This window comes from Doryrhamphus excisus, linkage group LG5 (genome assembly GCF_037039965.1).
Source record: "Doryrhamphus excisus strain RoL-2023G ecotype Guam linkage group LG5, RoL_Dexc_Guam_v1.1, whole genome shotgun sequence".
In the NCBI taxonomy this organism is placed as follows: domain Eukaryota; kingdom Metazoa; phylum Chordata; class Actinopteri; order Syngnathiformes; family Syngnathidae; genus Doryrhamphus; species Doryrhamphus excisus.
In genome coordinates this window covers 1342409-1463183 of record NC_136361.1, presented here as the reverse complement: position 1 = coordinate 1463183, position 120775 = coordinate 1342409, and the positions used below count along the sequence as shown (strand labels likewise).

The window sequence follows — 120775 nt, the reverse complement described above, 5'->3', positions numbered from 1 at the left end:
AAACCAGAAGTATACGGGAACTCTTCCAGTGCCAACATGAGTTTTTTTCTCTTATGTCTACTATTTTGGGTTAGGGGAGAGTAAAGCGACTGTAGGGGTGTTATTTCATGTCTCGGAGCTCTGTTAAAACCGTATGTAGGTCATAAATCATGACATAATTCCTCACATCACGATATTTCAAAAATAATGAATCATACGCGTTTGTGGTTGAATGCAGCCTAATATTAGAAATGATTGAAGCCAAAATAAGCAGCTCCAGGCTAGTAAAATGCCCAAAGTATTCACATTAGTATTGAAAGTTGATGTGTAGTGTGTCCCACTGGTCACTAGGTGTCAGTCATGTTAGTGATGAGACAATAGCCACTGCAAGAAGTACTGAACAGAACAGGAAGTATGATGTTCTTGTTTGTTATTGGGTAAAGGTGACTATAGGGATGTTATTTCATGTCTACAGCTCTTTAAAAGGTTGAAAACAGGTTTTCTTTGCTCTACCAAAATACTCCAACGGGTACATCCTACTCGACACGTCTTATCTCGTACAGATGATGCATGATGGGCATAATTGTAAAGTGTACGTTCCTTTAAAGCAGCAGTAGCTTTTCATAGGATGCTCATCCCATGGGTAGACAAGCACCTTCAGTAGGACAAGAGGATCCATGATCACTCTTACATGGCGTCCTGCCTGGCACTCGGTCTGCTCCGCTCCCGGGCCAGACGCTCCCCGGCCACGGGATACCAATGTATCGGCTGGATTTCCCATCAACCCCCACAGCACCACAGCAGTTAGATGACATGGCCAGCGTTATTACTGTCCAAGCTCCAGCAGGATGATTGATGTCTGTGGATTTTCTTAATGAGGGACTTGATCATTGCGACGAGACAGGAACGTGTTTTGATCGATCTGCTTTGCGATGAACTTGGAGACGTTTTCCATGAATGGCAGTGGGAGGAATGAGCTGCTGGCAATCTGACATGCCATGCTTTTCTCATCTGCGGCAGGCCGGCTTCCTCTGACACAATTAGGCCACTTGGATCTCCGCTCCTCCAGTCCTTCCATGCTAAACACTTGGAGAGGAGGGTGTCCTCGTTGGGGGAGTTGAATTACACGACATGATGTGATATGTAGACGTAAGACGTGCGGCCACGCAGGCGGAGGGAGGCGCTTATGAGATGAAAGCAGGCGGCACACGTGTTTGTGTTTTGGAGATCAAGTCCTGCTCTCAAAGAGGTCCATCTTTGGCGTGATGGATGAGAACGGGAGGAAGATGGAGCATCTTGCCTGAAGGGGTGCTGATGCTTACGCTGTGCTTCACCTACGTGTTAATAGTACCACTTGGGTTACTACACCGGACTATGGACATTAAATGCTGGTTAGTTATTAGTCGCGTTCATGGAGCAGATTTAATATATTTTGGCATTCTTGATTCTTTTACTTTTTTACTCCGAGCCAGCAGCGGATACGAAAACACATCTTCCCCACACGAGGAATTTCCTCGGTCCTCATCTGAAATAAAGGCCTTCCTCCCATCATGTGTAATCATTAGGCGGACACACCTCTGCTGTTTTCCGCTCGGCAGCTCCGTGGCTCAATGGGGGCTTTGTTTCCTGCCGCTTCGAAACGCTTTGGAAATAAAAGGTGACATGTTAAAGTGCTGCTTTCATTTCTCAGGATAACGACGAGGATAATGACCCCCCCCCCCCCCCCCCCATGACTGTCTCTTTGCATGCATTGACTTGATGGGGGATGCATGTCGTGTAATGGGAACACCTTTTTTTTTTCAACATTAACGTTTACATGGGGTGAGCATAGTTTACCAAAGACCAGAGACTGGTTTACTCATGGGCGCCTTTTAATCTAATTAATCTCAGGAATTGACAATTCTACAGAATACCATCTACAGTCGTCCCTATGGTGGACCTTTGACCTTTTAGAATAGTGATACATAGATTACATTGCCCGAGACTGAGAGCTGAGTGATGTTCTCTCATTCCCTGTGGAAGTGGTAAATTTTTTTCCCCATTGTCGTCCTTCCCCACTCTGTTTTGAAACACTGAGGCTTAGAATGTGAATTGTAAAGGCTAACTAGTCTGTAATGTCCTTGCATTGAGGCCATAGTTGACACAATGTGGTGGAAACCAAGAATTACAGGACTCATAAAACGTGTATTTAGAAAGGCTTTCTGTTCTAATTATGAAAATATTCAGTTCAACAGCAACATTCAAAATCGGAACAAAATGATTCCAAAAAAGTCAAATCTTTTGTTTTGGAAATAAAAATGCCCTTTAAAGTCGCAATAACCTGGAAATTTGAAGAACCGTTGTGCATGAAGCCTCCAATTTTTACCAGACTTTAACTTAATGTTTAATTTCTTTGGCTTTTTAATTAAAAATGCAAGCGGCTGAAATGAGGATTGGAAGCGGGATCCCAAAGGCGGGCCCACACGGCAGGACCAAAAGGGGCTGTCTGGTGACCCCGGTTCACACGTTTCTCTTAACGGCTTTCCTCGAGGCTTGCCGTGTCTCGCTAGGTGCGTTTTAACCATCAGGGTTTAAAGACGAGTCCGAGGGCCAGGAGGACCCAGAACACAAATGAACGTAAGCGACTCTGTCACAAGGACGTCTGCATTACGTTACCTGGCAGCCTCTCCTGGAATCCCTCTGGCTGCCGTAATTATCCTAATAATGACACACAATTTTCCCTTTTCTCAGTCTACTCGTTAATTACTGGCAGGTCAAGACCAGGGTTAAGGAAATAGAAGGGGAACCTGCTTTAGCGGGAGTGGGACATAAGCGATGGTGCTTCTGGCTCGGCGTGGCTCTGATAGGTTGCTGGTTCTACCCCCATGTCCACGTATCCTTGGGCGGGACATTGAAGCGGCATCCAGGTACTCCGCCATGTGGGAACAGTCATCCATCAGGTGGAAAGGCCTGCTGCGGGTCACACGGGGGCGACCGCCTTTTGTTGCATTGCATCATCTCATTAAAAAATAACACTAAGCGCCTTTCAATGCGCTCTGGATGAACAATAGCACATTTTTCCTGGGGAGTCCTGCTGATTTTATGGCGGGTACTAATCTTTACTGATGACCGTGACATTCGCTTGGCTTTTTGAATCCACTTTGTCTGAGCAGAACTGGACCTGTAGACTTGTAGAGGAAGTATGCAATAACCAATAAATACGCTTGGCTGGCTGCGTGAAAGGCTCATGTCTATTTTGCGTGAGGGGGGTGAGGTAAGATGAAATGACACACTCCCAACACCAGATATGATTGGAGGTAATTGTATTTTAATGTCCAGGAGGCCCGTTCCCACTTTGGCTTTGCTTTTTCCATGGTCAACATCTGGTGCGGAGAATGCCAACATGTGTTTCCACTGCACTGCTCCTCCTGCCTCCGTATGCCGCGTCAACACGGCAGTCGCCGCCGCTTTATTGTCGCCGTTAAGTGACATCATGTCAAAACATGACGCCGTCTTTGCCGTTTGTTTTCCCTTGTCGCTGTCGATTTAAAGCGGGGAACTGTTGTCAAATGCCGCGGTGTTGCGTGGAGTTCACGGGCGATGTTTTGAGTGGTCGTTCTGGGCTACGAGCCCCGGGTTTGAAATGGAGCGCCGTGCTTGTTTTTGCTAGCGGCTTCGGAGTCGGAGTGGCTTCAGTTGTGGCATCGGTGGAGGGAAGAAGATCTTAGGGTTCTTCTGTTCCTGTCAGCTTGCTACAGATGGGCTGCCCCAAACTATTAGACGGGTCTGACTTCCAAGCCCGGTCATCCGTGTGTCAGGACCCTAAGTCAGTCCTCTATCCAGCCCTCCACCACTTCGGGGTTCAGTTTTCTGGTCCAAAACAGTCTAGATTGATGACTATGACCTATCAGTCAAAATATCGAAAGTTTTATCTTTAATATTTTCTCACTGCCTTTGTTTTGTTGTTTTTGTCCTTCATTCATATTCATGAAGATGCATGGAGGTTTTGGGTGTAATCTGTTCTTAGAAGGCGCTATTGCTAACACGCTCGCCTGTGGTGATGGCCTTCTATTTTTTGGGTGGAAAAAAAAAGACCAAAAATCGTCCAATGCTGCATCACTTGCATCCATGCAGGGATGGACTCTAGCGATCCTTCTGGAGCTCATTCTGTGACTGACCACAACCAGGCGGTCCAACATAAACTCCTCTCGGCTCGGTCTTGGACTCTCTTCACAACATCTCATTTGCTTTTTCAAGACTTTTTCCTGTCTAGGCAAAGAAAAAAAACTAAAGCCCTTTAACAACGGGAATACAGACCCAAAGTCAGCGTTCAAATTCCGTGTCCCTCACAGCAAACACGGTGACGCTAGCATAGCCAATCCATCAGGATGAGGACCTGTCCAGCACCAAGCTTTCCCGTCTTCAGGTTCTTTGGCGGACTTCAGGTCAAAGCCCACTTTCAGTGTTTTTCCACAAGCACTCAGACGCGCTTCCGTGGACTCGACCTACAAACACGGCTCTTTCATGCATTCTTCTGCTTGAACGCTGAAACCTCCCCCACCCCTTCGTGAAATGGCCTCCATGTGTCTGTAGGTGTTGAATCTTCGGACGCTTTGGATGTTGGCTTTCCAAAGTGCTCCTTCATTTTCTGCCCACATTGGAAAAACAATAAAATCCTACATTTTTGTCATTACGGCTTCTTGTCATCATGCAGGAAAACTTCAGTCTGGAGTGAGATGGGGGCGGGGTTGAGTATCTGAAATGTATCTGGAATATACTTGCTAAATGGTGCCTGAACTAGTACTTACACGTTCCAATTTAGTCCAAAAACTATGCCTTGTTCTTTGAATGGACTTCCATGCCATCACATTCGATTAATTTTTGAGGTCACGTCACGTACCTTTCCAGGGTTTCATCACCAGCATTTCAGCTAGAAGTTCACTGTTGTGGAAAAACAAACGTTAAGCGGAACGACACCATGACAATGGCCTCCGGAATTGGGCAATGGTAGCGATACTTCCGTGAAATGAGGCCCCGATATCTGCTGTACTTTTACTGTGGTTTCATGGTTGTCTTGATGTTGGTCTTTCTATTGGTTTGTATTATGAAAGGCGACTGTCATGTAAAAATGGAATGAGGAGCAATTGCATTCTGTTACTATGGCTGTATTAATATTTAGTGGCTCCGCCCACCAGACGTTGGCTGCTGCTCGCCAGATCGGATCAGCATAGCGCCTCCCTGCCGTCATAACGTCTCCCGTCTTGGCTCACTGACCCGCGCGAGTCCGATGTAAATCACAAACGTAAATGGGCCCCAACTCGCTCCTTGTCGACTTGAGGTGTCAAAAGGAAAATAAGTTGGTAAATGTGTCCACTGATAACAAGCTTTGTTTTTCTTCCTCTCGGAAAAAAGACTAAAGTCTGGCAATAAAACGCTCGTCGCTTTCCAGAGAATGAGGTTCATGACCCAAACGCTTCTTGTTTGCATTCTAAATGTGTAGCTCTATAATCACGACGGCCACTTGCAATAAACCTTGTCAGTGGTCTTCCTAAATGGCATTGGGGGTTGCAGCTTTGATTTAAGCCATATGTCACAAACAGGATTTATATCTTGACACCATATGTGAGCGCATTCTTATACACGTGCAGACGGCTCCACTGGATCTGGTATTTCGGTTTACCTTCAAACTGCCACCAGGGGGCCCGGGGGACGCAATAAAAACATCCATGCTACTCCTGGACATCGGCCCGCTGTCAGTAGCTTGAGGAAAAACAAAGGCTAATCAGCACGTCTCTACACGGGCCGTCTGCTGGGCATTTAGGGGTCTGCCTGATACGTCGGTGCCCCCCCCCCCCAGCTGACCCAATTTTACCGCTTTCTTTGCCACTGCAGCCTCTCATCGCCAATTATTCTATTAGGCCGGCCCACCACTGTCTTGTCCTGATGTCTTTGCTGGTTTCCACTCCACTCCAATTCAAAGACCTTGAGGAAACCATTATCTAGGAGGAAAACCATTAGGTGTCAGCCTGGATGACGTGCTAATGGCGATGGCAAAGTGGCACAAACCAGAGACTCTCTTTGTCCCCGAAGGGCTCTTTTTCCTGTTTTTGTACTCCAATGACACGCTGAACTCCTGTCCCGTAATGGGACTCCGTTTGAACTGGCGATGTGTACGACATCCTCAGTTTCATGACATTTCAACACGGTATTAACTCCCCATGCTTGTGTTTTTCTTTGGCTTTTTCAGGCTTTTTGTCAGAGCTAATGCTCATGCTTGTTGATTGAAGGGCCCAAAGAGAACCAGGACATTTGGTCACCATAGTGACTTTTTTCAAAGCGGCACCGCCAAATCCTCCCATTTGACCTCTAACGAGTCATGACAGAAAATGATCATGCTGAGACCAATCCATGTTGGACAACAAGTGGATGGAAACTTGCAAATCAGTGTCTGCTTGGGCGGCCGGACTTGATGTGCAACCCAGAACTCAGCAGGCCGGGGCGGGCAGATCCAGCACTTTAGCCTCAAAGGTAAACGCACGCGAGAGAAAACGTGCCAATCCAGTTCTACTTCATGCTTCATGCAGCAGGAAGGTCAGGAGGATACGTTGTTGGTCTTAGACTAGCTGCCTTACAAATAAGATGGAAGTTGGCTAAAAAGGGGATTAAGACGGGATTAACGGAGCATGAAAGCGTCCGGTCTTCATATTGATTGGTGGGTGTAATACGTGTTTGACAGACTTTGGACCGGGTCTGTTCAAGTTTCGCCTTGGGGCCATAAACCGGTGTAATGAAAGGATACCGTAGAGACTCCCCCTTGTTTTCAAGAACAGAGAGGTGGTGATGATGTGGGGGTCTCCCCCCTTGATCAAATATTGATCTTGGCAAGGGGCTCATCAGAATACTTCTGTTGCTTTCTTGGTTATGAAAGTGTTTCCTAATTTGGTCTATTCTTGGTTAAATGCTCTTCTGCTCCTTCTGTCCCGTGTCTGCATACTTGGCTTGGTTTGCAGTCTCTCCAAAATGTGAACACATGTTTGATTCCATATGACATAACTATTGCCACTCCAACCCAGGTAGGATGGTCTATGCCCCCCCCATCGATCACTCACAAATATTTTGGAAAAAGATGAACTGGTGCCCCTATGCTATTTATTACACATGTTGGATTGACTTGAAATTTCTCCCACAGCCCCATGCACTCTACTGAATGGAGAAAGTAACCCACACTGGCAGGACATGACACGGCTTGAAGGTTGTCGGTTATTCCTGGTCTGTCTCCGTCGTGGCCTGGACTGGCCTGGGAAGGATTTGGGTACCCGGCCAGCCAATGACTTGACTGATGTGGTCCCGGTCGGACATGGCAATGACAATTACAGTAGCGTTGGTCCTGCTGCTCGTACGGCGAACAAAACTGCATCCAAGTCCGTCTCGCTCAAAGAATCGTTCATATTTTCTCAACAAATCACAAGGTATCTTCTCCATGGAGGTACACTTCTTTCTGGGGTGACAGTCGTATAAAAACGGGGTGTTTTTGTGTCTGGTTGTTTTGGTCAGCCATGTCTGATTGCACCATCTATTCTTCTGTACCTCGCGTCTACTAAATGAATCATGGGAATCATGCGATCAGCACCTACTGAACATTTGGAACGTTAACGCGGAACACGCTCCAGGATGGACTAGACCAACATCAGGTCCTTTTTGTTTTTTGTCCCAGTCGTGTCCTCAATGTCCTCTCATGAGTTCAAAACTCCTTCCCCCCTTTGCAAGCCAAACATCATCCAGCGGCGTAGCGGGTGTGCGCCGTTTCTCCCTTCCAGCCGAGGCTGAGGTGAAAGCGGAGTCCTGGCAGCTTTTCTTTTCAGCCTGTTGGATGTGGTTTTATGATTTGGACTTGGCCCCTTCCTACCAGTGTGAAACCCTAGAAGCACCACATGCTTTTGTAATGCTACTGAGGTGGAAGCGGCGGGCGGGCGGGTGGGCAGAGGCGGGGCGGGGCGGCCAGTTGTTGGGCTACGTTCTTGCTAGTTTTCTCTCCGTATCGCAGTGATGCAATGTCTGTAACATCAGTTGCCAAAAATGAGCTGGGAGTATTGCTTGGACGCTGGAGACGGCGCTGGCCAAGTGATGAGAAGAAAGCTCATCCTGGACGGATTCAAAATGTCTCCCATGATGCCATGGGTTGGCTTCATCTCCAAAGCACCGCTTAGACGACATGTCCGACATGTTAGCACAGCGATACACCTCAGACTTCATGGAGGAAAATATCTACATCTGCTGCCATGTTTATGCTAAGGCAGAACGTTCGAATCCGCAGCCGTCTCTCCCAATTCAACGAGCGCGTTTCCATCGTGTTCTGGTCTGCATTCCAGCAGATATAAAACATTTGGATATGATCACAGCCTGGCCTGATTGCTGCGCTGTTATCGTCGTTATCACCACACTATTCCATTTGTTCACGGAGCCGTAAAAGATCCTTGGAATTTCCTGGACGCCGTTGTTGTAAAGCATCATCTCTGTCTGCACGTCAGACTGATGAAGGAAACAGGAGCGTCATTATGAAGCTGTGGTACTTGGAAGCGGCGCAGGGTCCCGCCTAAACAGGTCTTCCATGCCCGATTGGCCCATTTGTCCCTGGTGGTGTAATGGTACGGCTGCTCCCTTTTCTAAGGGATGGAACCCCCACTGCTCTTCCCTGCACCCCAACGTATTTATACTCTGCCATAAAGTATATTGGTTAAGATTGTAACTGACTATAGGGATGTTATTTCATGTCTAGAGGGCTCTAATGTTAAATCTATTTAGACAGTAGTAAGATTGTAACACTGACTATAGGGGTGTTATTTTGTGTATAGACAGCTCTAATAGTAAACGTATTTATAAGGTAGTAAGGTTGTAACTGACTATAGGGGTGTTATTTCATGCCTAGAGGGCTCTAATGTTAAACGTATTTATAAGGTAGTAAGGTTGTAACTGACTATAGGGGTGTTATTTCATGTCTAGAGGGCTCTAATGTTAAACATATTTAAAAGGTACTGAGATTGTTACGCTGACTATAGGGGTGTTATGTCATGTACAGGGGACTCTAATGTTAAACGTATTTATAAGGTAGTAAGGTTGTAACTGACTATAGGGGTGTTATTTCATGTCTAGAGGGCTCTAATGTTAAACATATTTAAAAGGTACTGAGATTGTTACGCTGACTATAGGGGTGTTATGTCATGTACAGGGGGCTCTAATGTTAAACGTATTTATGAGGTAGTAAGGTTGTAATGGTGACTATAGGGGTGTTATGTCATGTCTAGAGGGCTCTAATGTTAAACATATTTAAAAGGTAGTGAGATTGTTACGCTGACTATAGGGGTGTTATGTCATGTACAGGGGGCTCTAATGTTAAACGTATTTATAAGGTAGTAAGGTTGTAATGGTGACTATAGGGGTGTTATGTCATGTCTAGAGGGCTCTAATGTTAAACATATTTAAAAGGTAGTGCGATTGTTACGCTGACTATAGGGGTGTTATGTCATGTCTAGAGGGCTCTAATGTTAAACATATTTAGAAGGTAGTGAGATTGTAATGCTGACTATAGGGGTGTTATGTCATGTGTAGAGGGCTCTAATGTTAAAAGTATTTAAAAGGTAGTAAACAGGTTTTCTATGCTCCTGACTGTAAAATATTCCCTTTCCACATGCTTGTGCCAATGTGGCTGTCGGCGGCCCTGCTAGCACCCCCTAAACGGTGTCCAACCCTAATGGTTGTGAAGATGATGTTTCAAGTCGTACTTACGATGTCGCCCCTTGTGTGTACTTAGCACGGTGATGTTGCCACACACGAGGCCGAGAAGCAGCGTTTCCACTGTGGTAAAGATAATACTCCTTGGCTGGGGGTGCTGGGGGGGTTGAGGGTGGTGAACGAGTAGATAAACCACACCGTAAGTGACACGGACAACATAAGCCCCCGCTTCAAGTGCAGTGGAACAAGGTTTGCTCTAATGTTGAGCGTGTAATGTTATATTTTTACAGATACCCAAGCTCCTGTACAAACCTCATTATCCTGCTGCTGTCAATTACTGCTTGCTTTGGAAGCGTATAGGTGCCTGGTGCCTACGTGCCTACGTGCCTATGTGCCTAGGTGCCTTGTGCCGTGGCAAGCCATGCTGAACTCTTTCAATCACATTTAAGGAAATGATGAAGGCCATGCCGTTCCATCCTGAACTTGTTGGTTGTAGAAGAACTTGGTGAGGAAGAGGAGGAGGAAGAGTGGCCCTAAACCAGACTGGTGACCCCTGCTGGTAAATGGTCTCGGGTGTTGAAACCATGGCAATGAGATCATGCTTACCTCACACACTGCTTGCCCGGTGTGCTGTTAAACTTGGCGCCATCTAAGCTATACATTTAAAAAATAGACCCACCGAGGACGCATGGCACGTTTGGAGAGATGACGCACGGCTCCAGAAGCCCCAGGTGGCCGGGGCCTGGACCCTCAAGGACCAGCAGCTCTCCAAAACCTGAGGGAAATGGATGGAGCAGGCATATTTAGTGTGAACATTGACTGCACCTCGTCTTTTACGCCTTCATGCTGATGGAATGAACAATTAGCACGTTGGCGTCGCATACGGCTTTACAAGGTGCCAAAGCCTTGGAATCCACTTAGTGCTTCCTCGTATTGGAGGGATCTGGTCTACAAGGTCGAGGAATGGGGTTGAATGGGGAATTTCACTCCGTTACAAACGGTAGTTGGTTTTACTAGAACAGGTGAAAATGGCGTCTGATTGTAGAGATTAAAGAACAGACTCAGTCCTGAGAAGTACCTCATCACAGATGAGCTGTTTTTTTTTTTTAACAAAAGTTTAAAGTTGTAAAAAAAAATAAATAAATGGGGGGGAAAAAGAGGCCCGTGTTTTTCAGGCATTCAAACACCAAACCTGCTCTTTTAAACTAAAATGAGGCAGTTTGGTCCCATTATTTCTATCTATGGAAACCCTCATTATTACGTCCAACACAATTAGGAAAAAATTCAAAGTTACTCAACAGGACCATCCGACTTTAGGATGATTTTGAATTGCTTTGTAGCGACGTGAAGGCAGTAGAGCCGCTTTAGGCCCTTGGAAACGTTGGCGCTCCGGCAGCTAAAAGGCCATCATTCATGGTGTTATTTAGTGTACATCTGGGCCGTCTCCATAACCTTAGAATGACAGCCCTGCTCGTGTTGACCTCCTCTTGTCCAGGAGGGAAAACCACTGCTGACGTTCCCACTGGAGATGATTGGTGATGGACCCACTCGCGCACTTGCTTGGCATGAGTGGCTTTTAGAGGAAAATGTTGACGTGATTCACTTCCTGAATGTGCTGAGCATCTTCTGCAGATCTCATTTCAAACCCCCCCACCCCCCACCCCCCCACACTTGTCGTACTAGTGTTCTTTTGTAAATGATGATGTGCTTTTTACATTACAGTCTTCCTAACTCTTTGTCCAGACTAAACCTGGTTTGGTAAATAGACCAGACTTCATCTTCCCCAACTTTCATTTCATTTACTTCATCTCCTGTTTTATTCTATGAACTTTTTACTATTAAAATAAACAATGCATATGGGAAACATTTTCTTAGCTACACAACAATCCCCCAAATAAGTCTTTATAGCTATAACACCACCCCCACCATCAACATGGTCCGTATGACCGTATGTTCTTAAACCTTCCAGGCTGGCTTTGATACGGTCGCCCATGGAGACGTGGGGCACAACCCTTGGCCCTCACCCAGAGGCCCGACACGACCCACGTGGACGCCTTTGACACTTGCTGCTGTTTCTAAGTATGCCTAAAGAATTACCCGTCTTTGGCGCTCGGGTGCCCAAACCCAAGCAGCCGTCGCAGCAACCCTTGGAAAAGTCCAATAAGCCATTTTAGTCGGGGGCTAAACATCTTGGTTCCAGGCCAAGTTTACAGATATTTTCCACTAATTCTTTTCTGTACCACAGAACAGATGTCAAAGCCAGTCATGCTGGTTTTCGTTGGTCCAGGACCCAAGACGCTGTTTTCTGTCTTCCCTGTTTTTCACCGGTTGACACATTAAATGTTATCTTATGACCAGCTCATCTGGTCTGCTGCTGTTTTTCTCACTCGGGTCCTCTCTGGCATCCTCCCTGCCACAGCTGGACGCGTCTATTCTTCTTCAGGGGTCACCACAGCATCAAGGCTTTTTCACGCCGGGTGCCCTTCCTCATGCCACCTTGACCAGAGCGGTCTTAGACCAACAGATGACTTCCAGGCAATGTTAGACCTCGAAAACCCCTGGGGAGCACCACAATGTTGGACTTTGAAAGCCCCCGCCTGACCCCCGCCAGTGTGGTTGAGCACTTGTGTCAAACATGTCCAGTGGGCGGTAAAGGTTTTATAGACTTCTCACCTCTGACCCTTTTCAGCTGCTCCTGCACCAGGCCGAGTGCGAGTTCACCTTTGACCCCAACAAAGCCACCAGAGACGCTGCCTCACGCTCCCGCCACGTGCTGCCACTTCCTGTTTACCGCTTTCTTCCTTACAAGCGAGGCTATGTCGGACCTTAACCCTGAAGGCACCATGACCGGGACGGTAAGACAACTATCAGGTAGTGTACTTATACAGTACTATATTACAGTACAGTACTATATTACAGTACAGTACTATATTACCTATAAACTACAATAGATACAAAGACTGGCAAGGCCCAGCAGGCTGCTTGCCAGCAGTGACTCAGTCCGCCTGAGATTGAGGTAATCACTCCACTGACTCTTTACCCCCCCCCCCCCCCCATTCCTCCGCCTCCTCCGGCAGGCCTAAGAGGAACCAGGAGAGCCACTGAGTGGAGAACCATTTCATCTGTAAACATCTTTTCAGTAGTAAGTGAGCCAAAGTGCAGATGACAACACCCGTTTTCTACTGAAAGCAGTTCTGTCACTACACGCTTTAACGAAACCATCTCCAGCTTGGGGGGGGGGGGTGTCCGTCGTTAACAGGACACACAGACAACCTGTGGAGGTCACAGCGTCCTTGGCACAAGGAGAATGCAGAACGTCAGCGTGCAGCCCAGACCTGGTATCTGCGTACCGTAGTACCTTGGTTGTCGTCATTCCAAAATGTACCACAAAAACCACAACCTGCTTTGCTTGGGTCCTCCATTTCCCCGAGTCAGGTAGCTGCTTACACACGGGATCACACGGGATCACACGGGATCTCCATGTGGACACGAATGGAAAGTAAAGATGGAAGTAAATCCACCGTCCTGATGTGAGCTTGGTCAGCGTTGGGTTATTACATGGAGATCTGAATCCCGTGCGTATGTCAGACTGTTTAACCAGATCAGCATTGAAAGCAGCCGTCACAGCTACTGTTCAAACCCCCACGGCCCCCCCGCCCCCCGGCTGCGTGGACGTCTGTAACTCACAGTGAGCTGGTGTTGACAGGACCGGGCCTTGCATTGGTAACGGATCTCCGAACGTTGGCCCCGAGGTCTCCTGCCTCTGCTTCCTCCCCTCCTCGGCACGCTCTCTGAATTTGGCCACATTATATCCCGCCATGACACATGTGGCGGACACGCATGTCCGAGTGGGGAGCTAACAGGAATTTAGCTTCGGGGTGCCCATGCAAAATGTGTGTCATAAATATAGCATGTACGGCAGGCCTTGTGGTGCAGGAAGTCAAGTATATTCCAGACATGTTATGGTGTACAGTATTCCACGGAGGGCAGAGTGGGAGTTGTGTGTGACAGCGCTGTGATGTGGACACGCTCAAATTACAAGGCAGGGAAGTCGACCACGAGGGAAATTAAGTTGTTTGTGTTCGGGCTTATTGCATGCAACAGAAACCATGCGCCCCGTCTCGAGGCCTCGGCCGACGTTCAAGCACCATTTAGGAGGTACATTCACTTATCACTGGCAGGTCTCGTGATAAATGAGGGATTACTGTATGTCATCCCTCGCTATTGCCTTATAATAAATAGATTGGTCAGGTGGTGCGTATTATCCTTGGTAGCAGTGGCAGACAGCATGGAGGCTGGCTAGGGAGCCACCACAGCCTCGCATTCCATGTGGAAATGGTACATTTTTGACTGCTTTGTCCTCCCTCACTCGGTTTGAGACAAATTCGCTCTCTATGCTAGTGGCGGTCGTCTGTTATGTCCCTGAGCGATGTGATGTAAACAAAGAATAGGAGTATAAATGTGACTATAGGGGTGTTATTTTGTGTCTACAGGGCTCTAATGTTAAAAACTGTATTTACATTTAAGTACATTACATTTAATATCAACTTTTAATATCAAATTCACTTAGTGTGGTCAAATCTGGACCCAATAAAGGAGGGAGTGTAAAGTGGGAATAGAAGGGAAACGAGTGTATGCATCCATGCAAATTTCCTCCTTGCAGTTGCAAGGATCATGGAATTGTAAAACTGGTAAAAGGATCGCGGCTTTATAAGTGGCGGATGAATTGAGCCAAGAACATCAAATGAGCATGTTTTGGTCCTTGAGGCCTCGGGATTGATGAAACAGGCTACTGTACTCCTTCAGTTCTTCACTAGAGTCAAATGTTCTTACACGGCCAATTACCATAAAACCTTCACACTTGAGGCCTGACGTTGCTCATGAGCGGACCGCTTGCCCAACACGCCATCCTACGCCATTACCTTGACATTCTTTCCACATCCTTTCTCTCCGCTTCTCCGTCTAAAAGCCCTCTGGGTTAGCACAGCTGTTAGCACCGCTGTGCAAAGACGACACCGGTACTGGTCACGTTTGTTTTGGCCTTTCCAGGTCATGATGGAGCTGACGGGTGTTACTGATTGAGGGGCTCATGTCGGGGATTATATAAAAACTAGCCGGGCCAAAATGTCTGTTCTTTCCATTTGCTGAGGAACGCTATCTTCGGATCTGACGGCCGTTACACCAGAATAAGCCTGGAGATTTGTAGGATTTTTCTAAATAATTTCTCTGATGTTCCTCCTTTGTGTGACAGGAGGACAATCCAAGGAAGAACATCTCGATGGAGATGTTCCATGCAATCATCCTTTCTCCTCCACACTCGTGTGAACGAATGTCATGTTTCAAATCTCCTCCATGGCATTCTGCTCATCCGCAAGCAAGCATTCCGAGGAAGCCATTCCCAGATCATTTCCTCTTTTGGCTTGTGGATTTTGGGTGGTGGCACTGGTAACTTCCACAAGCTTGTTGCAGATCCCAAACACACCCCCGAGCAGAAGGATCGTCCGTTCTCCAGTTGACCGGATAATAACACACCAGTACACGCAGCGTGTAGTATTATACCACCATTATACCACCAGTACACCACCAGTACACGCAGGAACCTGGCCTGCCCTCAAACCGCCTTGACCTTACCGTTGAAGTACGGTGCTCCTCCAGGGAGAGCTGAAGATGTTGTTTTTGCTTTACATCTCTTTCAGGCCTCCATGATGACATCATAGATGGGGGGGTTGACACCTCCCTCCCTCCCTCCCCAGCTTGAGGTTGATGCCCCGCAGATGCTCGGGACGGCCCACTGACGGCTCATCTTCTCCAGCCTCCAGCGGGGTGTCCAAAGCCTGTCATTCAAAGTCAAAATGTTAAGAACGCAAGTTTTCTTTTGACAAAACATTTTAGTAACAAAGTAGAATTTCCCTCTGAAACGAAGTTCCATCTGGGAAATTCTCTCATGGAATTTTTTATGATAGTCAAATGATGAGGGATAGTCATAGGAGAAACTTGACAAGATGAAAGAAGAATAAAGTCCAAATATTGACAGTAAAAGAAAAATACAGTAAAAAAAAAATATCAAGTGAAGCAAAGCTGGCCTTGCTGGAAAAAGTTAGGACACCCCTGACCTAGAACTTTTTTATGGAGAGCAACAATTCGTTTTTTCCATTTCAGTGACAACACTTCCGGCTTGTCTGACTTCCTGTACTCATCCATGTTGGTACTCCAGTACTCCCGAGTACTTCTCCATGATGTCCATGTTCAGGATGCTCCAGGGTGGTGATGAGGTAAGTGCTGATCCTCCTCAAGTCCATTTCTCAACACCTTTGCAGCCTTCAGCACTCGTGCACTGATTGTCTTTTGTAGATGATGGAAGGACCCGCGGACAGCAGACTTTATACCCTGTTGTTTTTGTGGAGGAGGATGGGAGGGGGAGCAGACAGATCAGATCATCTCAGGCAAGGCTGACAAGGGATTAGGTAAGAGATGTTGGATGAAAGGCTGAAGTACCCCAAAATATAAGGAACCATAATTCAAGAAGTCTGAAGATGCAGTGTTTTGTTTTCGAAGCGTATGCCTTCGCACCAAACGCCACATGACCAGAAACACTATCTGCTGCCCGTGTGTGTGTGTGTGTGTGTGTGTGTGTGTGAGATGAGGTCACCCCTCGCACACCTTCCCCCCCCCCCCAGCCCAGCGGCCATGCACATGAAACCAATTAACTGCTCAGTGCTGCTGTGAAATGACAGCTGGGGCGGGAGGGAGGGGTTGATGGTTTTCCCAGCCCGTGCCGGCCCCCGCGCCTGCTCTCTTGCAGCCGGCAGCTCCGAGGGCAAGGTTCGGGTCCCCGACACGCCGGGGTATGACCTGAGACCTGATGGGACTCGGCAGTGGGAGCGCAGAGAAAGGAAAGCTGAGAAGTAGCGAACGGAGAAGGGAGCGGTCACGCTGCTCTTTGGGGCCCAGGCACGAGTGGCACCGCTTCCTAATCCAATTAAAGCCAAAATAACAGGGAACGTGTTGGATGCCGTCCTGATAAATGTGCATCCAATTACCCAGACAAGGATGAAACTGTCCTATCTAAAGTATACGTCTTCTAGCTTAGCTTATTATTACGCTGACATGCAGATGTTGCCTTTTTGTCATCGTTCCGTACCTTAAGTCCCTCTTATGCCCGCAATCCCTGAGTAGGTTTGCCCATAAATGTTTTCCCTTTTAAGTCTGGAAGCCTTTTAAGTCCATCCATCCATTTTCCTCCGCTTATCCGGGTCACAGGGAGCAAAAAGACCAGACTCCTCCTGCTCGGTCAAGTCGCCAGGCTGGACCAGTCCCAAACGTCAACTGGCATGCAGGTCCGCTTGGATTGAACTCCGGGACCGCAGGGACGCTCAACTTTAGTGTTCCCGCTGTACGCCGTCTTTTAGCGCTAAATCAGCAGCTCAACAGATGCACGTGATGGATAGATGGTATCAATCATTGGCGTGCATTCAACCCAACACGATACAACGGGGTCCAAATACGTCGTAAAACACGTAAACATGCCAAGAGGTTTTCTATTTCTAGAATACGTGTAAGACCTGCTTAGCTTTGATGCTTTTTCCAAATATGTCGACTTTCTTCTCGTAATTAGGACTTATTACCATAATGACTTTATTCCCAGAGTGACTTTCCCAACCTAATTTTCCCCAAAATCCCAATTTTTCTTTATCAAAATATGAAAATAATTTTAGCATTTTTAGCTCAATGCTACTAAAAGTACTTTTTTCTCAAAATTATGGGTTTATAGCCATGACAAAACATGAAATGACCACTCCTTAGAATACAGCTTTTTTCAATATTTTCATTTTATTCTCGTAAAATTTTTATTAGTTTTATTTCTGCTATAGATTTTAACATTTTCTACTTGAACTTCTTGGAGTTCACAATTGTGGCATTTCACATAATATCAGACTTGAAATCCTTGTAATATACTATAATACTGTTTTTTTTTTTCCATACTACTACAGCTTAAAAGAAAAACTGTTTCAACTACTTGTTTTTTTAATGTTCTACCCACTTGAACTTTTCAAATCCTTTTCAGCAACCAATTTTCCCCCAAATACTTTATTTCTGTATTTCATTTTACATAAAAAATCAATTCAATATGTTTTTCACTGTTTAACTTGATGCGATTATTGAGATTATTTTTCCTCAATATTTGGGCTCCATCCTTGTAAAAGCTGAGCGACAGCCGCGGGCCGAGTGGTCGGCGGGCCGCGCTTGAATGTAATAAAAATGGCGGGCGGCTTTGGTGCAGGTTAAGAACTGAAATGTGAGCCAAGGCGTCAGTATGAAGTTGCAGTACTACACTGGTCACTGGAATGTACACCCCAGCAGTACGCCTCGCAGTGCTTGCCTGCCTGATACTTGCTAGCCGGGGGCTGTGCCGATACGAAGATAATGGAATCATCCTAATCTGCTCTTCGCGGCCCTCAGCGAGCTGCTTTCATAGGAAGGTTCCAAGGTCGTGCAGCGGTTCCCCTGTGGTGTATCTGCTGCCACATGGCGGTAACTTTAGTTGACTGACATTAGCGAGCGCTGACCAGGGCCTCCTTGTAATCCACTTAGCTGTCATTAGCCGGCGGCTCGGCCGGCCCAGCTGGACATCGGACTGCATTCCTTTTGTGTGCTGTATGGCTGGAGATGGAGAAACAGTGTTTTGCATGTGTTGGATCAGACCTTCCACAGAGATGTTCCGATGGCAGCCCGGATGGAAAGCCATTATCCTGAGACCCTTTCAGAAACGGGATGCCACATTTTTCTCCCTTCTGTGGCTAATAACTCATTTAAAGCCAGTCAAATTAGGGTGACCATATTTCAAGGCATGTTCATATTTCAAACGATTCTTGAGTCCAGCATCTGTAACTCTAGCGTGGCTTCACGTGCCATAAATCTTCAGATCCACAATGCCCCACGCTGGACCATCCCTATCTCCTCATCTGTCAATCAGCAGAAGCCGTAGCCCAGCTTGACTCGCTTCAAGGAAGGACGAGGAAATAGTGAAGTGGAAGGAGATTTGTTATCTTAAATCACTCACAGCAGGGGGCAGACTTTTATGGGACTGCATGAAGATTTATGACCACGTCCCCCTTTTGGTAGCATGTTATCCTGGAGTGCAACGCCGTCTTACATTTGGCTTATTTACTACCTTTGACGAGTACTATTAGTAGTAGTAGCAGTAGTTCAACCATTCAACTTCATGTATTAAGGAGTGAACCATCCAAAAATCACAACTTTTGTTTCCTCTTAAGTACTTTAAAAAGTAACATTTGCTGTTTTTATTCCAGCTGTACGTACTAAAGTCCCATTTGTCCTCATTAATTTATTCTGGTATTGTTTAGTAATGTCTGGTACATGTCTTCCTATAATTTGGACTTCATTCTCACATTAAAACTGCAACTTAGTTTTCCAAAAATTACAAATTATTTCATATTCCAACTAAGGTAGAAAATACCTTAAGTTCTAATAGTTCTGGTTTATGCTACTAAATAGCATATTATAATAATGACAATATTTTTTAATCTGCTTGATGCTACTGAAATCGTATTACTTTCCTTTTTATTTTAATAATTGTAAAATGTCATTTTAATGTTTTCAGTTTCTATGTCTGGCTGATCTATCAATACAATGTCAGCCTTGTCCGCCACTGCAGTGCAAGCTGGGATATGAGGTCATGCCGTCATCACTTTGGGGTCCGAAGCGGCCAAGTGATGACAAGATAAAAGACGGCGTCAACGCCTCTGATGAAGCCTCGTCAGACGCGGCTCGTTAGTAATGGGAGCGCCCGGCCAGCAGGACTCCCTTGTAGAGCAATTAGGGTCCAATAAAAACATGGGATGGGATGGGGGGGGGCACAGACAACCAGGAATGTGATGTAATGAAAGAACACAAAAGAAACTCCAAGTTCGTCACAATAAGAACAAGCCATCATAATCCAAATATGAAAAGTGGAAATTCTTTTTCCAGAATGTTCCTTCTTTGGAATGCCAATGTTGAGTGGATCTCGCCTCATCCTTTTTATGGATTGTGGGCATACAGTAATCCCTCTCCACTTCCATCCAATATATGAATATAATATATATGAATATGTATCATGCTATCATGGAGATGACAAAGCTTTGCACTGTTTTCCCTAAATATTTAAACTATTTTTCCCATGAGATGACTTTTTCCACAACCTTATTGTTTTCATATTCCAACTTTTAAACAAGTTAAGCTTTATGCTACTAAAATGACACAATTTTATGTTTTTTTTTCAGTGTTTTCCTGAAATTAAATTAAAATTGTGGACTTTATTCCCGGAATGTTTTGACCTTATTCCCCAACTAAATGGGAGTCGGGGTGTAAAGGGGACTATAGGGGTGTTATTTTATGTCTCGGGGCTCTAATGTTCCAAAACCTATTCAAACAGGTTTTCCATGCCCTACTACAATATTCCTACTTTGGGAAATGCCTTATCAGGGTGTGCCTGGAAGCAATTAGCTGCCTTAAAGCCAACGTGGTCTCCTGCTGTTATCCTAATTAGGAGGAGAGGGTGAGAGAAAGTGGTGGAAAGACAAAGGAGGGCGGGGGAGTGCGGGGGGGGGGGATAAATGGTTTCTTCCCTCGGCTTGAGTGAGCGTTCTCACCTTTTCCTGACCTTCCATGCAACTTCCTCCTCACTGCACCCCCGCCCCGCTATCCACTCAGCCATCAAAGTGAGCGCTGTGGAAAAGGGAAATGTGAAGGTTGGACAACCTGAATTGGAGTGACGAGTGGTGGGGGTGGGATGGAGGGGGGGGGGCGTTGTGGACATCCTGTAAGGCCTTGCATCTTGTATTCATTCACCAAAGTACATCACATCTTTAATTGAGCGGAGGACTCCCTTCGATATTGTTGAAATCAAACGCAGATGGCCCCGCAGCGAGACCACGGACTGGAATGTTCTTCTTTCCAGCGATGCCATTTCCAAGATGAACGGTGTCAGCTCTGTTTACCCAAGCCCGCGTCTCAGACGGAGACGCCGTGGGGCGGCCCAAAGATGGACCAGGTGGCTTTCTCCAACGTTCAGACCTTGTAAAGCTTGACAAGAATGCCACTCCGGGGTGACATGTTCACGCATCAACACGGTGACCATGTGATGGCCGAGAGCCACGTGCCCCCCCCACTCAGCACCTCTAGCACTCGAACGCAACACAAGCATTAGTCTTATTTTCTCCTATTATATCTACTCCATAGATAATAGGAGTGTAAAGGCGACTATAGGGGTGTTGTTTTGTCTAGAGGGCTCTAGTGTACTATAGTTGAACAGGTTTTTTATGCTCTAACTACCAAAGTATTCCATGTATAGATGAAATATTAAATGACGTTTGTCCATCAGGTCCCCCCAGCAGGTCCCGATGGTTTCCCAGGCCAGTTGAGATGGTCTCTACGTGTCCTGGGTCTTCCAGAGGCTGAAACCTCCCCAGGAAGGCTTCCTTGATCCCCGAGCCACTCCATCGGGCCCCTCTCTGCGCGGAGGAGCAGCGGTTCTACTGAGTTTGCCACCCACCGTATCTCCAAGGGACAGCCCTGACGCTTGCAGCCGCCATCTTGACCACGGGTGAGGGTAGGAACACAGACTGACTGATGAATCGAGAACTTTGCCTTTCAGCTCTGCTCTGCCGCACCAATCTGGATGTCCATCAGCCGCTCCAGCCTACCCTCACTCATGAAGACCCCGAGGTACTTCATCAGCGCTTCTGACCCGGAGACGGCACCCCGCCCTTTTCTGGACTGGGATTTGAGGTGCTGATTCTCAATACATGGTTTTAGAAATGAGGGCCGTTTCTTGCGGCGGTTCCTGTTTCCTGCAGTGGAAAAGGGCTTTTAGATCTCCAGCAAGGCTTTGAAATAAAGAAAATATGTTGAATAGAATATTGAAATGTGAACAGATCCAATCCAGTATAAACTCCTAGCAACCCTGCAAAAGGAATAATCTGGCAGGACTTAAATCTAATATTTCCACCCGCTGTCCTAGAACAACACCACCTCCATCCCGTTTCAGCTCCCGGTAGAAAATCCAGTCTGAATCATCTCCAGCTCCGCCAGTAAGGCCAAAGTCACTCTTTGAAACAATGAGACTTCTGTTCCTCCGCCTTTATCAGAAAAGCAGACCTTTCTATTCGGTGAGAATTACGGCCGGCGGTCAATCAAATACGTCCGCGACGACGCCCAACATCGGCTTCTCTTTCAAAGCAAAACTTCACTGCCGCGCTTCCTCTGAAACCGTAACACAGGAATCATGCCTCCCTCTGATGGACGACCTACAAAACAGCCAAAGAATTCCATTCAATGGATGGCGCCGCTTGGAAGTTTCACCTCATAAACATAAACATAAACAAGCTACAACGCAAAGGTGATATGTAGTCCCCCACATCGGTCACTAGGTGTCACTGTTGCATTGAGGCAATAGCCACCGCAGGAAGTACTGTCCACAACAGGAAGTTTAGAAAAGAACTCATGTCTTATTTTGTCTTGTCTCCTATGTTGGCCAACGTTGGAACGTAAAGTCATGTCTAGAGGCCTCTAATGCTAATCTCTTTGGAAGGTTGCTACTAGCTAGCCGCTGTGGCGCTGTGGCGAGGTGTCGCTACGCCAGTAACGTAGTTCTTGGCCAGAAATGTTTTATTGCTGTAGCTTGGTTAGTATGCAGCTCACGTTATGGAAATGGAGCCTTGGGGGAGGTTTTTTCAGAAGGCTTCATGGGCAGAATAGGTGTGTCCCATTACTTGCATTCCTAGCGGCCTCTTTTTAGCGGTTTTTTATCTTGATAAAAGGGGTGTGTTCATGTGACCTCAGGATTGTGGATGACGGGAGGCTTTATGGTATTTAAATGATGTATACTATATACTGCTCGGAATACTTACATTATTCCCGTGGGAAGTTTCTTTGGAAACGGGAGGTTAAGCCGCGTCCCAGAATGTGTCCTGGTTGACCTTGGAGGTTGAAGAAGTAGAAGCTGAGATGGCATTATAGGAGCGGCAATGAGAAATGGCATCTCCAGCCTTCTGAAATGTGAGGACACGCAGGAGTTGATGAAGACGCTTTGGTTCCGTGGAAGAATGCGAGCGCGGGCGTGAAACCTCCAGGAAGCCGGTGTTTATCTTTTCTTTGCAACGTTCATGTCCGTGTCACTTTGTTTTTGGCATGTTCTGGGAAACATCTTGACACGTTTAGGTGGACAAGCTCCTGGAAAATCAAGATCAGCGCGGTGGGAGGGCAGGGGGGTTCTGACAGGGGCTGGACCCTGACCATGACTGTCGCAGATGTATCCTTTAGACCTGGCCTCCCAGAGACCTGGCCTCCCAGAGACCTGGCCTCCCGGGGACCTGGCCTCCCAGAGACCTGGCCCGTGAACCCGCACACTGGGCCCAGCGTGTTTTGACACGCTGTCAGTCTGGTGGGATGGAGTGGAGGTAGGAAGGTGGCCGCACACATGCGTATACTTGCTGTTTATGTTCCTAATCAAGCTCTCGTTCAGCCTTGATGTGCGCCTTCCCACCTGGGATACGTCCTGTGGAACCTGCTGATCCCGGGATGGAACGAAACAAACACAATCTAGATGGAGAAGATTGGCATCTATGCTGAAGATCAATAATTCATGACGGAGAATTGAAGTGCTGGCAGTGCCTGACGCGTCCCGTCCAGGTAAGACCTGGATGGAGGGTAGATCTGTGAGAAGGTCCGCGCCACACGTTGCATTCCAGTGTCAAGGTGGTCGGGGCCCCCATGAGAGAAACCATGTGGGGGGGGCCTTACACAAACAAACCCTAAAGTGCTTCACCTTTGCCAGCTAATGCGTCTTCCACGCGATGGTGACGTTTGGAGATCTGAAGTGTTTGAGGAAATGCAGGAGGAGATGTTGGGTTTCATGTGGTCAAGTTCGGATCCTAAGGCCAGGAAGGGCACCATGACAGCTCTGGAGTCCTCCTCCAGGCAGGGAGGAACCCACTTTGGTCTGTGCCGCAGGTCTCTCGGGCAGGCCTCCGACAGCCTGATTAGTCTGCCGGGCTTAGTCATTTTGTTTGTTGGCGTTGGAACGGCACCGGCCTCAGGCTGGCTGCTTGGAAGCCTGTTGAGGAATGGCTCCTATTTCCCAAATTGGAACATTTCAGAGTAACATCAGGATGCTAGCCAAGTACAGCTGTCATTTGGGGGGGGGGGGGCGCTACTGTTTGGGCTTTTTGTCATTTGTCCTAAACCACGAGGCACAGTGATTGGCTAGGCCAAGTATCGCGCACACTGATCATTGAACATGATCGATATCTGGATCGATGATGGCGATACCACCCTTGGTGTCAACGTGATCGATGATGGCGATACCACCCTTGGTGTCAACATGATTGATATCTGGATCGATGATGGCGATACCAACCTTGGTGTCAACGTGATCGATGATGACGATACCATCCTTGGTGTCAACGTGATCAATGATGGCGATACCACCCTTGGTGTCAACATGATCGATATCTGGATCGATGATGGCAATACCACCCTTGGTGTCAGCATGATCGATATCTGGATGGATGATGGCGGTACTACCCTTGGTGCCAGCATGATCGATATTTGGATCGATGATGGCGATACCGCCCTTGGTGTCAGCATGATCGATATCTGGATCGATGATGGCGATACCGCCCTTGGTGTCAGCATGATCGATATCTGGATCGATGATGGCGATACCGCCCTTGGTGTCAGCATGATCGATATCTGGATCGATGATGGCGATACCACCCTTGGTGTCAGCATGATCGATATCTGGATCGATGATGGCGATACCACCCTTGGTGTCAGCATGATCGATATCTGGATCGATGATGGCGATACCACCCTTGGTGTCACCACTCCATTCTAATCCATACTAATCCGTACTAAACTCACTGAAGGGAAATTGAGAGGAACATCAAGATGGTTGGTCTAATTAGTTCTCCAGAGGAAAGGAAAGTGTGCTAATTTGCAAAGAGAAAATTCAACATTTGAAAGAAAATAAATCCATACAGGAAACGTCCCAGGTGTGCCACTCCAAATAAACCACGGGGGCCGAGTACATTCTCAATTATGGATAATTGAACCACGTTTCATTCGGAGGGTTTCCTTATTTCCCAGAAGAAACATCTACCCGATCTCCACTGTCGCCGTCTTTACCCTTTATTCCCGTTCCGTCTCCGTTCCTCACCCCCTTCACCTCCTTCACCCCCGTCACACAGCGAGTGAGGAGCACAGCGCTTCTAACGTAAAAGTCAAATAACATTAGCGCTCCTTGAGCGTTAGCGAGTGCGGCGTTGCCAAACGTGGACATCCACTCCCACCAAAATAATAATTACCCTCTTGGAGATGAAGCAAAGGAGACAGAGGAGCCAGGAGGTGAAGGAAGCAGGAAAGCAAAAGTGGAGGGGAAGGCTTTGCTGATAGATGTTTGCAAAAGTAAAACCAGCTGTGAGAAGAAGAGCAGAACCATTCTGGCCGGCTTGGGGTTCTTGTCTGGTGGACGCTGGTGGAAGCTAGCATGGACACAAACGCTAGAGCTGATATGATCAGACGAAATAGCACAAGCTTTTTCCTAAAATCAGCAATAGGAAAAACAATTTCCCAAAAAGTATTATGCTCCAAATCCGGACTGAGCACTCGATGCCACTCATCATGAAAGCAACGTCCAATGAGTTCCTTCTGTGATGTCCTTTTAGTTTGACTTAAATGCACCGAGTGGGCGCTCTGTCATTTATGTTCTTAAAATGTCTTTATTGCTCTTTTAACATGACCTGACCAGTCTTAGTCACGTCTGCGAGAACATAAGACTTCCAAGGCTTCTCAAACAAAGGATCTCACTGCTTTTATGCAACTTAGCAACTAAAAAGGCTTTTGGTCTCATATTGGACTTTCCTCAACGGCTCCATAATCATAAATCCTGTCTATATTTGACATGCATCCGTCCACTCCAAAGAAAGCATTGGCACTACACGATTGTCATTTCAAATACATACACTACGCTGGATTTCAAAGCCACAATTGCCGGTTTTGTGCCCATAAGAGGCTTAAGCCAGTTTATTCTTGCAAAATATGATACATATTTAGCAGCATCGGGTTTTATTTACAGAAGGCTCAATGAGCACAAATGTAAGAATTGTTGATGTAATGTCAGTGTGAGCAAGTTACACGGTCATGGCACACAAGGGCCTTTTTACTGTTGTGAATGGATTGTAATGCCGGGCTTGGGCGATAGGGGGCAGTAGCGTGTACTTGCTAGTTAACCTGCTCGAGAGGAAGAAGAAATTTGCATAATTTGTGGTGGCGTTCCACGTGTGGGTTTCTTGGATAAAAACGTGGCTTGCCTTTCTTGAAGGTATAAAGTGCTGTTTTGCACGCCAGACGCCGGGAAAAGGCCGAATTGGTTTAAGTAATTGCAATGTTAAGCGTGTAAATGCACAGCATCAGACCTAAATTGCAGTTTAACGACAGCTACAGAAAGTAACATTACATTATACAGGCCAAATGTAACGTCTTTGTGTAATATTTTGGTTGTTTGCAGGATAATTTGGTTAAAAAGATCAGAACAGACGTCATGTTTTGTCTTTTTACTGGTTGCGCGTCTGTGACGCTGAGTAGGGATGTTTTTTTGATGCACGGCTGTACGCAGCATTACGGTAACGGTAACCAGGGTGACCTGACCAAAACAGGAAGTGTGCTTTTTGATGGCGGTCTTCCAGCTCCGGTGAACCAATTGACCGCTTGAGCTGCGTGTAAAGGTATGTTAAGTTTCATACATCTATTCCGTGCTAATGCCAGTGTGTTAGCAGCACCGCACTGTTATGCTAGGATTTATGAATTATGGTTGCCATCAATTGTCATTGTTGCAGCGGAACGTTGGAGGTAATCTAATACAATTATATCTATTTCTTATCCCCCTAAATACCCTATTTGAGTTAACGACGTGTGAGTGTTACATTGTAAATACTGCACGGCTACATTTTGAACCATCTCATTTTCCGTCTTTGTTGAAATGTATCATAGCAACCAAAAAGGGAGGGGGGCTACCACTGCTACTCCGCCACTGCAAAGTGCTAGGATTAAGTTGTTGGGGATATTTTTAGCCATTGCATTAGCTTTGATGAGAGAACATGTATAGAATACCTTCCTTAATTGATTTTTTTTGTCCAGCACAATGGGGACATCGCTGACCAGGGCAGCCCAGTGGGCCGCGTCTGACTCCGGCGGTGGCCAGCTGGAGTCCACGCCGATGAACGACACCCTGCTGAATGAAATCCTTCGCTTTGTGGAGAACTTCAGCTCCCAGAATCCGCAAGAGGCAGAGGTGGTGTTCGAGGAGCCGCTCCAGTGGCGCACCACTTTAGCATCGTCCGATTTCACCGCAGACTATGACATCAGGTGGGACCAATCAGGAGGCGGCCTGCTGGCTGGCTTTCAGTGTTACGGGTCTGTGCAGGCTTTGCTGTCACTGTGGTGCTTTAATGTATTTGACCTTGGATCTCCTGTCTTTGCATCCGCAGCGAGTCCGACGTGGAGTCCCAGGAGAAAGACGACGAGGGGCGTTCGCTGCTGAGTCTCTCTTCCCCCATTGTTTGTGTCCGCAACTTCAACCAGCTCTCTAAACTTGTACGTGTGGCAAACGAGAGGAAGCTTCAGGAAGTTCAGGCATGTGTTGAAGGTAAGGCGAGCATCGAGTCCCGGTTGCGTCTGGAATCTTCCAGACCACCGACATTTTCATGTTCATTTTCGGTTGTCATGTCCAAGACAGAGTAAAACTTCCATGAAAAGTGCCGATTCTGTGCACGCAGGTATGGATCAGGTCGTAGCGCCTCCCGAGTCCTAACCTGATGGTAGCTGGTTCCATCCTCGGTCGTGACTACATTTCAACCCTTCTCTCACATTTTTTCATCTGTTCTACATTCCAGTTCAACGTCAGCATATCGGCGTTCCACGCAGTTCAGCTTCATGTCGTTTTTATCTGCATAAACAAGAATGATAAGCAAACGACTTCAATTTTTCCCACCATCCACAATCGCACGTCTCTCTTCTGTGCCTTCTAACGATATCAAAACTGGTAAAAGAGGCAGCTAGTTAATGGGACACACCTATTCCACCCTGGTTATCTCTCCATGCTGGACCAGGTACATTCATAGCATGTAATACTTGTGTTGGGTTCCCATAGCAACATGGACAGGAAGGAAGGCTTTTTAGGCGCAGTAAGTGTGTCGTACATTCTTAGCTGTTTTGTCGATGAGATGTACGTCTCGCATGACAATTGGGGATGGTGGGGGAACAGATTTGGATGAAGTTACGGATGCAGAAGTTGTAAAGATTGTGAAGAAAGAGCGCAAGTCGTATTCCAGCCCAAACGTGTCTGTCCTCATGTTCAGAGAACAGAAAGCCCATGGTGAAGATTCTTGGTCCCAACTTTGCCAACCTCCATAAGGCTGCGAAGGCCGACAAAGGGAAAGAGCAGCAGCAGGGCAAGGACGCAGACGTCAAAGTCAAGCTGCTCCGCCTTCTTCAGCACGCCGACAAGCAGATCCTCCGCAGGCTCATGAAAGAAATATCAGAGTGGGGGTTCTTTCTTTGTTTTGCCTCATCTTTGTCAGATGATCGAAACAGCTACTGAATGACTTTGGGGAAGAAAAACATCATATGTTTTTTTTTCTTCTTGTTTTCAGGAAGGTTGAGCTCAATCCCACTGCAGTGAAGAAAGAAGTGGAATTTTTAAAGAACATTTGCAGTACTGGGGAGAATAGATTGTTAAAGTTGGTGCGATACACATCAGGTTTGAGTTATCTTCTTCTTTCACTGACTTGCTGTTTACATAAATACTGAGTATTCCACACCACAAAGACTAAATACTACACCACCGTCATTGTTTACTTTGTCAGTCATCAGTGGGGCCTTCATGTGTCGGGGATTGTGTAATTTGCTTCTATTCAGCCCATTTTGGAGCTGCGTGGTATCTCCCACCTGTTGTCTCCGCCACGGCTCATGTTGGCTTTCTTCCCTTGTCAGACTATGAATTTCCAAACGGCTGCCGCGCCCCTCTGTGGAGGCAACTGGAAGGTGAGATGTTTTACCTGGTGATCGAGCCCTACGACACGGAGACGCTCTACATCACCTGCAGCACCACAGGGGTCTTTTTCAACATGGTAAGAAGGCTTTGTGATAAGACCTCATCTTGGTTCGTTCATGGCGGGTAATTGGTTCAAGTGAAGTTCCACCAGGATTCTTCATTTACAAAATACCTGTAGATAATCACAAGATGTTGGAGAGTGAAACCTGACTAGAGTTCTTCTTTTGGGAACTTGGTGATGGCTCAATCCCACAAATGAAAATCACCAGTCCCATAAGATAGAACAGGCCCATAAGATAACGACTAACATCTACCTTAGTCTACACTTCCCTTCTGTCCTCATGGTGCTCCCCGCTGGCGTGTGGCTCCCTTGGGAATTGTGGCCTTTTCACTGTGCGCTCATGACAGGGCATCAAGCCGGAGGGAGACGAGATCGCCTACGAGCGAACCAGCGAGGTGTTCAAGGACCTGGTCTCGCTGCTGAAGAGCAAATCTCAGGTCTTTGCTGAGAACATCGACTCACAGGTAAGGCGGGAAACTATTTCACATCAAGTCTGCAAGAAATGGGTTATAAAAAAAAAGCCAAATGTGGATTATAACCTGGAAAAAGCAAACCTTGTTGAATGAATACTTAAATGATTACATTTTGTAAATGTGTGTGTACACGCGTGTGTGTATACATGCTGCATGAAAACCAACTTGCTTAAATATTCCATTTATTTTTAGGCAAATAACAAAGCAATATTTGATTTGCCCACTTAGTTAGGTTGGCTTTTGTTCATCCTTTCCTTCCAACTAAAACCATCCAGGCCCAATTTAGCCAAATGGAATAGATGAATAAATTTGGCAAGGAAACATGTCAACACAAAGGCAGCGTGATGTCCTGTTGCTAAAAACATGTTAGTCTTTTTGACTGCTACGTCCAGGCCGCCCACTCTGGCCCCCCTGGATGTTGGCTTGGCCCCCTGTGGGTTAATGGAAGAGAAGATGGTGTTATTTTAACGGCTGTCAAGATGCTTGTCTGGACGATGTTGGGATGTCCCGTGTAAACGTACATGTTGTGTAATCAGCGTCTGCTGCTCCATGCTAGTGAGCTAGTGTCTGATTGTTGCCGTCGTCAAACTTTATTGGGGCAAGCTTCCAGACGTTGAAAGCTGTGATTCATTCAGTAGTGCTGCTTCCTGCTTTAGTAATTTGACAGTATAACAAATCGCCCCGATAATAGACTGCAGCTGCACGCAGGAATCTGTTAATCATTTCATCTTTTCACTCGCGCTGCTAATTTTTTGCTGGAAAATGTGGCATCATGGCAAGTTCATCACACTGTTGTGTAGCGTCGGAGCGTTGACATCCATCTCTCCGGCTAGCCTTTAGGGAGGATTCTTTCATTCATTTGGTGACTTGGAGCCATCCTTTCAACCCCCCCCCCCACAGCTTTTACATCGGTTTCATCACTTAGGCAAGGAGTTGGGCTCTTGCAGCTTCACTCCATCACTTTTGTTTTGCAAATGTTCATAAAGAAATCCTATTGCTGTCATGGCGGACTACAGCCTTGTTAGTTCAAAATACATCTAAAGAAGCAGTATTTGGCCTAAATTGTTTTAAACACTGCTAAAATCCAAATATGGCTGCAGTACCTTCAGAGTAGTGGGTGTGTGTGTAATTGTCGTGTACAAGACGTAAGTATTAGCATAGGAGCGTGTAGCAAGCGTATTAAATGTAGGCTGTTGTAATTCTCATATTTGCTGATGTCTACTGCATAATAAGAGTGTGAAAGTGACTATGGGGCTGCTATTTCATGTCAGTGGACTCTAATGGACTTACGTATAGACGTATAGAAGGTCCTAAACAGGACCGACAAACTACAAGAATATTCTATTCCTAAATAAGGAATCCTACTTTGTGGAAATGTACTTATTTGATCCATAAATTCAGCGCAACAAACTAAACGAGGGCTAGATTCTCCCCCAAGTTGAAGAGTAAACGATCCACCGTCGTGTTGCTCCTATGTCTGGAGGTCAGGAGTGTCTTTGCGGCGGGCTGCTGCAAGTCAATGTGTGGAGGAGACCAAAGTGTATCAGCAAAGTAGCAAGAATGGCTACCTGTTAGCCGAGCTAGCCTCCTGTTAGCAGGAAGATGCTTCCACGTAGTCGTTGGCAGCCATACGGAGGAAAGATGCTTTCCTTCTCCTTTGACTTTGTTGGATTCAGTGACATCTCAGACTGGAAATTGGGCATACTGTGTTTCTGCATGAAAAGGAATCCCGACTGTTAACATGCTGTCCCTCGGAAGGATGGAAAGTCTTGTCTTTCTGACCTGCAGCCATTGAATGAAACGCTCCTTTCAGATGGCCAAGCATGAGTTTCACCTGATGATAAAAATGATACAAATAATGCAGTACGGGTTCCTCAGGGCAGCCACCAGTCCTGCGTCAGGCGAGGTACGCCTGCCGGCATCTTGACGTGTTGGCTTGCAGCGAGTCACGGCTAATGGAGCTTTTTATTGAGCGTTCCTTTCTGCGAAAGCATAAGGGCTTTGTCCGCGACGCACATGATGGAATTAAAGCAGGTCAATTAGCTTGAATCCAATCCGACTGCGGCTGTGAGGTTGCTTGGATTGACCGAGACGTTTCCAATAGCAGCTCACTCTACCTTTGAATAAAAACACGCGTATGGAGAAGTGGCTGGGGCCCTTGGCATCCACAGAAATACATCTTAATGCTTTCCCTCTGCCCTTTAAAATTATGACGGGACCGGCTATTTCTGCAAGGCAGGTGTCTGTGATTAAAACTATTTATACGTCTTATTGGCATGCATGCATGACTTTAATACAGACCTTCCAAGTGAAAGCAGCGAAGGAAAAAGTGTCACACAAAGGCATGCCTGTCTGCCAGGCTGCAAATGTTTCTATTTTTAATGTGTGCACTGAAACAATTCCTATTGTTCAGCTAATGAACTAACATCTAACGAGACAACCTGAAACTGAAAGTACAGCTTTACAAGAATAATATAAAAAAAATACAGAAATTCTATGCAGACTTCAGCGGAAGGCCTTGCGTCTTCTGAACATTGAAGACCCAATCAATGCTGGTATTTACCCCTTGGAGCTTAGAAGAGATGTTGCTACTCTCTGCACATTTTACAGACATTTCTTCTTCAAGCCATCGTTGGAAATTGGTTCGATCATCCCCCCGGTGTTTGCTAGTTTGAGGACAACAAGATCCTCCTCTACTGCACATCCATACTGTGGAACTATCCCCAGGTCTCGCACACATCTTCACCAATCCTCTTACGCACCAAGGGCATGCCGTCTATGGAACTCGCTGCCAGCTCACACCTTTCCCACCTCACCAAATATGGATATATTCAAGAAAAATATTAATCAACATGTAGTTGCTATTTTGGTCTTTAAATGGAAATTAACTTTAGCTTAGTGGACCGCTTTTCATCAATTCTCTGATGGCAACACCAGGTCCCTTAGTTATTGTAAAAAAGAAACAGTAGTCAAGTCAAAAACATTACAAATCTAACAGGGAAAAAAGTCACTTTTAGGAGAATAAATTTGTCATGTGAGGGTAAATGTACTTCTAGTAGTAGAAAATGAAGTGTCAACATAGCATCCTCATTTCAATATTCAACCCCTGCTTGGACTTTGCAGTGGCCACCAGGCTGGATAGTAGATTGAAGATAGCATCTATCACCGCTACACTGGGGTAGGTCAATGGCCAAGATGACGCTAAAAACCCTCTGCTCTCCGTCACAGGAATTTCGAGATCCTCCACCCCCACGCACGGCGAAGCCTCACGTGGAGTTGGTGGATGCTCAGACGCAGCTTTCACTCAAGAGGAGCGACAAGAACGATCCTTCTCGATGGAAGGATCCCAGTTTGGCTGGGTATGTCACAAGAATAATGTGCCAGGTACAGTACAAGATGGTGTACCAGGTACATACTGGTAATGGATGACTAGATGGTGTACGAGATCATAATGTGCTCTAGTTGCTATGGCAACCTCATATCACCTTTTTTTACTGGTCTATTAGTGGACCTGCCTGGACACTGGTGGGTGTTTGTAGGATCTTGGTCACCTTTCCTTGACATGCTGCCACAGCGTCATGGAGGCCTGTTTCTACACGTGCATGAGAAGGTGAATGTGAACTTTGGATGTCATTCCAGAGAAGCAGATGAGAAGAAAAACGGCAAAGACTCTGAAAATGACAAGAAAGATGGATCCAAGAGTAAAGCTTTCTCCGAGTCCTCCTTTGCCGATCACTTGTCGTCTTTGAGAAAGTGAGTCATGTTTTGCTTCTTCTTCGTCCATGTGGGACACGGGTGGCCCAAGCCAGCTTCATGTTTGGCCAAAGATGGCACCTCCAGTGTTGGCATGATTCAGGTTTAACGTTGGCTGCTTTTGGTTGTACCAGTAAGACCTCGAGACAGCAGGCGGACCTTTTCAGCGAGACGTCGTCTGAGAGCAACGAGAGTTATGAAGAGGAGGAGCAGCCAGTGCGCCGTCAGCGAAACACAGACCAGCCCTCAGACTACTGGCAGATCCAGAAGTTGGTCAAGTACCTGAGGGTAGGCTGACATCCATCCGCGCATCACTCATGTCTTCTGATGGCTTTCAACGCCAAATGCTGCAGACGCACACACACAACTGACAGGAAACAGCATTTGTTCCCCTGTCATCTGTGCAAGAACTCGACGCTGGCCTGGGTCTGTGTTCTGGAATCAGGCGTGATCATGGGACTGCAGCAGAGCCCAAAGCTATAGGAGGACGATGGGATGTCCTTTCCCGTAATCCCACCTGTCTCAGGCCTATTAGGATGCTGCTGGCTGAGAAGAAGGATGGGGTGCTTCTTTGGGATTGAAGTGGTTGGCTCGCCTGCTGGATTCCGTCTTTCTGAGACGGGCCTGTTTGCTTCCCTTCCGCCAGCCGAGGCGAAGGGGAAAGAGCTGTCTGACGGCAGCAGCTGTACGCGCTGTTTGCCCACACCGCAGAAGCATCAAAATGAAGCGCGCCTGTGACGGGCCTGACGGGGCATATGGGGAACATTAGTGTCAGGAGAGGAAGGGAAAGACAAAAACACGAGTGACCCAGACTGGCTGGGACTCCTCCCCTCGATGCCAATGACCCATCCTCCCTCGCCGCATCCGGTGATCTGGCTGCAGGCCTTTTATTTTGACAGGGTTTAGTTGTGAACTAATCCCTCCCCGATTTGCTCTTTAAAATTGCCTGTTCGTTCTTTATGTTTTTCAAAAATATGAAAGTTAATCACTTAAACTGACCTTCTATTATCATGCGTTACTAGCAACTCTCCGCCAATGCATCATTTCCAGCGACGTTTGCAATGTTGAGTGAAATATATTTAATACAACGGTACGATAACTCTTATAGCAAATGTTGACCTAAAATCGGAGGAGAAGGTCCTCCCCCCTGCAAACACGGACGTACTTCCTACTGGAACTGCAGGAAGTACTTCCTCCGAAGGCAGCCAGTCACTTCCTCCCCATCACAACCAGCCCACAGTGAATTCAGTCAAGGGAAAGTGAAAGTGGGTGTGTATGCTTATATTCTTCAGCTGTGTTTTGGTGTGTGTGTGTGTGTGTGTGTGTGTGTGTGTGTGTGTGTGTGTGTGCGTGTGTGGGCGTGCGTGTTCCTGTGTCAACAAGCAACACACCCCAGCTAGCTATCTGTCTGCAAACCACACAGGGCAGTTATTTATGGCTTTTGTCCACTAGTCCTTTTATAATATCATTACCATCAGACGCTGGAACTTAGCAGGAGCCAAGTTAAATATCTGGTTTATTTTAGGCAGCCCCCATCCGCCCCCCCCTTTCCTGCCTTCCCCAGCATTATAGACAGATGTTTGTACTACAGGAAGTGTAACACTTTCATAAAGCAACACATGGATACTGTATGGTTGTTTACCTGGGATTTATTGGCCAGAGATGATATTACTGGATGATGAAGCACCTCCACTGCTTCAATTGGCTGCAGTGTAAGGATAGAAGACGTAACCACACCTTCATTTTTTACAGCATTCTATTCTTTGTCTTTCTCCTCACTTTTTACAAGCCCACATTTGACTGACTTATGTTTTACTTCCAATGTTTGCTGGGGTGCACGTATCAAATAAATGAGTGTTTAGTGTCTGTCAAAACATATTCATGAGCGGACAAGCCAGCTGGACGCGCGTCTGAGTGCTAATGGTGGTCTTTCATGGCTTCTGCTCTTGGCGCTGTGGTCGTATATTTAGTTCACTAGGCTGCGGTATGCAAACACACGCGAGGCGCGCTTCCAGGAGAATAAAGAGGAATTTGTCATGTTTAGTTGCTCATGTTTTTATGTCTGGTTGGCCTTGTGATTCCAGGCGGGAGACCAAACGGCCACTTTGCTGACGCTCTACGCCCTGATGGACTACGACCTGAAGCAGGAGACGTATCATCTGGCCATGCAGGACTCGGGTGGCCTCAAAGTCCTCACTAACATTCTACATTTGGAGGAAGTCAACCTCCAGGTGAGTCGTTGGCTTGGCGGCCCGCTTTCAGCCGAAGTGCTTGCTAGCGTGCCCCAACTGTGCGGTCTCGGACAAATGTTAGTACTTGACTGTTCCACCTCTTGGACCTCTTCTCTTCAGACTGTCACTTCTCGTTTTACGCCATTTTTCATCCATTTCCGCCTCCACTTCTTATTCCGCCTCTGTCCACTAGCTCCGCCCACATTTCTCAACCATTCAGACCACATGATCAAAATGTTCTGTACATGCTAGTTGGCTATCTGGCTTACTGTAATTTAGCATAAGTACTGTATTTCCCTGCCGCTTTTGCCATTGAAAATGAATATGCAGTTTAGTGCCCCCTATTGGTGTCAAAGAGTTAGTGTAACATTCTGCTCTGCAGGGTGACTCGGGGCAAGGATGTCCCAAGGTTCGATGCTGAGGGCCGCGTACTTAGATTGACGGGATGCAAGGCCCATGAACAGCAGATGTTGATGTACATTTATTGGTAATATTCAGATGGATATCCTAACTACTCGTTCCCCATCATATTGACTTTATTCTCCTGAAACTACACAGGTGGGGTACACTTAACACTTTTACACAGTTAACACATTACCAGGTACATTTTACATATTTGCCATGTGTATCTAAAACCTTGGCGACCCCAGTGAGGATAAGCGGCCTAGAAAAGGATGGATGGGTATCTAAACATGCTAAGATGAAACAATGTGGTACCTGTACCCCTACCTATGGCCCCCCCACCCCGACGGTTGCTGGTTCGATCCTGGGTGGGTGAATAGATGTCATGTCTGGGACATTTGACCTGAAGGTCCTGCAGGGAGATGATCTGCTTGTCCGTGTCTTGCTTCCGGGTTAGCTTGGATCGCTGGGAATTCTGAGAGAGATCAGCCACAACGCGCAAACCCGCCGGGCCATCGTTGACAACGGAGGACTGCGGAGCATCGTGAACATCCTGGACTCGCGGAATAAAGACGTAAAGGCCCTGGCGGCCGAGACGATCGCTAACTTGACCAGCTTCCGCAGGGCCAGGAGGACGGTCAGGAAGTACAACGGTATCAGTAAACTTGTAAGTATTACTCATTGGAAGAAGTAGCCTGCTTATTCTTTGGATGTTTTAATTACAGAAGAAATCAGGAGGCGGTTCATGGCCTCTCTGCGCACGCCATGAAAAGTCTTGTAGGAGGCCAATCAGATAGAATGTCTCCTACATCCTGACCTGCATTCATGTTTGTTGACGGAGCCCAGTGATTAAAGACTCCACGTGTATATTTTCCTCAGACATGGAGTCAGATGTTCTAATGTGCTAGTCGCTCACACGAGGCAGATTAATTTCACGCTCTGGTACGAGACCACCTTTGAACCGGGCAGCGATAGCCCCGCTTCCTCCGTCCGTCTCGTTAGTCCGGAACTACGATTTGAAAGTGAATGATGGCCGTGATCCGGCTTTCCCAGTTTTAACGTCAGCATCCTTCTGCTTCCTGTCTCCCATCAGACCAAGCTGCTGGACTGCAGCGCCGACTTGACCAACGTGGATCCCAAGCAGGAGAAGGATGTGGAGGTGGCCCGCTTTGGCGTCTTGGCGCTCTGGAGCTGCAGCAAGAGTCCCAAAAACAAAGAGGCCATCCGTAAGGCCGGCGCCATCCCTCTGCTGGGACGCCTGCTCAAGTCTCCACAAATGAACATGCTCATCCCCGTGGTGGGCATCCTGCAGAACTGTGCCTCTGAGGTGAACGCAGCGCCCGGTTACAGTTCCGACTGAGATGCCGGCCTCCATTCATTGCTCCCTTTCAGGAAAGCTGCAAGGCTGCTATTCAGACGGAGGGCATGATCAAGGATTTGGTCCAGAACCTCAGCATCGACAACGACCAGCTACGCATCCACTGTGCTAACGTCATCTTCCAGGTTAGCCGCCTTGCTTTGTCCCGGAGTCAGATTCCCTGGCAATGCTGCAGCATGCATCACCCATTTTATATACGTACATATATGCATATAACAATCTAATGTCCGTCTTGTTACAATTACAAAAAATACAAAATAACTGTTGGGGTCGAATAAGACGACCGGTTCTGGCTGTCAATCAAAGGCTGTCGATGTCTTCCCAGCGCTGCTTTGTTGCATGTGCTGTTGAAGGGGTGTGGCTTACATGCTTGGACCAGCAGACGGCAGCTTTAGTCTAAAGACTGGATACCATCCACATCTTCATGCTTTGCTAGTAAACACATCTCCAATGGGCGCTGCGTCCCCTTGTTTGTCTTGGCAGTGTGCAGAGAACAAGCAAACGCGGACCGCCGTCAACGAGCACAAAGGCCTGCCCGCCCTGGTTTCACTCCTGAACAAGACGGACAACAAGCAGCTCATGGCTGCCGCCACAGGAGCCGTGTGGAAGTGTTCCCTCAGCCCCGAGAACCTGGACGTGTAAGCCTGGGAGACAGTGTGGCCTCATTTGTACTCCCTAACACATACACGCACACACACACACATGCACACGCACACACGCTGTCATCATCCCATTGCAAGTCACTTTTTTATGTCAGTGTTTCCACGAGGTGTTTTTCCTTACTATGGTGTCTGGATGATGTAACTGGCTGCAGAATATGGCAATGATGTGTTCACATAGTTTGGGATATTTGATGATACTAGAAGCCACCTACAGAAATGATACCGGTGCTCCATATCGGCCGTCCTAACATAGTTTGGGATATTTGATGATACTAGAAGCCACCTACAGAAATGATACCGGTGCTCCATATCAACAGTCCTAACATTCCACTTTCCCCCTGCATTATTATTCCAGTACATGTTCTTTAGCGACTGTAGCTTCTAGAACTTGTGGAGGTGGATATGTTACATTTACTATATTACAGAAAACATTCCTTTCTTTTCCCAGTGCTTCCAACGACAGTCCATAGGGCGAGGATGTTTGATGCTTTTGGGGTGGAAATGTCTTTTGTCTTACATGAAGTGAATAGTTGAAATTGCCAAGAGGAATTTATAGAATGTAAAAAGAAAAAAAAAAAGGCTGAGTCGCATCTTTCTGCACTTCATATATCACAGGAGTGACAGAATGATATCCTGCATTTAAGTAAATTTAGCTTTAGGCTGCAGCTGAGGGCCTGCTGCCACATCCACTTAGCACCGCTGCCGTTTCAGCCACACCATCATTACAGCGTACCCCCACTCATGTGGCCCCCCCTCGGTAGCTTATCAACTTATTACGAGTTCAATATACCTTTTCTTGAATATTTTTTCTCTGCTACCAAAATGATATTCCATTTCTTCGTATCACAGCAGCTTATTCGTGTAAAATAGCAACTCTGACTAATTCCAAATATTCCAACATTTTGAATAATCTTGGTACATTTTCATTTGGACCGTTTTCAGAATTTTCCCAAGTGGGCTTCTGTCTGGTTGCCAGGTTTGCGGTCATCAGGTTGGACCGAGGTATGGTCCACGTGGATCGTTGCCTCGCTTGGCTTGTGAAGCACAGTTGGTGACACTTGTAGCGTACAAACGCTGCGCTGGCCCTCGCACTAAATCAGTCTGAGTTATGAGTGGCGGCAGAGTGCAGGCCAACTGTCAATCAACGTGTCATTTTGCAGCTCTTGCGGCCGTTTGGGTGGGAATGACGCGGGATGGCCTCCGCTAGGAAGTCACCACGGTTCACAGCAAATATTTAGTTGGATGTTGTTCTTTTTTTAAACTCTCTGCGGCTTCTATGAATGCCTTCCAGTGCGGAGGGGGGGCCAGAAGGTGGAGGGGGTGACATGAGCGAGTCATTACTGTCAGGAGGAAAGGCCACGCTCTTCACGACCAACGTTTAGCAAACATAAAAGGCAGAGATGCTTTCTCTCAGCGACTCCACGCTGGGATGGAGTCCCACGCACCCCCACCCCCCTCGCTGATGTTCTACACGGTCTGGACAGTGTAGTCGTCTGGGGGACCGCCACTTAAGACGAGAGGAAGCATGTGTTAGCCATTTTGTCTGATGAATCGTTCATCAAGGTGTTTATTTTAGGACAACATTGTCTAGCGCGGCCCAAGCGGGCCAAGATTTGATGTAGTCGGAAAAAGCCTCTTGTCGCTGACGTGTGGAAACAATGGAAGCTTATTTGCTGCCGATTTCTGAACGCATCAATATGTTACCCCTTCAGTCTGTACGCCGAGGTGTCATGCAGGGACACGTGGAAAGTCTGGAAAGTCACAACTTATCTTGTCTGGGACACGGGGGACCCACACGGGGGCCCAGGGTGAAAATATCACACAGCAGCACGTTTACCAGGAGAACGTCAGAATATGAAGGGGAATAACTCGCAGTCTAAAGGGAACAACCCAAAACATCATTTTAGGAGGAAAGGTAACATTTTAGTAGCATAGTTGAAATATTGAAAGTTAACACTTTCTGAAATATGTTGAGGAAAAACATATTTTTAAGAAAATGACATTTTAAAAAAAGGGAATAAAGTCAGAAGAAAATGTAAAGAAATAAGTTGATATAGTTTGGAAATTCAAAAAGGGGAAAAAAAGGGAAAATTATGGGAATAAAGTCCAAATAATGAATAAAGTCAGATTCTACCAAGGACATGTTTTAGGGAAAGTCACTTATGGGAGTATAGTCATAAACCATAAACTAAATATAGGAAGAACTGAGAACTGGGGGGCTAATGCAGCATCCTTAATGAGTATTTGCATCTTTGGGGTACTTGTGTAGCTGTAGACGTGCCAATCGGGGGGGTGGGGGGCCGCTGCAGCATCCTTAATCATCAATGAATAGTATTCTTTCATTTTGTGTGGGGGTGTGACGTAACCCGTCTGTTGTTGTGGTCCTGATAGAAATAAAGAAGTTGGGCGAGGCTGGAGTTGACACTTGAAGGTGACGGCCATCCTTTTGTCTTGCTGGCGGCTCCAAGCCCAGTTAGCTTTGGCAGCGCGTCTGTTCATTAGCAATGTTTTTTCTTGCAAGAATAGGCTGCGCTTCTGCGGGCCCGGCAGCAAACCCCAATGACCCCGGTTCCGTACAATAGCGTACGCAGCGTCGTGCCAGCAACCCTAACTGTGAATAAAGATAGTTCAACCTCACCCCAGATCAGAGGTTTGTTGAGGTTTTTGGCCACCGCGTTATGTCCCCTTGAAATGTTTGCTGTGCTTTACGACTCGGCCCCAGACGCGGGGAGACTTTCCACGCGGTTTGTGTGAAGGAATCTCACTAGCTTGAGCTTTGTTTGACAGGCGTCTGTCACCGTGCTGCTGAGGACAGAACTGTTAGCCAGTCGAGTATCTTACACAGCTTCGGTACGCGGGTGGCCAACCTGCCGCCCGGGGCCGCTCTGCTTTTATTGTCCTACGGCGCATTCGAACATAGAACAACAACAATGGACCTCTGCAGTCAGCGGAAATATTCCATAAACATATTATAATGCTCACACCATCCTACTCGTGTATGGGGGATATTGGGCATTTTTTAAGTTTTAATTTAGAAAACTATTCAAGATAAGCCACTCCTTTGGGCATGTGGGATTTGGACTGGGACTGGGATCATGTCATGTGTTCCTTTGTAATTGTATGCTCGTTGAAGTAGAGACCAAGACCTCGGTGTCTCCTGTCCCCCTGTGGAAGGTTTCAAGACTACAAAGTCCTGGAGACCCTGATTGGCCTGCTGACCAATCAGCCTGAGCAGGTGCTGGTCAACGTGGTGGGGGCCGTGGCAGAGTTTGCCCAGAGACCTGCCAACAAGATCATCATCCGCAAGTGTGGAGGCCTCAAGCCACTCGTCCGCCTGCTCATCGGGAGGAACGAGGCAAGTCCAACCTCAGTTTGGTGTCAGTCAATAATAATCATAATAATAATAATAATCATAATGCTCCTTCCACCAGGCACTGTTGGTGAACGTGACCCGGGTCGTGGAGGCCTGTGCCACAGATTTGGACAACATGGCGTAAGTGTCCTGTGTTGTTTTGAGCAGCTTACTCATGTCATGACTGAAGTAGCGGAACGCCTGGACGTGAAGTTCCTATGACAACACGATGACAGAAGAATCCTTGGATGGATGCACCGTATCATTAGCGTGTCTCGTGTTGATGTTGAAAGAAAGCGATGGCGCTGTAATTTGTATTTAGCAGGTACATTTCTCCTTGATCCCCACGTTAATGACACATCAGGACGGGCTGTGCTTATTGTACCTGCTGCTTTAAATACCGGGTGCTTTCATTCCCGGCGTTTTACTGTCGCTTTGCAGCCACGCTCAAGACAAACACACGCGAAGCCTTCCATTTCCAAGACAACACGGCTGGGAACGCGCAAGCACCCGCGGTCTCTGTTTGCTCCACGTTCATTGAAACGCCGGCCCTCCGCGGCGGCTCCCATCGCTGCTTTCACGAGGCTGGACGCGGACCTTAGGATGCGTATAAAAGTGGCAGGTCTGGGCTCACATCGTTAAAAAGCAGCAATGTTATGTCATCCAAAACCAAGACGTAGAGTGTAAAGTAAAACGGGGCAAGGTTTTAATGTCGGTCTGTCATGTTTTCTCACGCCGCATATATTTAGGCCAGGCCATGGAAACCTGAAACTTCTACTCTTTACAGCCGTAAACAAGGTTTTTATGTCCATGGCTGCTTTTTCATCACTTGAGGCCACCGCACCGATTGGCACAAATCAACCTGGCCTGATTGGCGCGACGCTAACCTGTCCTGACCTGCTGCGGCTGGCTAACGATTATGTTAAATGTTTCAGACATATTTTCATAGAAATGAATCCAAATAGCAAAAATGATAATCTAAGATTAAAATTATGAATTAAAAAATGTTTAAATCTATTATGCGTTAATTTATACCATATATGCCATACATCGTTTTTATATTTACTATTGACTGAATTCTGCGATATATGTATTTTCTCAATGCATGCAGGTTTTTCATCATCATTGTGTATATGTCGATGTTACATCACCCCCGACTGTCAGTCTAGAAAGCGGCCAAACGATGAAGTGCCGCTTAATCCAGGAAGTAAGCTCATCCCAACGTCGCCGTCTCGGCTCTTAGCATTTGGAGCTTTTTCCATGAAACACTGCAGCTTATTTTCCGTCCATGGAAGTGGAGGACGCACCGTTTGATACCTTCAGGGTGTGCGGTCGCCTCCTCTAATCCATCAATGTCAGCGTCTGTGCTAATCTGTTTCATACCTGCTGCACGGGGAGGCGGACTGTTTTGGCCCCTGATGTGAAGCTTCCTTTTGTGTTTTTGGGGAAGATTTAAGAGGCCCCGCAGACTGGAATATGATGCTGCCATCATTTGAGAGTGATTTATGTGCAAACACAAGGCAGATGGTGCGAGGGACACCTGATGAGTTGTTGCTGTCGCCAGCTCCAGAGATGATGATTAGGGGTGTTTAAGCCATTATCACAAGGTTGGGGCTGTTGGGGGGGGGAGCGCACGTGGGGGACACGTTTGGTGCTGTTTATGCGGGGCAACAAGTGCACTGTAGTGTAAATAGGCCAGGACCTGGTCTACGTGACGCCAAATACAGCAAATGTTTAGGTAAACTTCACACCTTCTATGAAGGATAGAGCGAGTCGTCTCTGGAGCTGTTTGACTTGGAAAGAGGTCTGGGGTTAAAAACCAAGCCACCAACATACGACATAAATTAGTCTTGAGGTTTATTTCTAAACCTGCATGAAGCGCTGTACGCACGTCAGCTCACCGCTGACCTCTGCTGTGTTCCTCCACAGCAGGAAGTAGAGCACGACAGCCGAGTGAGGGTCAGAGGGCTGGAACGGCCACTGCTGTTATGAACTTGACAGGCTCTTGCAGACATGACCGTTAACTTGTTGGCTGATGTTTTGTCTTCTACCTAAGGATCATTCAGGAGCTGGATGGCATCCGCTGGGTATGGAGCTTGTTGAAGAACCCCAGTCCAGATGTCCAGTCCAGTGCGGCGTGGGCTCTTTGTCCATGTATAGAAAATGCAAAGGTACAGTGAGGTCGCTGTTTTCCTTTTCCTTTGTCTTGATCCCGTTTCCACAAAGCAAAGTGTCAGGCAGGCCTGGGACCCTGCTAGCCTTAGCGTGGAACATTTTCTCTCACAATGAAGTGTTTTCATCTCCCACTTTGGTTGGGTGTGTAATCTCCCTGCAACCTGCTGCTGGGAGGTGAGCAGGGGCAGAGCGGTGTCAGACGGGGGCTTACGTGAACCGCAGCCTAATGAGAAGCAGAAGCGGCTCCTTTGGCACACCGAGGTAGTTGAAGTGTGGACGCGGGGCGGGAAGTAATATCCTGTGTCAGGGCTGCTGCTTCTCCCATGCAAATCCTCACTCAACGTGCTACTGATTATTGACACACGTGTGCCCAGCGTTTTTCTCCTGCCATGAACTCATGTCCAATAACACTCGATGCATCACAGCACATCATAGCAATCTCCTTCCACCCTTTAAGTAGCGTCCTGGATGGCATCAGCCTCTGGTGATGCTGTGATTTCCTGGTGTTGATGACTTGACGATTAATCTTCCTGTGAAGCCACTGAAACCTTGATTAGTGTCGATCATCCGTTCCAGAAAGTCAACTCTAACCGAAACCTACTCAAACCCATAAAACATCCAAACCTGTGGAAGCCTGTTTAGCCACTGTAAGAAGAAAATATCACATTGGTCAGTCCTAAGTTCTAAGATGAGTCAATTACCAGTCATCATTAGGAGTATAATTAATAATTATGGGAAGGTCAAGCATTTGTTTACCTTGACATTGTTGACAAAGACAATGTAGCAGTAAACTTTCCTGGTTTGCCATGAGTGGAATTCATGCTGGTCGCCTAAGTGAGCCCAAATGGAGCCAGTACCAGCATTCTGATTCCTTGGGAGGTTAATCTCGTTGCTGCAGTACATTCTTTGTCAAGAAGGTCAAAGTAATGGTAAATGTTAATTGATTCAGCGTTTATTCAACCACTTGGGCATCCGTCGTGTTTGTTAGCCAGGTAATGCCGTGTGCATCCGTGGTAGGTAATAATGACAATGATGCAAAGAGCTTCTTGAGTCCACACCGAAGCCCCAGTGGGTGTCTCTGGGTGAAGCCCAGCATCTTCTTAGCTATCGTTGGCCGAGTACTGAGTACTATGAAAATGATGCATGGTAACCTTATGGAAGGGTAGCAGGCCTGCCTTTGAGGGCTAATAAAGTTTGACAAGGTTCCTCCAGATGTCCTTGCTGCCAATTTGGAGGCAAATACGTGAACATGTTGGGGATGTGCTTTTTACCCGTCGCACAGAGGAAACTGATTTTTATTCCCGTAAAATAAATCCATGTGTTTTGAGTTTGCAGGTTTACAGTGGACTTATGAGAAAGCTTTATGATGGATGTATCTCCTGGATGAATCCTTCTGCTGCCCCTTAACCAGATACTGACGTGACAGGCCCACACACTTCCACTCATACAGGAACTCCCAAGCACTGAATCTTCCAGAAGGTTACTCTTGCCAGCTCCTCTCCGGAGAAGCTTGCAAACACGCCACAGATAAGGTCTTATCTCTTTCACTTGATCCTTGCTGGGAGCCTCGTATCCATCACTTTCCCGCCCGGGCCTGGATCCAAGCCCAGAGAGATTCACCGCCAGTCACATCGCAGCTGGTGGCTTAAGAGAGCTTCCTCTGTCGCCGGGACTACCGGTGAGCCGTCATCAGTATTCCTGAAGAACAGCTTCCTGTGTCGGGACGGGCGAGCTGGCTGGCCTTGGACACCCGACACCCCCGCCCCCCCTCCCCACTTGTCTGCACTTCACACATTGCTCATCCCCTGGCAGAGCATCACAGGACTCATAGACGGCGTCCTGGCGAGAACGCCGCAACACACTGCAGCATACCAAGTCTACTCCAGCTACCTGGACTCGGACGTCTGTGGAGTCCCGTTTGCCACCACAACCCAAGAGGTCTAGAACCTGAGGATGAAACCAATTCTCATTCCCTCTGGTCCGACATTCCCACAGACTTACACTCCAAGAGTCCAAGCTGTGTACTTGTACCCATGTAGTGTACTTAGTATAACTTCGTATAACTTTAAACCCGGCCACCTCGGCCTGTCCTGCTGCAATCTGGTGAGGGGTATTTTTAAGAGTGAGCTGAGGTGCCAAGCCAACGTGAGTCCAGTGCCCCTGGCAGCGCTTCCTCTGTGGTTGTGTTACCAGACTCTTGGTTTGGTAAAGCCTTGCTCCATAAGTTGGTAAGCACCCTTGCGGTTCTTAGCGGGGCCGTGAATCCCACTGGTGGCTTCTCTCACAACGCAACAGCTCGCTGGCAGCAGAAGCTATAAATGTCACCTCACCGCTTGTTGTTCCTGCACAGACTAGCAGGGACACGGCTACTATGTATGTAGTATTACTGTTGTATTACTATGGAATAAGATCATGGAAATACAACTTGATATTTCAATTGTAGCATTTCTAGCAAAGAGCTTTGCCTTTGGACTCATCCCCGACCCGGCTTGCCACCCGGTCTCTGACTGCTCGGATGCCTGGTCTGGTCAAGTTTGCTTGCCGATGTGTTGCTCGGCAGACTTCATGGTGGTCACCCATTAATGTTCAAACGGCGAAGCAGCAGCTAACTGTAATCTGTGGTTACAGGAGGCGGGGGAAATGGTGAGCTCGCTGATGGGCGCCATGGAGCTCGTTATCGATCTACTCAAGTCATCCGACGACTCGGTCCTGGCCAGCATGTGCGCCGTGGTGGCCAAGATAGCCAAAGACAAGTACAACCTGGCGGTTCTGACCGATTATGAGGTGGTGTCGCTGCTGGCCAAGCTGACTGACAAAGTAAGCACATCCACGGCTCTTTCACCGTTATTACCGTTGCACGTTATTACCGCATCGATGTTTGGAGGTAGTCACCAGTACTTTATTTCTGTTCTCCTTGCAGCCCAACGACTCGCTCCGCTGCCACCTGGCTCAGGCCGTTGCCCAGTGCTGCACGTGGCGGAACAACAGGGCGGCCTTCGGGGAGGCGGGAGTGGTGCCCCCTCTGGCGCACTACTTGAAGTCCCAAGACATGAAAGTACGCCACAGTACGGTGTTGGCCCTGCACCAGCTGTCCAAGGAGCCAAACAACTGCATCATCATGCACGGCGAAGGAGTGGTCAAGGTCAGTCGTAGAATGCCGCGCTTGGACCATTTATTCATGTTTTTGTGTTTCATCTAGGGTCTTTGGTCTTGTTTGAGTCGTGTGTCATAACGCTGACTATATTCACAGCCTTTGACCGAAGGAGCGGCGGGGGGCGTTTTTCATTGGCGGAAACACAACTCTACTTTCTAGCCGTCCTGGGAATTCAGTAACGCAAACAGCTCAGTGTGTGCAAAGTGCCATTTCTCTGCTAGACCCCACATGCCATGACGGCGCAAGTCAAAGGCTTGTAGCCGCTGGCAACTGTTGCTAAGGCCGCTTCCTGGACATTAGGACAGACCGCATGCAGGATCAGACCCGGCTGTGGAGTCTGGGGGGAAAAAAAATCAGATTCCGTGCTTAAAATGCTTTTCTTTGACGGATCATACTTAAATACTTGGACACATCATTAGGTACACCTGCACCTCTAATGGAGCTCATTGCAGTTCTTTACCCTTACCCATGAATAGAAGTCAATAGCACATACTAGAAACACGTGATGCAATGCATTGTACACCACTGGATGCTATAAAGCTACTACTGGACAGCACGTCCTGGCTCGTCCAACCGGTAGAAGGCATTAGCGAAACAAAGACGTACTTGCCAAAATTGTGCCATTTTCTGACAGTAGTCGATGTATGCTGTGCATTTTACTTACTGTCACATTAGTGTAAAATATTACAGAATAAAATACATTTTTGGCCAAAATCCACAGCTACGTGGGATCCACGGCAGAGGGTACAAATCTCTGTGGGCTGTGGTGTGACATGACTTGGCGCCTCCATCTGCTGCAGTGTGACTGATCCATGCATCCCATAATGCATGTTGGACCTCAAAGTGCTTTGCTGCAAAAGTTAAGTTGCAGGTCTTTTTCACGTCGAGGTGGAAGCCCACCCCAGGCGGCCATGTTGTTCAGTCTGGCTTCAGTCTCCAGTAGCCGTGTGAAACGTTACCCGGCTGACCCGGAGGAAACATTACCGTTGGCGAGCGCGTCCATCACCGGCGTGCGGTGTAATCATCTGCTTGGATGACATGCAGACACCCCCGTAGAGAGTTGGTTTATTGACTACTGATTTTGAGGCCGTGTGGAATTGATGGTGCAGCGTAGCTTTCGTGTTGTTGTAGCAGTATTTCAGCGAGCGTTTGGATGGCGTGGAGAAGCTCTGCAAACACGTTCACCCACGTGTCGTGTGTGGTTTCAAATGCTTAGAAAGCAACCCCGCGGCGCACTTAATGATGTGTGGAGCAGCACCCCGAGGTTCACGAAGGAAATTAAGCATTGCTGTGGAAAATCCATTAGCAACCTTACTTTAATGTTGTTTTTCTTTCATTCTTTCCAAAATGCTCAGATGTTGCTCTTCCGGTCGCTTTGCTGTCGTCACTCGCGGAGCTTTTTAACGCGGATGCTGGAGCTTCCTGTCAATGTTTGCAGCAGTGGAGAGGGGAAGACCTAGCATGCCAAAGAGAATTGAAGCCCCGCAAGATGGATTGCCCCTCGCCGTTTGATTTGACATCTACTCTTGGTATCTCACAGTTTTACACGGATGCGCTTGGTTTGGTTTCCTGTCTGTCACGATGCTTTACATTGCTTCCAAAAGGCGGGATTGTTTGCTCAAACCATAAATTCTCAGACTTTTGGCCAGCTGGACGTGACACAGGCTCTTTCATGGGACATCGGTGGAGACGGACCAGGTGCGGAGGAAGGTTATCGGTGTGACACGTTACGAAAGTAAGCCAATTGGAGTAAAGTACTGCTGCGGTTGGAGTAGCTAGCACCAACCACCACTGCTGTATCAGGAAATGTCTCACCCCAACATGCTGAATCCCAAATGAGTATGGGGGGGTAGTAGAGTCAAACTGTGACGACATACTCTCCCAGTTTGATGTTCTTCTGTCAAAGGATCATTCTGGAGCTTGATGGGATCTGCTGGGTATGGCGCTTGTTGGAAGACCCCAGCCCAGATGTTCAGTCAGACATCCGTTTACCTCTTACGCTTTGCCGTGGTGGAGCAACAGCCAATCAGCAGGGAGATAACAGGGATGATGTAAGGCGCTATGCAAATCACCTTTGGTTTGCTTTTAAGAGCCGTCTTCCCATGAAGTGGGGGGGGGGACACAGCAAGGCGAGTCCGGGCTGGGTCAGAGATGGTATCAATGATGCTCTCAATGCCCTTCCTAATGTTGTGAAAAATCCAAAAAGCATTTGAGCAAGTGGATCAAACAAGCGAAGGAGATGACCGCTTTATCCCATATTTGGTGCTCAGGACGCATCTTACTCTTCTAATTAACTCATTAAAAAGTCCATTTTGCACGATATGGGCGCTTTAAATGTGCAAATACATGCCAAGCCCTGGAACATGATGGGCTTTCTCTCACGCATGCAGCAGGAATTCTCAGACTCAAAGTTTCCAGTCGAAGTTGCTATATTAAAAGCTGCCCTTTTCCTCCATCCTCTTGAGAAACACAAGGTAGCGGAACAGTTTTTGGCCCGCCGAAGGCCGCAGGGAATGTTGTTTACCTTTGCTTCCTTCACCAACCCCCCCACACTGGGCCCAGTTAAACTGGGCTGCCTGTTGGGCGCCCCAAACACGGAACGCCGGGAACTGATGGAGCCGTGTCGGCGCGTCAGGGGATCTAAAGGCAGGCCTTCAAACACGAGCACAAGGAAAAGGGCTCCTAAAAGCTCCGTGCTGTGAGCATGTGAGCCAGGATAATACGTGGGTCCCGATGATGGGCAAAATAAAAGGACGTGACAACATGTGCAACCCCCCCCCCCCCACGCTGCTTCCTCCGCACCCGTCTTGAAGGTCATGAAATGCTACGCAAACCTCAAGGACACCATTCCCAATTTGAAAACGTTGTAAAGCGTCGACGTTGCGGCAGCAAGGATATCTAACAAGCGGCGTTTTATGTTCGCCAACATCCCAGCTGAGAGGGCGAGGAAAAAAAGGCAGCAGAGAGACACGCTTATCTTAGCGGAGCCCCACGCTCGGGGAGAACTTATTTGGCGGCGTCTGAATAGCACGCAGTCAGCTTGGCAATGCGTCGGCCTCTGGCACTTCTCAGGCATCCTCTGGTTGGACAAAAGAGACTTGTTTAGCGAGCGCCGTGTTTTCTCCAGCCTGGATGCCAGTGTGCTCTCGGAGGTGTTTTTGGATGCTATTTAAAAATCCTATAAACCCAAAGGGCAAATGTTTCTCCCGTGCCCAACACTGCTGCTTTGACACGAGCTGACACCTCTGTTTGCCGTGTTTGCTGTTTGTCCGCCTCTTCTTCTTTCAGTGTTTGCCTCCCATCAATGCCATTTCTGTGTCCTGCCATGCTCCGGTCGCCACACAAACGTGTAAAGAGCAGTTGGCATGTTTGCATGCAACATGGCGGGGGGTTCAAGGTCAGCGGGTCTTCCGTCATGAACTTTACTTAGGCGCTCTCTTCCCACAGCTCACCTTCAAGGCCACGCGGTGCAGCCGTGACGATTGGTCGGGGAGCTGAAAGCATGTTGGATGGTTTCGGTCTTTCCGACGTCGGACCCGCATGTGTCCAAAGCCTGGCCTGAGTGCCTTTTCATGTTCATGTTGATGGCTTTCCTTTTCTTTGGCACGGCATCTATGTACTTGTCCTGGTAGTCTCGTGTTGCCATGGAAATGATCTGATTTCATTTATGGGAGCCTGTTGGACCACCAAAGGTCAACATGGCCTTTTAGCAGCATAACTACTTGTCATATGACAAGGTGTATTTTTTGCAGGAAGTTGTTCCCAGTGTCAGAATTATGAGAACTATTTGCAATAACAAAAAATCATTAATTTTACAATAAAGCCGTAATATGAAGAGAAAAGTCATTTTAGTAGCAAAGTTGAAATATTACATATTTTTAAGAAATTGTTAATTTTAGGAAGCTTAGGGGTTAAAGCAGGGGTGGGCAAACTACGGCCCGGGGGCCACATCCGGCCCGCCAAGTGTTTGAATACGCCCCGCCCAATCTTTCCAAAGTATTTCATTTAAACTCAACATACAACCTGGCATCATGGCCTGAGCCAACCTTTTGATGGTTTTATCAATTTCCTTTTTTGACATGGTCTGTTGTTTACAAAGTGCTCCTGAAAAAAGGGACACAAGCACATAATAATAATAATAATAATAATTATTATTATTATTATTATTCGATTATTCAATTATTATAATTATTATTAGAAGTATTATGATTATTATATTATATTAATGCTAATTATTATATTAATTATATATAATCTTATTGTTATATTTGCATATTTTACATAATATAATTATTATTTTAATTTTATTGTAATTATTATAATTTATTATTTTTCAAATATTTAAATATAAATATAAAATAATAAATAATGATAACAGATTGCATGACAATTTTACAGATACAATAATACCAGGTGGACTGTTACGTGTAAAATATATAGTCTGCCCCCCCCCCCCCCCCCCCCCCCCCGTAAATGTTGTCATATCAATGCGGCCCGCGAGTCAAAAAGTTTGCCCACCCCTGGGTTAAAGTCATTATGGAAATACTGTGAAGTTGAAATATGGGAATACATTTATATTACAGCTGCAAATATGAAAAAAACTATAATTTTATGATTAAAGTCAAAATATTTGCGAGCCATTTTAGTAGCAGGCGAGTTATTAAAGTCATGAGAAAACAAAACAATGTATTTGTGTTCAATTAGCTTGGATGATTAGTTATATGAGACTAGTCTAATATTAAAATGATATTCCCAAAAAAGAGCAAAGTTGACATCTGACAAAGCGGTGCAGTTTTCTTTGAAGTATCTAAAGTCGTACTTGCAGTACCGTGTTGCTTTGTGGCAAAGTCAGGACGCCCCGTTTGAGGGTAAATGTTGCCTTGTCGAGAGGAGTTGATCAAAGCTTCATTCTTCACTGCTTCCTCCTGGCCTGCGTTGCTGTTGCTTCATTATCCATGTAAACACCCTCTTCAAAATCATCGCGAGCGCGGCTGTAGGAAACCTCAGCGGCTGGCCATAGGGAATGTAGGAAGCAGCACACATTGAACACATTTGGAAGCGTCCATCGCGCCAGACTATTTATGCTTGCATCGACTTTTATTTTGACTCAACCCCGCAGCCGCCCGCAAACGTAATGTGGCGATTTGACTCCAGATAAAACAGGAAGGAGAGCTCATCTCCCAAAAACGCATTCAGCGGCGGTTTGTCGTTAAATATAGTTGGGATTGTTTCTCTGCTCCTGCACAGTACAAACTCTACACGCAGCAAATCCCTGAGCTGCCATGTTTGGCTGCAGTCGGCCGCGCCCCCGACAGACGCGCGTGTTTGACCTTTGCAGCATCTGCAAGGAAGCTGCATGGTGTTTGCTCAGGGTTTTAGTCCCGCAACCTTCCTGGTGTGGCTGGCGTGTGAATACACCCCAGCGTGCTTGACCTTCTACAACGCTTGCTGTGCTCAGTGTTCTCTCCTCTCCTGTCTGCCTTCCTTGCAGCCTCTCATTCACTTCATGGGCTCCGATGATGAGAAGGTTCGCAACGCCGCCGCCGACTGCGTGCGCAACATTCGTGTGCTCTTTCCAGGCCAGACCAGGGCCAAGAAATCCGCACCAAAATCCCCCAATCAGAACTGAAGCACGAGGCTGGCGTATAAATAAAATGTTTCCATTCGCTGCTCTGCTTCGTCCTTGTTTGACATGCATGACCTCAGGTGAGTTCGCTAATGCACGGAACGGCGTCCTCATTGACGCACGTCGTTATGCTCTGGACCGGATGGTGGCCGCCTGGCGATGGGATAACTGGATGAACTGTCCTCCGTTGTTCTGGTCTGTATGTATGTAGAATAAAGGCCTGCCAAATAAGCACTTTAGAAACAGGTCTGCCAAATAACGGTTGGGGCAATGCGTAGCCACGGTGGGGTGCACGCCAAGCAAGTAAGTGCACGTGATTACTGCACGCTATTACTGCATCTTGTACACGCATGTCACCATGTGCTCTTCCATTTCAGATGGGATTTCAGACCGAGGGGCGTCCAGGTAAGACATCAGTTTCTTATCAGCTTTTCATGACGCGTGGCACCGGAAACCAGGCCACATTTTACGCCCTAATTCTTAGTTTATTGATCCATGCATCAGATTAGTTCCTTGATGTTGCTTGATCGTTGGCACGTGGCGTCCTACTACACGATGTTGCTCTCCAGTGTGCTTCATGATGAAAGTGAAAGTTAAGCTTCTGTGACTGACAATGCCTCTTCTCCCAGTATTGGCCTGTCAGTCATATTTAAGTGTTGTGCAACTCCTGGTTGTGCTATGTGAATGTGTTGTGAAGGCCGGCTAAGCTTGTGTGAATGAAGATGGTGCATCAGTATTTTCCCAGTAGTCATATGTAAGTGTTGTGCAAACTTGCTCGTGCTTTGTGTGTGTTGTGGGGCCTTTAAGAGAAACCATTAGACAGAATCTAAAAGCGTAATCATGTCACAGAAGAAGAATGCTTTTTCCTAAGGAAGATAAATGAAAAGGATTTGGGGGCCACGGTTATTTTTGTCTGTTGCTGGTTTGTCGCCGTCTCCCATCGTGTGGCGGTGTGACTTTACAGCTGATGCTTTTATCCCCCGCTTTGGTTAGCTGGAGCCCGCCCACATCCACTCTTACTGTAGCACAACAAATGTTGGCACGTTTTGTCCATCCTTGCTCTCATGTAAGTCGGTCTCTGTCAAAGCATTTGGCTTACATGCCGCAGAATCTAGCGGGGCCCTTGTAATTTATATTAGCTGGAGCACAAAAATAGAGCATGAGCAGAACATTGGAACTCTCGCTCCATCTCTGAGGTTGAAACCACTCCCAGCTGTTAGCCGGGGTCACCAAAGGACCACGGTGCATGATGGTGGGCCGTGCAACTTCCTCCCAAACATTTAGAAAAAAAACATCACTCCGTATCGTGTTTCTGCATTTGTACCGCAACCATTTTCATTTTGAAAAATGTCTGACATTGAAAGGAAAATGCACTTTGGAATTTTGCCCATCATCCACGTCCTTATTTTCAGACATGGACAAGTCTGTTTGTGCCTTCCGAAGATATAAAAACAGCTACAAAGAGGCAGCTAAGAATGCAAGGGGACACACCTATTCCGCCTCAAACGCCAACTAGGCTCCACTTCCCTAATGTCTATTAACCGGACTACAGCCGCATTATAACATTATTATATAACATCGTTACACCCAATAAACTAGCCTAGCAAACGGTAACGCTACATATTGGATCTATGTCTGTGGCGTTCCTGCCTGTCGCTGTGTGACATCGATGTTCCCAAAGTGGGACACGGACATGTTATCATGCCCGCAGCATGGATGGAAAACCCAATCCAGCCTTGACGGGATGTTTAAGATTCATCCTGAAGTCAAACCCGCTGGCACGTTACTCCTGGGGAGTACAAGGGCGGGCAGGACGTAGCCCGCTCCCTTGGGAGTTCTGCTCCTAAAAGCCGCAGTTGAGAGTATTAGTCGGGCCACCAAAAGGAAGAAAAAAAAGTCTCAGAAAAGAAACTGCCACTTTTTTTGGCCCGCTGTCCGACAAGGCGACATTATTCAAGTGAAATTAGAGGTTAGGTCTCCAAGCCTCAGCGCAGGCGGCAATTAAGTCCAGCGTTGGCCTTCCTGGTCACCCTTCAGCATGCCATGCTTCTCATTGCTTCACATGGAAATAGTGGAGGGATATCCCGCCTTTCACCTTGGCCTGACCTTCACCTGGAGGCTGTAGACGGCAAACATGGCTGGAATATCTTAGCTGAGGAAGGTTGGAAATGCCTTGGATCGCCGGTCCCTTCGTTTACACTTTCTTTAGAAGCTAATACATTTCATCCCAAGTTGAAACGATTTCAACGTTCTCGTTGGGGACATGCAAGTGTAAAAATAAGCCCTGACCATCCCACTATTGATGAATGCAAGTCAATCTGTACATTACACAGAACTAAAACTAACAAGTACTCAATGGGGGATAAAATTCAGAGGGATTACCTGAACCTGTACTTTTGTCTTTAAGTAAGCAGAAAGAGTTCATCTTCAGCGTGTGATCCAAGATGGCGGCAGGTATTTTGGACCGTAAACACAGACTATGGCAGGCCATGCTGCACCCCAGCGTGATGGATGCATGTACACAGCAGCATGTTATTACTGCACGGGCCTTACGTGTGCGGTGGGACCAAGTTAAACACTTTTTCTCCTGAGGTTCCCCACATTTCCCCCGTTGGCCTACAGAAATATTTCATAAAAGTCCACTTTTTCCTCCCTATATCAGACGCGCGCAGTGTCTAAGGGGCGTTTTTAATATAAGATCACAGCGGTTGGCAGCCGTGTTGTCTTGCCGCCTTGCCATGAAAAATACCCGTGCACACAACAGCCTCTCAGAGCGCCGTCCAAAGGGGGGGGGGGCAGAACACGCCTTCTCTTCTCCACCTGTAAAATGGCCTTTTCTATCATGGCGGCACGTCACAGCGTCCCCTTCCGCACAGCTCAGGACGCCCCCCCCCCCCCCCACCTCCTCCTCGTCCCTTTTGAAAACTTCAAATGACTTCCCTGCCATCAAGTGTAAATACCAAAGTACTAAACAAATGAGCCGCAGCGTCTGGGTCATATTTCAAGGCTACGCTGGTCTCGGTAAGGCTTCACAAATGTTTTTGATTATGCTTGACAGCTGTGGCTGAAAGTACATGACATACACTTCAGTGTGTCATGTACCGTTCAAACAAAAGTGTTTGATGCCCTTCAAGGACATGCAGCCCAAAAACATCCTCGCCTCCTCAGCGTGCGCTCTTCCCTTGCGTTGGAGCTTGGCTCCGTCAAACTGGACAACAACAAAGATAATAGGCCATCGGGATATTTGTTTAGTAAACAATAAATCCAATAGCAAAGTATTGGCCATTTTCAACGTCTGGCTATATTTAGCATGCAGCTAAATAGAAATAGCTGTAAATACGCAGCGTTATCTTGGTACATAATCTGGCTTTGGCGTGTAATATTATAAAATAACTTGATTTTGTGTCTGCTTGTTGTATTAAGTGTAACAGAGACGTAGGATATGCTTTTATGCACCTGAGCATGAAATTCAGGGAAATGGTGAAATTGTAGACGCCGCTCTGATTTGATGAGAGTTGCAGAGTTTGATTGTTGCTCGAAAAATGCACTGATTGGCCATAAAAGTATTGGGATTGATATCTGGTAGGACAATAAAAGCCATGATACGTATACGTGTTTGCTCGTTAGCGAGCAGCATTATGCTGGAACTCCACATCTGGTTTTTCTGCACGCATCCCAACAAGAAACCAGTTTGATGAGGGTCAGACTCGATCTTTTACCATTTGCTGTTATAGTCCACTTGCATTGGGGCCGAGCGGCGCAGTGACCAACCACATCCGAGAGAACGCCTGTGCGCTGCTACGTGCTAACGCGTATGTTTACATGTGCTGACTCTGAACCAGGGTGCTTGACTATCAGGCCGATATGAGTGAATCAGGATGTCATAGCCATAAATAGGATAATCGTACATTACCTGAGCTCACTTGGAAGCTAACATTCACTCTTTCAGTTGTAGCAAATGCTCAGTGACCGCACCCAAAACCTCATCAGCCACCTTAAAGACCACATGGCTACCATGTCTGGGGCTTGTTGAAACCTGCAAAAGGTTTACCAGACCTCTGTGGTGTCGCATCGGCTGCTCGGAGCATGTGCCCGAATACAGTGCACCTTGCTGGGCCACACTCGGTGGCTCCTTCCCCTCTATACTCTGCTTCTGGTCATGTCATCTCATTTGACGCCTAACTGGTACACTTGCTCAAATCCTCATTTGTTCCAGTCCTCCTCACCTCCAGGTGTGCACAAGCTCGTTAGATGTAGAAGCAGGAAGTTGTGTGTGTGCTTGTACTCTGAAGCCTGTTAGACCTTTCTAGTCCACTCGGCCGCAGCGGGTGATAGTGACTCCATATGGCACCTTAGCTAAAGTCCGTAGTCCTCACTGGGGTCTCTTCATTCCCCGATACCGACTGGACCCCCGGGGAAGACATGCAAGTGAGTGCTAATCATCGTACCTCCTTGTCCCGTCTGGAGCAGATCCAGCCCAAAGCAGGGCTTGAGTTTCCAGACAATTAAGAGCAACGAGTCAACCTGCTTGCCAGTTAGGATCCGCTTTTGTCCATTCGATGTGCCGATACATTCTCCACTTTGGCGTTGAATAGATGGACTTTGCTCTGCGTCATGCATCAACGTGTCCAAGCACGGCCAACTACTTCTCCCAGAAGCTCTGGAGGCCATGACATACAAATGGCGGACATCTTTCACTTACCTTTTTTACGCTGGACATGAATAAATCACCTTCACTTTCATTTCATGAGTGAGTAGTTTTGGCCTGGACAATTTTGGTGAAAAGCACGTAGTGTGAAAACGTAAGTCTGTGTTGAGCTGTCAGTGATGGATGCTTGACAGGCATCCTCCTCTGTGTTCAGTAGCCCTTTGTTGTCCTTGGCCGTATTTAGCGGGGGGGTGGGGGGTAAGACATTGTAATTACGCCGCACTGTAATTTAAAGCACCAATCCCCACCGCTTCTGATGACACTCTTAATTGCATTCAGGCGCACGCTTTCACTGATTTGTCTGAAAAACGATAATTGGGTCATTTTAAGGAACCTGCCAGTTTCGCCCGCAGTCACATTTTCCACCATCGCTGGCAAAGCGTCCAACAATGTCTGCGGCTTCCACAGCAGCAGCGTCTGCGTGTGAGCGTGGATCATTCCCACTGGCTTCCAACATCACCTTAATTGAGGGTCAGATTATGGAGTCTACAGATTTAAAACCTAATTAGGATTGCAATGGCGCTGAGGTGTTGACATAGCGCTAGCTGTCGTTGGGAATAACCAGCGCCTTTCATAGCCCTGAATGATGAAGTAACATGGCAGCACACACCGATGCCTTTTCCCTCCTTGAAGGCCTGCCTCGGACCTGTGGGCCAGGCACGTCTCCTCACTTGAGGCACCAGAGGACAAAGTACCGTAGATATGTCATTGAAAGCATCGTCGCCATGCCGGTCTAATTGGACACAGCCATGACAGGAAATGAGGATTTACAGCTGGAGTGGGGAAAATAAGTATTTGATCCCCAGCTACATGTTGTCTAATTTGCATAACCCGCCATGATTGTGATTGATATGATTAATAGAATTGTCAAAAAATATATTTAGAAATGCAAAAGAACATTGTTCTGTTGCTTAAGTTCTTTTTATGTCCCAAACGAGAGCCGCCTGCGTGCTTTGAGATGCGGGGAAAGAATCCAAACCCACAAGAACCGTACTTGGCATCAGGTGTGTCAACTTTTGCTCATCACATTATCCTTTTTTGCTCTTTGCACATTGTTCTTGAAATAAAATTTAAAAATGTATCATGTCTTAGGCAATTTTAATGCATGTCTGTCAATCTGTTTGGTGTTTTTAATACTTTTTTATTTGTCAGGAAGCATTGGTGGACCCAAGGCAGTGCCGGTGTAAAGCCATCCTCTCCAGGGAAGGTCAAGGCAGGTAACAAAGTTGACTTCAGGTGAGAAGGAAAGCCCACATAGTCTGAGAAAATAAACCCGGTGTGACCTCAATTAGCGTGATTACGCCACGGCACTCCTCGTGTTTGCACAGTCTTAGTAAAGGTCCACTCCCCCAGTTAAATGAAAATAAGCACAAATAAACAATAATTACACGCATCCCCGACTCCTCTCGTGGTCCTGCTGCTTAGTCACCTCCTTCCAATCACCACTTTGGATAAACCCCAGAGGAACACGCAGCCGACGACCTCGGAACCTCTGACTCACGAGCGCATGACGTACAGCTTTTATAAAGGAAGTCAATGAGAGGCTTGATCCGACGGAATCGGCAGCCGTCTGGCCGTAAACATCCAGTCCACTGTTTTGGGAACTTTGTTTGGTTTGATGCCGGTGGAATAAAACCCCACTGTAGCAGCTTGGAATTATGGAAAACTAACTGGGGATTCCTCCCGAAAACATGCAAAGCCGTCTGCAATGATAACCAGCCCAATCCAAAGGCCACCTTTCTAGTGTTTGCAGATTCAATTCTTCCACTTCTTATTTATTTTTACTAAAATTTATATGCCAACAAGACCATATAAAAACATTTTTTATAAAACGTCAACCAAATGCAAATGTCAAAAAGAAACAGCACTTTTGGCTCTGATCTAAAATGACAGATCATTGTAATTATCTTAATTGTCCACCCAATGACACCATTTCACATCATTTTCCACATTTTGACATGAAAAAGCATTTATTTGTTATAATATTTTATAGATAATATATTATATATGATATTAAATGTTTGCAAATGTATGATAAATAAATGGAAAGGTGTCATTGGCAGCCTTTGCTCTGTGCTTTGATTGGCAGGAATTCCAGCCTCAAACATGAGGCCCGACGCTTGCTGCCCCCAAAGCTACGTCTGCTTGCACGGGGGTCCCCCACGGGTCCTCCTCGAGGGGCCCGTCTCCTCTTCTCAATGGGAGCAAGTCGGGGTTCGTTCACCGGAGGACATTCCCAGCTGCCCTGAGACACTCCACCTTGGTTTTGTGCTTCTTTGGAGTTCTGAAAAGGTTGGTTCTGAAAGGTGACCCATTGCCGCAGTCTGAGGCGTTCAGGAGCATTAGGCCGTAACCTTTGTCTTGGGTCCTTTTTCAGTCCCGGTGGTTCCAAACTTGTTCCAGTTCCAAATGATGGACCTCCTGGACCTTGCCACAGATTTGTGCGTGGAGACACTTGGCTGTCGGAGGTGTAGTAACCGCTCCTTTGACTTAGAGCTTGGTTTGTGCCCTGACTTGCACCGTCACCAGCGGGACGGGATTCAAACCAACTGGTGGACTCCAGCGAGGTGCTCCAAACATCTCCAGGATGATGAGTGGAAACAAGATGCACCTCAGCTCAGCTTTCAGCTTCATGGCAAAGGCTGTGAATACTTTTTTTTAAATTGGTTGTATGTACAATTTTGAGAAAATGAATTTCATCTATTTTGGAATCGAACCGTAAAGTTTATAGGCCGAGTGAAGCACCATATACAAGATGATGGATGCTAACACGATGCAAATGAAGTGATCACACTGCTGTAACTTTTTGCAGCGTCTTGCCCGGGCCCCGCCCCCCCTGCCCGCCCCCCCAGCCGGCCCTGCCCATGAACCGGCCTAAAGCATCCCCAGTATGTTCGCAGGCTCTGCTTGTGTGCGAGGAAACATGAGCACGGCGGCGTATTCAGAGTCCCGGGTGGAGCGCTGCAGGTCCCCGCATAAAGCCGAGCAGGAGCCGGAGGTCCGCGAGTTTGGGCCGGGGACCTCCGGAGGGGAACACATGAGCGGGGCATGGGCCAGAGGACACTGGATTACTGCTCTACACCGCGGACTGACTCAGGGGGAGGCCGACACCGGTAATGCGAGCACACGCACACATTTACCTGCTGTTTTGAATCGTGGCAGTGGAAGGTGGGCTCTCCGTGGATGCTGCACTTCTACTGCCATATCGGCGATGCACTTGACTTAGTTTAGCGTGGAATCGGCACTGAGTCCGGAACCAACCATTCCTCGGATCGCTATGCTGCACGTAGTTTGCAAAAAGCAGTTTACTTCTTTGATTTGGAAGCCTCAGTCCTACTTTGGCTTTTTTTTAACAATGCACACATTTCATGCGTGGGTGGTGTTTCCACAGTTAAAAAAGGTAAATCCCTGGCTTGGTTTTCTATTTATTTACTCAGAAACGAAAGCAAGCTTCGCTAACGTTTCCCAGGACTGTATTTCTCTCGGCGTTGTTGCTGCTGATGTGTCCATCTTAGCAATGAAACGGTTTTCCTCCGCAGGGGAGTCAGGCGCACACTGTGACGCACCCGTGGGGACCCTGTCGCTTTTGCGCAATTCCGGGACTATCTGGCCAAAGATGAACACCATCGTGTTCAACAAGCTGGGGGGCCAGGTCCTGTTTGAGGAGAAGGCCAACGAGGTGGAGATGAGCAGCAGAAATTACCTGGAAGTCATGGACGGACAACATCCAGACCTCCTGTCCGGCAACCAGGCAATCCGGGACAACCAGGCCGTCCGGCACCGGCGGAACGGGTACGCGCACCACTCTCACCACAGCAGCACCACTTCCACACGTTATGGACACGCTGGAGTACACGGCGTTAAAATAACACCTAAGTGTGTTCATAGGCGGGCGCCTTTGTTTTCGTGGCTGTGCGTAATTACGCATGAACACGCAGACTACTGCCAGCCGCCACAAAGCGTTAATAAAACCTGATCTATACTGTAGCTAATCCCGTCCTAATAAGTAGGTCAGGCTTATTCAGTAGCTGTCTCCATCTGTTTCCAATAAATACATTTGCCCTTCAACTTTCTGTGTGGTCTAGTCGTCACCTAAGGCGCCGCTCTTATTTTTCCTAGCCTTTTATTTACTTTCTTTGACAGGGAAGCAGGTGGAAGGGAAGATTATTTCAAGTAGTTTTTGTTTTGCTTCATTGGCCTCACAAAAGAGCAGCAGAGGAGACGGCGTTGACCTTCAAGGGGAACGTTATGATCTTAGGGGACTGCATGTCATCAGGTGTTTCCACGTGTCATAAAAGATGTTCAGTGTGTGTGTGTGTGTGTGTGCGCGTGTGTGTGTGGGACGGATGTTTAAAAAGCAATGTTCAGAACAGGGAGTAAAATGTACTTTAGGATGTTCATTCCAATCTAGATTACAAGGAAAATATTTGGAGACCAGCAGCCTCAGTGGGCCTGGAGCTTGTGATGGAATATGTTACATGTGCGGCGATACAGGCAGGAGTGGAGTGCTGCACCATACTGACATCTGCTGCAGGTTCCTAAAACCTGACACTGGGTTCCACAGGTGAGAGTGAAGCGTTGTGGTTTTTGGGTGCTGCGTTTCCCAGACGGTGGCTTGCATGGAATGGAGTTTATATTTAAATGTTAGATTGCTGCAGTCTGGGTGAGCATAATCTCATCGTGGGGTGTTTTTTTTCTTGGTTTTGCTGGGGGATTTTTTTTTCTTTTCACTCGGGCCGCCGCATAAGCTTAATTGCAACCTTTCTGGCTGGGAATTGCCATTCTGTGTTCTTACTTAATTGGTCCTGACTGAACATGCTGTGCAACGTTATATGCTTCATAAACATCTAATCCACTTTATGCACACTTTCACATCAAGCTTCGGAAAAGTGCACTTTTTTTTTTTTACATTTGGGCCGTCATCCACCATCCGTATGAGAGACATTGCCACGTGTGTTGTAGTAACGGTGTAGTAACAAGTACACTGATGATGAACATGCCATACTTCCTGGGTGCATTGATGTCACGGAAAGCTACCCCGAGCCTCACACACAAAAGCTCCAAAATGTCGCGTTACCTTTGGTGAGTGGCCTCGTCAAAGGCATTGAGAAGCTGAAGCTCCATCGCTAGCCGGCTACTAGGTAACTGCGGTGATGTAGTACTTGGGTAGTAATGTACAACAGTTGTAGTACCGTGTTAATATGCAGTCACATGATGGGAACTTGTAGGATGTTTGCTAGGTGGAATAGGTGCATCTTTTGCCTCTTTTTAGCTATTTTTATATTTTTAGAATGCACAGAAAAGATAAGCACGCTTGTTCCTGTCTCATCAGGATTGTGGATGATGAACAAAATGTCCAAAATGCGCTTGAAGCTTAAACTGTGTTGAACTGTTCTTGCTTCTAATGGAAATGCTCATAAGCATAAACCTCTCTATGACCTCCTGAATATGCTTTTTTAACATTAGAGCTCTCCAGACATGAAACAGCATCCCTAGAGTCACCGTTCCAGTCCTATTACACAATGAAGTACACACTGTATAAGACGTAAATCAGACATGGGCTCATGGGGACAGGAAGTGATGTCGGGTTCAGTTGAGTTTTACCTTTTGGGGTTACGGGAGCCTGCGTTTGGGATTATTGTGCCTTTTGTGTTCCGGTGATCACACCCAGTGTGGAATACTAATAGCACCTCTTGGATTGTTGGATTCAATGAAACATGTCGATAATCAACATTGGATTGTGTGACTGACCTTGTCCTCTGTCCCCCCCCCCCCAGGGGTCGTCCCGGCGGCAGCAAAGTGCGGCATAAGCGCCAGGCCCTGCAGGACATGGCGCGGCCTCTCAAGCAGTGGCTGTACAAGCACCGGGACAACCCCTACCCCACCAAGACGGAGAAGATCCTGCTGGCTCTGGGGTCCCAGATGACGCTGGTCCAGGTGGGTGTCCGCCGCCGCCACCGCCGCACGCGTGTGCCTAATCAGCTCGGAAAAAGCAGGAGGTGAAGGGGAGTTTAGGAGCCGACAGGCTGCGAGGAGAACATGTTTTTACAACTTGAGCTGTTTATTTTACAACACTGGCGTACTCGGTATTTCTCTTCTCCCGACGGCTGCTCTTGGCTCCTTTTGCACTTGGGGCAGTGCCCCGACAGGTCATCCAGCAGATGGCGATATACAGTTTTGTATATGTTTTGTCAGTATCTATTTTAGTGGTTCAGTTGACAACGTTTGGGGCTGTTTTTGTCTAATGAACTTGATGTGTCTGATCCAAACATCACACTAGAATGTACTTTTTAATTTATACGTGAAATGACAGCAGTTACCTCATGAAGGTCAACACGTACTTACTGGTGCAGCTGGTGTCCAAATGTAGTATATTTTACATATACGCCATCACAAGCATGAATTACATTTTTTTCCAAGGCCCTTAGATTGTAAAGTTTTAATACTAATAATACTAATATTAATACTAATGAATGAGTATCACCACAGGACATTTCCATCCTCCAACATAAGCTGTGATGCTGTAAGTTCTCCGGCGCCCTCTCCTGACACCACAGTGCATCCTGCTGAGCAGAGAGGAACCCTGAGGGGGTTTGAGTACCAGCGGTACCAGTTCTTAGACAAGGTCACCCACGTGGCCTCAGGACGTCTATGCTAGCTATTTGGGGTTAGCCTGCTGACTAATCTGCTTGTCGTTTGCGGGGGGAAGGCGCCCCGACGGAGGTGTTTGTTTTGGTGAAGGTGGGTAGAGAGCGGAGGAATGTTGAGCTAGACTTGAAATATTTTTTTAGCAAAATCAGTCGTTATCCCCAAAGCTCCAACATTTGCAGCATTTCTTTCAACTGAGCAGCATTTCTTTTGCCATAACTTTCTGTAAAAGCACACAATTTTGCGCTGCTACGTTTGTTTATTTTGTCCACCAAACGTCTCAGTGAGTGACTGTTGGGATGGGGGCTCTGCAGTTTGGGTGGACATGTACTGATTTATGATTAATATGATTTATCATAAGTTTAAGTTGGATATCAAAATAGAAATATCCTCAGCCAACTTCCTTAGTCACGCATGAAAGCAGAGTTGTCGTCTTTTAGTTTTTGGCAAACAAGATTTTGTCACATCAGCTTTGACATTTTTGTCCCTTTCTGGTCCCTTGCAGACCAAACCACTAACTCTGGATCTGGTCCGTCTAGGTCTGAATTACTCAACAAGCTGCAGATGAACAGTTGTAGTCCTAGACCTGGTAAAGGAGGTAAAGGGTGCGGACTTAAAGGTCTTCAACACCTTCTCCTCACTGAAGCCAGAAGGAGCATACGCTGATGCCCCCCTTCCCCCGGGTGTGTCACAGGATGTGGGACGTCTCCTTTAAAGAGAAACACAATCCTCGTGGAGACGGTCCGAAAAATAAGTACTCTAGCATACATCTGCTGTCCCGAATCCTTCATGAGCCGCTTAAAGTCTATGGAGCGTGAGAAGTTCTTTCAGTAGAACGTCTTATGGTCTTCTTTCCCGGGGAAGGAAGGACTGGCTCGTTTTCTATTGCGCCGTTGGACCTTGGTCTTATAGGGAAGGGGGGTGGCTGAGTCGATCCAGAATAGGGGGAAGCTGTCCATCAAAGTCAACGTAGTTGTTATTGACTGTCCAGCATGTGGAGGTTGTTGGGTGCAGAGAAGATGAGGTGGAACTGGACTTGCTTCCATCCAAGCACGTCGGCCCAGGGGAGGAGGCGTATTCGGCCTGTACACAGCGTGCCGTGCCGCCCCACCGGGGGTCAGTGGAGTCCCGACGCTAACGCCGTACTTTGCTTCTCTGTCAGGTTTCCAATTGGTTCGCCAACGCCCGGAGACGCCTGAAGAACACGGTGAGGCAGCCCGACCTGAGCTGGGCCCTCAGGATCAAGCTGTACAACAAGTACGTGCAGGGCAACGCTGAGAGACTGAGCGTCAGCAGCGACGACAGCTGCTCAGACGGTACGACATCCACGCCTTTACCTTTAGCTACACGAGCTAACCCCATCACTTGAAGGCACCCTGCTGAGCCAAGCCCGTCACCCAGTCTCCAGTCTCTCTGGGCTCTGTATTTACTGCAAACAAGGCGCCTCCTCCCTCCTCCCTCGCCGCGGTAAATACGTCGGAAAAACATACAGAATAAACTGTGGGTGAGAGATGGGACCGGGAGGAAGGACGCTGCGGTTTTCAGAGGGGACAGAGGCCGAGCGTGCGGCTGCGAGAAGAATGCGTGCGTGTTTGCATTGTGTCCGCCGCATGCCATCGCACCGCCAGCGGTTCCGTATCTCCCCCCACCCGTCACATTATGGTCAGGACCTTTTCCGCAGCTTGATCCCACACTTGACCCAAATGCTGAAAGGCCAAACGTTATTGTCAACGTCTTTTCCTATTTATGTGCCGTGACCCCGCTGACCCGCCCACCCTGGGCCCTGCTCCAGCTTGTTTTGGAGCATGGCTCAGAAGAGATGTTTGTCCCACCGGGAGGACACAAGTGTTCTTTCTGGGTTGTCGGCCATGCAGCACCTCCACGTGCTTCTGCTATACCACATCTGCAATCAGAATTTGGCCGCCATTGAATACTACGTCAAGATATTTGATTGTACCCAGCATTTTTTACCTACTTTCCATCTTTCCTCAGCGATTTCGTGTGATTAGCTTAGCAGTGCGCTGCGTTCCGTCTCGTACGTTGTTGAGCTTTCGATGGATGACAAACCACCAGGCCACCGTTGTGGTTTGCAATCACATCTCTCTGCTGCCAAGGCAGCAGAAATTCAACACGAGTTGATATTTATGGAGATTTTCATCATTTTGCAGCACCGCTTTTTGGCGAAAGACGGAGCGTTTGTCATCCTGATGGAGCTGAGGAGGGATGGAAACAACATAGTAAACATTTAGCACAGATGTCATCAAGCTAGTATCAGATACTGTCCAAGTAGTCTTGATGCTGGAATTGACAGCTTGGCATGAAGAATGCTTTTAGGACTCCTCCTGAGACCTGTCTACACTGGCAGAGGCACCAGGCTGTATTTTAAGATGTGTAGTGAAGCATTTGGTACTTTTTGTGTAAGCCAACTCCTTTTAGGTCATGACCTGTTTAGCAGTGAAACAGGTCATGACCTTGGTGACATGACTAGCTAGCAGAAGAAAGCTTATGTAAACAAATTCATGTTCAGTCAAGAAATATTAAGCAGTTTAACAGATTATCACGGGCAATAAAGCCTGCATAGCTAGCACAGGTGTTGTATTTTAAGACGTGTAGAGAAGCCTTGATACTATACATTTATGTAAACCAACAGGTTTTAGGCCGAGGTGTTAATCCGTCTAATAGCCGTAGATGACAACCTGCATAGCTAGCACAGGTGCTTTATTTTAAGATGTGTAGAGAAGCCTTGATACTATACATTTATGTAAACCAACAGGTTTTAGGCCGAGATGTTAAGCAGTCTAACAGTTGTAGCTGGCAACCTGCATAGCTAGCACAGGTGCTTTATTTTAAGATGTGTAGAGAAGCCTTGATACTATACATTTATTTAAACCAACAGGTTTTAGGCCGAGGTGTTAATCAGTCTAACAGTCGTAGCTGGCAACCTGCATAGCTAGCACAGGTGCTGTATTTTAAGGCGTGTAGAGAAGCCTTGATACAATACATTTATGTAAACCAAGAGCCAAGACATGTTAAGCAGTCGGACAGTCATAGCTGACAAAACCTGCATAGCTAGCACAGGTGCTGTATTTTAAGACGTGTAGAGAAGCCTTGACACTATACATTTAAGTAAACCAACAGGTGTTAGGCCGAGACATGTTAAGCAGTCTAACAGTCGTAGCTGACAACCTGCATAGCTAGCACAGGTCCTTTATTTTAAGGCGTGTAGAGAAGCCTTGATACTATGCATTTATGTAAACCAACAGGTTTTAGGCCGAGGTGTTAATCAGTCTAATAGCCGTAGATGACAACCTGCATAGCTAGCACAGGTGCTTTATTTTAAGATGTGTAGAGAAGCCTTGATACTATACATTTATTTAAACCAACAGGTTTTAGGCCGATATGTTAAGCAGTCTAACAGTTTTAGCTGGCAACCTGCATAGCTAGCACAGGTGCTTTATTTTAAGATGTGTAGAGAAGCCTTGATACTATACATTTATTTAAACCAACAGGTTTTAGGCCGATATTTTAAGCAGTCTAACAGTCGTAGCTGGCAACCTGCATAGCTAGCACAGGTGCTGTATTTTAAGGCGTGTAGAGAAGCCTTGATACAATACATTTATGTAAACCAAGAGCCAAGACATGTTAAGCAGTCGAACAGTCATAGCTGACAAAACCTGCATAGCTAGCACAGGTGCTGTATTTTAAGACGTGTAGAGAAGCCTTGACACTATACATTTAAGTAAACCAACAGGTGTTAGGCCGAGACATGTTAAGCAGTCTAACAGTCGTAGCTGACAACCTGCATAGCTAGCACAGGTCCTTTATTTTAAGACGTGTAGAGAAGCCTTGATACAATACATTTAAGTAAACCAACAGGTGTTAGGCCGAGACATGTTAAGCAGTCTAGCAGTCGTAGCTGACAACCTGCATAGCTAGCACAGGTGCTGTATTTTAAGACGTGTAGAGAAGCCTGCTATTTTCTGTGCTATTTCAATTTCCTCCGTGACATGGTGGCTGTATGTACGTACACGTGCGGTAACAGGAAGGACATTTATTTTTACATGATGAAAACCTGGATCTGCCAAAACGGACCATTTGAGCACCTCTACTCTGAAAAGCGGAGCAAGGAGGTGAGGGTGATGATGGAATGATCTCACTTGTGGTGCCATTAAATGAGATACATTTGCACAGTGGGGACTTAAATTGGGCTCAGTTTAACATATTTTCTATTGCACAAATATTGTTTATCGTGGTGTTTCATTGGTACATTACTAGACCGTGATGGGCTTTGCTAAATGTTTTTGCATGTTTCTTGGTTCCCAGATGGGGATAACCCTCAGAGAAGCCAGAGCGGCCCCGGGGAGCTCACCAAGCCCATGTACCAGAGCGTCATCAAGAAGGAGGGCTCGGCCATGATGGCCATGGGAGCCGGCCTGCGCTCGGCCGCCGACGCGTCCTCTCTGGCGGACGACTACGTGTCCCCGCCCAAGTACAAGAGCAGCCTGCTGCACCGCTATCTCAACGACTCGCTGCGCCACGTCATGGTGGCCAACGCCGTCATGGACGCTCGCAAGAGGAACCACTCGGGCTCCTTCAGCTCCAACGAGTACGACGACGAGCTGCTCTCGCCGACCTCCTCCGAGGCCGAGGCCAACTTTGTTTACCGGACTGGTAAGGAGCCATGTTTCTTTCATCCATGTTTGTTTGACATCTTGCAGCTGCTGTTATTCCCCGCCTGTTCATCACACTCGCGTCCCATCTTCTTTATTTGATGCGCCGCTTGTGTCCAGGAATGCCGTTTTCATCATTTAGCTCTCAGTCCCAGCAGCCGCACACGTGCACGTTGGAACACACGCTCACTGCAGCAGACCAGGAATTCCCCCCAAAGCTCCTCTGACGGCCCCCGCAAGCCAGACACAACAAGGCGGTGCAGAACATGCTCATCCTAGCACTACCGTTTGGCCCCACACGGGTCCTGGCCTTCCAAGTTCCTCCTTGACGGGCCCTCAAGGCGATTGAGCAACCATCTAAACTCAGACGGAAACATCTCATCTAACTTTTCCAATGCAGCAAATTCCATCCAAGGTTATGAAGCGGATAGTCATCATCAACTTCTTAGTCCAAGCCAGACAATTAGGGCGTGTTTAGAACATTACTTATATCATGGAGACATGAACCTGATGTTCTCCCATCTCCAGAGGTAACAGGAGGTGGAGAGTCGGGGGGACCACGGAGCGTAATAAACCGCACAAACCGTTGCCTTCCATTTTCAGTCAGGAAGAGACTAAATGATTCCGGCCTCCAGCGAAAGAATACAATCCGACTCTTGGCACATTCTTTTGAAGAATGTCCGCCGGTAGATCAGCTTGGATTGGTGGAGGCAGAAGTGGCGTGCCCGCCAAGCGCCACGCGATTGGCCGGGGGGGAGAAAAGTCCATTAATGGATGCACTTGGCTGTTGGAAGCTGCCGTGTTATCTGTGACTACAGAGGGCAGTCAGACGTGGCAGGAGATGGAGGGTGTAGATTTACCCCCGTGGAAAACTCAATTCCGCTGGCTAGGAATGACACACACACACACACGCACACACGTCCAGTACAAACACACACCTCCAGTCCAAAGGCTTTGGGGAATTTCATTGAAGGCAAGGAACAGTGGAATTCCATCACACATGCCAGGACATCATTCCAAATGAGCCTTTAATGGGATATTAAATGGCACTGAATGTTTTCCTCCTCGCTCCGTGTTAGATTTCACTTCGTCCGCTATCGTATAGATCATCATTCCCTAAATAAGGCCCAACGTCCCTGCCAGAGAGACGTATTCCACAAGGCTGACGGGAGCACATGTGGCCAGGATGTTTTTCCTAGAATGAAACACGGCAGCCTGATGCTGACCGGAGTGCAAGCCACCGCGCCGATGTGGAAAAGTACTGAATGTTGGATCGGCGCTGGTCGGTAACGATGATTGAGTGGTGGTCTTTATAGAAACCTGGTACGGTTGTAGTAGTCCAGTATCCCATGGAGCCGTATCGTACTAAATGAAGATGTCTTGCTTTCAGAAAGTTGGTGGTACCGGGTTCGATTGCTGGACTCCATAAGCCACCTTCCCGATGCCACTCTTTCCCGTGAACGTGCTCCAGTCACGTCACGGCGTGCTTTCTTCAGGGGCAGTGGGAACGACTGAAAGCTGGCAGAATTGCGGTCGGATCCTCAATCTCGGTGCCCAAGTCTCGCGGAGATGTTGACTGACCGACGCAGACGTTGTTTATACGCAGCTCATACCGAGCCCTCTCAACCCCGTCATTTTTAAGTCATCAACATGGCCGGCCCAAAACAATCAGGTCATGGCATTCCCAGATGCCTGCTGCGTCGGCCTGCGGGGGAAAGGCGGCGTTCCCATTGTGTGCGGTGTCAGCGGCATGAACAACAGGCTGGGGGGGGGGCGAGCCAGCGCAGTTTGATACAAACAAGGTCTACCGGCGTGAACGTAAGGATGCTTACGAGAGCCGAACATGATGTTCCAGGCCAAAGTCAACAAAAAACACGCCTTGTAGCTTAGCATTAGCGCTATCTTCTAGTTGATATGCTGTACGCTAGCGAACATAATAGATGAAATAGTGCTGCTCGCCAATTGATTGATTGACGGACACACAAACCGAAATTGCAGTCCAATAAAATCAAATTTGACTCCTCTGGGATAGACGCCTGCTTTGAATAAAAGCTTGCTGTCCCCGAACGCCCCTTGCTGGCGTGTCTGCGTGGCGTGGCGAGGCGCTCGTGATGAAGTCATCGCAGGGTGATTGTTTACTTTTTAAAGCCACTGGTGACTCATGCACCGTGAGGCTGCATGACACAAGCGTTTGTCCGTTGCCCCCCCCCCCAGCAGTCGCCTTGACCACTTCTTGGCTGATTGACAGGGGCGCTGTTTACTGGCACATGTAAACAGTGACAAGCTTGGTGTTTAAACGGAGGAAATATGCTAATTTTAGCATTTAGCGCCGACTAATTGATTCCTCGCTCCTTCCTTCAGGCCTCCTTGACAAGGCGACGTCTGCCGGACATGTTGTGTTTAATGTCTTTGGCTAGAGCAGCCATTTTGCAGGCTACAATGCTAAAGTGGAGTTAGCTGCTGTTAAACACGCATCAATGTTGAGCGAACCCGAAGGCGGCGCCGGTACCTCGTTGTCACCCTTCGTCATCAGGACTCCTTTTGGTTTCAAATCAGAAACCGCATGAGGAGATGTTGTTATTCAGGATTGGAGGTCCAAGCTCACATCTGCACATGCGGCAGTTGGCTAAACGCCACCTGACGACAAAGATGGTTGGGTTGATACGTCTTCCATCCGCTGACCTCTGACGGCCACCCCTGACTCATCCTCTGCTGGAATTGCACCATGATCTGGTCTCGGCGTGACCCGCAGTCATTGCTTCATTGTGGCCATGAGATGGTTCAATGGAAATCTCTTCTCATCTCCCTTTTGGATGTTTGCTTTGGATTTGGATTTGGTGTCACTGGAAGGATCTTGTTATTGGGAATTTTTCCACCCAAGGTTTCATTGGTGAGGAGGTTCTTGCTTGGGCACGAGTACGAGAGCAGGGGTCGCCAACCCGTCTAGCGTGATCCATACATGTGGTGGAGATGCACAATACGTGATGTTGGTGATGGTGTAGTTTGTGCACACCTGGAGATGAGAAACAAATGAGGATGTGACCATGTCAGCTAGCACGTTGCTATCAGGAGAAGCAGAGTATTGGGGGGGGGGCTGGACAAAAAGGCTTGATTTGCTCACCCGTACAGTTGGGGTATTTTTCCATTGGTTATTGGACTTATTATTTATTGGTGTGTCATAATTCCCTCATCTTGGTCTGCTGCAGCATGACATCAGTGCCCCCCCCCCCCTCCCCACCTGACCAGCAGGCATGTGTTTGACCCCTGAGCTCACCTCATGCTCTCCGGGTATGCACCCCGCCAGCACCGGTCCCCGTTGCGTGATGTGCGCCTCCAAACAAATCCTGGAGCTGCGACGACGTGGTTCACAGGAAGTCATCAAGCCAAATAAATAGCCGTGGTTTGCCCAGCCACAGAAACAGGGGGTGCGGCCCAGGGGCCATCAGCAGCCCATGGCTCATTTTTCACTGGGGGGGTAGGTATCTTGGCCTAAAAAGGGTGGGGACCACGGTACTTGGTGGTAAATCTGACTCGGGTGTCATCATCGAGCTTCGCCATCAATAGGCTGACCCTGTACCACTCGCACATCGTGCACCCCATAACACCGATCTAGTCTTTCCGTTCCCCCGTGACTTTATTCCCACGTGCATCTTTCCTGCTGAGCTCGGAATGAGATGCTGCCTAACGGATGACTTACTGGAACCAGCAGGAACCAGTTTACTAGGCTCTTTACAAATGAAAGGACACGCAGTAAGCGGCGTTCCTGATCCTGATTTATTTGGCGGTTTGTGGCTTCATTATCCCTTCAGACCGAGACCAGGTCTGAAAGACCCGGGTCTTTCCAGTTGACACGTTTGTGCATCGTTTCATCTTCTCCTCTCATCTTTTCACGTCTGATGCTCGCTTTGTTGTTCTTGTCTTGAGAAAAGCCTCCCACTCTTACTTTTTTTGGGCAACCTATAATTTGAGTAGAATTGACACTTGGGTTCCTTGGGATGAGCTCACCATCCCACCAGAGGCCTGCCGCTCACTGCAAATATAAAAGTGTCTTTATTTGTGGTCTTAATGCAGCCCCGCCCTCGCTTTGTTTATTGTTGCATGTTGCCAACAGCAGCAGATGACGATGACGATGACGATGATGATGATGATGATGATGATGACATCCCAACAGGTGGAACCTCATCCTCTTTAATTTGGCAGCCCCAGTTTATTTTCCCCTCATTTTGCGTTTTCTCTCCGCTGCTTTCAGCCCTCCCACCATCGCCCCACAGGGATGTTAAGTGAGCTAGTATTTTGGGACTTCCAGCCTCGCGCCAGAAACCATCAAACTTCTTAGCGTTCCCCTTCGGTGTTCCGTGAAAGCCAGCCGACGGCAACAACGCCTTCAGGGGCGACGCAGGGACGTGGAGAGTCCAGACGAGAACCAGTTGGTGATGTGTCCACTTAGTCTGGCAAAGCTGGTTATTTTACACCATCTGACTTGGAGACCTTTTACCTTTTTCTAAGCAGCCTGGCCAACAGTTCATAAGGAAAAGAAATACCAAGAAATACCGCCAATGCAGTCATAAACCTGTAGAAATACCTCCAATACACCAATATACCACAAAAAACACTAAACCCCCCTAATACACCACCAAAAATACCAATGTGCCACCAATAAACCACCAATGCAATAAAGCATCAATAAACCACAAAAAACCCAATACACCAATACCACCAAAAACCACTAAAAATCTCCAATGCACCACCGAAAACCACCAAAAACCTCAAATGCACAAAAAGCACCAATATACCACCAAAAACTAAAAAAAAACCCCAAATACACCAATATACCACCAAAAACTAAAAAAAAAACCCAAATACACCAATATACCACCAAAAACTAAAAAAAAAACCCAAATACACCAATATACCACCAAAAACTAAAAAAAAAACAATACACCAATATACCACCAAAAACTAAAAAACAAACCCAATACACCAATATACCACCAAAAACCACTAAAAATCACCAAAAACTTCCAATGCACAAAAAGCACTAATCACCACCCATATACCACAAAAAACCCAAAACACCAATACACCACCAAAAATCACCAATAAACCACCGAAACCTCCAATGCCCAAAAAGCACCCATATACCACCAAAGAAACACTAAAAACCCCCAATACACCACCAAAAACACCAGTAAACCCACCAAAAACCTCCAATGCACAAAAGCACCAATACACCACCAGATACCCCCAATAAACTTTCGTACTTTCCAGTATCGCTGTGAAGTCGTACGCCACCTTGGTGGTTTCCTATCATGATGGGATTCATCCAGGCTGCTGTCAGCGACCAGTTGGCTTAGTGGCAACGGCATCGCATTACACAACTCCAAGTCCTAGATGATTTTAGATATGCTAATGTACATAAGTAAATCATACATGGCATGTGTAAGTATAAGATATGACATAATAGACTGATGCACATATCCTAATGACTTACATACGCATGTCATGTATGATTTACTTATGAGATAAGGATTTAGATATGCTAATATTTACACGTGTCATGTACGGTTTACTAATGCCAAATAAGATTTACTTATGACCATGGACTTAGGAATAGATGGTTTCCATATGCTAACGCTTGCCATATGAGCTAATGATTGCTAGCATTTTCAGGCGAGTCACTGACTCCCTTGGAAGTCTTTGAAGCGTTTCGAAATCACATCCTCACCGAGGCTGGCAGGATGGCTTTACACCACGGTTTTTCTGACTCATCATCGTCTTCCTCTGCTTCCTCGTATTCATATCTTCATCCATAATCCATCTCCATCGTTTTCACTTCAGCCTTTTTCTTTTTTTCAGAAACCACGGAGCATGGATCAAGTCGATGTGACAAGTGAGTTTATGTTCATATTCATCTTTCCGGGCCGGATGATGGCTTCCGTGTCATGACCGCCATGGGGGTCAGAGGTCAAAGAGGTCATCTTGTTATTGGAGCTGGTTAAAAGTGTCTTTTCATGAAAATACGTGTATGTCATACTAAGTATGATACTATGTATGTGCAAATGTGTATAAACGGGGTGTCCCAGCTGACACAGTAGCAGCAGTAGTACTAGTAGTAATACACGGTAGCGCATGCGTCCAGTATCTAAAGCTGTCTTTTGTTTTGCTTGGCGTCGGCGCGTCACCAGCGTGGGCGCGGCACCCAGGGAGAAGGCGAAGGGCAAAGACGAGACGTACTGGAAGGAGATCAACGCCGCCATGGCCTTGACCAACTTGGCGCAGGGGAAGGACGGCGGCGCCGGGACCACCAGCTGCATCATCCAGAAGTCGTCCCACATAGCCGAGATCAAGACTGTTAAAGTTCCGCTGGGGCCCAAATTTTAGCTCCGGGCTCGGCCTCCTCACTCTATGCAAACGTTGGCGAGGACGCTTCCAAGACGTTTTTCCAATAAATTATTTGTATTTTTCGGCCAAATGTGCATTTTGCCAAAGTGCCTTTGCAGCGTTGCCAAGTTGAGTTGGAAGTGGAATCCCGGAAGGCCGGAAAGGCCGTGGTCATCGAACGCACACAAACATGCCGTCGTTTTTCCTGAGCGCGTCCTCGTGTACGCAGATGTGACGCGCCACCCACGTGCCACGCGGCGATAAGCCGCCGCCGCCGCCGCCGCCGCCGCCGCGTCTCGTCCTTGGCTCGGATTCCCTCAGCGACAACGTGCAGACGCCGAGTGATGTCACGCTCTCACGTGCGCTTCCTCATGGACAAACTTGACACGCACCCCCCTCGGCGAGGAAGGGGTGTCTTTCTTTGGCTTTGCCATCAAGGATGTTGCCCCCCCCCCCCCCCCCCCCCAGCCGTGCTTCAAGAGAGAATGTTTCCTTCAACCTTGACTTTCACTTTTCTTTCTTTCCGTCGGCACGTTGCAGCCGAGGACGCTTCCGACGCTCCTGGTGCTTCTTATCTCCTCCATCAGCCTCCTGGTCCACACCTTCTTGGTCCGGGGGGTCCGGGGGGGCTTTGTTGTCCTTCCGGATCTTCAAGGTCGTTAATGTACGCCAAGATGGAGTATTCGGGTCACACTAAATATAAACATATCAAAACATAAATATGCTGTACATGTTTGAAGCCGTTATTTTTAAAATATATTTTTCTATCAAATACATTTGTATTTAAATAATATTTCATTTGCAATGAGAATGAAATGAAAATATTTTCTTCTAAAAGTTGAATCTCACTTTTAAACCTTTGGGACTAATTCTTTTCCATCTTTTATTTCCAACGGTTATCATACAATCATACGTCATTTGGACCAAATGTCTTCCAAAGTCAACAAGGAAGGAAGGAAGGAAGGAAGGAAGGATATTAACCAAAGTCATAATCACGAGGTGGATACGTTGTCATCAACTTACATTTATTTTTACGACTAAAATGTACTTTGGATATCATGTATATTTTTTGAAAAATAAACTTCTAATTTAATAGTTCTGTTAATCATGTATAATATTACTAATCATCAAAATGCTCAAGTTTGACTAGACGGCTAGAGAGGAATGGTTCCATCCGTATAAAGATTACTAGATGTCTAGCGAGGAGGAATGGTTCCATCCATATAAAGATTACTAGAGGTCTAGTGAGGAGGAATGGTTCCATCCGTATAAAGATTACTAGATGTCTAGCGAGGAGGAATGGTTCCATCCGTATAAAGATTACTAGAGGTCTAGTGAGGAATGGTTCCATCCATTCTAGATTACTAGAGGTCTAGTGAGGAGAAATGGTTCCATCCGTATAAAGATTACTAGAGGTCTAGTGAGGAGGAATGGTTCCATCCGTATAAAGATTACCAGAGGTCTAGTGAGGAGGAATGGTTCCATCCGTATAAAGATTACTAGAGGTCTAGTGAGGAGGAATGGTTCCATCCGTATAAAGATTACTAGAGGTCTAGTGAGGAGGAATGGTTCCATCCGGTTCCAAGCGGAAAGCAAAGCAAAAGAGAAGTGAAATAAATAAATAAGGTAATTTTGCTCGGTGAGGAATCCTCATGAATATTTCTGCCAACGATTGAACAAAGTGGACAGACAGGATGTCCTTGTTTACACAGTACCACTTTACTGTATTGTTCCACAGTATATATTGTAGTACTAGTACTGTAGTATTGTAGTGGTATGGTAGTGTGGCCCCGATGCTCCTTAGCAATGTACATGAAGACAAGACTAAGTTTATTCTTACAAGCCACACTGATTATGGGCACAGATTTTTTTTTTGGGGGGGGGGGGGCTGCTGCAAAGTAAACATTTTGGCCTGGGGGGGATGGGGGGGGGGTAAAGAATGTTGAAGCTGCACTTGTTTGGGTCTATGGCTTTGGGAACAACCCCCCCCTGTATGATGGACGTGTCAGGAAATCCACCACACTCCTGGGGGGGGGGGGGCACAGTTAGGCTTCTCCTGTTTCACCAGCCTCACACCTCACACCCTGGGGGGGGGGGATGCAAAACCCCTAAATTATTGTGATGGTAAATATGAGACGTTCTAGCGTCTTGCTGTTATGATTTCTTAACTTATGATTAGTTTATCTTTGACCAGAGACTGGATTTGCAATCCAATGACCAAAATCATATCTCATTATTATTGTTTGATGTCATATGTCATATGTCATGTACCATTCCTTCATAAAGCTTTTCTTGGGCCAAGCGTTGAATAAACCTCAATGAAAACAAGACGTGCTGCTTTTGTTGCCAAGGCGTACGGTGACGATACGCTTTGTACGCTTTTTCCTTTCGTTCTACTTTGCCGAACGTTCAAATATTAGAATAAATTTGCCAAATCAAAGTCAAATTGTACTCAAAACAAAACTGATCAGTGTTGCAGTACCGCTTTGGTCCTGGAGGGGCGCCAGTGAGTCGTACTGTTCGCAACGTTTACCATCCGTTTCAATCCAAACGGCATTTTAGCGCAATCAATTTAGCTCCTTTAAGAAAGACTTGTATTAAAGTATTTATAAAACTAATATAGAAAAAGAAATATACAATAAATATAAATAAATTATTTAAAAAAATTATAAAAATTTGATTTGGTGTTGTACTTCATTACAATACAAAATCAAATTCATTTTAATTGCAATTGAAATATTCAAATACAAAAATTCTTTATCCACAAATTGTACAATGACTAGAAGGGGGGGGCATACAGTGCCTCCATTTTGTAACACAAATAAAACATTTTTTTCCACACACAAAATGTGAAAATGTATTTAACAGAGTATTTGAGTCCTGCATGCAGACAAAGTCAACAAAAGAATCCTCTCTCCCTCTCTTGCAACGTCCACTTCAATTACTTCAGGTTTTTCTGAATGTGTACCATGGTGTGTGTATTTGACGGTGCATGTGTACCATGGTGTGTGTATTTAACAGTGCGTGTATTTGACGGTGCATGAGTACCACGGTGCGTGTATTTGACGGTGCGTGTATTTGTCAGCGATGGCGAGTCGGGTGTTGCAATCACGGGTAGAAGTAGTGACTTGTAGTAAAATGCGAGGTTGTTGTGTCAAGCGGACTTCCTCCCAAGTCTGGCTGGTCGCAAGCGGCGTGCACGTGAGGCTGTTTGTTTACGACCCGGAAGGCGCGGCGGTTTAGAAGAGCTAAACAAGCTAATCAGGACAAGCCGGGCTGATGTATGCGGCGCCGCCCGCTAGCACACATTAGCGGTTTGGAGCGCGGCCGCTACTATCTGTGTATTTTTGCTACCTTCAGAGGCGTGTTGGCGTTGGACTTTATTTGTGTAAGACCGGATCGCCTGGAAATGTTTTTTGGCGAGTTCAAGAGGGCAGCGGCGGTACAAAAACAAAAGCTTGGAAATCAAGACTTCATAAAGTTTGGGCTTTTTCTGTATGTGCCGCTGTGATGTGGTCCCAGGGGACCCTGAAGGTATCATTAGCAATCCTGCGGCGCTCTGCTTCCCGTGTGATGTTGTCAATAAGCTGAATGCTTTCTGTCGGGACGTCCTAGGTGTTGGCGCCTTCTGGTGCCGATCCACCGTGCGGACCGGAGAGGGACAGAAGGACTTGATGGTGGCGGAAAGACTCCAATCCGGACGTGGACGTTTCCTGAGGGTTCTTTGGGTTGCCAAAGATCCAAACGTGAAAGCTGCTGCTTTTCCTGAGCGCCGCAACCTCGGTATGGAACCATGTTGGATGTTTAGCTTTACTCTCCTGACGTTGTCACTGTTTGACACTCACATAGCACAATCGGGGTGGCACAACACTTACATATGACTCGGGGAAACATACTGGGAGACACAGTTATTCACACAGGCTTAACTTTCACAGCCAGTGATTGATTGGTTGATTCATTTCTTGATGGCTTTTTTTGACTTCTCTGCAGACCGAAGAAGCAGCAAGAGTCTAAAGTTCCAGCGGGGGTGTCCAAGGTGCGGCCCACAGCACATCGTTTACACAGTCAACGGTCAACATGGACATCGACAGTAAGTCAAAGTAATTCATTTCTAAAATGAAGTAACAAAATACAAGATGTATCAAGGAAAAAAACTCATCTTACACGAATAGGTTGACGTGACGGTCGTATTTCATAAAGTTGTCATTTTGGGAAAATAGTACAAGAATAAAACATGATTAAAAACATGAATTATTATAACAATTATAAGAACAAAAAGGCGTCCTTAGCGCGTGGCGGCTTGCATGAAAGGCTGCCAGTGACATTCCAAGCATCGGTATTAGTCGGCACGGAAGACGGCCGAGGGCCCGCTATGACGGAGTCCAGGTTTGGGCTCAGAACTAAGTCAACCCCTCAGAAGGAAACCAAAGAAGGTCTTGGCGTGGTGATGAGGAAACGTGAGCGGCGCGGCATACTGAAGAGATTAGCGGACACGCCGAGCGGGACGCCCCGCGCTCGTCAAGACGTCTCCTTGCCCTTTGGGCGCAAATGTGAGAAACTTCTGCGGCTAATTGTTGGAGTCCTCTTGCAATCATTTGGGGACCTGAGCTGGTTTGGATCAGCCGGAGCTTCATGGACGTTTGCTAAAGGTGACCTCATCAAATCCTGATGATTAGCCGCCAGATTGATTCCAGCCAGGGCTTTGGCGTCATGTTGGACTTGACACGTATCTTCAAGTCGTTTTCAATAGTATTGCCACAGTATTTCAATTGAGTGGACCAAGTTTGACTTGAATCTCCAAGATATTCAATAATCCAACATCCAGTAACGGATACATGAATAAATAACCTTTCTTGTCTCGTAGGCAGAAGGGGGCCACAACATGCGGCTCCGGAACCATGGGTTGCCCACCCTTGGCCGAGATGAAGCACTCAAGTGTAACAACGGTGAAGTACGGCACATTTGTTTGCCCATGAGGTACACGGACGAGCTAACGTGTGTCATTGATTCCAAGCGCAGGAAGTAGCGGTGGCGGACAAAGGCGTCTAAAAGTCAGGCTGTTATTGGAAGGTGAAATTCCAGCCTGCCTTTGCCGTTCCATGCTCCGTGCTGAAGCTGGCAGCCGGCGGCCTCTTTGAAGCATCCTTGTGCTCCCGTCTGATGCAGGATTGGATGAATGTCAATATTTGAGCAAGGCACCGCTGCCCGCTGGCAAGGCCGGCTCGGGCGGTCCCGCTCGCTAAGTGAATTTAGGGGCCCTGAGAGCGAAGAACCAAGATGTGGAAGCACACTGTAACGGCATCTGGTCACACCCCCGAGAAAGGCTGGGGGGGGGGGGGCTCGTCTCAGCCTGGTGTTTGCATGGAAAGTAAGACTTGGGACCACCGACACCAGATGAAACTCAGCAGGGTAATAACATGGACCACATTAGCAACAGAAGGTGGTGCGCTGGAGTCATGTAGGTGTTAGTGTATATGTACATATGTGTGTGTGTTAGATCTTGCATGGAGCCCCAGAAGGAGGAAGATTGAGGGTCAACTTGAACGTCTTCCATTATGGAATAATCAGATAAACAGAGCTGAAGATGGTTAGCAAGTGTGAAAAGCAGCAAATAGTTGGTGTATGAAGTAGTTATTGTGTATGAAAGGCCTTCTATACGCTGTATGTCAATGCTCCAACTTCATACATGGGCTGTGTTGTTGCCAGAACAATTCACTTGCCCATCCTCCTCCTCCTCCTCCTCCTCCTCCATCTTTGCCAACCTGCCGATGTGGTTGAGTCACAGGTCACAGGTCACAGGTGAAGAGGACAGACTCAGCAGGATCAGATCAGACCAGTTTTAAGTCTTACACAAAAGTGTCAGGAAGTCTTGGTGGTGAGTTCATGGCTGCAGGTTTGATTGTAGTTCGCCAGTGATGTCATGACAAAGATGGCCTTAAGAATGACTTAGTTTTTTAGTCTACTTTTTGTCGCTTGGTTTTTTGTCCAGATACGGTTTGCGTTGTCAACACTGGTAGGAGGTTGAACCATGGTCAGTTACTGTATGTGATATATATATATATATACAGCTCTGGAAAAGTGGAGGACTGGGGGGGGGGCGAGCGAGCATAAAATGTTTTGCATCAAGTCCACAATCACAATTCTGGAGTAATATTGGTGGACATTATGAGAAAATTGATGAGCATTTGAGCATTTGGTTATGTTGATCATTCCAGTATAGTAGCTAGATCCATATAGTAGATAGATAGGAGATATATGGTAGAAATATAGGAGATATATAGTAGGTGCATGCAGACGCAAGTGTGGGTGGTCAGGCAGCTTAGTGTGTTGATTTGCCATTTGGACTAGGGGGCTGGGGGTCTTATTGGCACTCGATTTGGACTAGGGGGTCTTATCCTGGTTCCAGAATGAGTGGTGCATTTGAGGTAGCTGGTTTTCCCCCAACTTTGTGGATATATGAGGATATAGACGCGTGTAGACCTGGTACCAAGTGTGGCAGTGCAGCTCAGTGGTTAGTGGTACTACCTTAGGATCAGGAGGTCTGTGGTTCACATACTGGTGGAGGCGAGAGGAGAGGAGAGGAGAGGAGAGGAGAGGAGAGGAGAGGAGAGGAGAGGAGAGGAGAGGAGAGGAGAGGAGAGGAGAGGAGAGGAGAGGAGAGGAGAGGAGAGGAGAGGAGAGGAGAGGAGAGGAGAGGAGAGGAGAGGAGAGGAGAGGAGAGGAGAGGAGAGGAGAGGAGAGGAGAGGAGAGGAGAGGAGAGGAGAGGAGAGGAGAGGAGAGGAGAGGAGAGGAGAGGAGAGGAGAGGAGAGGAGAGGAGAGGAGAGGAGAGGAGAGGAGAGGAGAGGAGAGGAGAGGAGAGGAGAGGAGAGGAGAGGAGAGGAGAGGAGAGGAGAGGAGAGGAGAGGAGAGGAGAGGAGAGGAGAGGAGAGGAGAGGAGAGGAGAGGAGAGGAGAGGAGAGGAGAGGAGAGGAGAGGAGAGGAGAGGAGAGGAGAGGAGAGGAGAGGAGAGGAGAGGAGAGGAGAGGAGAGGAGAGGAGAGGAGAGGAGAGGAGAGGAGAGGAGAGGAGAGGAGAGGAGAGGAGAGGAGAGGAGAGGAGAGGAGAGGAGAGGAGAGGAGAGGAGAGGAGAGGAGAGGAGAGGAGAGGAGAGGAGAGGAGAGGAGAGGAGAGGAGAGGAGAGGAGAGGAGAGGAGAGGAGAGGAGAGGAGAGGAGAGGAGAGGAGAGGAGAGGAGAGGAGAGGAGAGGAGAGGAGAGGAGAGGAGAGGAGAGGAGAGGAGAGGAGAGGAGAGGAGAGGAGAGGAGAGGAGAGGAGAGGAGAGGAGAGGAGAGGAGAGGAGAGGAGAGGAGAGGAGAGGAGAGGAGAGGAGAGGAGAGGAGAGGAGAGGAGAGGAGAGGAGAGGAGAGGAGAGGAGAGGAGAGGAGAGGAGAGGAGAGGAGAGGAGAGGAGAGGAGAGGAGAGGAGAGGAGAGGAGAGGAGAGGAGAGGAGAGGAGAGGAGAGGAGAGGAGAGGAGAGGAGAGGAGAGGAGAGGAGAGGAGAGGAGAGGAGAGGAGAGGAGAGGAGAGGAGAGGAGAGGAGAGGAGAGGAGAGGAGAGGAGAGGAGAGGAGAGGAGAGGAGAGGAGAGGAGAGGAGAGGAGAGGAGAGGAGAGGAGAGGAGAGGAGAGGAGAGGAGAGGAGAGGAGAGGAGAGGAGAGGAGAGGAGAGGAGAGGAGAGGAGAGGAGAGGAGAGGAGAGGAGAGGAGAGGAGAGGAGAGGAGAGGAGAGGAGAGGAGAGGAGAGGAGAGGAGAGGAGAGGAGAGGAGAGGAGAGGAGAGGAGAGGAGAGGAGAGGAGAGGAGAGGAGAGGAGAGGAGAGGAGAGGAGAGGAGAGGAGAGGAGAGGAGAGGAGAGGAGAGGAGAGGAGAGGAGAGGAGAGGAGAGGAGAGGAGAGGAGAGGAGAGGAGAGGAGAGGAGAGGAGAGGAGAGGAGAGGAGAGGAGAGGAGAGGAGAGGAGAGGAGAGGAGAGGAGAGGAGAGGAGAGGAGAGGAGAGGAGAGGAGAGGAGAGGAGAGGAGAGGAGAGGAGAGGAGAGGAGAGGAGAGGAGAGGAGAGGAGAGAGAGGAGAGGAGAGGAGAGGAGAGGAGAGGAGAGGAGAGGAGAGGAGAGGAGAGGAGAGGAGAGGAGAGGAGAGGAGAGGAGAGGAGAGGAGAGGAGAGGAGAGGAGAGGAGAGGAGAGGAGAGGAGAGGAGAGGAGAGGAGAGGAGAGGAGAGGAGAGGAGAGGAGAGGAGAGGAGAGGAGAGGAGAGGAGAGGAGAGGAGAGGAGAGGAGAGGAGAGGAGAGGAGAGGAGAGGAGAGGAGAGGAGAGGAGAGGAGAGGAGAGGAGAGGAGAGGAGAGGAGAGGAGAGGAGAGGAGAGGAGAGGAGAGGAGAGGAGAGGAGAGGAGAGGAGAGGAGAGGAGAGGAGAGGAGAGGAGAGGAGAGGAGAGGAGAGGAGAGGAGAGGAGAGGAGAGGAGAGGAGAGGAGAGGAGAGGAGAGGAGAGGAGAGGAGAGGAGAGGAGAGGAGAGGAGAGGAGAGGAGAGGAGAGGAGAGGAGAGGAGAGGAGAGGAGAGGAGAGGAGAGGAGAGGAGAGGAGAGGAGAGGAGAGGAGAGGAGAGGAGAGGAGAGGAGAGGAGAGGAGAGGAGAGGAGAGGAGAGGAGAGGAGAGGAGAGGAGAGGAGAGGAGAGGAGAGGAGAGGAGAGGAGAGGAGAGGAGAGGAGAGGAGAGGAGAGGAGAGGAGAGGAGAGGAGAGGAGAGGAGAGGAGAGGAGAGGAGAGGAGAGGAGAGGAGAGGAGAGGAGAGGAGAGGAGAGGAGAGGAGAGGAGAGGAGAGGAGAGGAGAGGAGAGGAGAGGAGAGGAGAGGAGAGGAGAGGAGAGGAGAGGAGAGGAGAGGAGAGGAGAGGAGAGGAGAGGAGAGGAGAGGAGAGGAGAGGAGAGGAGAGGAGAGGAGAGGAGAGGAGAGGAGAGGAGAGGAGAGGAGAGGAGAGGAGAGGAGAGGAGAGGAGAGGAGAGGAGAGGAGAGGAGAGGAGAGGAGAGGAGAGGAGAGGAGAGGAGAGGAGAGGAGAGGAGAGGAGAGGAGAGGAGAGGAGAGGAGAGGAGAGGAGAGGAGAGGAGAGGAGAGGAGAGGAGAGGAGAGGAGAGGAGAGGAGAGGAGAGGAGAGGAGAGGAGAGGAGAGGAGAGGAGAGGAGAGGAGAGGAGAGGAGAGGAGAGGAGAGGAGAGGAGAGGAGAGGAGAGGAGAGGAGAGGAGAGGAGAGGAGAGGAGAGGAGAGGAGAGGAGAGGAGAGGAGAGGAGAGGAGAGGAGAGGAGAGGAGAGGAGAGGAGAGGAGAGGAGAGGAGAGGAGAGGAGAGGAGAGGAGAGGAGAGGAGAGGAGAGGAGAGGAGAGGAGAGGAGAGGAGAGGAGAGGAGAGGAGAGGAGAGGAGAGGAGAGGAGAGGAGAGGAGAGGAGAGGAGAGGAGAGGAGAGGAGAGGAGAGGAGAGGAGAGGAGAGGAGAGGAGAGGAGAGGAGAGGAGAGGAGAGGAGAGGAGAGGAGAGGAGAGGAGAGGAGAGGAGAGGAGAGGAGAGGAGAGGAGAGGAGAGGAGAGGAGAGGAGAGGAGAGGAGAGGAGAGGAGAGGAGAGGAGAGGAGAGGAGAGGAGAGGAGAGGAGAGGAGAGGAGAGGAGAGGAGAGGAGAGGAGAGGAGAGGAGAGGAGAGGAGAGGAGAGGAGAGGAGAGGAGAGGAGAGGAGAGGAGAGGAGAGGAGAGGAGAGGAGAGGAGAGGAGAGGAGAGGAGAGGAGAGGAGAGGAGAGGAGAGGAGAGGAGAGGAGAGGAGAGGAGAGGAGAGGAGAGGAGAGGAGAGGAGAGGAGAGGAGAGGAGAGGAGAGGAGAGGAGAGGAGAGGAGAGGAGAGGAGAGGAGAGGAGAGGAGAGGAGAGGAGAGGAGAGGAGAGGAGAGGAGAGGAGAGGAGAGGAGAGGAGAGGAGAGGAGAGGAGAGGAGAGGAGAGGAGAGGAGAGGAGAGGAGAGGAGAGGAGAGGAGAGGAGAGGAGAGGAGAGGAGAGGAGAGGAGAGGAGAGGAGAGGAGAGGAGAGGAGAGGAGAGGAGAGGAGAGGAGAGGAGAGGAGAGGAGAGGAGAGGAGAGGAGAGGAGAGGAGAGGAGAGGAGAGGAGAGGAGAGGAGAGGAGAGGAGAGGAGAGGAGAGGAGAGGAGAGGAGAGGAGAGGAGAGGAGAGGAGAGGAGAGGAGAGGAGAGGAGAGGAGAGGAGAGGAGAGGAGAGGAGAGGAGAGGAGAGGAGAGGAGAGGAGAGGAGAGGAGAGGAGAGGAGAGGAGAGGAGAGGAGAGGAGAGGAGAGGAGAGGAGAGGAGAGGAGAGGAGAGGAGAGGAGAGGAGAGGAGAGGAGAGGAGAGGAGAGGAGAGGAGAGGAGAGGAGAGGAGAGGAGAGGAGAGGAGAGGAGAGGAGAGGAGAGGAGAGGAGAGGAGAGGAGAGGAGAGGAGAGGAGAGGAGAGGAGAGGAGAGGAGAGGAGAGGAGAGGAGAGGAGAGGAGAGGAGAGGAGAGGAGAGGAGAGGAGAGGAGAGGAGAGGAGAGGAGAGGAGAGGAGAGGAGAGGAGAGGAGAGGAGAGGAGAGGAGAGGAGAGGAGAGGAGAGGAGAGGAGAGGAGAGGAGAGGAGAGGAGAGGAGAGGAGAGGAGAGGAGAGGAGAGGAGAGGAGAGGAGAGGAGAGGAGAGGAGAGGAGAGGAGAGGAGAGGAGAGGAGAGGAGAGGAGAGGAGAGGAGAGGAGAGGAGAGGAGAGGAGAGGAGAGGAGAGGAGAGGAGAGGAGAGGAGAGGAGAGGAGAATTTTTTTCCTTTGTCATTTTTGTTTCATTTTTTGTTGTTTCTTTTTTGTCATTGTTTTTGTATTTCCATTTTTCATATTTGTTTTTTTCATTTTTATTTTCATGAATATTTTCTTTGTTGGTTCTTGTCATTTCTCCTTTTTTAACACCATTTTTTATATTTTCATTTTGTGAAAAAAAAATATTTCATTGTAAGTGAATATGTTGAGCTTTGGAGTATGAACTCCTGCTAACTCCTCCCCCTGCCAACCACCTGGACTATCTGGCTCCGCCCTCACATGCACCGTCCTCTTGCCTCCACCACCGGTGTTATCTTGGAGCCGCCCAGCCAGCCACATTAAGCCTTGTCTCCATGCGTTTATATCTTTTATAGTTCTTGACTATTCCACTCCAAGAACCTGTGCATGGACATTTGGGATTTTAACAATTGGGATTCCAACGAGGATTTGAACCACCAATCTCCAATGCCACTGGTGTCACTGAGTAGCCACCCAGACTACTCCACTCCAAAACCATGGACATTTGGGATTTTTCCATTGCTCCAGCGAGGATTTGAACCACCATCTCCCAGTCCAATGCCACTGGTGTAACCTCGGAGCCACCCAGCCAGCCACACTAAGCCTTTTCTCCGTGCGTCTATATCTTTTACAATTCTTGACTAATCTACCACAAAAAGTTCCATATGTTGTTACTAGATATTCCCACTTACGCGGCCCAGGCTTTGAACCCCAGACTCCTGGTCCAAAGGCCGTGGTGTGATCCACTAAGCTGTCCAGCCAGCCACTCTTGTTGACTCCTCTATTCCTCATATCACTCGATATGGTCCTGGTTGACTGAATATTCCATTTTAGACAGCCTTTGTCCAAGTTGAAAAACGGACTTTTTGCAGTGTTGGAGCTTATGCGTGCTTATGATGCACAAAAAGACAAAATGAAAGCGCTTGAATATTTGGGCCATGCTGCCATCATGGACTATAAAGTAGCAGCACCATTGAGTGACTCTTAAGGCCATCTTCGTCATGACATCGTTGCCAGACTCCACCTTCTGGGAACCGCAATCAAACCCGCAACCATGAACTGACAGCAAAGACAAGCAAGTGACAAAAACACTCCCTGATATTGGTTTGGATACTTCATACTACTTTTAGCTAAATACTATTTTTATTATGAGCTAAACTGTGACTTTATGACTTATGACTTTATGCTGCAATCAAGACGGCTATTTGGACTTATCCTTGCAGGTAAGACCAGATCAGCCGCCTGACTTGAACAGCAGCACAAGCCGGCCAGCCATGAGCTGTCATGAGCACTGGACTTGCTACTGTAGACCGGAGCCTACTTACAAAAAATACTAAACATTCATTCATTCATTTTCCACCACTTTTTCTTTCTTGCTCAAAGATTAGGTAGGACACCAGACAGACGTGATCGAGCAAAAGCCAGTCAAGCCAACTTCGAGGAGGCAGGTCCAGACAGGAACGGTTGGCTTCTCAGTGGTGTCAAAGGACGATTGCTGCGACACAACGGCGAGGAGCCTCTGCTCGCCAAAGATGGTGGTTTGGTTGCTATGACCGCCGTTAGCCTCCCATTCAGCAATGTCATGGACCCATCTGAAACCAAAGGTGGTTATGCATTATTTGTGAGGCTAAATCAGAGTCCTTCAAACTAAAACGGGGGGGAAACAACATTGTATGTCAGAGAAAGGCCAGACCCCCTGCCCCAACACTGCGTTGAGGGATAGTGCTCTACCTTAGATGCCTAGATGCTTTCCCACTTTCAAACCATCCTTCTGTCCTGAATACGTACATTAGTCCTCAAGAGTGCTCCTTGAGTCTTGACCTGAAAACATGGTGTTTGCTGTGTCCTCTCTCAGGTGCCCCAACCTCTGTCTCCTAGTGTTAGCAGCTTTGTGGAGTACCATGCTGTTTGCAGATAAGCCTGAGGGATGCCCTCAAATCCCGTGGTCACCGCAGCTGTTCGTTTGTGAAAAGTGCATCTCGTTCTACAAAGAACCAAAGGAAGGTGGATGAGGAAGAAGAAGAGTGTAGCAGGCAAGCCCTCCCGTATGTTTCAGGCGTACCTGATTTTCAACAAAACCGTAAACACATGCTACCACTTTGAGACAGAGGTGGGGACACCCCAAAGAGAGGAGACAGTACCACCCCGACATTCAGGTCAAGACTCGGCGGTCTACCTGCACCTCAAAGAGCACTGTTGAAGGCAAAAAAAAGTCTATTTACCTTTACCCCCCCGTGCTAGCATACTTTCATCCTTTTTAAAAGACCGATTTAGCCTCTCACAAATAATGCATCCCACCTTGGTTTCCGACGGGTCCATGACCTTGGCACCCCAATGGGCTGCTAATGAAGGCATGCCACCCAAAGACCATCGTTGGCAGCTCAGAATTAGAATCGCCTTTATTGTCATTATATTGCATACAGCCAAATTTGCAGTTCCAGGCTCCTCCATTGGCCCAACAATCGTATTTGACACCACATCCGTTAGCCGTTAAATACACACTTTTTACTTACAAAATACATACAAGTTATTTTCCATTTAATACATGTTAGGGGGGCTGGGGCTCCATTTTAAAGATAAGGCTCACCGACACAAGATTTTGCTTTAGGGTCGGATTCCAAAAGTCCATGAACATCTTTCACCCATTACATTTCACGATCTACTATATTTAGCCAGCAATCAGAACTGTAGACACTAACTAACTAAAGATTCTATGTCATCATCGACTTCTGCAAAGCTAGCACAAATCACATGGTCATCGAGCATGACGTGGCGCTGCAAGCTCCTCCCTCCAAACTACAAGAAAACCTAGTCGTGACAGCAGAGCAGCTTGTTTGGAGTTGTAAACCCATTTACGTTTCAGTGAAAATAACTTTTTGCGCAACGTTCCATGGTCGTCACGGACCATTATGTCCTGAAGCCCCACCCGAACTCTCCACAGCCACGAATGGAAGGAAACATTTATCACTTTCAATGTGAAAACGGTCCAAATTATTCCAAACAGTCAATGACAAAATCAAACCTTGAAATTAAAAAAAAAAAAAAATGCAGGTTTGTCGTCAACTTACAATGGGATAATAAAGCTGATTATAATGGAAGACCTGAATTTTAGTACTAATCTTACAGTATATAGTTAAGCCGCATCTTTGACAGAGCCCTAGACCCTAACATTTACAAAATGTAACATTTGCATACAAAATCAGTGACATCAAGTACAATCGGCAGTAAGAGGGTTAACATTTAAATATATACACGTTTCACGCTTCACTGTGTGAAGATATGTGGATGATATCCTGGAAAAAAATAAAAGGGGACACATTTAAACAGACAGCACAAAAACATCCAATTTACTCATGAAGAAGAAGCCAACAATGCAATAAACCTTCTGGACATGAATATAGAGCACAAGGAGGATGACAGCAGTATCTTTAGTGTAGCTAACACTTACCCCCATAGCGAGAACACTGGCAGACGAAGCACGGCTGCAGGCCAACAAGGCTGGACAGGACACCAGGGGGAAAACTTGACAATACCAAACAGTCTGTCAGAGACAAGGAAATAAAATTAGGAAAAAAAAAACATGGCAACCAGTTACCCTACCATACATGAGGGGCATCAAACAATTCAGAGGGAGGCAATTTCAAGAAAAAAGGAACAGGACAGAGTGAGGAAACAGGAAAAAAAGTGTGCACGCAAGCAACAAAACAGGAACAAGTCAAATCCGCCATTTTCGTTCACTGCAAAAGAGAAAACCACGTTATGGACTGGAATGGAGATAACATGGATCAAAGATGCAATTGAGGACCATAAACCTGGACCAGGTGGGCCTTTGTACCCACACCCGGGATGTGTCCTGGCGGCGTAACTCTGCATCCGCATCAATCAGCTGACATGACGCACCACAGGAGCAAGCAGCAACGGTCAGGTATGGAAAAGCACTCTTGGTCTGTTAAAAAGAAATTGTATCCAATCCATGAACATCATTGGACTATACAAACTTATGTCTACGATAAGGATCAACTACACAAAATTGCTTGTAAAATGTCATTTTGATGCTGGTCAGATGCTGTTATTTCGTGAATGGTCAGACTCCAAATTTCCCACCCTTTTGGGTAAACAAAGTTTTTTTCATCCCGTTAATGACACAGAATTCCAAATACATTTTCTAATTTCAGGGTTTAGTTTGGTTGAATCCAAAATCAACTCATTTGTCATTTACTGATTGGACCATTTCCACTTTGTAGTTCCCTATCAAATTGTGTGGCTATGGTGGGCGTAAGGGCCCGTGATGATCACGATATATTGGCAAAGGTTATTTTCACCATGGAAAGCTAAGCAAATGTGTTTACTGGTTTTTCTGTAGTCGGGATGGGGAGGAACGAGGGAGGAGCTTGCGGTGCCACTTGGTGTTCAGTAGTCGAAAGTGTTCTGTGCATGCTTTGCAGAGTCTGCAGAAGTCTGTAGTGGCTTAGTTGAACAAGTATACTATAGTTCCGATTGCTCGCTAAATATAGTAGACCATCGTGAATAAATCAAAGTGTGGGCAACTATGTATGAGGTCCATGCATGTTCCGTGTGCGTGCATGTGCACATGCCAGCATACGTGTCTAAAATGTGCGTGTGTGCGCTGTGTACCTGAGGTGGAGAGATTGAACTTATGTCTATGACACACACACACTAATCATTTAACAGTACACTCGCACTGTGCACCCATCTACGCATGCATGCACCTCATGGTTCCCCACACCATGAATTCATGGTGCTTCTGCTGTATTTACGACCAATCAGTACTTTAGATACTTGTTCAACACAGCAACTACCCACCTCTGCAGACTCTGCAAAGCATGAACAGATCACTTTCTATCACGGAGCACAAAGTGGAGCTGCAGGCTCCTCCCTCCAAATGCTAAAACAAAAACATGTCAAGTGACAGCAGAGCAGCTTGTTTGGAGTTTTAAACATATTTGCTTTTCATGGTAAAATAACTTGTCAACATATGACTCATCACGGATCATTATGGCCACCACAGCTGAGAATTTGATAGGAAACACTTCTCACCACACGGGATCATTCTTCAGGTGACGACTCTCCACCTCAAAGAGAACGAGCCCTCCTGAGGACACATGTACACATTATGGACAAGGACGGTTGGAAGGAGTGAGGGTTCGTTTAGACCAACATCTGGGATCATGCACGTGATCATGCGATGCATTGTGGGCCGCAGGTAAAGCGTGTGTTTACCGAGTTGCTGTATGATACTCACGAGATACCCGCGGCGTAGCACGTGGACCGCACTAAAGAGAAGGTGATGGACTGTACCGAGACGAGGGTGTAGCCATCCTGTGAAGGGTGAGGCAGGTCCAGACAGGTATGGTTGGCTCTTGTGGTGTCTAATGATCCTTGGGAGACAATGGAGGGGCCCTCTGCCTGTCAACGGTGCTCATTCGGATGTAATGGTGGTCGTGGGTATGAAAGCAAAGCATAGCATTGCATGTGGGGGTGAGGTGGTGACATTAACCAAGGCACCACTCCACACACAGCATGTTTATAGGACAGGGTACACAACATTCAATGGTCTACAAAAAAAAGTGAAAAGTACAGCAGTGAATACTGAACGCTTGTACCTGTAAATGCATCCAAATACCTGAGTTTCCGGAGTAGCCTTTATGAAGCTCCATGCGATCTTCTCCTGCCTTGCAGACCTTCAAAGTGGCTTTGTCTTTTAGCGGTTTGCAGCAAATTTCTCCAGTACGACCTCTAAAACCTGGCTTGGAAAAATAAGCTCTGCAATTATGACAGCGGGTAGGTTTATTTACACTAAATAATGAATTTGTTTCTATACATGCCAATCATTTGACCCAGGAGGTTTTATTAAGGTGGATTTTTTGTGATGTCGGAGCGCATGTGTAAAGTCAGTGACAATGTTGGAGGCGCGTGGAAAGCCAACACCCAGGCCATGTTGATACTAAGTGATTAGTTTATTGTAGCAGCTGAAGGCCAGACTACAGGCGCTTTGCTATTTCCATGTTGCACCGTGACACGCAGAGTGACTGCATTGTGGGGGAATTTGCGTGTTGCCAGATGGCACGGGGGTGTCAAGGGGGCTACGGTACACGACCCTACTCATCCTTACCCTTTGCTACCAAAAAAAAAAAAGCACAAAAACACGAGCCGTCTGTTGCAGTTTTCAGCTCAGACGTTTATTGGCAAAGTAACCCGAGGCCAGCATGAAAGCATCTCCTGGTGTGAGGGGAGTTTTCTTTCCCGTCTTTTGCAGCTCCTCTTTTAGGGAACCGTTTCAAAAAGTCAACAAGGGTTACAAAACATCCATTTTGCTTTCCATTAGATTGAGCATCTCAAAATACAACAAAACTCGATTACAGCCTTGAGCAGACCTTACGAGGCTAAGGGTTGACTGGGTGGAGGATTCCAGCTCTTAAGTTAAAGCGGTTTGATTGGCACACGTGGAGCTCTGCCATCTCCAAGGATGGACATACTGGCAGGACCCTTGATAAGACATTTTTTTTTACTCTTTCAACACTATCAAGAAGGCAATTGTACAAAACTAACTACACTTAGTGTGTCACTGCACACAAAATATGAATACAGGAATCCGCTCGCCACTTTGCGCTTCACTCCACCTTTTTCTAAAATATGGACACCTATCGAGCATCTACAGGACATCCCATACAGGTTCCCAGATCTTCAAGAATATGCACCTATTCCAGGCTGGATTTCCAAAACTGTCCGTTTTAATTAATTCAACCCATGGCCTTCAATCGTTCCCAAAACCTAATGGACTAGTGCTGGACCCCCGTCTAATTCCGTAGCTATAGGAATTGGTACTACATGAATAAAGCCACTTAAATTGGTTAGGAGCTACTAGTTGGAGACCCTTGAAGTCTTACCGTGTATTACATTGGTAACGTAGGTCTGCGTTTCAACATCGGTAGTGGAGATATGTTCATACAGTTGAGGACAAAATTATGATTAAAATTATAGCGAGGTGATCGCGGCTTACCTGCAGGTAACCATGGTGGTGCCACTGCATGAGTCCTGCTGGGTAGCTGCGGTTTGAGGGCCAAGGAGGAATTCCAACATGGACTGACATTTTGAAGCAAAACGTGGTCAGAATATGCTACAGCAGAACAGTGCATTAAAATGAAGACCTGAAATTTGACTTGGCACCGTGATGTGAACATGAGTGAAAGGTTACTCATCCCAAGCCCACGCAGCACAAAACATCAGTCCACTGAGTGAACACACGCGTCTGCATAATGAAAGCGTTTCCACCTGTAGCGACAGCGGTCACATGCTGGTCGTTAGCTTGCAGTCCTCGGCTGCTCTGAAGGGTAACCTCAGACACGAGAGCCAGCTTTTCACAGGAAGGAAAAAGAGGGCACTCATCCCAGAATATAAACACTGATCCAATCAGCAGACCTTCGAGTGGCAGGAGTCCCCTCAGCCCAAATCGTGACAGGTCATCTCCAACGCAAGGCCACTGCGTTCCCATTTCCAGGCTGTAAAAAAGCTGTCCTTATGGTAAAAGTATTAAGGCAAGACAGATCTTTCCAATCATCCCTTTGTGCTGTAAAAGCCAGCATGGCCGACGCTCGATCCAGCCATGAGGAGCATGACAAAGTGAGTGACGTCTGGGATTGACACACCTGACAAAGCGACGGCTGATGCAGTAACATCTGAATACATGGAAGCCCTGACGGTTGTCTTCAGCAAAGCAAACCGCACACGTCAAAGATACTGGCAAAGCGGGGACGAGCCTCTTCATGGTTGACGTTTTTGTTTATGACACTAAGAGTTTGGCTGCATTCTTCAGGGACAGGAAACATTCCATCCTTCCATCAGTCCTGCACTGAACTTCACCCGATTCCACTGTCATACTAGACCACCTTTCTAAACCCAAATTATTCAAACGAGTATACCGACCATCTGATACTGCACAGGAAGCTAAACAGCTAGTCAAGAGTTGACACATGGAAACACCGCCTGCTTGCATCTTGGTGGAACACGGCAAGTTTCAAGCTGCACCATGAACATTGCCACCCATCTGTCCTTTTTCTATACCGCTTCTCCTCACTAGGGTCGCTGGGGTAGGCTGGAGCCTATCCCAGCTGACCTAAACCCTGGACAGGTCGCCAGCCATTACATGCATTGTTTGGCTGCTGATGGAGTGTGGGGCACACCTGGGACACCAGGTGATGCAGAGGAGCACCCGTGTCCTCAAGTGCCTTGCAGCTACTCTGGAGACCAGATGCAAAGATCAATGCCTTGCCTCCTCCACCAGTCTATTCGGCATCTGCAGGAGTGTTCCATCAGGGAATCTTTCAACGCAGAGAAATGTGTTTGTCTCGAGGATTGTGGCGGGAAGGTTTCCTTTGTTGAAGGGTGTTTTCCAACTCTGATTCAGCAGCTTTGCAACTTTGGTTAGAATAAACTGCCTTATTATAGGAGCAATACTTTTTGAAGTATTTCTAAGCTTCGCCCCAAAAAATAAAATAAAAAAAGTCTGAAAATAGAGCAAGTGTCATCTGTGGGCCCCCCTGACTGGCTGGTTTCTCCATGTAGGCAGGAGGAAATGGCAGCGCTTACAGCTCAGCGCACAGTCGGGACCACATGAAGGTCTCTGTTGATGTTTGACTGAGACATATTTCCAGACGGCGGCCTGTGCTGTGGCAGGAGATGAGGAACGCGCTACATGGGAAGCCTCCTCGCTCACGCTGCCAACCCCTAAGCCTTTCATAATCGCCCAGGAATTATGCGCATCCCAGTTAAAGCGTTGGTAGCATGACTTATGGCTGTGGTTGTGTTTCCCTGAGAAGTCTGCCAAAAGAAGATGATTTAGTTGGATCACACGTCTGGGGTGCGATGCTTCCTCGGACACTCTTCAAACACACCTCTTGTATTTCCAAGGCAGCGGAATGTGAAGAAGCCCTCACCTAACAGCGACATTTCCAACACGGCAACCGTGACGGCACAGCAGTGTTATGGTCCTCGGGGGAGACGCTCACATCACAAACAACTGCAGGTCTCCCTTTTCATACTTTATTGCATCAACCAAGCCTCACGTCTGGAGGACTGTAAAAAAAAAAAAGGGTACATTAATACATTAGGACAGTTTGTAGTGACTATGCATACATTCAACTTGACAACTGACTAAAATAAAATGTACACAAAGTTTACATCTTTGAGGAAAAAAACATGTTGCTAAAACCTGGATGCTCCTTTGCTTTCTGCTAAATCTAAGATGACAGATCAACAAAGAATGGCACATAAGAGATCCTCATGCAAGTCAAAATACAATTAGAGATGCACGATAAATCGATAGCAAAAACTTCCTTTCTCAAGACCGATATGATACACATAACCGATATTATGTCTACTTTAAATTTAGATTCAAGTGTGGTTAATGCACACCCGGAGGTAAGGACTGGAACAAATTAAGATTTGACCGAGTGTACCTGTTGATTTGGCCGACTACTAGAACATGGCTGCCATCAGGAGAACCAACGTATAGCGCAGAGGGAGGGTAAACTGTACTCAGGCACACACTCCGAGCAGCTGGGTCCCCCCCCGAAATTATCATAAAGTGAATGTTTACACATTAGCTCAGGGGAAGTTATGCTAGACCATTAATGTCACAGGCAGGAGGAAAAAAATGAGCGCTTGATTTGCTCACCCATACAATACTTTGGGTAACATCACAGGAGCCTATTAAATTATTGGTCAGAGCCATTTTTAATATCAGATTTATCGGTATGATTTCTTACTCCACATATCGGCCCCATAATTACCATGCACCCCTAAAAACAATCCAGCGGTGATTCGTGTCATTTTAATAATCCCTGTGTTGGAAGATCAGAGGCTGAGAACAAGTGGACATTTCCCAGATGCCACTGCTAAAGCCATTAGCTCAGGCAAACGCACCCTGTTACTTATTGAACACTTTCCCTTCATTGGGACACGTAGTGAGCAAAATCACTTTAGATATTATCTGAAAGATTTCTTTCAAGCTCCACTTTCCCCTTTTATCCTTTCTGGGTGCAAAGCCGTTTGCTGCTGGTACCCGTCCATTTCATTCATCCACTCACGTCATTGAAAAAAGAAACAAAAAAAACCACCAAAGGATTTGGAGGTGAAGGACAATAAGTGGTACCGCTTGCAAGTCGAAGTACAAGTATGATGTTCCCAGCAGATGAGGCGCTTGTGTGGGTGGAATCCAAACCATGTAGCAGGGTGTTGCGAGGGACTTCAAGATGGTTTGGCTTGGAATGACTTCTCCACGGCAGCATGTGGGTATACACTGTGGACAAAAGTCTTGGTACAACTCTAATAAAATTAGTTCATATCAGTTATACATCAAACTGCATCTCGTTTGGTCCATTTCTGTTCATCGGATGATGCATGAGAGAAACATTTTATGGCCGTATACAATAATTATGCGTGTTTGTGGAGTTGCCGTATGTATATAGCTATAAAGTAATCCTTTATGGCAGTTAATTGTGGGGAAGAGTCGTGACTGTCTCTCCAAACACTGACACCTAGTGGCAAAAGTATAATACTACAATCCAACTACAACGATCCAGCCATTAATTTGTATTTTACTTTAAATATTTTATGCTCATTTGTCCATGAATAAGTAGTTTTTGATTGACTTATGCATTTTTTTTTTAAGGGGCTGCATTGAACCGCAAAAAAAAAAGCGGCAATACTGCCAGGGAAAACTACTCAGGCTTTGGGAACAATTTAGAATAGAATTAATTAGAATAAGCCCCAAAAAGCGGGTGTGAGTAAACTTAACTTGGAAATTGCTTTACGTTGTTACTAATACTGTCAATTCATCATTTTGATAAAAGAATAAAATCAGCCTTCATCCATCCATTTTCTATGCCGCTTATCACCACCACAAGCTGCAGGCATGCTGGAGCCAATCCCCTTCTGTCAATATTTAAAAATCAAGATTTGGGAACCACTGGCATAAGAGTGATAATATTGTACTGATTGTAATAAAAATGAAGTGCCTAAAATGTCATTCTGGTATTGTTGCTGCCTTTACTCAATATCGGATCAATACTAATTAGTATTGTCGCCCACCAGGAGTGTCCAGCTGATCAAAGATTTTTTATGACAAGGACAAAGCTGCTTTAGGAGCAAATGTTGTCCCAATACTTTTGTCCACACTGTTCTGCCCAAGTCGGCCAGCTCAAGCCAAAGTCGATATAATTCCTTGATCAATATTCTATGATCGGAGGGACAAGGAAGTCGACTTGACATACTTTGGTTTCAGGAACTGGTCTCGTCTCTTTGATAAAAACGACCTCCATTTCACAGTCCAAAGCAAACGGGGGCGAGACACGCGTGCTCCCACGCTGTGCAGGCCGAGGCTGAGTGGCGTTTAGCATTTGAAGCGCAGCTTTATCGGAATTTGTGCAAACGTATCGTCTGTGTGAACACACGGGGTGTGTGGGGGGGGGGGGGGGGGCGGACGGAAGCAAGGGTTTGTGTCACCGGGTGGCGATGCTGAAGAAGCCGTGTGTCTAGACCAGCGAGCAGTATCCACCACAGGCGCCACCTCCTGCGTCTTCATCGGTGAGCTGCACCCCCCTGCCGTGGCCGTCGCTCTGCCACAACCCCGGACTCTGTATGATCTTCTCCACAAGCTCTTCAAACGCACACTGAACACCATCCCGGGTCTTTGCGCTGGCCTCTGTGACGACACGCAGGATTGAAGTGAGAAGCAAGGTGACCAAACGGGCATGGCGGGAGAATGAACTCCGTCTACAGCAGCATTCCCCTGAAAGCCGTGGTGCAACAGCAGTAATACACGCCCAGTGGGTCTTTTCAGAGGAGGGAATCCTCCTGGCTTACCTATGAAAAGCATGGAATGTTTTCTTGCAAACTTCAGGCCTTCTGTCCTGTCTAGCTCGTGCTTTTCCTGAAACAAAGAAGCAGCAGTGGTCCTGAAACAAAGTAGGAACGGCTTGTTTCAAGTCAGCCGGGTGGAGCCGTCGGCTGCTGCGAGCGTCTCGGGGCACGGAAAGGAAAAGGGATTTTCCTTTAGTTGTCGTTGCAAAGAACGGAACCCACTGAATTCATAATGCTCTATTTAGCATCCCGCTTTAAGATGAGCTGCCAGAAATATGTGGGTGGGACTGCCATGCTCTTTTATTTCCCTCATTTGTCCACTGGCTCCGGCTTATTTTGGACATTTTCTATTCAGCCTGAACCTTTATACCAGGCTTTATGTGCTGTGCATGTCTTTGATCAATGGGAATGACAGGCTATGAAGAATATAAAGCGCAAGAAAAGAAAAACAACCCCACAAAAATATGATATGCATTATCGTCAACAACGACACTTTCAGCAAACCTCTATTTTTATGGCAAAGTTGATGCGGTGCCTACACGGGGGGGTGCGGTGTACTGTCAGAGGAGGCGTGAGAGGCAGCGACTACTTTAAATGTTACCTACTAACCTGTACAAATGTGTCCGACATGAGGCTCTTCAAGCTGTCATTGATGTCAAATCTAAGGAGTGTCAACTTTTCACAGGGTCAATGTTTAAGTTTGTTGTCATTATGATTTAAAAAAAGGTGTAAAAAAATATATATTTTTTTTTCAATAAATGTCTTCACACAACCACTAATCATGTGCGACAGGTTTTTGTTTTATCATTCATATTTTCTGAGAAAAGGCCAAAAAAATCTTAAATTCTGCAGGGAATTTTGGCCACAACAGTACCTTTGCAACAATTACAATCTTCACATTTTCACTATAGGGGGTGTTGTGTGTAGATTTTGCAAAAAATGGGAATTTAATACTTTTCAAATGCACCGTATCTTCCATCCAAGATACACATCCCAATTATGGATAAAACCCTTCCTAACTGGGGTAAAGTGAATTATTATGAGTTAATATGGACATTTCAATTACTTGACACATTTGAATGGACAGACAAACCTCATTTTTAGACTATCTCACGGGACAAAATGGAACTTTGGAGTAGTCCATGTACAGCTAGAGTCATCGCACACAAAAAAGGAGTTTTTGGTCGTTGTGTTCTAATACTAAGGTCGGCAAAATGAAGGCCACTGACTCTAGACGCAAAACCACCCTCCACATTGAGGCCCCTATTAAAGAAAGTTTTTGGGCAGTTCTGCTCATCATCCACAATCCTTAGAGGCATGAACACGTGCGCGTTGTGAAGATACAAAAACAGCCAAAAAGAGGCAGCAAAGAACGCATATAATGGGACCCAACTATTCCACCTGTAAGCCTTTTGGAAAAACCTGCATAAAGCGCCAACAAGGCTCCATTCCCATAATGTGAGCTGCATATTAACCAAGCTGTAGCAGCATCAACAACATAGTTACACCCAAGAACTGCATTACTGACGTGGTGACACCTCGTCACACCACACTGGCTAGCGACTAGCGTCACACACTCAATGCCTCAGGCCACTAGCCAAAGGTAATGCTACATATTGGAGCCGTCTGGAGTTCATTTCTATATGTGAAATTGATGCTTCATCAACATACCTGTACACGCCTACAGCATGGATAGAACACATTGGAGCTTTGCGGATTTGGTGAGTCCCATTATATACATCCATTAGCTGTTTTTGTTTACAACACAAAAGAGAAACGCATGATCACGTCTCATTCGGATTTTAGATGGGCCAAACCTCCAAGTGCACTTTTCCTTAAGATCAGCTACTGTCAGATAATATAGGAATGGAACATGGTCCAAATAAAACTGTGTCCCGTGTTATGCACGCCAAAAATCTCAGCAATTGGATTTGTATAACTTAATAGTGGAAGAATAATAAGCAATAAGCCGCTTACCTTATCAATTTTGTTTCCAACGAGCATTTTCACAAGGTCATTCCTCGTACAGTACGTCTCCAGCTCATTCAGCCAGTTCTCCAGTTTGGTAAAGGTTTCTCGTCTTGTGACATCATACACTGGAACAAAAACACGGCTGTGCAATTACACAAAGGAAACACGCACACACGACTGTCCTACCTAGGATGACTCCTTGGGCTCCTCGGTAGTAACTGGGGGTCAGGGTTCTGAAGCGCTCCTGTCCCGCAGTGTCCTGCAACACAAAAGCAGCTCATCTTTGACAAGGACAAACATTTGGAGCAGAAGACAATGGTGTCACGTGAGTGCCATCTTCTGGATACCAGCTGGAACTTCAGTCCTTAAAAAAAAAAAAAACATTCTCTGTGTGCACACTTACCCATATCGCCAGCTTTGCCTTATTTCCATCTACGGACATGGTCTTCACTTTAAAGTCAACACCTACACAATGAAAAGTTAAATGAATGATTGCTCACACAACAGACTGCAGGGCTCAATCATTGACAGGAAGGAGGTACCAAATGCTCCACGATGAGGGAAAAAACAGGCACACCAAAAACCTCATCAGCCACTTGAAATGCTTGAAAAGTACAAAAGGTTTGCAGAAGACCTCCATGGAGCCACACTGACTGCTCGGAGCATGTGCCTGAATACAGTGCACCTCGCTGGGCCACAACAACAACAGATTGTGTAACAGTCTTCTCAGGATGTCAGGATCCTCACCTGCAGATGTTGCATCAAGGTAGTTTTCAGCAGTGATGTTTTGCTCTCCACAGCATCCAACATGAAAAGTGTGTGTACAGCAGCATGTTCCAATAATGAGCATGTGATGTATCATTTGCCCAGCATTGTATCCTTCCACCAAATCAAATGGTGAAACAAATTTGGATTCACATTCTTTCCTCGGAAAACACTATATTTTGCTTTTGTCTGACCTTTGAGAAGGAAATGAATGTAATAAATGTAACAATGTAATAAAACTGAGGTGCTGCTGTACTCTGGTCACTGGACAATAGTTTAAATGTCCTCTTTCCTTCTGCTGAAGTCATTTGAACGTTTGGTCATATGCGGGTTCCGTTTCTGTTATTCATTCATCTAATGAGCTCAGCGCTGTTACTCACCGATTGTGGCCGCTTGCTCGGGGTCAAACGTGTCATCTGTGAACCTGAGGAGGAGGCTGGTGACAGGATGGACAAAACACAAGGTTTAAACATCAACAAACACGGCAGATTAGCTCATCACCGCACAGCGCCGTCGGGGAACCAGCCATCTACAACTCCTGCCGTGCGCATACACTGCATGACATTGCCAGATCTGAAGGACAAAGTTCACCATTAATGACATCCAGTTAGTGCCAACGTCTGGATGCGGCACAACTTCTTCCAACCAGTTGATGCTGAAGTAGCGAGTGAGGTACCGGGTTAAAGATAATCGCAGACCTTTAACCTTTTAACAACTTCTTAAAACTTTGATGTACACTGAAAAAAAATTGAGTGAAAGGTATGATGCAAATAAACTCAAATGAAGTAATACCAACAATGGAAAAAATGAGCAAGAAATACACCGTTACCTGTAACGGAAAGCTGGAGTTTTTAAAATATCAAATAGAAGTGAGCCTCACCCCCATCCTTCTACCATTGGTGGACAAAGCCGAGGCCGCCCTGGCGCTCATCCTTTTAAGACGGGCGTCAAACTGGTGCCATGGAGGACACTGCAGGCTCTTTTATTAACGCAGCTGACTTTAATTTCATGATCAACGCCTCCTTCAAGCGGAGGAGAGGAGCTCATCAGAGAAATCACCTGCTGCGGCAAAACCTGTGTCTCCACTCCCGCAGGAACAAGTTTAATACGAGCAACAACCTATTTGGACAGCAGGGGGCACTGTTTAGCACCAAGATTTTTTAAAATGTATACGGCAGCTCTTGGATCATTACATATATATCATTTTACATTTTAAACACGTCTGCTCGTAGTTTTTGCACACGGTACAAGTCAAGTTACCATACCTACCGTCAAGCATGTTGTTGGTCCAAGCACGCATTAAATGTTTGGTCAATGTTGGAATGCCAATGACGAAAATTAATAATGCCGCTGTTTGGTTTGATCAATACAATATTAAATGCGTATATATTCATTGTCTAACATATGTGCCGTGAGAAATGGGTACAAAACTATTCGAGAGCAACATTTTCCAGCAGAGATGTCTCCACCTTATTCGGACTAACTAGCCAGCGAGCTAACGCTTAGTTAGCTAGCGAGATAAACGGCGTAATTGTCGCTTTCAATTGCGTGCGTTTACACTCAGGACAGCATTGGACATGGCAATACAATACAGGCTCTGAAACAGACGCAGACTGTCATACGTTACACGTTTAGATGCCACGGCGTGTGTCATTAACGCGCTAGCTAGCGTTAACATTTAGCCAAGACATCCGCTCCTTACCTGGACTTTCCGACGCCACTTTCTCCGATGATCAAGATTTTCAGCGTGGTCAGTATGTCATCTTCCATGGCCCTCAACTCGGTGAACTGTCCGACTAGGCAGAGCAAAGCAAACTAACACTTAGCATTCCTGTTTACTGCTTTGGGCTTGACATATTTTTTTGGTGCCGAGCCCAATTTCCAACTATTTCCGCTGGTACGATCTTGGGCTTCCGGTTTGTGACTCTTTGCGCGACCTATCGTTGTTGTCTTCTTCTTCGTTGTCGTTTGACGGCGGATGCAGACATATGATAGTGCACTACCACCATCTTCCGGATGTAAATGATCAATAATATATACAGCATATATTTAGATATGCTAAGTTTGGTGGCTTTTGTGAATTATAACAGATATTTTATGGACTTGGACTTTCTGCTGTTATAGATCATCGAATAGTTGGAATATATGAAGCAATATATGAAGCTACATTGTAGTATTAGATTTGAGTTGCTGCTATTAACCAGAGTCAAAGTAATTTGTCCTGTAGAACCAAAAAAATAATTGGAATATGTATTAATTATATCATTCATATGACTAAAAATAACTATAAATAGATCGGTCAAACTAACCAAAGAATAAGTTATTTTATTTTGAAGTTCCTTGTAATATGCAGTATGGTATTTTTCAAAGTACTCTTATGACTAATATTGTCATTATTGCCCAACGGCAATATGTATATTTTGGATTTATAAAATAGATTTTACAACCATTGCCTGTGGTGTATAATGTGGTAAAATAGTTTTCCTGACGTTATTCCAGAAGATGTAGGTAACTTCAATATGAAATACTCGACATGTCCAACCTTTGACTTTGTCTGTGTGCGTCGTCGGAGTAGTGTATCTCTCAAGATGGCGCCAGTTCTTCTGCAACGTTTGGATTCAACATCCCAGCTCGAGTCAAGAGGCGGCCATCAGCAGCATTTTGGGACTTTCTTTAATAAATAAGTCATTACAGCATTGGGAGAGAAGGTGGTACTGAAATAAAAGGCACTTGGCAAACAATACTGGCAAGGTGTGCGTGTGTGTGTGCGTGTGTGTGTGGCATGAAGGCATTCCGAGGCATGAAGGTGAAAGACGAGAACGGTAATGATGGAGTTTTTGGCCAACTGGCAGACAGACAGGAAAAGGACCTGAGAAAGAGTCATCAATGTCATGCGTATGAGTGACCGGATTGCTGCGGAGTGCCGCGGTTTGATGACTGGGGGAGTGGTTTGCAGTCCCTCGGTGATGACAAGCCAACCGTATCATGGGAATAGTTCATAAGGCTTGAGTGCAATCAAAGCTGCTGGAGTCCACAAGACACTTTTCCATCGACTCACCCCCGGAGCTTGACAACGGGAGGGTGAAGGTACTGCATACAGTACACATAAAATACTGCATACAGTACACATACACACCGTGCGGCCGCTAGTAAAACACAGAAAGACACCACGGACAGACAGGAAACGCACATCAGGTACGATATCCAAGAAGCGGAATATTTCCATTTGGATTGTGTTGCTAAAAGTCCTTTGGCAGGAAAGAAACACAGCATCTTCCAAAGTATATACACAAATACTGTACAGCGCAAATACAACCAAAGCACATAAATACGTACGTGTTAGTACAAATAAGCAGTGGCCAAATGGTGCATGGTGGTGACGGAGCCAAGGCAGTCTTCATCACTTGCCTTCGTACTTGGGGTTGACCACGGTGGTGACAGCACTCTTGTAGATGGGGTTTTCACCCTGCCGAGGAGAAGTAGCGTCACACACCACCCAGGACAAAGCCGTGGCTGATCCGCCTCCTAGATGAAGCTCAAATGCGCCACACAACTTACTCCTCCCCCTCCAAAACCTTTGCAATAAAAGTGATTCAGCTGCCTTTGTTCACTAGCGACGGAAGCCATCAAGCGAAATACACATTGGTTAAATGCACTTCAAATGCTAAAATGGTACTCACGACTGTGGAACTATGGTGCGTTCAAGTGCCACCGACAAAGTGTGAAATATCAACGCTTAGTAGAGTATAAAGACAAACACGGACCAAAAGGCAGCTAAATGCTGGTCATTATTCTCTTAATCCCTAAAGACAACCCCTCAGGCTGAATGGGGGGTGACATTGGGACAAAAGACTAAACAATACAAATAACTATAGGAATGGGGGGCGCACTGGGGCACATTTGAGCTTCATCCTCGGATGCATCATCTGTTGTTATTATCAAAGAGGAAAGTGTGTTGTTGATGGAATATTCACATAGCACACAGTGGTGGCATGCCGTCCGTCCGTCCGTCCATCTGTCCCTCCCTCACTCCCTCCTCCGTCCGTCAATCCATCCATCCATCCACCCCTCCCTCTGTTCGTCCACCCTTACATCCATCCATCCATCCTTGTTGACATGCCCCCCCCCCCCCCATGTTCACACGGGTCTCCAACCACCTGACGCGGCTAGCATGTCCAAGTTAGCAGCCACAGGTTTGGAAGTCAAACATCCACAGCACACGCATGCATTTTATCCACTAGCATGTTGTTGGAACCTCTTTATTTCCTACCGAACAACAACGAACATCCACACCCGATCCTATTTCATCCACTACTTTTACTTTGTTTGGGTCGTTTTTTTTATTCCATTTACTGTAGTTGGAATGGTTATTTTATTTTGGGATATTATATTTCTAGCAGTATTTTAACCTTCTTTTTTTGTTTGTTTTTACTGTTAGATGATTGGTAGTTCATTTTTTTCAACACCTTTTATTTTCCTTATCCTGAATATCTTTACTTATTTTATTTTCTGTATTATTTTTACTGTTTACTTCATTTTTATTTGAACATCTTTATTTCTTAGCTTTCCTTCAACATTGCACACGCTACTCCCGATAGCTTGGTAAATTTATGAAGTAAAAACTTCATAAATAAAGTTTGAATTAGTAAATGTTGAAGTATGATAAGTGTCAACATGGAGTGTAATTCTTATGACATGACATATTATTATTATTATCATTATTATTAGCACTATGATGCACGACCTCACCAAACGTCACCTGTTAACTGTCAACCAACACCATCACAAGTGCAGCACACTATCACCACTATCATCTGCCTCTTGTTATTATTTCTTGCAAATGAGTGAACGGCAAAACCAAGAACACACACGTGTGATGAATCCATGCAGGAAGCTGAAAGGAGAAGGTATACAAACTTAAAGGGCATCTGCTCTACGTCCATAGTTTGGATTCTGGAACTGATTGATGGGACTCTTGTATATGGGGTTGTCTTGCTACACAAGGAGGACGAGCACACAAAAGAAGAGTAAAAGAACAAAGCAGCAAGAGAGGGAAGGTGATGGACATGCCACTGAAGGCGTACAACTATTCCCACCACTAGGTGGCACTAAAGATAACCAGTACTCTTTATGTCTCCCACCACTAGGTGGCACCAGCGATGCAAGGCAGTGATATTGATGTTGGCTGATGTGTGTGCAGCAGACAGGAAGCAGGGAGAAGAGGAGCCGTGGACACTCCCAGCAAAAAGATCCAGCTCAGCTCCGAGTGCATAACATTGCCTAAAAAGTCCATGCGGCCCCCCTCCCACTTTCCCCCTCTATTTTGAAGGCTGTTCAAAGGCAACACATTGGATCTGTTGCTCCAGCCGGGACGCCACACCCCGCCCGCCATATGAAGCGTCTGTCTGCTGATCTCGTTTACTGCCTGGAATAACAACTCCGACCTCACAAATGGACCTTCATCCACCCCCCCACACCCGTCTTCTGCATCGAGCAGCAACACATCAACGCTCCACATATGACCCTCACCGTATCCCACTTGGCGTTCATCTTCTCCTTCTCAAACTTGGCGAACTCTCGTCTGTCGTGGATGATGGTCAGCAGCTTCCAGATGAGCAGCAGGGCTAAACCGATCAGGACGATACCGGCCACCACGCCTGCCACGATGGGGATGATATCGGGACCGGCGGGGCAGTCTGGAAGACAGCAGGGAGCGTTAGGATCAGGCCAGGATGTCCTGACCTCTTCCGGGGTCAAAGAGTTTGATTAATATACTTCTGTATGAACTTCCGTATCACTCTTTGCTCTTTTTCTCTCAGCTATTAAAAAGTCATATATATATATATATATATTATTTTTTTTTCTAATGTTTAATCATTAGGATGTTGTAATATTTTCAAAAAAATTTGTTTCCTCATACTACAAAAAAGAAAAAAATTTTTCTGTATCATTTGTAAAATGATATTAATGTTTTTCTCAAACTTTTTGTTTTAATTTCCAACTTCTCATCCTTACGACTTTATTCCCGTCACATTCGATTTTTCCCCAACCTTACAACTTTTTCTTTGGATTTTTTTTTACACTCAAAATTATATTTAAAAAAAAAATAACATTATTCAAGCCTATGCTGGTCAAATGACTGGAATGGAATAATTTCTCTTTTATCTCTTTTCCTTTTGTTCTCATGAAATGATTGCGGTTTTCTGTAGTTCAACTTCATTCAACTAAAACAACATTTCCGTCATAATGTTACCAGTTTATTTTTGTTACATTTTTCTATCCATATTGTGACTTTTTATAAAATGACTGCTGATCTGTCCATTATTAAATGTAGTTTATTTATAGTTTTCTTGCTCATTGGAGTAATTTTATAGTTTTCTTTCTTGTGAAATGATGTTTCCTAAGGTTCTCCGTGGGCCAGCCCTTGGACAGCCTGGCTTAGAAACGGTGAGAGAGAAAGAAAGTCCCGGAAGGCCGGAATGAGCTTCTTACCCAGAGTCTCCACCACGTGGACTTCCTTCTCGGTGTTGTTGTTGACGGCGTAGGTGTAGTAGAACCAGCAGTCGTTGGCGTCTCGCTCCTTGCAGTGCATGACGGGGTAGGAGGCGTCGTTGGGCTGGGGCAGCTTGTCCCGGTCCTTGACTTTGATCAAGTTGAAGTAGCTGCAGTCTCTTTCGCACGTTTCCTTCTTTTCTCCTGTGCCAAACGCCCGGCACTGCACGCACTCCCTGCGGGAAGCAAGAGCAACACCCCGGTTAGGTCGGGGCGAGGGAGGACGACTTCATCCTTCGTTTGTTGGCTCACTTGTGTTCCGTGCACACGCCCGGACAGGTGGGGCAGGTTTCACAGGTGGGACCCTGAAATTTGGGGTCGGTGCACTTGCAGGTGCCGCATTCGCACTTCCCTCTGCCGTTGCAAATCTGCTTGTTGCTGGCCAGACACGTGCTGGTGTCCAAGGAACAGTCGCAGGCGCTGCCCGTCCACATGGGGTCGCACACGCACACGCGGCACTCGCAGCGCCCGTGCCCTGCGCCCGCAAGAAGAGCACGCTGTCACGATGTCCTTCCTACGGTTCCTACGCTGCAGGATGCCTCCCAAATCTCATCGGTCTTAATGCTCGCATTTCATCATCATTTAGGACTTATTCCATTTACATTTGAATGATTGAATAACTAATAATATTTCATAAAGAACGGAATCATTCCATAGATGGATTTACGTGGGGTACTTCCATATTCCGACGTTCCTCACCTCCACACAGTTTGTTTCCCGAGCGGTCGCAGTTGAAGTTGTCGCACTCGCAGTACTGGCCGCTGTAGCGCTCCTCGGGGTTGTCCCTCTTCTTGCACTCGCACGTGCCGCACACGCAGTCGCCGTTGTTGCTGCAGATGTCGGTGCCGTTGTCTTTGCGGCAGGTGCGGTCCATGTCCTCGTTGGCCACGTCGTTGCTGCTGCACTCACACTTGCGGCCCACGCGGCCCTCGTTGCACCTGGCGGGGGGGGGGGCGGGAGGGAGGAGCACGTGACTTGCCGCTTCCGCTCGCATTTCGTGGGACATTTCCAACTCACTTGCAGGCGCCGCACTCGTAGGTGCCGTTTCCATAGTGACAGAGGTCGCTGTTGGCCACGCCCTCCTTGTGGCATTCGCACTCACAGATGAAGTTGAGGGTAATCTCCACTTCCTCCGTGAATCCTAACGGCTTTATCTTGATGGTCTCGGGCTTGCCCTGCCTGGGGCAGCCCTTGGACGTCACGCTGATGGTGAACGCCACCTGGAAGAGCAAGCGCCACGCTCCAAAGCACTGTAGCGGCTTTCCCAGACCTCGCCGAGAGTCCTCACCTCGTCTCCGATGGAGATGTTGGAGCACTTGCGTCCGTTCTCCCCCTCGCTCACCAGGCCGTTCTTGCAGCGCGACGTGTACGCGATGGTCACGCCCTCCGGAAGCTTGCTGTTCTCCAGAATGACCTCCGAGGACAGCGACTGCCAATCAAAGGAACAGCGCGGATGAAATATTCAAGAAAAACATATTAAATGGAATAATATGAGAAACTAAACAAAGGGAAAATTAAGAAAGGGATCAGACGAGACGAGAAGATGAAGGAGTGATGCCATCATGCTTACATTGTAGGCGTCGATGATGAGGTTGATGACGTTGCTGGAGTTGGCAGACAGGGTCCCCACTGCAGACTTTGGGATCAGGTTTTTCAGCTCCTGAGGACAAGAGAAGGTTCCTGTGTCGACGTATTTCCACAGCTGCGTTAAACAACGTAATGAGCATCATATGGAAGCCGGCTGGAACGCAGATGGAAATCATCACAAATCATCTCTACCAGATGTTTGCTTGACTTTTGCGTTTGTGTTTTTCCACATTGTGTATCTTCCAAATCTACACAGACATAATAATCAGTTAGCAGCCACATATTGAGGCGCTCCTCAATGACCATCAGAAGAGTCATGAGGAACGTTCAGACTAACTAGAAAGCGTTTGTCCTAACCACCAACGCTGGAATACTGAAGCAGAACGAATCCTTGCTCGACTTTCTATTGAAGCTTCAAAGGCCAAAAGCCGACCTGGTAAACGGGCTGGAACTCCTCTGTGACAGCGAAGATGGTTTGGATGTTGTTGTCACTGAGCTTCTGAACCAAGTGTGCGATGGAGGGATAGTCCTGGATGAAGGAAGTAGGACAGGTCAAGGCCGGTCTCCTCGTGAGCGGAAAGGTGAATACTAACGTAGTAGTGGCTCATGGTGTAAGCGTTGTTCTCCAGGTGACACTTCCCGTCGTTGGGCAGCACGATGCCACCGAGCTTGCCGTCTCCTGCGAAGTGGAAGCCGGCGTCGGTGGAAAAGACCAGGAGGCGGGTCACATTCCTCCAGCCGATCTGATCCTGGGAGAGGACAGGATGCGTTGTGAGAATACTTTGTGTTGTCCGTCACTCGTTGGCAGGGCAGGGTGGGAAAAGCACGGGATGGGATTCAGCGTGGAGATCCATTTGGTGGGCTGCGTACCCCGCACACGGCCACTTGCATGATGGCATCGAAGCCCCCCTCAGGAGAGTCCAGGTTTCCAGAGATATGCTGCTGGCCCACCAGGGTGTTGAACTTCTTGCCATCGCTGGTGAGCTTCAGCACGTTCTTGTAGCTGAAGGGGCTGGTGCAGTTCTGGTCGCCGGTGCACGGGTTGAGCAGCTTGGCCGGGGTGGTGCTGATGTACGGCATGACCGTCTTCTCCACAAAAGAACCAAAACCTGTTGAAGCCAAGTCAAGAAATAAACAGCAGAAAGACGCAACGGTAAGCCTTCAAACCCCTACGCCCTCACAGGTGGGTGAACCCTCACCTATCCGAAAGTCTGAGGTGATCTTTGACATTTCCAGCATCAAGCTGGTTCCCAGGTTCTTCACGTTCTCCAGATCATCCTTCATGGAGTAGGACAGGTCCATCAAGTAGTACAGGTCAATGGGATAATCCTCCGCCCGCTTGAACTTCAGGTTGAAGGCCTGGGGCTCACCTGGGGACACGGACGATGTCAGGCGGCTGCGACACTGACCAAGGAATGAAGGAACGAAACGAGGCTTCACCGGATCTGAGGGTGAGGCTGAGCTTCTGCGGCTGGATCTGGGTGATGTCCTCCGGCTTCAGCTTCCCCGATGCCTTCCTGCGGTTGGTCACCATCTTGTTCTTCAGGATCCTCTTCTCTCCGTGAGGGTTCTCGATCATCTGCTCCTTGCAACCTCGGTTCTTCAGAGACTGCAGCTCGTCACATCGGGTCGACACGGTCTCGCCTTGTTTTAGGAAGTCCTGAAATCAGCAGTCAGCATGGGGGGGCGTTACTTGATAGCAGATGTTGGCGTCACCTAGCTGACAGCGCTGGTGCATACCGGGTCTGTACACCAGCCACATTTGGCCCCCGCCTGGATGCACTCCCCGCAGTACTTGGCATTAGCACCGATGCACTCGTTCCCCTCTGCGGGAAAAACACAAAGACAAAAGAAGAGGATGCAGAGTCAGATGGTGCAAAGTAAGCAGCCCTTTAAGCCCCCCCCCCCCCCCCCCCCGGTGTTTACACATCAGTTCATCTGGAACGCAGCGGCTCAGTGGTAATTGGAGACAGGAGTGGAATATCCAGCCTCCATTATCCTCTCCATGATGCTTAGGCGGGGCTTCAGCAGCAGCCAATGATGTCATTACATTAGGATTACAGCGGCTACCTTTTATACCCTTGGGGGGGGGGGGGGGGGGGGGGGTCCACTGGGAATAATATATTTACAAAAGCTCACCTCACTTATAAATAAACTTTACAATAAACTTGTAAATACCTATCTTCTGTTTTCATACAATACCGTAGAAACAGGAGCAGAGTCGTCCTCGTTTAAATCACTTCCAGACCCAACCATGGTCATCAATTTCCATGAATTAGGATTGCTTATTTCTAAATGGAATACTATTGTAGTTAGAGCACAGACAACCTGGTTACCACCTTCTATATATTTTTGTTTCACATCATTAGAGCCCTCTGGACATGAAATAACAGCCCTATAGTGACAGTTACACTCCTATTAGCCAATGTAGTAGACATCATTATTAGAGCCCTCTAGACGTGAAATAACAGCCCTATAGTGACAGTTACACTCCTATTAGCCAATGTAGTAGACATCATTATTAGAGACCTCTAGACGTGAAATAACAGCCCTATAGTCACCTTTACACTCCTATTAGCCAATGTAGTAGACATCATAAAAGAAAATAAGATATACAAGACACAAAAACCTGCTTACCACCTTCTACATATGTTTTGTTTAACATTATTAGAGCCCACTAGACGTAAAATAACAGCCCTATAGTGACAGTTACACTCCTATTAGCCAATGTAGTAGACATCATTATTAGAGACCTCTAGACGTGAAATAACAGCCCTATAGTCACCTTTACACTCCTATTAGCCAATGTAGTAGACATCATAAGAGAAAATAAGATATACAAGAACCAAAAACCTGCTTACCACCTTCTACATATGTTTTGTTTAACATTATTAGAGCCCACTAGACGTAAAATAACAGCCCTATAGTGACATTTACACTGCTATTAGCCAATATAGTGGACATCATAAGAGAAAATAACTTGCTTGTGTCTGTAAACGTGGTTTAGGGCTGCTTGAGTAGACCATGTTAGGGATTCCTGTGGTCTGGTGCTTGTGCATCTCACCCAACAATACAGGAACATTAATGGCATCTAGTGGCCGGTGTAGGCTACTATTTGTGTGTGTAATGGAGGCCAACAGGCATCCTACCTTTCTGGGCGCTGCAGAAGACTCCTAACAAGGTGGATACCAAGATCAGCTTCAGGTCCATCTGAAAGAACATAAGAAGATGATGCTCCATTCCAGTCTCTTTCAAGTATGACGCAATCACAGCTGATGGCGGGCAGATGACATGAACTCATTTCCTGGACAAAATGGCAGTGAGGAGCGGCAGTCTCTGAATCGGAGGTAATGGATGATGTTGTGCTGGGCGGGCGGGGTGGGGGCCGGGCTATTTGCAGCTGGTCGCAGGGCAAAAGGCAGCTAATTGAACTCAGACACACACGTACACACTCACATCCAGCGTGGCGTGCCTTTTCCCACAATCCCCTTGGCTGTAAATAGCCGCAGCTCCCTGGAGGCCTGGTCTGGTAATGCATATTGACCCGGTCCTCTGGTCAGCTGCGTCTGGGATGCAACGTACTAATGGAACATTAGTTGCATTAACATTGTTTTGCATAGTTTTGCCAATATACTTTAAAAAGCAAAAATACCATAATAAAATGATTCGATACTTAATAATTGCAAATCTACTACTAAAATAATACAAAGATGAAATGACAAAGAAATGTATCTTTTTGGGGTGTACAAGCGAGCGAGCGCCACATCTACAGTCTCAAGCGTGCTGATCGGCATCGGATCAGCCTCGGCTTCATCCAAATGTCATTTCCATGTGGAACGTCAAAACAATTCCTAAATCCCAACCCCCTGAACGGAGTTCAGCCAGGGCAACATTGAGGACAGGAGTCTGAAATTTGGGAGCCAAGTGATGACTTCTTCTGAGTGTTTCAACGAGTGGCGGTGACGAACTATTCATAGGGCTTCCAATAAAAGACTGCATTCCCTTTCTCTGCGGTAAAGGAAGCTCTGACGTTGAGTGTGTGTGGTGTTAAGTGATGCATTCCTCCGTCCTTGGAGTGTGTGTGTGTGTGTGTGTGTCCGTTTATATAGCCACAGACAGCAGACTGCTTGTCTACAGATTACACCCCTGATGCTGCATGGCGGTGTGTGTGTGTGTGTGTGTGCGTGGACGTCATGTTAGCATACGAGATCAGTCGCACAGCCATGACCAATGCCGTCACATGACACCCACACGCTTTGGTGCTGCCTCAAGGCAAATATCAGACAACACGTAGCTTCACTATTGTGTGTGTGTGTGTGGGGGGGGGGGGGGGGGGGGTTAATGAAGAATACTTTGGATTTACAGTTGCTGGTTGACTGCATTATTCTGCATAATTGTTATTACAAAAACATTCCCTTCACAGCAACCAAAGACAGCTGCAACAATTCATCTGGTCTTTGATGATTGATGCATTGTAGGCCATATTTGTCAATATCTGTTCCATCCGCCATGACACTTGGATAAGACAGGAACGGTCTACTGTGAACGATTTACTATGTCTGAAAAGGGAAAAGGTCTTTCCCAGGAGTGCTGAAATAATGGTCCTAATTGGTCCTAAAGCCAGCTAATGTCTGTGACTAGACTGCTTTGCCTAAAATACAAAGACAATAGCTTTGCTTTCATGGATGACGAAAGAAATGCACCAATATTCACATTTGAGACACGACAAATCAGACGACAATGACATTCATCAATGAAAGAGATACAAAATAGTCACAGACTGAGGGAATAATCAATTCATCACCAAATCATCCATTCATGCAACTCTCGCTGTGATTGGTCGATTTGTTGTGTCTATATGCATCTCCTCTCTCACAGGGAAGACAATGAGGCAAGGTGGGTCCCTATATTCGTCATCGGCACCGGAAAAACTGTAAAACTCTTTTTTTTAGTACTGGGCGAGGGCATAGCAATATTACCTCAACGCCTATGACATCATATTTACATCATGTGGAGCCCAGATCGCCACCAACGCCACCATCATGCTACACGGACACGTACTAGCAAAGTGAGCAGGGGGATTATGGAAGATGGATAAAGGGCCAAGTCAGCAACGGCAAGCTAAGTCTGGGAGAGCTTTTCCTCTGGACTCCAGTCAGCAGCACCAAGTATGGAAATGAGCGCCGCCCTTTCCTGTTTTCCCTTCTTTTCCATTCCTCCTGAGCACGTCTGGGGGAAGAAGGGATACTCCAAGTGCAGGAAAGCCCTGCTTTAATCTGACAAAGGGAAGCTGCTCCGATGCCAACTCTTTTTATTTTACATACTGTTGCGGTCCAGAGCTGCTTCACTGGCACCGGGACTCTGAATCATGACTTGGAGGGGGGGTTTGCTCAACTAACTGCCTGGAGATGAGGCTCCATTTAAAGGACAGCAGAGGAACTAATGGCGCATGGCTCATTTCTCATGCTATGAGTTCTTCCTGCACAGCGTGTTGGACTTTCATGGTGGACTGAAAAAGGAGCCCTACTTTCCCAGAAAAGGGATGGTTCTGCTGCTTTGTGTAAAAATAAAAACTTGCAGCAGCGTACTGGAGGGTTTTTTTCCGCAGGCCTATCACATCCTGCGTTTGGTCTCTGGCATATCTTTGGCATTCCACACTCCCCCTCCTTGCTTTCCTTCCTCTCCCACTCACACCACCATCCTCCCATCATCATTCACTGCCTACTTGCCCCACGTCAGCCCCAGCCAGCCTGCGACCTTCTGACTTCAAATAACCTTCAACAGCCATGAGGAATAATGGAATTCCGAGACATGACAAGCTGAAGGAGAATACTAAACAGGGTCCATCCCGCCCCCCCATCACCATCCGGAGGAGCCTCTCATGGAGGACAAAAGCAATGAATCAGGCTGTCCTCTGAGACCATGAAAGAGGATCTGACCCTAAAAGTGTCCCAACTCGCCGCCCTCTCCTCCATAAAAGAGGCCCAGTGTGACCATTTATCCTAATGGGACAGACGTTGCCGCCTTCAGCGTTTAGCCGCTTCCTCGCCTGCAGGACATTCACACCAGCAGCTACGACGTCACAACAAGAATACATACTTCCACTACACTCAACATTCTTTTCTTGGGCCGTCAGGGGTGTCACGAGACACGAGGTTGGGTCTACGAGACAAGACGAGACTTTAACATGACTTTAAAGAAAAGTACAATTAAAAAATATAACGATATATTGCAATCTAGTCAATTATTTTCTGCTACGTTACACTCCTCTGCACCCACCAAGACAAAGAGACCATATGGCTGAAAAAAGGGCTCACTCCATTCATGCCGTTGTTCTACATAACACGCCAAGGCTTTGTCTGTCTGGAAGCGAGAGACGTGATTTGGCAACATATTAAGAGCATTTTCATTCATCGAGTGATGCATTCAATATTATCATCATCCCGGGCCTTCTGGACGACAAGTCGTCACGTTTTCATCCCCGGAGATCCTGTGACACCCCGAGTGAACAGAGATGTTAAGCTAATGACGGAACCAACTTGTCATGGTATGTGACGTTATTAGAAGCTCTCTGAGCTCATATTTATTTTTACTTCACTCGGTCAAACGGGGGTCTCAAACTCACGGCTTACACAGCAAGCCACTGCACGAACAATTTAAACTCTCTACAACAAGATGTCGGAAGCACGGTGATCTTAAATACTTTGAAACTTCTACTACTACTGAAATACTTTAATAAAGCTGTGAATGTAAAATGCAGGGCAATGGAGAATTGTGTAAATCCACAAGTATTGGTACTGACTAGCGACATTCGGGTATTATGACAACCCTAGCACCAACATTTAAGAAAAATATTCTTCTCATGGAAAGAACTATGAAAAACATTGGCCGTGGAGTGGAAATTGTGATCCAGAGAAAGGAATGTCAAACCAAGAAAGCTTCCACCCACTCTCCTCTATCCAGCATGAAAATTCCTGCTCGCTTCGGTGCTGGTACCAAATGTCGTAGGGATGGGGCTGACCCCTGCAGTCATTCACCGATTAAAATGACTGATAAGAATGTTAAAGATCAGGTGGTCACAACAAAAGGTCTTTGACTGCCGTTTCCAAAATAAGCCACTGATGCTCCTAATCATCCATAACTTAATAATAGAAGTTCATGATCGTCTTACTGTGCTTGACGGCAGACGTGAAACCCTCAGCCACGTACTATATGGCGGCCTGAAGCCAGCCAGCGTTCCGCTTGTGTGGGACAGAAGGTAAACATACACCGGCGCAGGGCTCGTGCCTTTCCTGACCAATCAACAGCATGTACTGCAGGTGGCGCTGCTTCCTGTCCACCAGCTTCCAATCCTTCCTGGCGATGATGCTCCTATGGTGACAGCTAGCCCACCGGGTCCATTGAAACAATCATCCACAGCCTGGGGGGAGGGCTATTCGTGGCTCCGTCCCACTGGGGAAAATAGTTGTGCTGTGCTGAAAAGATATTTCTGACTCATGCTTCCACCTGGCGCCTGCAATCACTCAAAAGGCGAGAAAAGAAGCTCACCTCCCCTCAACCCGTACACCCGCAGGAACATCATTTTCTAAGCCGTCACTCAAAGCTGGCAGGATTCCTGACAATGTCAAAGCTCCGCTATCAGACCAGGCAGACCACAGAGTGGTTCCCGTCTGAGTTCCTGCCCCCTGGCCGCTGTGTGCCCAGAGTTCCTGTCCCTCCAGTTCAACCTGGAGGGCTCACTGGGTGAAAAGGATGCCATGCACCAGGGACACCTCCATGTGGCGCTGTATCCGGGCACACAGACGGAACCACGTTTGCCGTCTTCTGCATTCCAAGAATGGAATGGTCTCAGCTTACGACAAGGTGGAATTACATCTATGACTCATTTTGGAGAATAATACGACTAAATATGACAATGACCACGGTGGTGAGTCATGCCAGGCTCACTTCTGGTCACGTGATGTCATCATGTTCAAACCATCACCACTTCAGGACAACCAGAACGGCTGAAACCTCCCCTACGCTTGCTGAGCTGCTCCTTCCTCTGCTGAGAAACACAGGAAGCTGGATCACACAGGAAGTCTGTATTATGTTTCTGGAAAAGCAGCCACGTCTGCCCCACACACCCTTCCCCTGCAAATGAGGCATGAAGTGACACGGGAGGAAACCAAAGGCAAGCAAAGAAAGGAGTATGGAGAAGTCTGGGTTGTACTGCAGAGCTTTTGTGACGTTAAAAGCGATAACGCCGCAGCCACGCTCAGGACCTTTAACATCTGCCCAGATATTTACTTTCTGGGATCGCCAACAGGAAAGGCTCCTCCGTCCAGGATAAAAGATGACAACATGTCTGCAGTCTCACACAAATACAGCTGTGAAATATTCATCAGGAGATCCGCTTTAGACCTGGGGCGACCCGTCCCAACCGTCACTTTCTACAGAATGAATCAGTGATCCAATGAGGATCCAGTGACCATATAGATCCAGAAACAACAAAGCATCGTGGAAATAAGATCAGTCTACGCTAAATGGACTCTGGCTTGGCCCGTCTGTGATGTCATCAGCAGCTGCCTGTCCTAAATCTTTACTCGACCTTTAATTGTCATTGACATGCATCAACTATTGTAAATGCATATCAATGACGAATGAAAGGCAGATATGTAAATAGCATCCAGCACATGCCTGAGTGTTCTGCCCCAGTGCAGAACACGAGCTAGCTACAACAGTAGCCGACCCGTCATGAAGAACACGAGCTAGCTACAACAGTAGCCGACCCGTCATGAAGAACACGAGCTAGCTACAACAGTAGCCGACCCGTCATGAAGAACACGAGCTCGCTACAACAGTAGCCGACCCGTCATGAAGAACACGAGCTAGCTACAACAGTAGCCGACCCGTCATGAAGAACACGAGCTAGCTACAACAGTAGCCGACCCGTCATGAAGAACACGAGCTAGCTACAACAGTAGCCGACCCGTCATGAAGAACACGAGCTCGCTACAACAGTAGCCGACCCGTCATGAAGAACACGAGCTCGCTACAACAGTAGCCGACCCGTCATGAAGAACACGAGCTCGCTACAACAGTAGCCGACCCGTCATGAAGAACACGAGCTAGCTACAACAGTAGCCGACCCGTCATGAAGAACACGAGCTAGCTACAACAGTAGCCGACCCGTCATGAAGAACACGAGCTCGCTACAACAGTAGCCGACCCGTCATGAAGAACACGAGCTCGCTACAACAGTAGCCGACCCGTCATGAAGAACACGAGCTCGCTACAACAGTAGCCGACCCGTCATGAAGAACACGAGCTCGCTACAACAGTAGCCGACCCGTCATGAAGAATGTCTGCCAACTACTGAACAAAGTGTGCTCCTGCCATCAAGGAAAACAGTAACGTCAACGTTGGGTGTTAATCCGAGGCGGCCCAGCTGTGGCCACCTCGGCTTGAATGTGCAGAATCCGACACGTTAATGACAAACAGATGCCGTTCATTAGGCCCGGGCCCGACGCTTGAACTAGAAGGCCTCCATTTCCGCTAGCGCTGCGGACCGGGAACAGTAAGCACTCAATGCTTATGCTTTCCCTCCTGGGAGCAACACAAAGCTGTCATGCTTCATTTTCAAGATGTGTGAACCAGAAACGACAAACTGACTTGAAGCAACAGACTGACTGACAGGCTGGGAATGACATGACGCCGGTTCGCTCACAGCATTCTTGCTTGCTGTTGTCCGTGTGGAAGTTGTGCATGGAAACGGACGGATCACAGTGATTGACCGATACCTCGGAGGCAGCTGTACTTGTACTTCTGCACTTGTTCAACACTTTCAGTTCCTAGCTGGGCGATTCATCTTTTCCCTACTTCTTCTATTTACAATCCGTGCCATTGTGCACGTCTGATTGCCACTCCATTGCCATGGAGTGTCAGAAAGAGCCATTCACTCAGGCGGAGAACAGCGTTTGCATTGTTTATTATGTCACTGCCTCAAGCCATCCTGTGAACTTTTAACAACATCTCCTTCTTCGCTAGGAACGCCATGCTGCCATGTGGAGGTTTTCAAGCTGCAAAAGCAACCACAGCAATATCGACACTGAGAAGTGAAAGAAGATGGATGATGTGGCTGAGGTCCACCTGTCATATTTCTATCCAGTTTTAAAATGGAACCTGGTGTATTCTCACGCTTGTCTTCAACAAACTGTAATGCCCATGCTTGTGCTTGGGAAGACAAATCGCCATATTCATGTAAGATTTTTTAAAGACTGATTTTGTTGACACAATCAGAAAAAATGCGAGTTGAGAATGTCTGTTGATGGTTTAATACGAGCTGGGAGTAAGAATAAACTAATAAATGTGCATCATGTCCTTATTTCACTCGGAATTTGCACGATGGTAAAATATGATCAAATATCAAACTGTACAACACAACAAACATGCTTTGCTAAACTAAGCTAACACTGCTAGCTTCCTTTCACGCATCAATTTCCACCAGATTCTGCGTTCAATAGTAGATTATGTTTTTATTGGCTAATTCTGTGATTCCTTCCATGCAGAAATCATACTTGTGAATAATAAGAGAGTTGTGTATTCTACAAAGACAGGCCATGAAAGCCAAATAAACACGTCTGTTCCTTCCCACAGGCCAGGCTGTGACAATAAAAACATTCTGCTACTATTTTTCCACCGACGTAACACGTTCAGCTTGGACCCTTGCGAGCCGAGGTTGGCTTTTAACCACTTCTCGGAGGGGCGTTGGGGGCTGTTTTTAGAAACAGGCCACCGCCCACAATACATTCCCACTAAATGTGGGGCAAGCTAAAGGAGGGAGAAGGCTAACGTGTTGGCGGAGTCCAGCTCCATGGAAGCAAAGCAAGACACCCCGGATGACTAACTGCAAAAACATAACATGTTGAGGATTTGACAGGAAGGTGGTACATTCATCATGGTGGTTGCACCCGAGATGCAGGTAGCACATGAGAACTGTCACATGTCCAGAAAGAAACCCCTGGTGTGTCTCGTAAATCAGGTGGGCGTCCGACCCATAGAGCAGCAGCTGTTCCCTGGGGGGCTTGGGGTCACGTGCATTTAGCTGATGCCTACTACCTTCTAGAAGCTAAACGCACCCCCCCACTGTCCTCCTCAATTAACCTTCCATACCACCCCCGCCTCCTTCCCTTTCTCATTGCAACGTCCCCACGTTCCCCCTGTCCTTGCCTCCCGCCCCCGCATCCATTTCCTTGATTAAATCCATCCTGTCCTCCTTCGTGTGGCGCTCCCATCCTAATCACGTACAGCCTGACGCTGGGAATGTGTCTGTGTCCTATCCACACGCCCAGGACCCACACCACGGGATGGACCTGCTTGGCTGTTCCACATCTCCATCAGCAGCATCCTCCCCCGAATTCATTATTATGAAACTGTCATCTGATGTCCAAACACACGACCTGTCGCACGGCATTCTCCACGGATGTCGACTAGGTTGGAACAGGTGAGCTCTGGCTCGTACATCATCACCTTTTCCTGACATCATGGATGAATTCAAGTCTCCTTTCCCGTCATTCTGTTTATTTTCGTTGTGCAAGGTGGTGGCTATCATTTGTAATAAAGATGTTGAAATTATGACTTTTTAGTTAGATTTGAGTATATTTTGTGCAAGGCTGGAGGTTAGAAGGACTGGAATAAATGATGATTTGACCAAGTCTACCTGTTGCTTTGTCATAATGAAATATCAAGACGTTGGCCCAGCAAGGTGTACTGTATTCAGCCACACGCTCCGAGCAGCCTTTACAAACAAACCTTTACTAATGCTGCAGTGATGGCGTTTTTTTTTGTGTTCTTGGTGTGTATTTGGACTTTGAGGATTATTTCTGTGCCATTAACAACTGGCACAGAGGTAATACTTAAATGGGCTGAGCATTAAAAATGACAACTTGAAACAAAAACCGTTGTCTTTATTTCAACCCTACTTTAGATGAAAAATAAAACACTATGGTTGTTACAAAAAGTATGGATAAAGTCCCGAATAATCATACAAAAGTGACCCTAACAGGAGTCACAAGAGGCGTGTTACCGTAAAAATAAAAATACCGTAATTGTCAACCCCATAAGACTTTCCTTGGTTTGTGAAGTGTGTGTAGTTTACCTTCGCGTCGTCGTGTTATTGCTCCTCTGCTCCCCAAGAAGATCCACAAGCGGAGGCAACTCGCTGCCCTGTTGGCACCGCAACACGTTCCCCCAGCAGAAAAAACCTCACCGTGGATTCCCGCTGCCGCTCATTACATCCAGCGTAAACATGGACACGACCTGGAATTAAAAAATCGAATAATATCCAGAGAGTTCTTACTGTGGGGAAGCCACGCTGACGTTTGGGCAACCTCCTCTGCTGCAGCCAGCCTGGGACTACCACACTGCTACTGGACACGTCAAGCTCTGCTATATGGCTTTCCGTTTCTTGGCAGCTTTTCAAAATAAAAGACAATGCACAGCTGGTCTTTATGATTTCACCACAGCAGCTTATCAGCATGTCGTCTTAAGCTGTCCATACTCACAGTACAACGAGAATATACACAAGTTCTGTCCGTTTGGTCTCAATTTGAATTATTATTGTCTGCATGTGCTTTTATTTTGACAACAATACAATACGTGTTCCGGTTTTAGAGCACTTGACACTGGTGAAAGTCAGCACACGTCATTCCAA

At 47.1% G+C, this 120775-nt stretch overlaps 4 protein-coding genes and 2 long non-coding RNA genes across 12 annotated transcripts; 4 read left to right on the top strand and 2 right to left on the bottom strand.

Moving 5' to 3' along the window:
- The first annotated feature begins 12383 nt into the window (after nt 1–12383).
- On the top strand, nt 12384–15004 carry LOC144898457 (uncharacterized). Its single transcript, XR_013627330.1, has 3 exons — nt 12384–12542; nt 12765–12829; nt 14939–15004. It is a non-coding gene; the product is annotated as an uncharacterized LOC144898457 (long non-coding RNA).
- Nucleotides 15005–15550: 546 nt separating this feature from the next.
- Nucleotides 15551–21185, top strand: LOC144898456 (uncharacterized). Its single transcript, XR_013627329.1, has 3 exons — nt 15551–15959; nt 16039–16151; nt 20603–21185. It is a non-coding gene; the product is annotated as an uncharacterized LOC144898456 (long non-coding RNA).
- Nucleotides 21186–22553: 1368 nt separating this feature from the next.
- On the top strand, nt 22554–52110 carry odad2 (outer dynein arm docking complex subunit 2). 2 transcript variants are annotated; one of them, XM_078790549.1, is made up of 22 exons: nt 22554–23147; nt 23213–23379; nt 26887–27114; nt 27237–27394; nt 28107–28290; nt 28401–28507; nt 28741–28877; nt 29210–29326; nt 32564–32694; nt 32975–33088; nt 33223–33376; nt 35173–35319; nt 36179–36388; nt 36815–37048; nt 37114–37224; nt 37583–37737; nt 40936–41116; nt 41193–41254; nt 43170–43284; nt 45917–46105; nt 46209–46430; nt 51934–52110. In XM_078790549.1, exons 3-22 carry the CDS (start codon nt 26891–26893, stop codon nt 52069–52071), a joined length of 3090 nt encoding a protein of 1029 aa, XP_078646675.1. In that variant the 5' UTR covers nt 22554–23147; nt 23213–23379; nt 26887–26890; the 3' UTR covers nt 52072–52110. The 2 variants fall into 2 exon arrangements, with proteins under 2 accessions (XP_078646675.1, XP_057916643.2); XM_058060660.2 differs by lacking the exons at nt 22554–23147; nt 23213–23379 and adding an exon at nt 26444–26474.
- A 6826-nt stretch (nt 52111–58936) lies between these two features.
- mkxa (mohawk homeobox a) lies at nt 58937–78259 on the top strand. 4 transcript variants are annotated; one of them, XM_078790546.1, is made up of 8 exons: nt 58971–59068; nt 59589–59889; nt 60316–60568; nt 62554–62713; nt 64587–64740; nt 67748–68095; nt 73951–73984; nt 74280–74750. In XM_078790546.1, the coding sequence occupies exons 2-8, from the start codon at nt 59667–59669 to the stop codon at nt 74473–74475; spliced, it is 1368 nt and encodes a 455-aa protein (XP_078646672.1). In that variant the 5' UTR covers nt 58971–59068; nt 59589–59666; the 3' UTR covers nt 74476–74750. The 4 variants fall into 4 exon arrangements, with proteins under 4 accessions (XP_078646674.1, XP_078646672.1, XP_078646673.1 ...); XM_078790548.1 differs by lacking the exon at nt 59589–59889 and having other exon boundaries at nt 58937–59068; XM_078790547.1 differs by lacking the exons at nt 58971–59068; nt 74280–74750 and adding an exon at nt 78091–78259 and having other exon boundaries at nt 59479–59889.
- A 16113-nt stretch (nt 78260–94372) lies between these two features.
- On the bottom strand, nt 94373–101872 carry rab18a (RAB18A, member RAS oncogene family). The gene is made up of 7 exons (XM_058059576.2): nt 101645–101872; nt 100323–100378; nt 99581–99642; nt 99364–99436; nt 99184–99302; nt 97210–97276; nt 94373–97048 (listed from the first exon to the last, which is right to left on the bottom strand). The coding sequence occupies exons 1-7, from the start codon at nt 101710–101712 to the stop codon at nt 96879–96881; spliced, it is 615 nt and encodes a 204-aa protein (XP_057915559.2). The 5' UTR covers nt 101713–101872; the 3' UTR covers nt 94373–96878.
- Nucleotides 101873–102727: 855 nt separating this feature from the next.
- LOC131108546 (integrin beta-1-like) lies at nt 102728–120495 on the bottom strand. Of its 3 annotated transcripts, none has more exons than XR_013627365.1 (17): nt 120221–120493; nt 111231–111291; nt 109822–109907; nt 109522–109741; nt 109281–109451; nt 108952–109190; nt 108675–108830; nt 108515–108610; nt 108065–108154; nt 107783–107923; nt 107512–107714; nt 107194–107432; nt 106747–106969; nt 106435–106670; nt 105472–105638; nt 103279–103408; nt 102728–103088 (listed from the first exon to the last, which is right to left on the bottom strand). XR_013627365.1 is itself a non-coding variant. In XM_058059574.2 (17 exons), exons 2-16 carry the CDS (start codon nt 111289–111291, stop codon nt 104860–104862), a joined length of 2406 nt encoding a protein of 801 aa, XP_057915557.1. In that variant the 5' UTR covers nt 120221–120495; the 3' UTR covers nt 102728–103408. The 3 variants fall into 3 exon arrangements, 2 of the variants coding, with proteins under 2 accessions (XP_057915557.1, XP_057915558.1); XM_058059574.2 differs by adding an exon at nt 104860–104937 and having other exon boundaries at nt 102728–103408; nt 120221–120495; XM_058059575.2 differs by having other exon boundaries at nt 102728–103408.
- Between the last annotated feature and the right edge of the window lie 280 nt (nt 120496–120775).

What these genes read in the sequence shown, in the direction of transcription:
- rab18a (XM_058059576.2), bottom strand. Translation starts at nt 101,712, where the DNA reads ATGGAAGATGACATACTGACCACGCTGAAAATCTTGATCATCGGAGAA. An exon ending in CGAGCAAGCGGCCACAATCG is followed by an intron (nt 99,643 to 100,322) that starts GTGAGTAACAGC and finishes TTCATTGTGTAG; the next exon opens with GTGTTGACTTTAAAGTGAAG. An exon ending in AGGCAAAGCTGGCGATATGG is followed by an intron (nt 99,437 to 99,580) that starts GTAAGTGTGCAC and finishes TTTGTGTTGCAG; the next exon opens with GACACTGCGGGACAGGAGCG.
- odad2 (XM_078790549.1), top strand. Translation starts at nt 26,891, where the DNA reads ATGGGGACATCGCTGACCAGGGCAGCCCAGTGGGCCGCGTCTGACTCC. An exon ending in CAGGGGTCTTTTTCAACATG is followed by an intron (nt 28,878 to 29,209) that starts GTAAGAAGGCTT and finishes CGCTCATGACAG; the next exon opens with GGCATCAAGCCGGAGGGAGA. An exon ending in TGGCCAAGCTGACTGACAAA is followed by an intron (nt 46,106 to 46,208) that starts GTAAGCACATCC and finishes TTCTCCTTGCAG; the next exon opens with CCCAACGACTCGCTCCGCTG.
- LOC131108546 (XM_058059574.2), bottom strand. Translation starts at nt 111,291, where the DNA reads ATGGACCTGAAGCTGATCTTGGTATCCACCTTGTTAGGAGTCTTCTGC. An exon ending in CTTCTGCAGCGCCCAGAAAG is followed by an intron (nt 109,908 to 111,230) that starts GTAGGATGCCTG and finishes TTTTTCCCGCAG; the next exon opens with AGGGGAACGAGTGCATCGGT. An exon ending in ACACCATGAGCCACTACTAC is followed by an intron (nt 108,611 to 108,674) that starts GTTAGTATTCAC and finishes TCCTTCATCCAG; the next exon opens with GACTATCCCTCCATCGCACA.
- mkxa (XM_078790546.1), top strand. Translation starts at nt 59,667, where the DNA reads ATGTTCGCAGGCTCTGCTTGTGTGCGAGGAAACATGAGCACGGCGGCG. An exon ending in CCCAGATGACGCTGGTCCAG is followed by an intron (nt 62,714 to 64,586) that starts GTGGGTGTCCGC and finishes CTTCTCTGTCAG; the next exon opens with GTTTCCAATTGGTTCGCCAA. An exon ending in CGACGACAGCTGCTCAGACG is followed by an intron (nt 64,741 to 67,747) that starts GTACGACATCCA and finishes CTTGGTTCCCAG; the next exon opens with ATGGGGATAACCCTCAGAGA.